The 117,165-nt window shown below is 35.9% G+C and overlaps 2 protein-coding genes across 11 annotated transcripts; one reads left to right on the top strand and one right to left on the bottom strand.

Moving 5' to 3' along the window:
* Positions 1–5,662: 5,662 nt before the first annotated feature.
* LOC128547774 (golgin subfamily A member 5-like) lies at positions 5,663–40,791 on the bottom strand. 9 transcript variants are annotated; one of them, XM_053520975.1, is made up of 16 exons: positions 40,773–40,791; positions 37,330–37,869; positions 36,493–36,543; positions 26,886–27,116; positions 26,161–26,380; positions 24,681–24,804; positions 18,870–18,966; positions 17,821–17,927; positions 16,610–16,777; positions 15,799–15,927; positions 14,757–14,855; positions 14,027–14,176; positions 13,647–13,731; positions 12,879–12,975; positions 12,276–12,339; positions 5,663–11,100 (listed from the first exon to the last, which is right to left on the bottom strand). In XM_053520975.1, exons 2-16 carry the CDS (start codon positions 37,847–37,849, stop codon positions 11,008–11,010), a joined length of 2,235 nt encoding a protein of 744 aa, XP_053376950.1. In that variant the 5' UTR covers positions 37,850–37,869; positions 40,773–40,791; the 3' UTR covers positions 5,663–11,007. The 9 variants fall into 9 exon arrangements, with proteins under 9 accessions (XP_053376950.1, XP_053376942.1, XP_053376932.1 ...); XM_053520967.1 differs by having other exon boundaries at positions 40,729–40,785; XM_053520957.1 differs by lacking the exon at positions 40,773–40,791 and adding an exon at positions 40,643–40,772.
* A 69-nt stretch (positions 40,792–40,860) lies between these two features.
* On the top strand, positions 40,861–85,334 carry LOC128547770 (uncharacterized). 2 transcript variants are annotated; one of them, XM_053520938.1, is made up of 16 exons: positions 40,867–40,950; positions 62,143–62,234; positions 66,227–66,411; positions 67,424–67,497; positions 68,501–68,619; positions 70,746–70,810; positions 71,381–71,472; positions 71,780–71,873; positions 75,605–75,755; positions 76,468–76,732; positions 78,143–78,293; positions 79,892–80,122; positions 80,645–80,750; positions 82,595–82,693; positions 83,445–83,624; positions 84,038–85,334. In XM_053520938.1, exons 1-16 carry the CDS (start codon positions 40,919–40,921, stop codon positions 84,136–84,138), a joined length of 2,037 nt encoding a protein of 678 aa, XP_053376913.1. In that variant the 5' UTR covers positions 40,867–40,918; the 3' UTR covers positions 84,139–85,334. The 2 variants fall into 2 exon arrangements, with proteins under 2 accessions (XP_053376915.1, XP_053376913.1); XM_053520940.1 differs by lacking the exon at positions 66,227–66,411 and having other exon boundaries at positions 40,861–40,950.
* The last annotated feature ends 31,831 nt before the right edge of the window (positions 85,335–117,165 follow it).

Raw genomic sequence — 117,165 nt, 5'->3', positions numbered from 1 at the left:
CCTCTACAATGTTAACCAGCTTTTCCTTTGATTTGAGTGGTGACCTAGTTTTTAACCCCACATGACCCAGTTTCAAACTTGGCCTAGGAATCATCAAGATAAACATTCTTACCAAGTTTCAGGAAGATAGGGTCATAAATATGGCCTCTAGTGTTAACAAGTTCTTCCTTTGATTTGAGCAGGTGACTTGGTTTTTGACCCCACATGATCCAGTTTCGAACTTGACCTAGGAATCATCAAGATTAACATTCTGACCAAGTTTCATGAAGATAGGGTCATAAATGTGGCCTTAAGAGTTTTAACAAGCTTTTCCTATGATTTGACCGGGTGACGTATTTTTGACCACATATGACCCAGTTTTGAACTTGGCCTAGAGATCATCAAGATAAACATTCTGTGCTAGTTAGTGTCAAATTAAAGCATAAATGAAACCTTTATATGGCTGAACGGGCCAAAATAGAAAATTTTGCCCCTTTCAGGGGCAGTAACTCTAGAACCCATGAGGGAATTTAGCCGGTTTTCGAAAGGAACTGAGATGTTATTGTGACTTAAGTTGTTTGTAAGTGTGGTTAAAATCGAATTTTAAAATGTCACTTCTATCGTGTTCACAAGGTAAAAATTAACAAAGTTTGGCTCTTTCAGGGGTTAATCAGGGGCCGTAACTCCGGAACCTATGATTGGATCTGATGGATTCATCATGAAATCCAAGATCTATTGTTGTTAAAGATATTTTGCAAGTTTGTATCAAATCAAGCCATAAATGAAGTCTATATGGCTACAAAAGCAAAAATAGCAAATTTTGGCCCGTTAAGGGGCCATAACTCTGGAACCCATAATGGGATCTGGCCTGTTTTTGAAAGGAACCGAGATATGCCAATACAAGTTGTGTGCAACTTTGATTAAAATCGATTGCAAAATGTGGTCTCTATCGTGTTCACAAGAATTTGTGGACGGACGATGCCGACAGACGAAGGGCGATCACAAAAGCTAACCTTTGACAGACAGGGTGAGCTTTTGTGATCGCCTTTTTGTCCGTCCGTCCGTCCGTCCGTCCGTCGTCCGTTCACAATATTTCTTGTGAACATGATAGAGACCACATTTTGCAATTAATTTTAATCAAACTTGCACACAACTTATATTGGCGTAATATCTCTGGCGTATATATATATATGTGCAACCTCTGTAGAGCATTACCCTTTGGGAGATACAAATATTGACTGTTATATAGAGGTTGTTATGTAGAGGTTGTTGTTCTGGAGAGGTAAATTTGATAGTATATTTCAGCTTACTTTTGTTGCAAATATTTTTGTCAGTTTTTGTTATCTAACGGAATGGGCTTTTGTCTTATATTACTGCAAACCAAAGTCTTCGTGTCTGTGTACTGATGACGGATATTGATAAAAAAAAATCAAGACGGTCTGATGCGAATTAGTAGCATACAGGCCATAATTATCAGACCTTCCATTTAGACAGCTGAGTTTGTTGGATAATAGCTGTATATGATAACTATTCTGTATGTCAATAATTTGATAAAAATATTACAATTAAATTTAATTAAAAAAAATCTTGAACTCACGCTTGATTAAATAATCACCTTGATATACCTTTATTTTGTACATACGTTACCTTTGAGTTATTTTTCCTATCTAAACTTCACCACCTTCTGCACAATATTTTTGGTTATTTATAAGAATATATTGTAAGAATCTTATGTCAGTATACCTAGGGGTAGGGTATAACATGTACAGTGGCATTTTCTTTCTGGTCTAGTGCCAGTGACCTGCACTTTAAACTGGAGACATGTGTTTACTATTTTACTGGCATACCAGAGGACCATTTTCAGTGGTCAGTCAGTACAAAAACACCGATTAGAATTTTTCAGTTACATTGTTTAGGTGCAAACTAAGCTTTTACCAGTCAACATTAATTTTTAACATTTCTTCTTCATTCTATATAAAGCTGACGGAATTCAGGGTTCTCCCTGAGAAATTTAGAAATCCTACAAGTCGGACGAAATGGTGCATATTTAGGCCATTTTAAAATAAGTTCCGAGCAAATCGGATTGACAAGTACTCACTAACCTGCATAATTAGAAAACACGTACGGTTTGAAATTCTAAGTTTTCTTCTCCGAGAACTTTTGAAAATAGTACATTTAAAGCCATTTTCAGATAACAGAACCTGAGCAAATCGAGTTGACAAGTACATCTTGTTAGCCTGGATGATTATAGAACAGGTAAGGTGTCTTCTCCAAAAAAAAAAAAAAAAAAAACTGGAATTCTTCGAGACGAAATGGCCCATTCTAAATTATGTCAGACAAAAAAGCAGAGCAAATCGGGTTGAAATGTGCACTTCTGTTTTGCTTCGTATAGGTCATATGGCGACTTTCCGGCTCTTGATGGTGAAGAAAGACTTTCGGTACCCCTCCGTGCATTATTTCATCACGGTCGTGTACCTGGGTAGAACTACTGTATTATGGTGTACAATACATGACCTATTTTACCGTAACAAGAGGGTAATCATGACCCTATATCGCTCACCTGTTAAATTTGGCCTTGGAATCATCAATATAAACATTCTGATCAAGTTTCATGAAGATAGGGTCATAAATGTGGCATTAAAAGTGTTTACAAGCTTTTCTTTTGATTTGAGTAGTGACCTAGTTATTGACCCCACATGACCCAGTTTCGAAGTTGGCCTAGAGATCATGAAGATAAACATTCTGTGCAAGTTTGTATCAAATCAAAATGGCTGAACGGACCAAAATAGAAACTTTTGCCGCTTTTAGGGGCAGTAACTCTAGAACCCATGATGGAATTTAGCCGGTTTTCGAAAGGAACCGAGATCTTATTGTGACTTTAGGGGTCAATTAGGGGCAGTATCTCTGGAACCTATGACTGGATCTGAAGGATTTATCTTGTGATCCAAGACCTATTGTTGTTAAAGATATTTCGCAAGTTTGTATCAAATCAAACCATAAATGAAGTCTCCATATGGCTGCAAAAGCCAAAATAGCTGATTTTGGCCCTTTAAGGGGCCATAACTCTGGAACCCATAATGGGATATGGCCTGTTTTTGAAAGGATGACCCGATCTTCCTGAAACTTGTTAAGAATGTTTATCTTGATGATTCCTAGGCCACGTTTGAAACTGGGTCATGTGGGGTCAAAATCTAGGTCACCACACTAATCAAAGGAAAAGCTTGTTAACATTGTAGAGGCCATATTTATGACCCTATCTTCATGAAACTTGGTCAGAATGTTTTTGATGATTCCAAGGCCACGTTTAACAGGTGAGCGATATAGGGTCATCATGACCCTATTATTTATTTATACATAGTATCCATTTACCGAACTGCGCATTTTAGGCGAGAAATGCACGCTTGAAATGCATTTAGTATATGTTCCCGTTCATGACTGTAACTAGGGGTTGGGTATAACTTGTACAATGGCATTTTCTTTTCTGGTCTGGTGTCAGTGTGATAAAAATTCATGATAACATCTGAAGCAATCATTTGGGAACAAATAGAAAGAAGCATCTTTTTATTTTCATTTTTGTTTCACAGGAATTAATATTGCAATAGAATCTCGTCCATTGTGACTGTCACATATATCATAGTGTTGAAATTGTGTGCTATATATCTTTGAGATACTTTTACAGTGACTGAAGGAACTCCTCAGTATATGTTCATATCTCATTAGGTTTTCATTTGCCACAAGCCACCTATTAACCTTTATCCTGCTAAATTTCTAAAATGGACCGGTCCATCATTTAATTTGGGCAATACCATTTATTTTTCATAGGGGGAGCTTACTGAAAATTTACTAGAGCCATACATGTGATAAGTTCAGAATCCCAAAACTGGAGGTTTGCCATTTTTCAGCTGGAGTTGGGGTCTCAAAACTGGAGGTTTTTTATCGACATAAATTAAGCACGCGGACACAAAACTTGAAGACAAAATCCAACATTTTAGGCCACAAAATAACGCATAAGTCTACACCAGAAGAAACAATTGATCCTCGTGAATAACTCTTGATTTGAATTTTGACAGAGTTATGCCACTTTTTAACTTACATTTTTTGGTTAAAGTTTTATATAATGTCCAATATATCTGTTACATTCAAAACTATTGACTATTATGCCCTTTTCACTGGCAAAGCTTTAACTGCCCCTTTTACTGGCAAAGCTTTAATTCCGAGTCAATCACTGAGAAAAGTTTAGCATGCTGTTTTACAGAAGTTAAACAGATTAAATTTGTTGAAACAAATTCTCAATTTAGGTCTGGAATGGTGGTGAACATGCATTAACATTATTTTACTCGAGGACTGAAGAAAAAAAAACGAAGCCCTAAACTGGTCGGAACACAACCCATAAATTATGTAAATTCCTTTCCCCACCCACTTTCGTATGAAAATACTGATAATGATTTTGACATGAAAAACAGAAAACAGAAATGCATCAACATGTATTTACCCTTACCAAAATAATGTAGATTGAAGTTACCATCAATCTGACTAAAGTACTTGATCTTCTAAACGAAGATCTGAGAACGACCCATTCACATTCGTCTTCTGTATATTTTGGATTTCCAGTATTGCTATTTTTATGTTATCCAATCAGACGACTTGTTCGATTGTCAAAGAGTAAGAAAAATATCCAGTTATTCCAGGACTCGAACCCGGGACCCCTCGCTTTCAAAACAAGTGGCCTACCAACTGAGCTATCCGGCTATCTGTTACATTACGACATAAGAATTGTAAATATCAAAAGCCAATGCTACAGGTGGATTTGCAAGATGTTGTAAGCTAGGCTCTGATTGGCTAGTGAAAGGGCCGTCAGAACGAGGCAATGAATAGGTCGTTTTCAGATCCTATGCGTAGCGTAATAGGAGATGTACTTTAGTCAGATTGAAGTTATCATATAAATGAGTGTGTGTTTTCATCCAATTTTCAATGAAATAAGTCCGATTTATTAGCAAATTAAATTAGTATACATTGGAAGAAAATGGCGTAACTGCATAAGTGGAAGTAACATTCATGTTCTAAAAATAGTACTGGGTTGGTTTTTCCAACAATTATTTATGTGATTTTATTTTCTTTGAATGATCAAAAATTCATTTCAGCTGGGAATTATTTCTTGTGACTTGGAGTTTTTTTCCTTCACATTGGTAAAAAAATTGAGCCTAATTGGCATTGAGAATGGGCCGATATTCGGCCCCATGAGTCAGGTGGAAAAGGCCCTGCTTGTTTAATCCCTTATCAAAACAATCATGTTATCAAAATTCACCTGTGAAAAACAACTCTTTCCTCCAGCTACGTGTCAAACATGTATAATACACAACAGTCGGTGACACTTTGATTTACTGTGTAAACATGTTTGGCACCCCTCGGTAATTATCAACCAAGTCATAACATTGATTTTTTTTTGGAAAAGCGAGAGAATTATGGTTTTGGTCGGGAGACGGGAGGCAACATGAAAAAATCGGGATTTTGACCCTCCCGCGCGGGAGATCACATGTATGCTAGAGCAGACCATGATCAGCCTGCACGGATCTTGGTATGCACTGGTGGCAAAGGCAGAATCACTTGCCGCCAGCAGGCTAAAGGTTAAGATTGAACAAAACAACTGCCAAATTAGTAGTGGAATAGGAAAAAGAACACTTACAAATTTTATCTCCCTTTTTATTTATATATTAAATAAACCAGGTTTATCTTTAACAAGCATTATAGACATGATAACAATATGTACACAAGTTATTTTCATTTAAAGCACATTTCACTTAAATGGCCAGAATTGCATTCACCAAAAGTACTTCCTGGAACTGGAAAAGTCTATGCATAGACTGAATGTTAAAGTTCTGATTGTGTGGATCAAAAATTAGGTGGGGCACATTTCAAGTCTTATTAACAGTTTATACGTTATAATTCATGTTGTTGTTTCTGTTTTGTGTGCCAAGAAAAATGGAACGATTTCTTAAAATTTTTCCGGTTAAAATAACCCCATGAGCCAAGTTGCTCATTGAATGTAGTCAGTTGATAAAATGACAAGAAAACAAAGAAAACATTCATTTTTCTTCAGCACAGTGCATGGAAACTTAGCCTATGCTTGGCTGGTAATTTAATTCTGTAGCCTTTAGCCTGCTGGCGGCAAGTGATTCTGCCTTTGCAACCAGTGCAGACTAAGATCAGCCCTTCGAATAATAAATGGTACTACCGAAACTCAGTGATAGACCAGTCCGTTTTAGAAATTTAGCAGGCTAAAGGTTAAAGAAAATGAAACTGAAAAATAATGTCTCTGGAAAATCTCTATCAGGTGTTTAATAATAGATCCAAGTAGTTAACAGTCATAACCTTTTATCAATGGTCAATGTATATAATGTAGGGATAATCATATGTGAAGACTGTTTAATGTCCTTTATCCAAAAATCAACATCTGTTATACTTAAAGTGGCCTTATGCGCATCTTACTGCACATAGTGCGTTTTTGGTGAATACTCTTTGGTAAAAGCAATTTTCGGTTATTGTGCATTTAAATGTGTTTAATTAACGATAATGCTGCATAAATATCTGAAGTTGATGCTTTAGAAATAAAGAAATCAGACTAATAAAATAATGGTTATTTTCTTCAATCTTCTATGCAGTGATCTCCCTTACCTACAGGTAGAGATTTCTGAAGTTGAAGGGAAGTAACTCCTGCATCAGTTTGACTTTTCTTAAAAAGACTGCCCCAGTCAAGTCATATTTAGAAAGTTATTATTTCGTACTGGTAACAGGAAGGAAGAGTTTGGTATATTGGGTTAAAAACTATTATTTCCTCCACCCATTTACACACACATCTATTTCAGCTGAATTTTTACTTTCAATTTTACTTTAAAGTCAGGAAATGAAAAAAAGAGAACATGTTAATTCACTCTAGAACAACTGAAGATGCAGACCCTTATAACCCTTACCCTGCATAATTTCTATAATGAACTTGTCAATTTGGACAGTACCATGGGTGAGTGACTGAATGGCGAACAGTGCTGATCATGATCTACACTGGTCGCAAAGGCAGAATCAGTCATGTCCAGCATGATAAGGGTTACTTAGAATAAGTAAACAATGATATTATGTTAGTCAATCAAGCAATAAGCTTTTCAAAAACACAATGCAAAATGCAGTACACTTTCAAGATGCGAATAACTAATTGCATGATTTATTCATTACACTTACAGCAAATAATCAATTTTTCTATTTACAAATATTTACAAATAAATGTTAATGTCTTATCACAGACAAAAATTAAATGGGATCTCTCAGAATAAATGAAGAATTAATATATTATAAACAAGCAAATTCGATAAATTGGTATCCCCCGCCAAAAGGGTTTGTGGTGAGGAATGGCAAAAAATATATCCGGCAAAAAGTTAAGTATGTTACTAAGAAGCAAACAATTTCATTAGTCAAAATCAATTTAACAGAAAATGAATGCTATTGTTAGGTTGTGTGTGGGGGTGGGGGGCGTACAAAATATCACATGTTGATTATAAATATTGACGGAAAATTAAAAATGAAAAAAAACAAAAAAACATATGGGTGGTGGGGTTGTGAGTGGGGGGCAGGGTGATGGGCAAGACTGGGTGCAGGAGTAAGCTGGGGGAACGGTACAACTTTGCATGTTGATAAATATTCATGGAAGGTTTGAAAAAAAATACTAAAAAAGGATGATTTTTTTTTTTTTTGGAGGGAGGGGGGGGGGGGGGGGGAGGGGGTGTGACCAAGGCAAGGTGGTGACCAGGTGTGGGTACATAACTTCACATGTTTCTAATAAATATTCATAGAAAAAAATGAAAGAAGTTTAATGAAATTCTACCAACTGGTTGCTTTGTTATGTACAAATCTGTAGATTTTTAAACATTTAAAGGGCAATAACTCTAATGAAAACTGACCAATTAAAAAAAATGACAGGCATCATCGAAGTATGTTGGTTCATATTTATTTCATGAAATTCTACCAGCTTGTTACTGAGAAATGGCTGCAGACATGGATTTTTCATTAAATCAAGGGCAATAACTCTAAGGAAATTGACCAATAAAAAAAAAAAACTTGACGGGCATCATTGCAGTATGTTGGTGCATGTTTATTTTAAGTTTTATGAAATTCTACCTGATAGTTACTGAGAAATGGCTGCGGACGGACATTTTTCATTAAATCAAGGACAATAACTCTAAGGGAAATTGACCAATCAAAAAAAAAAAAACTTGACGGGCATCATCGCAGTATGTTGGTTCATGTTTATTTCAAGTTTCATAAAATTCTACCTGCTAGTTATTGAGAAATGGCCGCAGGTGGATGGATGCACGTAACGCATACACGCACGGACAACGCCATTTCAATACCCCCATCGGCGGGGGATAATAAGAATCAGACATATATATAAAACAGATATACAAAAACTGAAATCTGAAAGAAATGGCTTATTACAAGTACTTTTTTTTCATTACTGAACTCATCTTTGTAATATATTCAATAAAAAATCTAATTTTTCAGGCTAATAAGTATTTTTAGATCAAAGAAAATGAGAGTCATTGGATGCTCAGCCAGGAAATTGTGAGTTTGAGCAAAACAGTGGTCAGCCCCACACACCTCTTCCTCTATTACCACCTCTGGTTTTATCCAAGAAACAGTCTTGAGACTTGCTTAAAGCTTTCATCATTAGCAAATTAAGTAAGTTAGTATTAAACTATACACATACACAACTCCTTTATCTCTTTTCGTTTGACCGTGGTTTCCTGCAATACTGTTTGTCTTGGGGTTTAGGGCCATTTTTCCATCAGTCTTTCAGTTATGTAATAGCGGGCAGTTTATCTAACAAGCATTTCTGTGTTTTGTACCATTACTAACATGTTCTCTGCAAGTAACTGCCAACTTCTCAACATAAATCAGAGGGGGGAGTACCGATTTCAGACACAATGCCTTTCATCAAATTGTCAAGGAAAAGATAAACCTCACTCGTGGATCAAACTCACGATCCATAGATCTGAGCTCTTGCTAAGCGGCTGGCTGGTAAAAATTATCACCAATATCTACTTCAAGCTATTCAAATCAATTTTCATGCATCCGATGCAACAAAATTAAATATGTATGGAAAACTGATCATATAATTGGGAGTAGACTGTGTGGCTTCTTATAATGTAATGCTGATACCCAGCTTATATGACAGAAATAAATGATATAAAATCATATACATATATAATTAATATTATTTTTAATGTTAATTAGCATACAATGTACTTTGATTGATTGAAACAGAAATACACTTCCTGACATCAAGATGCTATCCAAGGTCTTGTTAACATATAAAGCTTCAGATCATTAATATTTCCATTTTATAATTTAATTAAAATACAGTAAAACACTTGTATGTATGTTGCTTGTATGTTTGCATTGCTTGTATGTTTGCATTGCTTGAAACCATCGGTTACAGGAGGGGAATGATGGTCTAGTGGTTATTGTGTTGGCCACTCAACTAGGGGCTTGTGTGTTGTGTTCTTGTGACACCAATACTGTTTTATTAAGAAGCCGAGTCAAGAGAAGTTAAAATCAGCTTGAAGCTTTCATCACAATCAAGCTAAAATAGATAAGCATAAATCAAATTAAGCTGTCAACAATTCAAGCATTTTGCTAATCAGCTTGTGACTTTGCATGATCTGTATTATACTGTATACAATAATTCTACCAAATAATTTAATCTCGACAAATCTACTACATGTATAATTATGATGATTATGAAGATCTTGGACCCATTGACAACTATTACATATATAGTACTAGTATATACATTAAAGGCTCTTCAGAAAACTATTGTATCTCTACTTTAAACAATATTTTCCAACTAAGCCTTGTCATTGAAAGAAAGATACATGTTCAGAACTTCATACAGACAGACGAACAATTACACTAAATTCATAATAAAAAAGTTTCAGCAAGTTGGTTTTAACAACCTGAAAACAAATACTGTATTAAAGTTTTTTTATGTTTTGGTTTTAACATTTAATGGTTCCTACAAAATTGTTAACTCTGTGGAGGACGTTTTTATGTAATTATTTCTAGTTCTGGACAATATTTCTGCTGCTAAATATATTTTATTTTATTACCTATTACCACAGTCTGGAAATCAAACATCCCTCCTGTTATTGTAACATACTGTCCATAAGAATAATACTTTATATTTTAGATCATGAATGTTTGGGACATTTTCTATCTTCTCAAATAGCTTTCACATATTTCTGTAGAAATTTTCTACACAAAGAATATTTGCATCTTTTTAAAATTGCACAATATTTTTATTGAAGACTAACTTAACAATTGTCATATAAGTTTGTTTGTATAATTTTGGTTAAACGCCATTTTTCAACAGTATTTCAGTTATGTAACAGCAGGCAGTTTACCTAACCAGTGTTCCTGGATTCTGTACCAGTACAAACCTGTTGTCCGCAAGTAGCTTCCAACTTCCCCACAAGAATCAGAGGATCAGAGGTGGAGGACAACTGATTCTGAGACACAATGTCTTTTATCAAATTGTCATGGAATCATACTTGCGACCCCGCGATCTGTAGATCTGCGCTCTCCCTATTGAGCTAAGCGGGTGGGTTTCATATAAGTAGTTAAATCATCAATGGTTCTCGTAAATTTACAAATGTATGTACAAAGGCCACTATTGTTTTCTGTCTTATATACTTTAAATAAATATTTATGGTTGTGCAGAAAATTTTTCTCAAATATTCCTTCTCCTGCAGGACTGCTAGTATATGTGCATCATAACCCATTGTTCCATGTATATGTTTTATACAAAGAGAAGTTTTTAATGTCCATACAGCTATAAATATCACTTTCTCCATTTACTTTGTAACTGTTTCTACAGAACTTCTAACTATTTGTGCACCATAGAGCATTGTCCCACATATATATCTATATACACAGATGTATTCAATGTACACATAAATAAATATCACGTTTGCTGTATATACTTCACGGAGCTTCTGGTAACTTTACAGCGTCGGCACCGTGGATCTCCGGTTGATATGTCAGCAATACTATCATTACCCACAAGTGTAACAATACCTGAAAAAAAAAATGTATAAATCACTAATTTTGTTCAAGTTTCACAAGTTACATTAAGGTAAACTTGAATATACACCTGAAATTACTATGCATACCAGATTTCCTGTTACTAAAGATTTTTTAAACAAGAGCTGTCTCCGTAGGATGACACATGCCCCCGATGGCACTTTGAATGAATAGTTATGGCCGATGTTAGAGTTTAGGACTTTTGACCTACAGAGCTGGGTCTTGCGCGCGACATATCGTCTTACTGTGTCACACATTCATGCATAGTTATTTTAAAATCCATGCATGAATGACAAAGATATGGACCGGACATGCCCATCAATGCACTATCACGAAAAATGATCTTTAACGTCTAAGTGTGACCTTGACCTTTGAGCTACGGACCTGGGTCTTGCGTGTGACACGTCGTCTTACTGTGGTACACATTCATGCCAAGTTATTTGAAAATCCATTCATCGATGACAAAGATATGGACCGGACACGCCCATCAATGCACTATCCTTTAACGTCTAAGTGTGACCTTGACCTTTGAGCTACGGACCTGGGTCTTGCGCACTGCACGTCGTCTTACTGTGGTACACATTCATGCCAAGTTATTTGAAAATCCATCCATCGATGACAAAGATATGGACCGGACACGCCCATCAATGCACTATCCTTTAACGTCTAAGCGTGACCTTGACCTTTGAGCTACGGACCTGGGTCTTGCGCACTGCACGTCGTCTTACTGTGGTACACATTCATGCCAAGTTATTTGAAAATCCATCCATCGATGACAAAGATATGGACCGGACACGAAAATTGTGGACAGACCGACAGACCGACAGACTGACAGACCGACAGACAGACAGACGGTTCAAAAACTATATGCCTCCCTTCGGGGGCATAAAAATTGTTTGCTTCTGTGGCTTTGTTCAATGGTTGGTAAACATTCAAATAATTGTGGTCTGTTTTATAGAGATTCACAAAACCTTTAAAATTTACCTAATAAATACTATGTACCTGGAAGTAATATTTAGTTTGTACTTACATGTTTTATACAATGGGATGTTACTGTAATTTCCAAACAAGTAACACTATTTACACAACAGTTACTTGCCAATTAACACTTATTTGCTAAGACAAAACATGGAAATAAAGTTTTATATGATTTATAAAAAGAAAATTACCATATATACAATAACAAAAACTCTTGCAATGGGGTACCTCCTAAAAAACACACCAAGGCGTATACTGAAAGAAAACATTTTGTAACGATTAAAACTTCAAACATATGTGTTGTCAGCAATGTATGAGTTGATCAAGATTATCTAAACAATATTTTACTTACCCAAGTGTTAATATCATTTTTCATTTATGGCAAATGTTTGCTTAAAGCATTCTCTTAAAAAATTCAAAGTTACACTTTTCATATCTTCATAAATCAATACAAAATATGCTGAACAGCTGTTGATACGAAAGTTGGTTGAGCATGAAATAAAAAGTTAATTTGTTTTGTTTGGTTTTACATCACACCAACATGATTATATGTGACTTTCCATATGTGATGGTGGGGAAGACCACATGCCTCTGCAGGCATTTTTCATTTCGGGCATGGACAGGCACCCGGGGTAAAACCCTCAACCTTGCATATGCCAGCTGGATGACTCATCATATGAAAGAATTCTACATCCAGGGTGAGGTTTCAAACCTGCAACAGTGAAAGACATGTGATTCCAAGTCAGCAACCTTAACCACTTAGCCACGGAAACCCATTAAACAGAGTGACTTACCTGAATTTATCAATGGAGTTAACAGCTCTCTTCATCTTCCGAGTCACCTCTGTATCTGTAGGCACCTCTCTCATAAACTGTGGCAATCTCTGCCGTACTGAAAATACAACAGATTTGAAATAAATCCTTCAATGCATCAATTTATACATACATTTCAAAGGTGATCAGGTTTTTAAGAATGTAATGTTTTACAAGGCCATCATTGCCACAAACGTATAAATGTCTGTGGAAAGTGGATCAAATAATCACCTTCAATAATCTTTCAAATCTTCAGTGCTTGAAAATTAGTCCTCAAAGACTTGAGTGTCCCAAGTTCAGTTATTTTCTAGTGTTTTCTAGCATATTTTTTTTGTCCATTTCTTTTGACTACATTCCAGCTCAGAGGGTGGCAACAGAATCTTTTGAACTTTTCCAAATAACTTTAATATAACATGGAACATGTCAATTTTAAATCTGTTGTCAGATATCTACACTAAAAACTACTACTTTAATCTTTTAGGTAATTTTCAGTCTCATGTATGCTATGACCCTGACTTTTGATTAAATACTCAAGAACAACAGCGCTCCCCTAATAGTCTCCAATCATTGATAGGAATCCCATTCAGCCTCAAGGCCACTGTGACCTCAACCTTTGACCTAATGGTCCTGAACATCTACTGACCACAGACTTTCTTCAATATATTCAATGTACCTTGGTGGCAGTAGGACCACAGTGTATACTTTATGTGATACATTGTATACTGTTTTGAAACTTATTACATTACGTGCATTTTCTACCTTCATCCTCATCATGTACAGGTATCACAGTAGTATTTGTCCTCACTGCTGAGGCCTGAATGTCTTTGTACTGTTGCTGAAATAACAATACTGATAAGTGTTACTGCACAGTTACTTTAGCACCACTTTAATGGTTGTATATGGAAAGTAAGAAATAAGGCTTCTGCACTTGTGTGCCTGATAAAACAGTAATTAGCAGTCATGCATTAATACTATCTGTGATGTACCATGTGTAACATACAATGTACATTCTGCAGGTGTGGTACAATTTTGTTACAGAAGAACTTCGAATATTTACAATTTCTGCCAACATATACTAGCTGTATAAGCATCAAAGCATGATAAATAAAGCCATGAAGTCAATCACATACCCCAAGTCTCTCAAGTTGCAATCCTAAGGAGTTTTTCTCAGTGCTCAATGCCTCTACCATAGTCTGTTTCTGTATGAGGCTCTCTGTAAGCTCTCTCACTCGAGATTCCAGCTCTGATTCTGTGGTCGAGCTCATTGATTTAGTTGCCAACTGTTAAATATAACAACAATGACATTGCTTTTTTTTTTTAAATGTCAAGTTTATTGAGAAAGACAAGGCCCATTAACAGCATCTGACAACAGCATATAGCCACAAAATAATGACTGTAAACTAAACGTAATTCAAACTTTTTATCTTCATAAAATATTTTGTTCTTGGTTTTTATTGCTTATCATTATTTTCTAAGCCTATAATATTTTGGCATATTTGTCTGCTCCCCTACAAGTGTTCCTATATTTTGCATACTAGAATTAACTTGTTCTCTGCAAGTTACTGACAACTTCTCTACATGTACCTATTAATGGCACCACACTTGTCCGAAGTCACACAATTAATGATTTTGTGAACTACCAAGATCACAGTAATATGTAATGTATCTGTTGAAATCATACATGACAGATGCAAGGAAAAAAACAACAACTGTAAATGATCTATACAGGAAATATCTTGTTTAATATCTCATCGCCTCAGCTCCTTTAAAGATTCATCTAAATGTAAATGTATTCTTTTTATACAAGCTTTACAAATATGAAGTGATTTTGAATGAAAATATGAAAATATTTAAAATTACCTGAGATCTAAGTCGGTCTATTTCAGTTTCTCTGTCTTTCATTCTACTCTGGAATGATGTCTTCTGTTTATGTAGTTCTTCTATGGCATACTGCAACTCCTGAATATATTGAAATTATAGACATCTTTAATTCATATCAAAAAGTTGTCTCATACCATCCATTTTTTCTTACAGTGTTTAGTTAATTTAGTATAGTTACCTAATATATACTGCAGGACAAAGGTTTAAAGTCCAACAACTTCATTCTGCAACATTATTTTTTAAGAAATCAGCTTAAAAGGGTAAGATTTTATTCAATGATTCATAAATCTTTGGCAAACCTGCTAAAGTTGTATTTCACATTTCCATTTAAAATTTTGTTACTTTTGAAAGTAGCATCAGTGCTTCTAGAATTCTACACAATTTTCTTCAAAAAGGATTGTAACACAATATATAGACCCGTTCCATGAGAAAACCTGTATTAGTGACGTGATATAATTACTGCAAAAAAAGTTTTTCCTATGTTCATGCAAAAACTAGAAACCAGTACATTGTAATTCAGTTATCTAAAGCAAATCAAATTCTACCATATTTTACAAATGTTATTTGTGCTGTCATGGCAACTGAAATTCCAAAGCATCCATGTACCATGTCAATATAGAGGTGTATAAATAAAAGGCCCATGATGATACACAGTCAAGTTATTTTAAATAAAATCATTTTAATCTGTTTCTATATATTCTAATGAAAGTTGTAGTTAGTGACAACACATAATCTTTCGCATAAATGACATGAAAAATATACACCATGCATGATGACGTCATACTGCTTTCATGACGTTCTTGATGTCACGTCTCTAAATGCCTTTGGAGATTTACCTTAAAGCACTGTAGGTCTTGAAATAGTGAAGGTAATTTCTTAAAATTTTAAGATTTGAAAGATAAAAGAATGTTTTCATGAATATTTTGTTATCTCAATTCTGACCTTTTTGTCACTAATAAAGGTTTTGTCATGGAGCAGCCCATATATCTGTGACAGTTTACAGCATTTAAACAAAAATTACCCTTTTCTGTTTGAGTAGTTCCTGTTCAGCATCTTCCCTCCTCTGTTTCTCCTCACTTACATTGTCCTCCAGTGATCTAATTGTGTCCTTGGCTGTGTCATCTTCTTGCTGCATCTGTGACTCTACATCCTGAAATTTGTAAGAATTACCGTATAACCTCTGTTAAAGACACCTCTATACTGCAACAGCCTCTGTACAAGGACAGACATTGCTTTTCCCATTAAATAAAATTCTTAATGAAAATACCTCTCCAGTGCAAACATAACAAACAAATTTTTGCATTTTAGTGTTTGCTAAAGAGAGGTTTAAGAGAGGTTTGAGATTTACAAACATCAAATTTTTCCACTAACTGTTAAATTTTATGCATTTGGTAACAGAAAGAAAGTTGTTATGCCGCTTGTTCCAGACATAGAATTTACATGTGGGCTCTTCAAAAACTGACTGTTCATAGAACATTATGATACAGTTAAAGCATAAAATTCCATAACAGAAGTGAGGATTACATATGACTTGCAAGATTAACAGCTTTTCTGACATTTCTTATAATGTTTCATTTTTCAACAGAAAGCAACCATTCTTTGATTGTGTTCAAAAATGTCTATTAAAAAGTTTTCAGTATGAACTGGATTATTAAAATTCTTCAAGAGTAAAAGGAGTAAACAATCAACAGAATGTCTAACAAAATATTTGGCAGCAAGCAACATTAAACACTTACACCAACTTAATTTAGAACTGAATGGCCTTAAGTAAATATCTATTTAATAGACTGGATTTCAACCCAGTAACATATAACAGAAAAGAAGTAACTTACAGCAAGTTCCACCCTGAGATTCTCTACTGTCATTCTAGCTTGTTGTATTTCCTCCTTAAACATATCACGTTCCTGCTTCACAGTGTCGTATTCCAGACTTGACACTCCTGCTGCTTCCCCCGAGGCTCCTGAACCCTCCCGTAAACTGGCTATCAGTCGCTCCTTCGACTAAATATCAGATAAAGCACTAGACTATAAATTCATTTGAAATAAATGTGGTAATGAATTTCTAAATGCAAAGTACTGTGTAACCTCTGATACTGGCACTACTAGTACCTTCCTACTAGAGCAAATATTTTCTTTTAAACTTGACAACAATCTAGTCTAATAAATATCTCCAGGGCAGCCACTTCTTTCAACAAACAAAGATCGTAGTTCCAAGTGTTCTTCTTTCTGCAGAGGACGCAGTGTAGACATATACCATTAACAAGAGTTTCAGTGTACTAATAAGACTGACTGAACCATCTGCCATTATTTTATACAAAATTTATTTTAGGTTGATTGTGAAGGAAGATCTACAACTTATATTAATCACTCTCGACACCTCAATCCTGATGGAATCCATCACCACGAGGATATGAGAGAAGAGGCCAGTTTCCCTTTTAATGCTGAGCACCAAGCAAGGGAGCTACTGGTACCATTTTTCGTGTTTTTGGTATGACGCGGCCAGGGATCAAACCCACGACCTCCCAAACTCGAAGCGCATGCTCTACCACTAGGCCATAGAGGCGGTTTAACTACCGTTAATTAACATGGGTTGAAAATATAACTTGGTGAAGCATTCTCACTGGCTTGTTAACCCTTACCCTGCTAAATTTCTATAATGAACTTGTCCATCTTCCAATTTGGACAGTACCATTAACTGTTAAAAGGGGTGCGTACTTGAAATAATTACCACAGGGTCATTGTGGATCCTCCTACATTAAAGCTAAAAAGTTTCCATATAACCTTAACCAATATGTAACTAAACAGCAACAACAGATGAGGTATTGGTGGTTCTAATGAAGAACAATACTGTACAGTGTTCTTGAAGTTCATACATTCAGCATCTTTACTATGTAAGGACTACTCAATGTTCTTCACCAACTACTTGTGCTTGTTCCAAATAGGTAAAAGATGTACTAGATCCTTACTTCAACATGTTGCATGTCAACATCACCTAGCAGTTATATACCACGCACAAAAACAAAATCTATTATTGAATGCTTTACCTGGAGAATTCTTGTTGCTTTTTCTTTATACTCGGAGAGTTCTTGTTTTGCAGCATCTAAATTACTTCTCATTGACTTCACTTGATTATTTAACTCTATCACTCTGCCTGTAAATATTTATTTGATCAATGAAACATTTCAGAAACTGAGTTGCTGTGTATAGTTTAATGGCACTGGCTTGCAGATCGTTGAATTTTTTTTTTTTTTTAAGATATCTGGAAATTAATGCTGTATTTCTTAAGAATGCTTTGAAACTTAATTACTGACAGACTATATGTTATGGAAACACAAGAGATTTAGTTGTTTTCACTACTTTTTATGATGATAATTGGAAAGTGTTTGTAACGCTTTACTCGAGGTAAATCGCCTCGATCATACATATCTATACTTAACACGCAATGAACACTAAATCCTCCATAGCGGTATTGGTAATGACAGCAGAAAATTTCTTTATTGCCGCAGCAGTCTGGGTTCAATTCCCGAAGTGGTCATCATTTTTTCTTGATTTGGCATTTTTAAGATAGTTTAGAAACAAAAACTCATATTCTAATGTTCATAATATGACCAAACTTCAGTTTGAAAGAAATATCAATTTTTGGGCCAAAATCTGGAGGTTAGTGCCTTTAAAATTATTTTAACAGCTTAACCTTGTTTCTTGCAAAAAATGATATTAAATTTCAATGGACTGTTATTAGTACTATCAAACTCCTACAGTCAACAGAGGCCTCAACACTAAGTGGTAAAGGTTGCTGATTTTGAATAATTTTTTCCTCATCACTGTATGCTCAAAACCTCCCTGCGGGTGTAGAATTCTTTCATGTGAGAAAGCCCTCTGGTCACTGTTGCTATCGAGGTGCCCACTTCTGCATGAAATAGTCCCTGGAGGGGCACCTAATGTCTTTGTTTGCCATGACAAGCTTGAAAGTTGCCATGTGCCCTTAAACTGTGTCCGTGTGACATTAAAGAAAAACAAATACGACAGTAAACAGTGTCCAATTAAAGTCAATTATCATCATTTAAACATGCCTCAGCAATGATTTTCTACCTACTTTTTTCATCACTGTATTTTTTCTCAGCTGTTGCGAGTGCTTCAGTAAAACTCCTCTGTTCTTCTTCCATTCTTGCTTGTCTCTCTGCTGCCTCTTGCTGAAAACACAAACATTATTTAACATGCTGCCTTTATAAACAATAAAATCTTGATGAATATGAAACAAGAGGGCCAAGATGGCCCTAGGTCGCTCACCTGAGAAACACACCATAACAGTGTAAACATGTTTGATCTAATGATTTCATGGAAAAAATATTCTGACCAACTATCATTAAAATTGGAGCAAAAAAAATCTTGAGTATAAATAAGTATTTTCTTTGATTTGACCTAGTGACCTAGTTTTTGACCCCAGACTACCCATATTCGAACTTGACCTAGATTTCATCAAGCCAACCATTCTGACCAAATTTTATGAAATCCAGTGTTACATGCAGTCCCTATTGCATACACAAGGTTTTTCCTTGATTTGACTTAGTGACCTAGTTTTTAAACCCAGATGACCCATATTCAAACTTGACCTAGATTTCATCAAGGCTATCATTCTGACAAAATTTCATGAAGATCAGTTGAAAAATACAGCCTCTATCACATACACAAGATTTTTCTTTGATTTAACCTAGTGACCTACTTTTTGACCCAGATGTCCCATAATTGAACTTGACCTAGATTTCATCAAAGCAATCATTCTGACCAAATTTCATGAAGATTAATTGAAAAATACAGCCTCTATTGCATACAGAAGGGTTTTCTTTGATTTGACCTAGTGACCTACTTTTTGAGTCCAATGACCCATAATCAAACTCAACGTAGATTTTATCAAGGCAATCATTCTGAGGAAATTTCATGAATATCAATTGAAAAATACAGCCTCTATCGCATACATAAGGTTTTTCTTTAATTTGACCTAGTGACCTAGTTTTTGACCTCAGATGACCCACATTCAAACTCGACCTAGATTTCATCAAGGCAATCATTCTGACTTAATTTCAGGAAGATCAACTGAAAAATATAGCCTCTATCGCATACACAAAGTTTTTCTTAGATTTGACCTAGTGACCTACTTTTTGAACCCAGATGATCCATATTCAAACTTCACCTATATTTTATCAAGGCAATCATTCTGATCAAATGTCATGAAGATCAATTGAAAAATACAGCCTCTATTGCATACACAAGGTTTTTCTTTGATTTGACCTAGTGACCTAGTTTTTGATCCGAGATGACCAATTTTCGAACTTGGCCTAGATTTTATCAAGGCAATCATTCTGACCAAAATTCATGAAGATCAATTGAACAAGAGCTGTCCGTAAGACAGCCAAGCTCGACTATTTGAAATATTGTCACAGAAGCAGGAAATTATTAACCAAAATGTTAAATATCAAAAGAGTTTTAAGTTCGAAAGGGGACATAATTTGACCAAAATACATATCAGAGTTATGGGACTTGGTGCTATCAACTAGTTTTATAACTCCAAAGAAACATGTTAAGTTTCAATTCAATATCTGCATTAGTTTTGGGGATAGTAACTTGCATGTAAAACTTTAACCAGAATTTTCTAAGTCCAAAAGGGGGCATAATTTGCTCAAAATACATGTTAAGAGTTATGGAACTTGACCCAGTGAGGTTGGTAATTGACATAGAAAAAAAATAAGTAAGTTTCAAAGCTATATGCCTTTTGGTAATAGCTGTATGTACTTGCACGCAAAACTTTAACCAGGATTTTCTAAGTCCGAAAGGGGGCATAATTTGCCCAAAATACATGTCAGAGTTATAGGACTTGGTGCTATCAACTAGTTTTATAACCCCGAAGACACGCGTGAAGTTTCAATTTAATATTTGTAGTAGTTTTGGAGATAGTTACTTGCATGTAAAACTTTAACCAGGATTTTCTAAGTCCAAAAGGGGGCATAATTTGGCCAAAATACATGTCAGAGTTATGGGACTTGACCCAGTGAGGTAGGTAATTGATCTAGAAAAAGAAAAAATAAGTTTCAAATCTATATGCCTTTTAGTAACAGCTGTATGTACTTGCACGCAAAACTTTAACCAGAATTTTCTAAGTCCAAAAGGGGGCATAATTTGGCCAAAATGAAGGTCAGAGTTATGGGACTTGGTGCTATCAATTAGTTTTATAACCCCGAAGACACATGTGAAGTTTCAATTCAATATCTGCATTAGTTTTGGAGATAGTAACTTGCATGTAAAACTTTAACCAGAATTTTCTAAGTCCAAAAGGGGGCATAATTTGCTCAAAATACATGTCAGAGTTATGGAACTTGACCCAGTGAGGTTGGTAATTGACCTAGAAAAAGAATAAATAAGCTCAAAGCTATATGCCTTTAAATGATAGCTGTATGTACTTGCATGCAAAAACTTAACCAAGGTGTGACGCCGACGCCGACGCCGACGCCAGGGTGAGTAGAATAGCTAGACTATTCTTTGAAAAGTCGAGCTAAAAATACAGCCTCTATCGCATACACAAGGTTTTTCTTTGATTTGACCTGGTGACTTAGTTTTTGATCTGAGATGACCCATTTTCGAAATCGGCCTAGATTTCATCAAGGTTATCATTCTGACCAATATTCATGAAGATTAATTGAAAAATACAGCCTCAATCGCATACACAAGGTTATTCTTTGATTTCACCTAGTGACTTAGTTTTTGACCCGAGATGACCCATTTTCGAACTCGGCCTAGATTTCATCAAGGTTATCATTCTGACCAATATTCATGAAGATTAATTGAAAAATACAGCCTCTATCGCATACACAAGGTTTTTCTTTGATTTGACCTAGTGACCTAGTTTTTGACCCGAGATGACCCATTTTCGAACTCGGCCTAGTTTTCATCAAGGTTATCATTCTGACCAATATTCATGAATATTAATTGAAAAATACAGCCTCTATCGCATACACAAAGTTTTTCTTTGATTTGACCTAGTTTTTGACCCCAGATGACCCATTTTCGAACTCGGCCTAGATTTCATCAAAGAATCACTCTGACCAAATTTCATGAAGATCAGTTGAAAAATACAGCCTCTTTCGCATACATAAGCTAAATGTTGCAGACAGACAGACGACAGACTACAGACGACGGACATTGAGCAATCAGAAAAACTCACCTGAACATTGCTCAGGTGAGCTAAAAATGAACTCAAACTGTGAAACTATTTAATTTCTAAGTTTTACTTCAAATGAAATACAAATGAAGATGGGTGGAAATACTATTTATTCCTTTGTATTCAATTTCATGGATTGACACAACCCTGAATTTCACAAAAAGTAGTCCCCTATACAAACAATTATCATTTCAAAGTGTTTTTACGTGACACTATTGAAGTACTAGAAATTTAAAACAAATACATGAAAATGCATTCTTCAATCAACATTTAACAGTCTTCCAATACAAAATTCTCTAGTATTTGTGTTAGAGTCACTTTTTAATAACGGACCGTTATGGGGTCAATTACTTTAAATTACAATTACATTGAGAAATGGCCAATTTAATTACAATTACCATTACATGAAATTTAGCAATGTAATTAATTAAATTACAATTACATTGCAAATTGTAATTAATTACATTCAATTACAATACCAAATATGGCGCTTCTTACATGAACACTGTAGCAAAGTTCTTTACTTTGTACTACATATACATAATAATTCACCTGTAAACTGATTTCAATTATTTCAAAATTGAATTTAAGCTCAAAGTAAAATGTGTATTTGCGGGAGTACATCACTCAGTCTTTAATATTTTTGCAAAAGGAGATAAAAGTCAACCCTACTTAATAGTTAATACATTGTCAAGCAGAATTTGGTTAGAGAAGATGCATGTAAAGTCAGATATTTCTCTGAGGTCTGAATTCCTCTGAAGTTTATGTGATCATGGTTCCGCAATATGTTTCAAATTTAACTAGTATAGTACAGTATTTAACCATTTACCTTTAAACATAATTATATTAATAAAGTTTTTATCCTTAACACTACATGTTATCCGAAGGACCACATTGAAAATATGTTGTAAGACATTCATGAGCCGCCCTAGAATAACTATGTCACTAAAACTGTAGAATACTCATTAATGTCTACAACAATTATATTTTTTATCTTGTTAGAACTATGGTGTCAAATGCTATGTGGTTTGTATCATTTAATACAACGAATTTTATCACAGATAAAAAACAATGATAAAACTAAATGCTAAGCATTTCAATTTTTGCTCCAATAAAAATCTAAATAATAATGATGCAAATAACAATTTCAAATCATAATTTGATCATTTTCTCAAAGAACATAGTGACAAACACCATCAAAGATTACCAGCTGGTTCCAAAAAACAATTATATCAGAACAAAGGAGCTACAGTCTAACCTGTACTAACGGTCACCTCTGATCAGCGGTCACCTCCGTTTAGCGGTCATTTTATGACGCCCCCGAAGGATTTTCCTCTATTTTATCACTTTATTCAGCGGCCACCTGCCGTCCGCAGCCAGTGGCCACCGAAATTGCCTCTCGACCGCCATATTTGACCCCTTTCAGTGGCCATTCTTCTTCCAAAACCAATTATTTTTAGGCGATAATCGCCGAAGATACCCGATTTTTGAGAAGCATGTGATTGCTAAGTTTCGCGTGACTTCACCACAAGAACGACAAAATGACATGAGCTTCTCAATTAAAACTGATAACCAAAGATGTAATCCCCTTTTTGTTATGATCAAATGGCCAGTAATTTGGGGCAATTAGCGTGTCACCTCGTGTCAATTTTGTTGTTCACAGTTTGATCTCGGTTAAAGATAATACTCGATAACTAATTAGTAGCATAATATTTGTGATTTTTTTATACTTCTGTCATCAAAATACTATTAAATTCATAAGAAATTAATTGTGTTTGAAAAAATATAAACCACTCTATCTTTTACGGAACGTAAAGGCAATCTTAGATTTTAGCGTAAACAATAAGCGCAGAGAGTAGCTTCCCTTACCAAAATGGTGAAAATTGTAAACAAATTTGTTTTGAAGTTGGAAAATTGTCTGTAACAATTTTTATTGTAAAAAAAACACGCCGGAGTTTTAGATTGCTAAGAAGACAATTCGTATTGCGAAGGCAAATGCACGTCATTGTATCCTGGTAAAATAATAATAGAAAACCGAAAAAGAAATGGGTCGAAAGGCTAAACTGGTCAGAAGTCTGAAAAATAAATATACTGGCTGCACTTGCAATCAGCGGTCACCTGGCTTAAGCGGCCAATTTGTCTGCTTCCCCAGCTGGCTGCTTAAGACAGGTTGGACTGTATATCCAAGGCATTAACACCTACCATAATATTCTATTGTTATTTTTCACAGCTATGAAATGCAAGTTAGCATGTTAAAGTGAATTGTCACTGGTAATAAACATATATAATATACTATTTGTTCAACAACCTGGATTAGCATGTGCCATGTAATTGGAATGTAATTAATTAAATTACAATTACATGTAATTGATAAATGACCCAATTACAAATTACATTCAATTACTTAGGAAATGTAATTTGATTGCACTTAATTACAATTACATTTTTAATTACCCCAGGTCTGATAACAGTATCAGATTAAATGACAGAATGCATCCTCTAAGATTTTAAATCAAATATTTTCTTCTCAATGAAACTAGCAAATTTAGCACAAAGGACTAAAGTAAGCCATAAGAGGCTATGAATGTCTTAGTCGCTGAAACAGAAATCAACTTTCCAAGCTCTAAGGAAGGTATGCAAACTTGTGTGCATTCTAAAGGTCCTCTCTTAAACTGAAATAAACAAAAAGTTTACCCTGGCCATTTTGTTAGACTCTTGTTCCCTCTCTAAGGTAGCCTCAACCTCGGTCAGTTTCTGTCTCAATGAGTCTAGAGCCTGGCTGTGTATACCACTAGAATCTGTGTGGTCCCGCAATATTCTGTAAATATATTGCACACATAATAAAACTGTAAACTTAATGTTAAAGATTACAAGTTTTAATATTCCTAACACCTTGATTTCATCTTCTCATCTTTATAACTGCATGGAAAATATCACAAATTATTCTATATCTGTTTTATCTAAAATCCTGTATTTTCTGTATTTGGACACACGTGCATACAAAAAATCCTGTATTTTCTGTATTTGGACGGTTTAACAGTCCCATGTTAAACATACGATAAAGCCCAAAACGCGTGAAAAATGTTCCAAATGTAAGTTGGATGAAGTAGGTGCTCTTTGTACAGAGTTTGATTATGCGTCTTGAAATCAGGATTTAATTGTCGTTTGTTTGTTTACAACACACAAAACGATTCAAGTGATGGCAATGCTATCTGATTTAGAACAAGTTTCAGAAGAAGAAGAACAGGTATTCCCAAATAGAAATTATTTAGATCTAGATCTATACAGATATAATTGGAAGAAAATCTTATTGACTGGAAAAATCTATTATTTTGTAACAGGCTGAGAAAATTTTGAATGGCGGTGGCTAGGGGTCTGGTAACCAGACCTCTAGACAACCCGTACAGGAAAATTGCAAATTTAGCCTTGTCCGCTCTCTAAATCCAACAGTTTTCATCCGATCTTCACCAAACTTGCTAACAATGTTTGTGGGCATAATATCTTGGCGTATTATGCAAACACTCGATATATATATATATATATTTGCACTCATACCAAGCTGGGAAAATACAGAAAAGACAGGAATACAATATTCAGTGAAACATTTTTCATTTAAACTAAGATAAAATAGATATAGAATAAAAAGGTTATTTAACATTGTACTGTATAATATGGAGATATATTTGGACGAGTACCCAGCTGAGAAAACCATATTGGACGAGCCGCTGGGTACTCGTCCAAATATATCTCCGTATTGTACAGTACAATGTTAAATAACCTAATAATATTTTCACTTTATAATGGTTTTATTTTCTTCAGCATTTAAAACATTACACAGAACTAGAATTCAATTTCATGAATTGACATGAAAATCAGTGCCCAACAAACAGTAATGATTTTATGAAAGCAGTCTTAGCTATAGCTATGCCAATAAAATCACAACCTACCGTATACTGTCAACATGGTTCAAAACTGGATAATAGAAGCAGAATGTACTGCAAGACTGTACAATTTCAAAGCAACACAGACCAATGTCTGCTAATATCTTTCTGCCTCTTAACCTTGTCAATACATAAATTTAAATGGTACTTTATTAAATACTGTTCCCATACTGAAGATCAATGATTGACTGTGACTTAACAAAAATTTGTGAAAGAAAAAAAAGCAACAATACCTTTCCTTATCAGACTTTAAACTGTCCAGGTTTTTCTGCCTGTTTTGTAACTCCCTGTCTGCTTCTTCAAGCCTTATCCTTAACACCCCGAGCTGTGTGTCTTTGGCCCCAATGGCCTCCATCAAATCTTGTTCCCTATTCTGTAATTCCCTCACAGACTGGTCTGATTTAGATGCATTTCGAGACTGCTCTTTCAGTTTGTCTCGCAATTTTGCTAAATCTGAAATTTACAGAATAAAAACACATTCAGTCATATCTATATACACTGTAAATATAAAATATAGATACAAAAGACTGTTCACCAAACTACTTTATTTGCTTATTCTATTTCAATGTACATACAGCATCGTTACATTCAGCACATACGTATAATAAGATGCACAACAGCTTGCCATAGCAAGATTGATTCTTTTTAAAATTAATTTGTCAGAAATATGTTCTAAAAGAAATATACAAAAGCAAAAACATGTGTGCACTATGGCCATGACATAAAAAAAGGTAGATTGACTTGTACGCTGTTGTCTGACTATACATTTCTGTTTTGATCCATAAATGTTTCAGGACATCTTAGTTAACTAAGAAACCATTTACAAGTATATCTTTTCTGCTTATTATATAGTTCTGAATAAAACATTTGCATTATTTTTGGACTAAAATTAATGTTAGTGATATCACTATGAGTTGTCTGATTTGATTTCCAAATCATAATGTAAGAGTTACCTTACCTGATTCTGAATCCTTTGCTCTCTGTACCAGAGATGTCATTTCTTGATTCAAAGATGCAATCTCATTTTTCAACAGTCTGTTCTCCAGATCCAGTGATGATGATGACATGGGATTATCCCTCGATTCTAAGTCTTGGTTGCTATGGACACTGTTGCTAGGGGACTGATCTTGCATGGCATCTTCTAGAGCCGCCATGTCCATATCAGTGGGACTACCTCTACTATCACTACCTGCATGGTATAATATGGAATTAGATGAAATAACAGTGTTTTCTTGTATTATAAGATTTATTTGCTATACTGTCAAATTATTTAATTCTATGGGCATAAAATTTCATGGTTTTGGATGAAACTGCTATTTCATGAGGATATGAATTCATGGATTTCAACTCTTGAAGATAAAATGAACGATAATTGTATTTTTTCATGGCATTTTTAGTTCATGGATTGATGCAACCATGAGATTTAGTGCCTCATGAATATTAATGATTTCATAATTTTAGGTTTACAAGGCTGAAACAGAGTAATTTTAAGACATATCCCAGTTTCTGTTGTACACACCAGAATTTAGGGAGCATGTTGACTGTACTCTTGACTTGAATTTTTTTAAGGGGTTCAAAAAGCCTTTTTTATATCCTCAAAAATATTTAATACTTAAGAAAGGTAGGGCTGTCACTGACGGCAAATTTTTTATCACATGGCAGGGCGCACCCAAACCAAATTTCATGACAAAGAAACTACACATAGCATTTATAATTTAGAAACTTTCTAGTTATATTCAGTACATGAAATTTTCTGCTTTTTTCATTTTAAGAAATATCTAGGTTATTTTTTTTCTCTACATTTGTCCTTTTTATTGATTTGGTATCCCGAAATTATGTATCAATATACATCTATCATTGACTTCACCGTATTGTCAATACATTGCCTGGCATCTTAATTAAAATTCTACACAGCTTATAAGTTTTTGTTAAAAACAGAATTAGCAGCTGCATAACAGAGAAAATGCATAATAAAATGCTTAGAAAAACACAACTTTCAATAATACACATGAATTTATATAGCCATTGCTATAAAGGGAGGTATTGAAAACAATGGATACAAAAATACTTCCTACTATGTTAATGAAAAACTCAAATTTATGACAAAATATAGGAGAAAACAATTATTGAAAATAGGATTTAACACAAAATTAATGCATTTCATCTTCATAGCAAAAATGGTGGCAATCACTCTTCAAACAAAGGCATTCTGACCCTTCAATGATGTCATACTGACAGCCCTAGCTCAAAGTTTGTTTTTGTAACCTAATAAGAAATAAGAAATAATGCTGGTATTAAGTGTTTGTCGGCATGACTTTTTTAAACGATTAGTGCCTATGTGATTATTCATTATTCATAAAACGTTATCAACAAGAGCTGTCCGTAAGACAGCGCGCTCGACTTTTCTCAGTGCTTGACTCTGAATTAGAGCTTTGCCAGTAAAAAAAAATTCCAAGTTAAAAAGGGACATAACTCTGTCAAAATTAAATCAGAGTTATGGGAATTGTGTCTCCTGGTGTAGACTTTGATAGTTAATCACTATTTTGAGTCTCAAGTCAAAAGCTTTAATAGTAACAGAGATGACTTTATCAAAAATTTTAACAAAAAATTATGTTAAAAAGGGGCATAATTCTGTCAAAATTCATATCAGAGTTATGGTGATTGATTCTCCTGGTGTAGACTTTGATGGTAAATAAGTATTCTAAGTTTCAAGTCAAAAGCTTTGATAGTAACAGAGATATTTGACTTTATCAAAAACTTTAACCATAAATTCTAAGTTAAAAAGGGGCATAATTCTGTCAAATTTAAATCAGAGTTACGGGAATTTATTTCTCCTGGTGTAGACTTTGATAGTAAATAACTATTTTAAGTTTCAAGTCAATAGCTTTGATAGTAACAGAGATATTTGACTTTATCAAAAACGTTAACCAACGGCGACGCCAACGCCGACACCGGGGCGAGTGCAATAGCTCTACTTTTCCTTTGAACTAAAAAGAAATACTGAGGAAAAACCTGCATTCCAAAACAGATAAATTTCAAAAAGGAAATATATTGCTCTTTAAAATTATCATAAAAAGTAGGACACTACTACATGTATTCATTCCATCTAAAAGAGTTTTCTGCGAATAACAACTTTATTCTGCAAGATCCACTTATAAACTATATATTGTTCTAAAGGTCACCAAGGGCGGTAAAGATCTTTTTGAATATTTAAAAATATCTTCAACAATGTCAACTTTATGGCCAAAAATGGCTTTTCCCATTCTTAAAATTGGGGAAAAATCACAATCTCTTAAACAACATTTTTCTACAGAAAGTTTACAAATATTTTACAAGGAAAAGTTGCTTTTATACTAACCAAAATATCCTGAAAGTATACAAAAAAAAAAAAATCAAAATTGATTTTTAGAAAAAATTCTTTCTGTCAAAAATGGTTGAAATTTACAAATGAAAATACCCCCATGAAAATTGTTTTTTGACAATAAATTCAAAACTAATCAAGATATTTTAAAATTTATTTCTAACTGCCACCCTAAGAGTTCTTTAGAATGATATAATGCAATGGTACTGTCATATACTGAAGGAGTAATCTGGGAAAAACCTTGATATGGAATAGGTGGATCAAGCAATATAATATCAGTGCTATCAGAAAGAACACTAAAGAAGAAAAAAACAATGACTATGCAATTCTGAATTCACACTGTTTACGTTAGAGGTACTGAGGTGCAAATAAACTTGTGAAAAAGAAACCCAGTCATTTGCAAATTGCCCAGTTAAATTAGTAGACATTTATTTAAGAAATGAAATATTTCTCCGGTGTTTGTGCAAAATGAACAACATAAAAGGATCGGCAAATCCATGTTTAATTTGCCGTTCCTATTCTGTCATTCATTTCGCATAAGCTCTGAAAAAAAAAAATCATTTTTTTATATTTACATTATATTTCTTTTCCATTTACCCGGTATAAATAAGATTATATTTTTTAATTGCAAACATTTTGTTGCATTTAACATTAGAATCAGCTTCCTGGCCATTCTATTCACCAGAGTGAGACAGAACAACTATGACATCATCTAAGAAACGTTCTCCCTGACTATACGCGGACGTCGTCAGAACAGCGGCCCGTTATCACTAGGCAGCGTTGTCGTAGCTTTGGCGCCTTTCCTTCTGCTGTTCATACAAAATGAACATCATAATTTTCAATGGAAAAGAATAGGGTGTAGGTAAATATATGTTTTTGCATAGTGTATATTAATTCCATGAAATATTATCTATTCCTAATCAAACTAGCATACAAAACATGATATCAATACATAAGGAACGAAAGGAACTTTCCCGGGAATAACATAAATTTTTACTATTAAAATGCATTAAATTGCTACAAACATTCTATTTGTCATAAGCATAAACCAGGCAACCTCTGTAATTTTATGATAAAAGCATACTTTTATAGAAAAAGGCACAAATGGACCAAAGTCGCTCACCTAAGGAGTACCTTGACCTTTGACCTTGCTTCTTACTGAATTAATTGAACATCCATTAAGATAATTTTTATTAGTTATGTTTTTTTTAATTTTTGGCTTTGATGGCCCTTGAATGTGAAACCATCAGTACAAATCTGGGAGTGGTCCAACCATGACATTGTGTGCTACATATCAAGCCTGGTGAAGATCCATCAAGTAGTTCATGAAAAGTTCTAAATCAATTTAAAGACTTTTCTATTTTTAGCTCTGGTGGTCCCTACGACCAGCTAAACATTAAAAAAGATCTCTCCAAAGATGCTACAGACAAAGTTTTGTGAAGATCTTTCAAGTGGTTTATGAGGAGAAGTTAAGCTTTGTCAGTCCCTAAATGGGACCAAATGGAACAGTCAGAGCTGTCCGACAGAAAATGGCTAGGTCCGACAGGGAGGGTCGGGGCGTCTGACATTATGCCCGACATTGCGGAGCGGGTTGGTTTTGAAGAAGCCAAAGTATTTTTTTACAATGTAGTTTTGTTATGCACCTGTTCATTTTTCATCTATCTAATATCTAATTGTTTTTGTTTACTCTTAATGACGTCAGATGAGTTTCCATTCAGTCAAACTGTTTATCCTGGGTCGTCTGACTGAATGTCAGACAAGTCTTGAAACTTTTTAGCCATGATTGGATGTATCAAGCAGTTCATGCAAAAACAAATGGTTTAATTTTTTGTCTGATTTACTTCTTTCAGACCCTAAGAGGGGCCGAGGGGAAATATTTAAACAAGTTTGAGAGAGGTCCATATAAGGACGTTACAGAACAAGTAGTGCATCAGAAGTTGTTTAAAGTTTTCCTATTTTTAGCACTTGCAGGTCCTAAAATGGGCCAAGGGGAACCATTTGAACAAAACTGTGAGAAGTTCATACTAGGATACTGTAGAACAAGTTTAGCAAAGATCCATCAAGTGGTTCATGAGAAGCTGTTAAATGCTTTTGATATGTTTAGCTCTGACGGACCCTATATGGGACCAAGCAGAACTATCATATAAAACTGAAAGAAACAAGTGAATGAAGTATTGCCATGCAATACAAAGTCCCCTACTGGTAGGCACCTAATTTTTTCTACTGCAGTATAACATAATGAACTGATATCTGTCAATGATGTATAAACAATATTGTACTATATATACAATATGTTATAACCATGATAACAAAACACTTGGATTAAAATTTGCATGTATAAAAACCTACAGTTGTTTTCATATGGAATTTTTTTAGCCAATTATAAAAAAGTTATCATACAAGTTATTTATAGTATTATAGTAACAACAAAGGGAAATTAATCCTGAAAAAAAAAATCTATAAGTCCACACAAAACTCTTTACCAAGTAGAGATAGGTCAAAATACACCTAAAAATTCATTGTAACATGCATATTGTACCACAGAAAAGTGGTCTTGATTTTTCCCTACGGCCAGTAATAAAAAAGTAACATTATAGTCTATTTATAGTAATAACAAAGGGACGTAATTCTAAAAATCAAGGGTGCCTCATGGTGGTGAACATTTGTGCCAAGTTATATCAAAATCCCTCCAAGCATGAAGAATAATTGCTCTGGACACAGTTATTCTTAAATTTAACCTTAAGCCTCCAAGTATGACCTTGACCTTAGGCCTAGGACCTGGTTCTTGCGCACAACAATCCGTCTCATGGTGGTGAACATTTGCGCCAAGTTACATCAAAATCCCTCCATGCATGAAGAAAAAATGCTTTGGACAAAGTCATTTTTGTATCTGACCTTTGGCCTCCAAGTGTGACCTTGACCTTAGACCTAGGGCCTGGGTTCTGCGCAAGACATGTCTCATCTAGGGGAATATTTGTACCAACTGATATTTAAATCCTGTCTTGCATGACAAAGTTATAGACTGGACAGGAAAAAAATCCTACTGACCTTTGATCTCCAAGTATGACCTTGAACTTTAAGCTAGGGTTCTGGGTGTTGTGCAAGACACATCATCTCATCATGGAGAACATTTATGCCAAGTAATATTGTAATCCCTTGGTGGATGACAGAGTTCTGGACCGTACAGGAAAAAATTCATATTAACGTTTGACCTCCCATTGTGACCTTGACCTTTGAGCTAGGGGTCCGGGTTTTGCACATGTCACATCGTCTCATCATGGGGAACATTTGTGCCAAGTAATATTAAAATCCCTTCATGGATGGCAGAGTTATGGACCGGACAGGAAAAAAGCCCTGTTGACCTTTGACCCCCAATTGTGACCTAGACCTTTCAGCCAGGGGTCCGGCTTTTGCGCATGACACGTCGTCTCATCATGGGGAATATTTGTGCCAAGTGATATTAAAATCCCTTAATGAATGACGGAGTTATGGACCGGACACGAAACAGACCCTTTTCATGCCATGTTAACATTTGACTGCTAAGTGTGACCTAGACCTTTGAGCTAGGGGTCTGAAAGTTGTGCATGACACATCGTCTTATTATGAGGTACATTTGTGCCAAGTAATATTAAAATCCCTTCATGGATGGGAGAGTTATGGACCGGACAGGATAAAAGCCCTGTTGACCTTTGACCTTCAACTGTGACCTTGGTCTTTGAGCTACTGTCAGGGTCAGGGTTTTGCGCATGATATGTCGTCTCATCATGGGCAACATTTGTGCCAAGTAATATTAAAATCCCTTCATGGATGACAGAGTTATGGACCGGACACGAAATTGCGGACGGACAGAATGATGGAATGACGGAAAAGCGCATTCCTAAAGTCCCCGAAACTGGTTTTCAACCAGTTGGGGACTAAACAAGAGCTGTCGGATGACAGTGCGCTCAACTATTCGAAGAATTGATTGAAGAATGGGGTCAAAATATTTCCATAGATTTTCAGACAAAACAAAAGAGATCACAGAGTGATCTTGGCGCCCACCAATGTGCCATTTTTGAGTGTTCCAAATTTCAAGACTTACTGACTAGCTCAAGGTCAAATTTCATTTCCGTACACAACAGTGTGCATGTGGTCCAAATTCGAAAGCTGTAGCTTGAGAAATGTGAAAGTAGGTCACTAGATCAATTTCAAGGACGAAATGTGAAAGTAGGTCACTAGGTCAAAATCAAGGTCAAATTACACTTCAGAACACAAATTTATGCATGTGGTCCAAATTTAAAGCCTGTACCTTCAAAAATGTGAAAGTAGGTCACTAGGTCAATGTCAAGGTCAAAGTTTGTTTCGGTACACAATCCTATGCATGTGGTCTAAATTTGAAGCCTGTAGCTACAGAAATGTGAAAGTAGGTCACTAGATCAAAATCAAGGTCAAATTTTATTTCGGAACACAGAACTATGCATGTGTTCCAAATTTGAAGCCTGTACCTTCAAAAATGTGAAAGTAGGTCACTAAGTCAATGTAAAGGTCAAAGTTTGTTTCAGTACACAAAACTATGCATGTGGTCTAAATTTGAAGGCTGTAGCTTGAGAAATGTGAAAGTAGGTCAGTAGGTCAAAATCAAGGTCAAATTCCATTTCAGAACACGAAACTATGCATGTGGTCCAAATTTGAAGCCTGTACCTTCAAAAATGTGAAAGTAGGTCACTAGGTCAATGTCAAGGTCAAAGTTTGTTTCAGTGCACAAAACTATGCATGTGGTCCAAATTTGAAGGCAGTAGCTACAGAAATGTGAAAGTAGGTCACTAGGTCAAAATCAAGGTCAACTCATGTCAAGGTTCATCTTGCCACTCAAAACCATACAGTCATGTCGTCCAAATTTGAATGTTGTAGGTTATTGACAAGATTTTAAAATCTTTTCCCTATATAAGTCTATATGAACCATGTGAACCCCCAGGGCGGGGCCATATTTGACCCTAGGGGGATAATTTGAACAAACTTGGTAGAGAACCACTAGATGATGCTACATTACAAATGCCAAAGCCCTAGGCTTTGTGGTTTGGACTAGAAGATTTTCAAAGTTTTTCCCTATATAAGTCTATGTAAACCATGTGACCCCTGGGGCGGGGCCATATTTGACCCTAGGGGGATAATTTGAACAATCGTAGTAGAAGACCAGTAGATGATGTCATATACAAAATATCAAAGCCCTAGGCCCTGTGGTTTTGAACAAGAGGTTTTTCAAAGTTTTTCCCTATATAAGTCTATATAAACCATGTGACCCCCGGGGCGGGGCCATATTAGATCCCAAAGAAATAGTTTGAATCATCTTGGTAGAGGACCACTAGATGATGCTTCATACCAAATATCAAAGCCCTAGGCTCTGTGGTTTTGGACAAGAAGATTTTCAAAGTTTTTCCCTATATAAATCTATGTAAATTATAGAAATAAACAAAGGGCCATAACTCACTCATAAATTGTTGAACCAGTCTGATTTTCAGGGGGACACAACTATGGGTACCAATACATCATTCTGACAAAGTTTGGTTAAAATCCCCCCGGTAGTTTCTGAGGAGATGCGATAACGAGAAATTGTTAACGGACGGAAGGACGGACGGACGGACGGACGGACGGACGGAAGGACGACGGACCACGGACGCAGAGTGATTTGAATAGCCCACCATCTGATGATGGTGGGCTAAAAATGGATTAAACAAAACAATGTTCCTGTATTTGTGGATTTCGATTTGTCTTGCACTAAATGGCTATGTGTCACCATGATGGCAAATATGTTTAGTTATATGTTAGGCAAAATATGGACTTGTATGAAAAATTTAACTAATTTCCAAGTCCAAAAAGAGTCATAATTCAGTCAAAATAGTTGACAGAGTTATGTACTCTTGCCTACAGATGGAAATCATGTTGATAAACTACCTAGTGTTAAAAGTTTCAAAGCCACAGTTCAAATAGTTTTGAGAAAAAACTCACACTTGTAAGAAAAACTGAACAAATTTCCAAGTCCAAAAAGGACCATAATTCAGCCAAAATAGTTGTCAGAGTTATGTACTCTTGCCTACAGATAGAAATCATAATGATAAACAAGTGTTTAAAGTTTAAAAGCCATATGTCAAATAGTCTTGACAAAACATGGACATATACAAAACAGAACCAATTTCCAAGTCAAAAAAGATGACAGAGTTATCTACTCTTGCTGTCTGATAGAGACTACTATACTGAACAAGTTATAAAAGATTCAAAGCCATAATGTCAAACACTTTACACAAAATATAAACTGGTATGAAAAACTTAACCAAGATTTCTAAGTCAAAAGGGGCCATAATTCAGCCAAAATGCTTGATGGAGTTATGTACTCTTGCCTACAACTGGACATTGTGATGGTAAACAAGTGTTGAAAGTTTCAAAGCTTTTTCTCAATAGCCTTTGTCAAAATGTAGACTGGTACGAAAAACTTAACCAAGATTTCTAAGTCAAAAAGGGGCCATAACTGAACCAAAATGCTTGATGGAGTTATGTACTCCTGCCTACAACTGGACATGGTAATGGTAAAGAAGTGTTGAAAGTTTCAAAGCTTTATCTCAAAATACTTTGCCAAAATATGAACTGGTACGAAAAACTTAACCAAGATTTCTAAGTCAAAAGGGGCCATAATTCAGTCAAAATGCTTGACAGAGTTATGTACTCTTGCCTATAACTGGACATGGTGATGGTCAACAAGTGTTGAAAGTTTCAAAGCTTTATCTCAAAAGACCTTGTCAAAATGTGGACTGGTACAAAAAACTTAACCAGGGTGTGACGCTGACGCCGTGGTGAGTAGGATAGCTCTACTTATTCTTCGATTAGTCGAGCTAAAAATACAGGGATGCTTCAGACTAAATTTGGTGAAGACCTGTCAAGTGGTTCATGAGAAAAAGTTGCTTAAAGATTTTTTTATATTTTTAGCTCGGACGGCTTCTAAAAGGGGCCTACAGGAACCATTTGGATAAAACTGAGGCAGATCTATGCCTGGATGTTACGACAAAGTTTGGTGTAATTCTGACCAGTTGTTTCACAGAAGAAGATTTTAAAATAACAACGGAAACAGAACAATGGCTGCAATATCATCCACCTATACTAAAAGCTCTCCGTGTTCAGGTGAGCTAAAAAGCTAGCAGCAAATGTAAGAAGGGTTACGAAAATCACAACTTACTACTGAGAGTTTGTTTGTTAGTACTTTGTTCCTCAAGCATATCTTCAATATCTATCATGTAATTATCACAAAATGAAAAACATACAGAACAGTAAAAAACTGAAGAGCTTGGTTATTTTTTGCATAAACAGTTACAAATTCTGACTGCCTGGCACCAAGAAACTTGCAGAACAATAGCTCATAATTTGTAAATGTCTGTATTATAATGTAACAGCACTGTGTACTTTTTATGTTGATATACAAGTACTAAATATGAATACCTTCATTTACAAAGATTTTCCTATAAAACAGGTTTCTGACAACAAGAAATAACAAAAGAAGAAACAGTATTAAATATTAACAGATCAAGTTCATCATTCTAAAACATCTTGGATGTTTACATGTAACATCTTTCTAATCCTCATTTTAATATATTACCTGGACACTTAAACATCTAAATAGGTTGCATATGTCTAAATGTCAAACACATTTTATGTACAGACAACTTCTACAAAACATAAGTTTTAGCAAAATTGTGGGAGCATTACTTTTTCCAGAATAAGTGGGAAAAGGGAGTCACTTCAAAGTTTCCAAACAGTGTTACTGCAATAGCTCTAATTAATGTACAAGACGTGTTCAACTGATAAATTCAAATCTCAGAGCAGCATGCATAAGAATTTCATAAGTTTTGCAGTGTCTTGAAACTTAAGTCATTTGTCCTGTTGTCACACCTGTAATCTACAAGTTTAATAAAATAAGACAAGCTTGACTCAATTCTATAAATAAATTAGTACGTATTACTTATAAATGTGTACACTTTTTGTAAACAAACTAAGCTAAAATGTAGTTATTTTTTACCTGGCATTTCTACATGTACCATCGATGATCCACTACCAGATGATGATCCAGGGGCATCATTTTTCCCGCCTTTACTTGAGACCACGGATGAAGCACTAGACTGTCTGGAATGACGTGTGCTGTTAGCAGGTGTACTTTTTCGTCTGTCAGTCGGTTCTGGACTATTCAAAAACTCAAACAGAGCCTCGTCCTTATCAGTTTTCTTTTTTGTTGATGCAGGGTCTGTTTTAGGCTTGGTACTTGCCAAACTAGCATCTTGTGGTAATTCGTTGGACTGCTTACTTAAGTTACTGTCATATATTTTTGTTGCACTCTGGGAAGATGGCACTGACTTTTCTGGAGTTAAGAAGGGGGACCAACCAGATGATAAAGGTACAGTTTGTTCAGTTTTGACAGATTTTCTTGACAAGTTTGGTGAATGTCCTGATTCTTCATTTTCATGTAGCACTTTAGCAGCTGTTTGATCCAAGCTATTCAAAAAGTTCTCTGCTTTCCCAGTTAGGCCTGAGAGCCAAGCCATACTGTTCTTTTACTCCAAACCTTGAAAAAAGAGAATGTAAAAAAAAAAACAAATTATACATGCTGGCAATGTAAACAAAATTATTCAATACCAGGATTCTCGGAAATACCGGATTTGACGTCCCCTTATGCAGTATACGCGTGTTAAATGAAGCATGGGGGTCAATGGACCAAGTTTCTGCAGTGGGATGCAAGCTTTAACTCCAGAATTAATAGTTTACAAACACTTGTGAATATTAGTGGGTGGAGTCACCCGCTTTTCATCGATAGCCGCGAATAACCGATCATTGTTTCCCATTTGCACTACACCATGAGACAGGACGGCATTTGTATGATCTACGCAGTTACACGTAATTGCCGGGGTGTTTGCATAGGTGACAATCTCTGATTGTAAACCTTTAATTCCTAAAGTGTTTGATGTAACTTCGATTGTTTTCTCATGCACTAATTAGATGCTTAGAATTAAAGAGTATTTTAGAAAAAGTGATAAATAGTCTTAATTATGAATCTTCAAGTAATTTAAAGATGCTGTCGATGTCTACAACAGCGGCCAAAGTTTTGACGAAACTCTTACGTCTATCCATCAGTTTAGTTAAGACTGCAAATTCTTCAGCTCTGACTGTTTGAGAGTCCATGGACTGCAACTTAAAATTGCTAGTGAGAACCCTGCAGTACCAGTACTTTTTCTTAAAAACTGGCACATCAAAACTGGGGAAATGTCTTTAAGCTGATGTTTGTTGTTAAAAAAAGTAGGCCAGTTAATTTGCTACAATACTGACAACAATCTACAGTGCCATGCTACCATGACAATAAGGGTTCATTCTTAAAGATTCACACAGTGCCAATGTCCTTGCAATCTATAAGAAGGGTACTCATCACAAGGCTGCAAATAACAAACAAGTCTACCAAACCAGCATATGCTATACAGTATTCCAGCACGTTATATGGTATAATCTGTATATGCAGTTAAGCAACAACATTCTGAAACACCCTGATGGTCACCAAGTACTGAAGTAGTCCATGATTGCCAGCATAGTTTCTGGTCACAAGCTGGCTGACAATACATGTATGCCTGAGCTAGTGCCACTGTATCAGCCATCACTTGAATAGGGGACGCTGGTATCAGAAAGAGTAACTATGGTAAGGCTCTGTACTTTGGCCATTATTATTTAATCACCCAGGAACATTCACATTCATGTTTGCTGGCAACTGCATCCTTTAGTACAATGTAGCAACAACCAGTGGCAACAACAGTGATTTTTTTTTAAAAATTGTGAATGGGTCCAGTACCAGAAAAATTGTGAAAATTAGTGTCGTTTTTCTCAAAATTGTGATTTTCCCCCCCTTAACCCCATAGATACTCATTTTAACACATCTATGCATTAACCCACAGATACTCATTTTAACTCATCTATACACTACCCAACAGATGCTCGTTTTAAAGAAAATTTTAAAAGGTGTAAGGAAAACACCAGTATAATAGTTGAGGCAGTAGTACCAATTTTTATGTACCTGCTGTAAATGGTTTTACAACTTCAATTTTTTATTATAATAGTATTTTAGACTGGAACCAATTACCACAAATTATTCATAATACAAAGAGTAAATATGCTTTTAAAAAGGAAGTTAAAAAACATTTGATTTTAAATATGAGGTTGGTTGAGGATTCCAGTTATATCTATTTTTAATAGAATGTAATAGTTAAATGTAGATTTTATGTGATATGATTTTTATTGTGATAACACTGTTCTTGTAATATATGCATGTCGATGTACTGACAACATACTTGTGCACTAATACTGCAGAAACTGTATTTATTATTATTATTTATATTATTTAAATACCCTTGTCCATTATGACAATATGTTCAAGGACCATGTTGGAAATAAGCCGCAAGGCTTTTACAGGCTATCCTGTGTTTCTATATATTCATAATCGTGCACTAGTCACCAAAAATATCTGTGATATCCAAACTGTGTTATAATATGTGCTATATAAATTTTATGTGATAATTGTGTCAATATGATGTATATATTTACACAAATATATCTATCTATCTATCTATAATTTTTACATAAATCAGGGCACTAGACAACTTTTGGGGACAGATACCCATACCCTTAGGAAGGGGAATTTTTTGACATTTTAAGACGAAAAGGGGAAGTTTAAGCCATGTATATGTAACTACTTTTCACACTTATTAATACCGTGATCAATCATTCCTAACTGATGTGACTATATTGCAACATTAATCTTCCTTAGAGGCACTATATAATATTAAAAGAAAGAGTTCATATCTATTTGTGTCAAACAACGTATCATCAGGGGAATTTTCTTCTGAGAAAGGGGAAAAAAACATATTATTTTAGGAGGGAATGGTACCAAAAATAACTCAATAATTCCTAGGATCACGTCTAATTAGTGAGACTAATGTGAGCACTTCAATTTTTCTGTGGCCACATATTTTTGAAATTGTGAATCAGGTGTTTTTAAAAGTTATCTTTCTTGCGGTTATTGCTACCTTTGTCGCCAGATGAAGACAGAGACAGCACGACAAAAACATGAAGAAGTCCTGAATTCATTAGAAACATGGGAAAAGAATTGTGATATGGAGTTTTTCACAATTTTACTCTTTGTGGGTAAGGTGACAACTGGTCATTATTAATGACTCATAAACTTCGTTTGTCTGGCAATATCCAAACTCTGATTTATCCGAAAAAATATTTATTTGCTACAAGCTGATAATAAAAAACAACAACTAAATTTACTTGCTTCACCAGTAGGAAAAACTTACAGTATATAGTAATTTGATATTGAATTAGGTAGAAACTTTCAAGACTTGAAGTAAAAATCCCGATTTTATAAAAAAATGTAAACAACCAATTTTCAATCTCAATCAAGAAAACGCTCGACAAAAATCCTACGCAGTTGTAATGAGCGTCTTGCGACTTGGAGTTTGCTCGTGACGTGTGGACTTTTTGCGCATGTCAGATGCCAACTTACTTATTTCCAGTTCCGGTTTAAATTCACGCGCGCAACAATTATTATCCAGTACAGTTGCCGATTTTCGATGCATGCAATGAAGACAGTTGCTTTAATTAGGTAATTTAAGGTGCAGTTTTGTCAACCCTCACCGCGCCTGCCAAATATGCTGTATTCTCATATTCTCTGGGGCCTAAGAGGTTTTTATTCCCAGTAACAGATTAACCATTTCACAAAGAATTTACAGGGGCTGGGCCCATTATACCCAAGGTCAAGGTCACCAAGGTGTTATACTTAGGTTATTATCTCGACTGTTCGAAGAATAGGGGAGCTATCCTACTCGCCCCGGCGTCGGCATTAGCGTGAGCGTCACACAAATGTTAACAGTGTACGAAATTCAGATTTGAATACAATAGCCCGTTCGGGCTACCAGATTAAAAAATTTCCAAGCCCGACACCAATTTCACTAGCCCGAACTTTAACACCTTAAAATACATAATTTTTGCACCATATAACATTTTGTTTTACAAACATCTCTATGCATGTTTGAAGTAATAAAAAAGACATACAGTACATGTTTGCCATGTTTTTGAAAAATTTTAACTCGAAATACTCCAGTCCAGATCAGCATCATCAGAGTCCAAAAACATCGGACATGACACTCCTTGCCAAAACGAAATCTAAACTGTTATGCCCGATTTTTTAGGATCCGCACTCGCCAATTACTGCAACTCGGACTGTTGACAATTTGTAAGATGTAATACCGAGTGCTGAATACTCATTTACACACACGCTGATAACATAATTTAAGCTCCGCCTACTGCAGGTACTTGTGAGATTTTCGCGAGAAATGTGAAAGCTAATCAAATTATCCGTTACGCTAGAGGTGATTGTATTCAGCCAATTAGCGCTGCGGTTATGTCTTTGACACTGTGTTTGATTCTCAACACGTGAGAGTGCAAAAACCAATAATTCCATAAGCGTTTCTCAGTCTGGAAAATCACGATGCAGTACTCGTTTAATTAGCATGTTTTTTTAAACAAATGAGGAAAATTCGGTAGCCCAGTCGGGCTTGTACCTGTGGTAAATCGGTAGCCCGAGCTGAAATTTGGTAGCCACGGGCTGTCGGACTACCGTGAATTTCGAACACTGTGTTAAAGTTTGCGTACCACCCCAAATTTTCAAAGTCCATTGAGATATTGCTTTCATATTTTGCATACTTGTTTACCATTATGACCCCAGTCTGTAAAAAGGAGGAGGCAACTCTATCAAGCATTTTGACTGAATTAAGGCCCCTTTTCAACTTAAAATAAATGTTAATAGTGGAAGACGGACGTGAATGCCTTTAGGCCTAACTAAACTAAAGGAACCAGCGTGGGAGCCATCTGGTCTAGTCGCGTAATGGCTGCCAGGTATTTGAACACTAATTTTTCACTTGGCATGGCAACAGAGGTCTAAATTGAGGCTAGTTTTTGTTTAAATTTCATTGTGGGTGTATTGTTGACATTTTGGTAGGAAAAATGGGAGAGCAGGTTGTATTTGGTGAAGTCAAGCTCAATTTTAGTATGAGTAGTACTTCCAGGTCACAGCAGTGTGATTTTGATGTCAGTTTACAGTAAGTAAATGTGACCAGAGAAATCTCTCTTAGAAGATACATGACCCCTACTTTTCTCTTCATTTTATATCAGTTTTATCATAACTCTTTAAAATGAGGTAAGGATTTGTTCTCTGAAATGGGTCTAGCTATGTTTGGTAGCTCTTTGAAAAAGGTCAGTTTTATATAGAATATAAGTAGGGAAAACTATTTAGGCTATTGTGACCTATAAGAAAATGTGGGCAAAAATTGAGATGTGTCCAGATATTGATATTAATGAACTAGTTTGGTCAGATTTTGGTAAAAATGAGCATTTCATTGAAATTTTGCTACAAAAATTGATAAAAACCCCAAAAAATCATATTTTCACTGTTTTGGGGGTATTTTTTTTAAAAAAATGCAAATTTGCACTCTAAATTATGCCCATCTATACCTTTCAGAGGGGACATTTGGTATATTTCAAAGTGTTAATGTGTAATTTGCTTGCAAATTATGGTGAAAATTTATGAAATAGGGAAAAAACCAGCTCTGGCTAGAAGAACTGGTTAAAAGTTATGTCGCGAGATCAGTTTTGAAGGAAAATTGGCGCAGGGACCCGCGTTACTGAAAATGCCATGAAACCTGGAAAACTGATTTAATCAAGCTGAAACTTGGTATTTTTCATGCAGATGTGTTACTGGTGCTATACAAATGAAATTGAGACTATTACAGAAAAACAGTTTTTCTTATAGGCCTAACTAAACTAAAGGAACCAGCGTGGGAGCCATCTGGTCTAGTCGCGTAATGGCTGCCAGGTATTTGAACACTAATTTTTCACTTGGCATGGCAACAGAGGTCTAAATTGAGGCTAGTTTTTGTTTAAATTTCATTGTGGGTGTATTGTTGACATTTTGGTAGGAAAAATGGGAGAGCAGGTTGTATTTGGTGAAGTCAAGCTCAATTTTAGTATGAGTAGTACTTCCAGGTCACAGCAGTGTGATTTTGATGTCAGTTTACAGTAAGTAATGTGACCAGAGAAATCTCTCTTAGAAGATACATGACCCCTACTTTTCTCTTCATTTTATATCAGTTTTATCATAACTCTTTAAAATGAGGTAAGGATTTGTTCTCTGAAATGGGTCTAGCTATGTTTGGTAGCTCTTTGAAAAAGGTCAGTTTTATATAGAATATATAGGGAAAACTATTTAGGCTATTGTGACCTTTAAGAGTGCACTAAACACAGATTGGAAAAATAAAGATAATAAATTCACCCTTCAGTAGACTATGAAAATATTTCACCAGCCTTAATGTGTGCGTACATGTGTAATATAAACTTTTATTGTGAATGTATGATTTAAATTGGGCCGACACGAGTTTCAACTCAGAAGACGGCTATCAACATCAAGGTAAATCAAGGTAAATCATTAAAGTTTGCGTACCACCCCAAATATTTTCAAAGTCCATTGAGATATTGCATTCATATTTTGCATACTTGTTTACCATCATGACCCCAGTCTGTAAAAAGGAGGAGGCAACTCTTATCAAGCATTTTGACTGAATTATGGCACCTTTTCGACTTAGAATAAATGTTAAAGTTTGCGTACCACCCCAAATGTTTGCAAAGTCCATTGAGGTATTGCTTTCATATTTTGCATACTTGTTTACCATCATGACCCCAGTCTGTAAAAAGGAGGAGGCAACTCTTATCAAGCATTTTGACTGAATTATAGCCCCTTTTTGACTTAGAATATGCTTATTTTAATGTTAAAAGTTTTACTCATTGCTTATATTATACTATCAAGCACTGAGAATAGTCGAGCGCGCTGTCCACTGACAGCTCTTGTTTTTAAGGTTAAAGTTTTTCTGCAACCTTTGTTTTTCTGTCGTATCTTTGTTACTATTGCTTATTAATCTTACTGTAAGTTCACATAAACATTGTTCAGCATACAAACAAAGTATGTGCAAAGAAATATAAAATACACAGAATGGCAACTGGCGGTAATCTCACGTGATCTCGTGTCAGAGCGTGAATTGGCATTATCTTAGTGAAGCGCAATATTCAAAATACATGTTAGCTTCTAAAACAACATCAGTTTAATGTGAAATAGTCTTATCAATTGAGACACATGAAATTGTCATAAAACACAAAATAGGCCTACACGTTTCTTAACATCGAAATAAGCGTGGTCATACGATGATAATTGATTTACCGATTAATAATTGAATGTGTCCCTTTTTTGTATACATATGGCACTTGGAGAATGCGTCACTTCCGGTAAACGAGATCTCGTTCAGTTGTCTCATTTTTTGGTGAGATTTGCTCTATATGCCTTTCAAGTTGCCGATCTGTTTATTTTATAGCTCTTTGGTATGTGCAGGGTCTGGCCGATAATACCCAAGGTCAAGGTCAGAAAGTTATAATACTTGGGAATTATTTTCATGTTAAATTTTTTCGAAAGCTTCATTTATAGAAAAATCTTTGGTACTTTAAAAGATAATGACTTGAAATTAAAAATATTTCTTTATAATCATCATCTGCATGTGTGGTTACAAACCCCATAACTCTAATTGTATTGACAGAATTTTTGTACTTAAAGTTTTTTTGCAATCTTCGCTTTCTGGATATAACTTTAATGCAATATAAGATAAAGACTTGGAACTTAAAATGTATCTTTATCATCATCATCTGCATGTGTGGTAACAATACCCATAACTCTGATTTGTATTTTTGACCAAATTATGCCACTTTCATACTTAAATTTTTTAACAAACTTTGTTTTCTGGACAAAACTTTGGTACTATATAAGATAATGACTTGAAACTCAAAATATATCTTTACCATCATCATCTGCATGTGTGGTAACAATCCCAATAACTCTAATTTGTGTTCTTGATAGAATTATGCCCCTTGTGTAATTTGTGTTCTTGATATAATTATTCCCCTTGGTGTATCTTCCTTTTAAAGTAGAGGTCTCTTATTGAGACGTATATTCATTTTACTGTCAAATCACCGAATAGTGGAGTGCGCTGTCTTACAGACAGCTCTTGTTTCTGTATGTTGTTCATACGCTTTAAAAGCTTTTAAAAGATAATGGTATACATCATATTTCATGTTCATTTTTTTAAAATTCATAATGACATAAAAAACGAGAATTCAGCATACAGGTTTCCACAGATTCTCCAATAATTGAAATGTAAATGCTGTAAAGTGCACGTTTTCTGATTGGTCGATAAGGATTAAAACAACGCATCATAAAATATCATGACTGAAAAACAAGGTCAGTACTGCGAGATAGCTGTGGATTTATGGCTGGTATAAGGTAATGCTGTGTATTTCAAGAATATCATTGGTGCAGATCGCGAGAAAAAGATTCTTTCTTCGTGGACATGCTATAATTATATTTTCATTTATCTATTCGAGTTGCGAGCAAATTTTGCTCGTAACATATCCCAGGTTTTTGACATACTTTGGCTTGTCGCGGTGGCTGCAAAAGTCAGAAATTAAAAAGCAGCCACTCAGCGACAGTAAGCTTGTCTACAAATTCAGCATGTTATAAAAAATAAAATTTACTATCAATGCAATAAAAAGTAAAGACAAATTACTCTGAGTGTTTCAACACAAATTGCTTGCTTGTCAAAGGAATACGAGAATACATCCGAGCTTGGTTGGTGTTGTGCAGTCAAATTTACCAACAGCTGGAACACAGACGATATCATCAGTGGTAGTGATGGGCCGATTAGTGGGTATAATCAATTGATGACTAGAAAATCCCAACTGATTCCGATAATCGATTATGTTTTCTCAGAGTCAATAGCGGGTATGAATCTACACAGGTACGAACGAAGGTTTCCGAAGGGAAATAGTTGAAATACAGACTTAATTAGTTTTCAGAGTCAATAGTGGTTATGAATCTACACAGGCACGAACAAAGGTTTCTGAAGGGAAATAGTTGAAATACAGACTTAATTAATTCTGGCTACCTAATAACTTAACTGACGCTGTTTTTAGCTCACCTGAGCAATGCTTTTTTTTGTTTTTGTGATCGCTCTATGTCTGGCGTCTGTCTGTCCGGCATCTGTCATCTGTCAACTTTTAGCTTGTGTATGCGATAGAGGCTGTATTTTTCAACTGATCTTCATGAAATTTTGTCAGAATGATTACCTTGATGAAATCTAGGCTTAGTTCGAAAATGGGTCATCTGGGGTCAGCATGCCCATTCACGCACTGCAGTACGTGAATCACGTACAAAATATCAAATGCACGCATAAAAATCACTTGTTGGGGGTACATGCACGCAGAGATTCGGAACTCTAGTTCAGCTGCAATATCGCTGTTTATTTCATCGCGCACTTGCCAGTTGTTTGGTATGGTCTAAAACGCAGATCCGGTCCACGAACGTTATAATTTCGTTTCCATCACCGAAATCTCGGCGTAATTGTCAGCTGTATAGAGGGGTTTGGTAAATGTTTTAGTCGGACGTCATACGGGTCGTGTGCAAAAAAAGAATGGATACGAAACGCAAAAAGGCATTTTAGCTTTAATAAACTCAGCAAAAGGTTAACAGTATTTTATTTTTCGATATTTAACTGCAATTTTGATACACATTGCATATCTGTAATAGTTTGGCCATTTATTATTGATGGACGAATTTTACCAGTCTTCAGTTGACTGTATGTTATTTCGGACGAATCGTGTTCCGTTCACGAAATTGGGAATACATGAACCTTGCTGAAAAATTATTTATATTTAGTATAATATAGGGAGGGGTGTTTTGATTCAGAATTTCCTATCTTAACTTTGGAAAAACATTTTACATTTTCTAAAATTATCTCATCTGTTATACCCCACCCACGAGAGTTCTGTATGAAGAAAACAACAACAAAAAACAAACATAAAAAACATGTAATATACAAATTTCAGTAGTTAAATAGAAAATTTTCAGATCTGCCATGTAGTGTACCCCCAAATTTTGAAGTGTACCCCTATTTTGCAAAAGCAGGGAGTACATGTACCCTCAACTTTAAAAATGAGTGGGCATGCTGTGGGGTCAAAAACTATGTCACTAGGTCAAATCAAAGAAAAACCTTGTGTATGCGATAGAGACTGTAGTTTTAGCTTGCAATCAAAAACTATGTCACTAGGTCAAATCAAAGAAAAACCTTGTGTATGCGAGACTGTATTTTTAGCTCGCAATGCTCAGGTGAGTTTTTCTGATCGCTCGATATCTGTCGTCTGGCGTCTGTCAACATTTAGCTTGTGTATGCGATAGAGGCTGTATTTTTCAATTGATCTTCATGAATATTGGTCAGAATGATTACCTTGATGAAATCTAGGCCGAGTTCGAAAATGGGTCATCTGGGGTCAAAAACTAGGTCACTAGGTCAAATCAAGGAAAAACCTTGTGTGTGCGATAGAGGCTGTAGTTTTCAATTGATCTTCATGAATAATGGTCAGAATGATTACCTTGATGAAATCTAGTTACCTTGATGAAATCTAGGCCGAGTTTGAAAATAGGTCATCCGGGGTAAAAAACTAGGTCACTAGGTCAAATCAAGGAAAAATCTTGTGTATGCGATACAGGCTGTATTTTTAAATTGATCTTCATGAATATGGTCAGAATGATTACTTTGATGAAATCTAGGCCAAGATCGAAAGTGGGTCATCTGGGGTCAAAACCTAGGTCACTAGGTCATATCTAAGAAAATACTTATTTAAACTCAAGAGACCACAGTTTTAGTCCAATCTTACAGAAAATTGACCAAAATATTTGTTTTCATGAAATCACTAGGTTAAACATGTTTACATTGTTATAGTTTGTTTCTCAGGTGAGCGACCTAGGGCCATCTTGGCCCTCTTGTTCAATTAATCTTCATGAATTTTGGTCAGAATGATAACCTTGATGAAATCTAGGCCGAGTTCGAAAATGGGTCATCTGGGGTCAAAAACTATGTCACTAGGTCAAATCAAAGAAAAACCTTGTGTATGCGATAGAGGCTGTAATTTTCAATTGATCTTCATGAAATTTTGTCAGAATGATTACCTTGATAAAATCTAGGCCGAGTTCGAGAATGGGTCATCTGGGATCAAAAACTAGGTCACTAGGTCAAATCAAAGAAAAACCTTGTGTATACGATAGAGGCTGTATCAGACCTCCAGATAAGCTTTTGGTGCAATTGGGTATTTACCCATCACTTTTTGTCTGAATTGGGTATTGGAAATTTGAATTGGGTAAAAATAATATCATTACCCAGCCTATTCAAAAGTAATTGGGTATTTGCTAAAACTAATTGGGTATTTTACCAATCTCGTACTAACAAATGAGTATTTTTTGCTTACAGTATACATTGTATATATCATTAAACAGGACTAAGTATTTTAATGGCGCTCTTCAATGTTTAATAGAAAAATATATTTAAAATTGTAATGAATGTTTCATACTGTTGTTTTCTTTTTCACTTTTAATGCAGTCAGAGATCAGTTCATCCACAATATCCCGAACGATTACCGAAATATGCATTCTCCTAAAAGATGTCATCCAGTATTGGTGACACTACATCGTCACAAACAAAAAACTCAGGGTTCGAATTTAAGCTCGCATACTCGCGAAATGCGAGTGCAAATTTCAAACTGCGAGGTGAGATTTCAGACACCAGCATTTTTTTGCGAGTGAAAATTTTTGGCTGAATAATGTGCATTTCTAACGGTCGTCTCGATCTTACACTGTTCTTTCTTTCGCGGTCATTGCAGCGCATTGTCATTTGCAGAACGAATTTCGGAGCACTCTTTCATCTTTCGTCATAAACGGAAGTTTACACTCGATACATGTCCCGTGCGCATGTCTTTTCAACTGCTGACAAGTACCTGCGCCAATTTTGATGACGTTTACCGCATCCGGTGGGTGTTTTGGTAATCTATAATAAGTTACTATTTACATAGCGCAGATACAGTTGGCTTGACTCGTCACGTGGATGTTTGTGTTAATGTTGTAATAAAGTGACAAGTCGCGGAAAATGCAAGTTGTTTTTTCATTTAGCAAGTTAAAAAAAATACCACTTGCGAAAAAATGCAAGTAGAAAATCTGGCTAAATTCGAACCCTGAAACTGTCCTTGTTGAATAGCAAAATATCCCACTAATTTGTTTGTTTGTGTTGCAACAATGTTTTTTTCTGCAACCTCTTTTACATTTTATCGGCATAAAGAAATTGTTTACAAAGCGTCCAAATAACACAGATCAGCCGACTGAATGGTCCTGGAATTTTTCTGATAAATTGCAACCTGTTCTGCGGTAACGTATAACCAGTCAGTCAAATATAGTGTTAAAGTCTCGTACCCGTTCTAGTTATAAGGAAAATGCGATACGCAAGCGATTTTTTACGAATTGGGTATTAGGAATTTTACTTGCGTTTCAGTACGCACAATGTATGAATTCAATTGGGTATTCTGCCATTTTAATTACGTAAATACGCAAGTACGCAGCTTATCTGGAGCTCTGGGCTGTATTTTACAATTAATCTTCATGAAATTTAGTCAGAATGATGACCTTGATGAAATCTAGGCCGAGTTCGAAAGTGGGTCATCTGGGGTCAAAAACTAGGTCACTAGGTCAAATCAAAGAGAAACATTGTGTATGCAATAGAGGCTGTATTTTTCAACTGATCTTCATGAAATTTTGTCAAAATGATGACCTTGATAAAATCTAGGCCAGGTTCAAAAATGGGTCATCTGGGATCAAAAACTAGGTCACTAGGTCAAATCAAAGAATAACCTTGTGTATGCGATAGAGGCTGTATTTTTCAATTGATCTTCATGAAATTTGGTCAGGATGATTGTCTTGATGAAATCTAGCTTGAATTTGAATATGGGTCATCTGGGTTCAAAAAGTAGGTCACTAGTTCAAATCAAAGAAAAACCTTGTGTACAGTGTATGTGATAGAGACTGCATTTTTCAGTTGATCTTCATGAAATTTGGTCAGAATGATTGCCTTGATGAAATCTAGGTCAAGTTAGAGTATGTATCATGTATGATCAAAAACTAAGTCACTAGGTCAAATCAAAGAAAAACCTTGTGTATGCAATAGAGACTGTATTTCTCAATTGATCTTCATGAAATTTGGTCAGAATGATAGCCTCGATAAAATTAAGGTAAAGTTTGAATATGGGTCATCTGGGGTCAAAAACTAGGTCACTAGGACAAATCAAATAAAAACGTTTTGTATGTGATAGAGGCTGTATTTTTCAATTAAGGTTGATAAAATTTGGTCAGAATGATTACCTTGATCAAATCTAGGTCAAGTTCGAATGTAGGTCATCTTGGCTAGGTCAGATTGAAGAAAATACTTGTTTACACTTAAGATGCCATATTTTTGGTCCACTCTTAATGAAGATTGGTCAGAATATTTGTTTCCATGAAATCACTAGGTCAAACATGTTTACACTGTTATGGTGTGTTTCTCAGGTGAGCGACCTAGGGCCAACTTGGCCCTCTTGTTATAATTTTCTGATTGTCGCGTCCATTAAGTTATGGTGAAACCCCATTTGGTTAACTAACCAGTATCAAACTGCAACATCTTGCACAGGCTCTCGTGAGAAACTGATGACATCATGCAACTGTTCAGAGCATGTGGTTATTTTTGAAAACCAGAATAAAAATTTTACCTATTTATGAATTTAATTTAATTATAAACATAACCATTTACGATAAAATGCATGTTAAAACATACCTTAAAAGCAGAGTTCTGCCGAGGATTTCAGCATGATGGGCCCATGGCCCATCTACCCTGAAAACATGGGGCCATTCTGAAACTTTTGGGGCCATTCAAAAAGAACCAATTTTACATTAAAAAGACTTTACATTTCTTATGCATTTAAGAAGTGTATTTTTTTTTTTAAATGTAAAATTATACACAAAGTTCATGCCATTTATTCTCTTTTCCTTATAACTTAACCATGTATACTCAACCAATAACTTCTTCTGAAAGCTCTGTTTGTCAGATGTTTTACTCTTACTTTTTCGCTCTACTCAGATTACTTGACTGGGTGGGGGTCGGATCACTCTGTGATTCTGGGGTTGTTGTTTAATGTTCAGCGACAGATGTAGTTGAATCGTCGCTTTTGTTCAATGTATCATTTCTATTTGTATCTTTCCCCAGTGTAACTAAAGTCTGGTTCATTTTCTTAGGGGCAGGAGGACTGAAAAAATTGTGCAAAATCGCTTTTCCTTTCGGTGCGACCGCCATTTTGATACAATCATGGTGCAATCATCATGACACATTATTTTTTCAAATCCGTCACAGTGATCTCCCCTGGAGGTATGTCTATCTACCGTGCAAGACCGGCAAACTAGCGATTGTTATCGGGTTCGAGTTTCAGATTTTCTGGCGCGCCAAAGGCCCACCGACGCGAAATTTGCTGCGCCATTCATATTTTTTTCGCGCCAATAGCGCAAAAACGCAGCCTTGGCAGAACTCTGTAGAAGGTTTAAGTTCTCAGAAAAGGTCAATAAATAATGATTCTATTACCGTCTGTTGGTTTTCAAAATGAAGAGTACCCTGATCATGTGACAAAATATTGCAGACAGAGGTACCAGTTTGAAACTTGTGTATATAACTTGTGTTCAAATTATGTTGCATGAATTATTTTATGCCAGATCAAAAGAAAAATTTATTAGAAATATTTTAAAGTAAAAGGTGAGTCCATTGCGTTTCATTTGATGAAATTATAGCGTGACAGACAGTGAGACTTCTGGCACGATTCCTGGTTAGGTTTCAGTACGGGATTCATTTCAGCTCAGAGATCCGTAACAGAATATAAATATCTCTGAGCTGAAAATGTTTAGCTAAGACTTGATGAATGCTAGTTCTGGCTACCATAACTTAACTGACACTGTTTTTATTAGCTCACCTGTCACATAGTGACAAGGTGAGCTTTTGTGATCACCCTTTTTCCGTCGTCGGTGCATAAACAATTTCTTGTCTGCACGATAGTGGTTTCATTTATGATTTTATTTTAACCAAACTTGCACACAACTTGTATCACCATAAGATCTCGGTTCCTTTCTTGAACTGGCCAGATCCCATTATGGGTTCCAGAGTTATGGCCCCTGAAAGGGCCAAAATTAGCTATTTGACCTTGTCTGCACAATAGCAGCTTCATTTATGATTTAATTTTTACTAAACGTGCACACAACTTGTATCACCATAAGATCTTGGTTCCTTTCTTAAATGACAAATCAGATCTAATCGTAGGTTCCAGAGCTATTTTATATCTGATTACCTCCCCTGATTGTAATCAAAATGGATTTATATCAGTAGGTACTTATAGGACTTATTTGAAATTTCATTATTGTCATTAGTTGGACTGAGCCAATCAGGGTAGATAACTATGGACTGATTTTATGTCAAATTACCTCCCTTTATTTCAAATTAAAATATCTCCGTAACTAATGAAGATACTGATCTGAAATTTCCTTTATGTCAACAGATTTATTTGGCAGATCCTTCTTTTGTTCACTTACAATAATTTTTATGCCCCCGAAGGGAGGCATATTAGTTTTCAACTGTCCGTCCGTTCGTTAGTTAGTTAGTCCGTCACAACGTTAACTTTTTGCATGAAGGCACTTTACGCGCAAACCACTGTACCCAGGACCTTCAAACTTCACATGCTGATAGTACTTATTGAGTAACCACCCCTACTGACTTTGGGGTCACCAGGTCAAAGGTCAAGGTCACAGGGGCCAACGTTAACTTTTTGCATGAAGGCACTTTACTCGCGAAGCTCTTCACCCAGGACCTTCAAACTTCACATGCTTATAGTACTTATTGAGTACACCACTCCTACTGACTTTGGGGTCACCAGGTCAAAGGTCAAGGTCACAGGGGCCAGCGTTAACTTTTTGCATGAAGACACTTTACTCTCGAACCACTTCACCCAGGACCTTCAAACTTTACATGCTGATAGTATTTTATGAGTACACCAACCCTACTGACTTTGGGGTCACCAGGTCAAAGGTCAAGGTCACAGGGGCCAACGTTAACTTTTTGCATGAAGGCACTTTACATGCGAACCACTGCACCCAGAACCTTCAAACTTCACCTGCTGATAGTACTTATTGGGTACACCACCCCTACTAACTTTGGGGTCACCAGGTCAAAGGTCAAGGTGCTGCGGGGGCATTCGTCACCATTAGTGACAGCTCTTGTTCTTTAATTACTTCCCTTTTACGTTACTATAAATAGCTTATTTTTAGTAACTTTTTAGCTCACCTGTCACAAAGTGACAAGGTGAGCTTTTGTGATCGCGCAGCGTCCGTCGTCTGTCCGTGCATGCGTAAACTTTTGCTTGTGACTACTCTAGAGGTCACATTTTTCATGGGGTCTTTATGAAAATTGGTCAGAATGTTCACCTTGATGATATCTAGGTCAAGTTCGAAACTGGGTCACGTGCGGTCAAAAACTAGGTCAGTAGGTCTAAAAATAGAAAAACCTTGTGACCTCTCTAGAGGCCATATTTTTCACCAGATCTTCATGAAATTCGGTCAGAATGTTCACCTTGATGATATCTAGGTCAGTTTCGAAACTGGATCACGTGCCTTCAAAAACTAGGTCAGTAGGTCAAATAATAGAAAAACATTGTGACCTCTCTAAAGGCCATATTTTTCATGGGATCTGTATGAAAGTTGGTCTGAATGTTCATCTTGATGATATCTAGGTCAAGTTCGAAACTGGGTCACGTGTGGTCAAAAACTAGGTCAGTAGTTCTAAAAATAGAAAAACCTTGTGACCTCTCTAGAAGCCATACTTTTGAATGGATCTTCATGAAAATTGGTCAGAATGTTCACCTTGATGATATCTAGGTCAAGTTTGAAACTGGGTCACGTGCCTTCAAAAACTAGGTCAGTAGGTCAAATAATAAAAAAACCTTGTGACCTCGCTAGAGGCCATACTTTTCATGGGATCTGTATGAAGATTGGTCTGAATGTTCATATTGATTATATCTAGGTCAGGTTTGAAACTGGGTCAACTGCGGTCAAAAACTAGGTCAGTAGGTCTAAAATTAGAAAAATCTTTTGACCTCTCTAGAGGCCATATTTTTCAATGGATCTTCATGAAAATTGGTCAGAATATTTATCTTGATGATATCTAGGTCAGGTTCGAAACTGGGTCACGTGCCTTCAAAAACTAGGTCAGTAGTTCGAATAATAGAAAAACCATGTGACCTCTCTAAAGGCCATATTTTTCATGGGATCTGTATGAAAGTTGGTCTGAATGTTCATCTCGATGATATCTAGGTCAGGTTCGAAACTGGGTCACATGCGGTCAAAAATTAGGTCAGTAGTTCTGAAAATAGAAAAACCTTGTGACCTCTCTAGAGGCCATACTTTTGAATGGATCTTCATAAAAATTAATCAGAATGTTCACCTTGATGATATCTAGGTCAAGTTCGAAAGTGGGTCACGTGCCTTCAAAAAGTAGGTCAGTAGGTCAAATAATAGAAAAACATTGTGACCTCTCTAGAGGCCATATTTTTCATGGGATCTGTATGAAAGTTGGTCTGAATGTTTATCTTGATGATATATAGCTCACATTTGAAACTGAGTCAAATGCGGTCAAAAACTAGGTCAGTAGGTCTTAAAATAGAAAAACCTTGTGACCTCTCTAGAGGCCATTCCCTTGAATGGATCTTCATGAAAATTGGTCAGAATGTTCACCTTGATGATATCTAGGTCAGGTTTGAAACTGGGACACATGCCGTCAAAAACTAGGTCAGTAGGTCAAATAATAGAAAAACCTTGTGACCTCTCTAGAGGCCATACTTTTCATGGAATCTGTATGAAAGTTGGTCTGAATGTTCATATTGATTTGTCAGACATCTTTAGTTAGTCTTTCTCACATGATTTTACGGTGACCTATGTATATCTGATAAACAATTTTCCAATAAACAAATGTCTCGGCCATATTATGACCTTTTTGTGTCGGTTCGTCGTAAATCCCAACTCATTCTTTTAATAAACAATGTCGTCTGACAGGATGCCACGGACCTGACCAATGAGTCACTCAACATGACCACGGTCTAAAAATTTATTCTGATTTTCTGTTGATTAGTTTCAACATTTAAAAGTTTATAAATCAAACAGACATCTGAATTTTTGATCATGTACCAGAATAATCGGCCAATTGAAGGATAATTATTCACATTTTTATGTATTAATTGAGACCTTGTTTGAACACCTAATAAAGCCACATACCGTGATTTTTTTTTTTTTTGGAAATCCTAATTTTCCTTTCCATAGAAACATGATTTAACTTTTAAATCCCAGTTAACTTTTAAATCCCAGTTTTATTCGACACATTTGGTGACAAAATTGCATAAACATCTTGAAAAATACACTGGCACTTGTGGGTAAGTTCAAAGGAAAGATGGGAATCAGCATTTGGCATTTGATGTAAGATGAAAGGAAGCAGTTTGACAGCTAAACATTGTGATATGTGTGATGTAATTTGACCTAATTCTACAAGACTTAGTACAGTTTGTGTATCACCTATACCTAGGACTGAGATGATTTATGGATTTGCAATTTAAGTGCTGTGAACTTCGTTTTTTGTTCCTTACTTAAAGGAACTAAATCATAATTTGACATACTTTAGCTTGTGTTTAAAGGTGAAGCCTTTTCATTTTAAAGCCTTAATTTTCACTAAAACGGAGACTAAAAATTAAGCATGAGAAGCTCCACAGCTGGTCACAATCACCCTCTTATACACAGACCTATATTCAAAGGGTTGAGGGGAGGGGTTGGGAGGCCTATGCTGCTCCCCTGCCCCAAGTTGCCCAAGAAGTTACCTTTATTTAACAAAGTTAAACATGTATCAGAACCCACCATTTCAAACTTGTATTTGAAAAAAAAGTCTGGAATTCGATCTTCTATACCTACCGCCAAATTTTGGACTGTAATGTGGCTTTCGTATGCAACAACACTTCCTGTGTCCAGATTGATAATATCAGGGCGTCCAGAGTTTAGACAAAAAATGTAACAGTTGCCATCATTTCATTCCTAACAAAGATGTAACACAGGCCATCATTTTATTCCTATCAAAAGATGTAACAGATGCCACCACTATTTTCATTCCTACCAAAAGATGTATCTGAGGGCACCATTTCATTTCTATCATCAAAAAAGGTAAAAAAAGGCCATTATTTCGTTCATAGATGTAGCATAGGCTGCACTTTCATTACTGTCAAAAGATGTAACAGAGGCCACTATTTCATTCCTGTCAAAAGCTGTAACTGAGGCCACTATTTCATTCCTGTCAAGAGATGTAACAGAAGCCACCATTTCATCAATATATTTTTAACATTTCCAGGGGGATGGCAGTAAACATTCTTCTTTGCCTACCCTTCCCCACCCCCATCTTGCCAGAAACAGGTTGAACAGGTTAGGTCAGCAGTGAGGTCATTATAAACCTTCTGTCTCTTCCTGTATCCAGATTGACATTTGAGTACTCAAAACATAGACCAAAATGCAACAAAGGCCATCATTTCATACACTAAGGGTCTGACAGCATCTGCATGAAGTCAGAACAACTGTCCTGTAAAAGGTTTCAGGGAATGAGGGTTTGGAGTGTCCAGATCGTTTGTTGCAATCTTGGTCTATATCCAAAAAAGTGTCATTCAGTTTCACGAAAATTTTGATTTATTAATAATTATAAAATGAAAGATCTGGTTTAATAAATATCTACATGCAACTCTGTGCTCTGTGAAATTCCTGGTAGTATTTGTCTGCCATGTATGTTCTTACTCTCTGAAATTCATGAATATGTTTCAATGTCTGCTGAGAAAATTTGTGTACACTTCCCCCCCAAAAAAAAAAAAAAAAAAAAAAAAATCCCTACCTATCTACCCACTCCTAAAAATCTGGGTCGGAGCACTGCAAACAAACAGTTTTTAGCTCACATGTCACAAAGTGACAGTGTGAGCTTTTGTGATCGCGCAGCGTCCGTCGTCCGTCCGTGCGTCCGTCCGTGCGTAAACTTTTGCTTGTGACCTCTCTAGAGGTCACATTTTTCATGGGATCTTTATGAAAGTTGGTCAGAATGTTCATCTTGATGATATCTAGGTCAAGTTCGAAACTGGGTCACGTGCGGTCAAAAACTAGGTCAGTAGGTCTAAAAATAGAAAAACCTTGTGACCTCTCTAGAGGCCATATTTTTCACAAGATCTTCATGAAAATTGGTCAGAATGTTCACCTTGATCTTATCTAGGTCAAGTTCGAAACTGGGTCACATGCCGTCAAAAACTAGGTCAGTAGGTCAAATAATAGAAAAACCTTGTGACCTCTCTAGAGGCCATATTTTTCATGGGATCTGTATGAAAGTTGGTCTGAATGTTCATCTTGATGATATCTAGGTCAAGTTTGAAACTGGGTCAGCTGCGGTCAAAAACTAGGTCATTAGGTCTAAAAATAGAAAAACCTTGTGACCTTTCTAGAGGTCATACTTCTGAATGGATCTTCATGAAAATTGGTCAGAATGTTCACCTTGATGATATCTAGATCAGTTTCGAAACTGGGTCACGTGCCATCAATAACTAGGTCAGTAGGTCAAATAATAAAAAAACATTGTGACCTCTCTAGAGGCCATATTTTTCATGGGATCTGTATGAAGGTTGGTCTGAATGTTCATCTTGATGATATCTAGGCCAAGTTCGAAACTGGGTCAACTGTGTTTAAAAACTAGGTCAGTAGGTCTAAAAATAGAAAAACCTTGTGACCTCTCTAGAGGTCATAATTTTCACAAGATCTTCATGAAAATTGGTCAGAATGTTCACCTTGATGATATCTAGGTCAAGTTTGAAACTGGGTCATGTGCCTTCAAAAACTAGGTCAGTAGGTCAAATAATAGAAAAACCTTGTGACCTCTCTAGAGGCCATATTTTTCATGGGATCTGTATGAAAGTTGGTCAGAATGTTCATCTTGATGATATCTAGATCAGTTTCGAAACTGGGTCAGCTGCGGTCAAAAACTAGGTCATTAGGTCTAAAAATAGAAAAACCTTGTGACCTCTCTAGAGGCCATACTTTTGAATGGATCTTCATGAAATTTGGTCAGAATGTTCACCTTGATGATATCTAGTTCAGGTTTGAAACTGGGTCACGTGCCTTCAATAACTAGGTCAGTAGGTCAAATAATGAAAAAACCTTGTGACCTCTCTAGAGGCCATATTTTTCATGGGAACTGTATGAAAGTTGGTCTGAATGTTCATCTTGATGATATCTAGGTCAGGTTCAAAACTGGGTCACATGAGCTCAAAAACTAGGTCACTATGTCAAATAATAGAGAGAAAAAACGACGTCATACTCAGTTCAAAACTGGGTCATGTTGGGACAGGTGAGCGATTCAGGACCATCATGGTCCTCTTGTTTTAATAATGGCCAGGTATCTAAATATTTACAACCAAGGGAAAAGTGATCAAAGTCTTCAAACTCATTACAATATTTACATAATGGACTATTTTCTGTGTTCCACTTAAATAGATTAGCATTTGTTGCTATTATTCTATGTATAGTCTTATATTTAAATTGCTTTATTCGATTATCTACTACAACTTTGTTTAATACATAGTAAAAGGATTCCCATTTGATATTATTTGAAAATACATTTTTGTAGCTCTTCCCAATATTTGTGAATATACGGTTTGTTGAATTTGGCGTCGAGAAAAGAATTGTATATTTCTTTGTTTACTGTATTTTCGATTAATTTGTGTTTGACATACATGTTAAAAGATGTTTTTACCTCCGATTTTATTGACTCTTCAGAAGTAAGAACTTCTTTCCAATGACCAGGAATTGATTTTTTGAGTATGCTAATCTCAGCAGTCCAGTTGTGTTTGTTTATAAGTTTTCGATATATGCTGTTTATATTAATTTCACCATTGTCAAATATAATATCGTTTATAAATATTAAACCAGAGTCAATCCATGATTGGAATAACAGACATTTTCCATTGTGTTTTATATAACGATTGTACATCGGAAAATGTTCCAAAAAATTTCTAAAAAACATCAGTTTGGCATTTGAAACATGTGGCTCATATTACTCAGGTGAGCGATCCAGGGTCATCTTGACCCTCTTGTTCTAAGGACCTTCTTGTCCTCAAGTGCAATAATAACAGGTGAGCGATATAGGGCCATCATGGCCCTCTTGTTTTCTGATGGTTACGTCCATTAAGTTAAGGCGAAACCCCATTTGGTTATCTAACCAGTATCAAACCGCAACATCTCGCACACACAGGTGGCAGTAGCGTACCTAGGATACAGTATGGGTCCATGAGCCATATACACTTAAATATATTACAATTATTATGTTTTCTAAGGAAACAAATGCCAAAAAGTCATTTTGAAAATTGTTTGCCCCTGTGACAGTGAGCCATTAGAAAGGTGATCATGAGCATTTTGACATGTACATTGCTTCCAGGTCCGTAATTTTTTTCAAAAACAATATTTCTTTATAAATTGTTGGCCGTCTGGCCGTAAAATCGGTAGTGTTTTCTCTATCTGAATAAATCCCACACATTTTCCGCACCAAAGTCTTCACCCTAAAACACATCAAGAACACCGTGTCAGTTAAAAATAGTGTTACAAGTGGTCAGAATATGCTAAATGTAAACTAACAAGACTAAAAATAAGGTTGTTTATCTATCTGTTAGGGGTGCTCTGTGCTTCCGAGAAATCTACCCCTACCTTGTATTTTCCAAAGGATCTTTTTAACGATTTTATTAACTATCACAACAGCAGTCTGTATATATTTCTTTATTCCTTGGCAAACTTACACATGTCAGGGGTTTTTTTTACCAAGAGGGGAAGGGGCCCAGGCTTGTGATTTGTGGGGGGATGGGGGGTGGAATAGCTTGGTATTTGGGCAATGGGGAATAAATAAACCTGATGTAAAGTCAATTTTTGGGGAAATCTGCATGATTTAAAAGAAATTTTCTGAGGGGAAGGAACCTGTTAATGGCCCTATTACAGAAGGGGGAGAAAAAAAAATCCTGCATGTTTAGGTTGATGCTTTTAGCTCACCTGAGCAATGCTCAGGGTGAGCTATTGTGATGACGCTGTTTCCATCGTCCATGCATCCGTCCTTCATCAACAATTGTGTTTAATAGACATCTCCTCCATAACCACTGAATGGATTTTGATGAAACTTGGCATGGATGTTCTTTGGATGGTCCTCTACCAAAGTTGTTCAAACGGTTCCACTTGGTTGCACACAGGAGCCGCCAGAGCTAAAAATAGAAAAATCTTCAAACAACATCTCCTCCTAAACCGATGGTCCGATTTTGAAATAATTTCACACAAATGGTCCTTATGTTACCCTCTACCAAGATTGTTCAAATTATATTGATTCGTCTAAAAACATGGCCGCCAGAGCTAAAAATAGAAAAATCTTCAACGACATCTCCTAAACCGATGGTCCGATTTTGAAATAATTTCACACAAATGGTCCTTACGTTACCCTCTACCAAGATTGTTCAAATTATTTTGATTCGTCAAAAAACATGGCCGCCAGAGGGCGTGGTCACTTCCCTATATATATTTAGTGGAAACTTCAAAAATTTTCTTGTGTGAAACTACTGGTCCAATTTTAGAATAATTTTACACAAATGGCCCTTGTATGAACCTCTACCATGATTGTTCAAATTATTTTGATTTGTCAAAAAACATGGCCGCCAGAGGGCGTGGTCACTTTTCCCTATATTTATATAGTAGAAACTTTAAAAGTCTTCTTGTGTGAAACTTCTGGCGCGATTTTAGAATAATTTTACACAAATAGTCGTTATGTCACCCTCTACCAAGATTGTTCAAATTATTTTGATTCGTCAAAAAACATGGCTGCTAGAGGGTATGGTCACTTTTCCCTATATGTATCTAGTGGAAACTTTAAAAATCATCTTGTGTGATACTGCCTGTCCGATTTTAGAATAATTTTACACAAATAGTCCTTGTGTGACCCTCTACCAAGATTGTTCAAATTATTTTGATTGGTCAAAAAACATGGCTGCCAGAGGGCGTGGTCACTTTTCCCTATTTGTATATAGTGGAAACTTTAAAAATCTTGTGTGAAACTGCTAGCCCGATTTTAAAATAATTTTACACAAATGGTCCTTGTGTGACTCTCTACCAAGATTGTTCAAATTATTCCGATTTGTCAAAAAACATGGCTGCCAGGGGTCATGGTCACTTTTCTCTTTATGTATACCATACTTGTCCAAATTATTGCCTAAGGTCGAAAAATGGCCACACCCCTGTGTCTGACATGTACTTACTATAGGCTTTTATATTAGAAACTTTGAAAATCTTCTTCTCTGAATTAATAATAGCTAGAGCCTTGATATTTGGCATGTGATATCAGATTTGTAATGTCTACCATAATTTTTCAAATTATTGCCCTAGGTTCAAAAGTGTGTGTGACATGTATGTAATATAGGTTAACATAGAAGAAACCTAACTCTGTACTTACACAAGCACACTTGAAGCCTTGTACACAGGTGAGCGCTTTAGAGTGAATGACCCTCTTGTTCTTTTTTCGACACTTTGTCAGTTGTTGTATTAATCAAAAAGAGTCTGTTGCTTGATCATAAATAAGTCCGAGTAGGTTAAAAAATGTGCAATATGTTATGTGAAAAGTGTACCTAGGCAGTAGACTTTGGTAGCTCTGTTGCAATTTCTTGATTATTGTTGTATTTTCAGTGGTGGCAAGGACAGTTGCTACAATATGATACAGTGCATCTCTGAGGGCCACACCATCACTGCACTAGCAAATCTCAAACCAAAAGATACAGGTATTTTTATGTTGCATTTCCTTTGTGACAACAGGTGCTCTTTAATGTAAAGGTTGAAGAAAAGAAATTGATGTAAAGGCCAACCTTGGTTAACTGGCTTTCTAAAGAAAGTGTTTTAATTGGTTTCAGTTCGACTATTCAGTGAGAGAGAGCTATTGGACTCACCTGTGCGTTGGCGTCTGCGTCCCGATTTGGTTAAGTTTCTAAGTTTCTAGCTATTCTACTCACCCTGGCGTCGGCGTTGGTGTCACACCTTGGTTAAGTTTTTGCATGCAAGTACATACAGTTATCATTTAAAGGCATATAGCTTTGAAACTTATTTTTTCTTTTTCTAGGTCAATTACCAACCTCACTATTAAATGCAGATATTGAATTGAAATTTCACATGTGTCTTCGAGGTTATAAAACTAGTTGATAGCAGCAAGTCCCATAACTCGTCCTTCATTTTGGTCAAATTATGCCCCCTTTTGGACTTAGAAAATTCTGGCTAAAGTTTTGCGTGCAAGTACATACAGCTATTACTAAAAGGCATATAGATTTGAAACTTATTTTTTCTTTTCTAGGTCAATAACCAACCTCACTGGGTCAAGTCCCATAACTCTGACATGTATTTTGGGTAAATTATGCCCACTTTTGGACTTAGAAAATTCTGGTTAATGTTTTACATGCAAGTTACTGTCTCCAAAACTAATGCAGATATTGAATTGAAACTTCACGTGTGTCTTCGGGGTTATAAAACTAGTTGATAGCAGCAAGTCCCATAACTCTGACCTTCATTTTGGCCAAATTATGCCCCCTTTTAGACTTAGAAAATTCTGGTTAAAATTTTGGGTGCAAGTACATGCAGCTATTACTAAAAGGCATATAGATTTGAAACTTATTTTTTTTGTTTATAGGTCAATTGCCAACCTCACTAGGTCAAGTCCCGTAACTCTGACATGTATTTTGGGCAAATAATGCCCCCTTTTGAACTTAGGAACTTCTGGTTAAACAGGGCTTTTTCATGGGGTTTTGGGAAAAAGGCCCCTGGTCATATTGGGAATTTTTAACGCGGTAAATTGTCAAATTTGGGAAAATATACTGACAAATTAAGTGTTTATATAGAGTTTTTAATTAATATATATTACTTTAAATCTTCAGTTTCAAATTTTACTGGTAGACAGTATCCCCTTGTGAAATTTTGAGAATTTTTTTGCAGGATTGTTTTCCAATATTGCCTAAAATACAGTAACTCGTTATTTGTCATGCTAAAATTTTTGTTTACAGTTTGTTTTCACCAGAGTTATAACTGAAATTATCCAAAAAGTAGAATGGCAAAGTGCATGTATTTTCGAGTGTAAAAACTGGGTCGTGAAAATATGTGACAATTGATTTTAATGGTATAAGAACTACCTGTCAACATGTTTTGGGTACTTTATTCAATTAATATTTGTGTTTTTATGCATTTTGAGAGGTTTTTGCATACAAATCGTATATTTCTTCAGCAAAATCTTGTAATTATTTTTTGCCGAGGTTGCAGACGGTCATATTACTAAAAATAGAAACGAGTTGGTTTTTCCAACATTTTGTTTGATTTACTTGGCAAACCAAACTAATTGTGCAAGAATTTTTATTGAAAAACAGAAAGTAACTGATTTCAGTTGTGAAATTTTTCATTGGATTGGGAATTTTTTTCTCCAGATTGGGAAAAATAGAGCATATTTGGCATTGGGAATGGGGCCGAATATCGGCCCCGTGAGATAGGGTGAAAAAGCCCGGTTAAGGTTTTACATGCAAGTTACTCCAAAACTAATGCAGATATTGAATTGAAACTTCACATGTTTCTTCGGGGTTATAAAACTAGTTGATAGCAGCAAGTCCCATAACTCTCACCTGCATTTTGGTCAAATTATGTCTCCTTTTAAACTTAAAACTCTTTTGATATTTAACATTTTGGGTAATATTTTCCTGCTTCTGGGACAATATTTCGAATAGTCGAGCTTGGCTGTCTTAAGGACAGCTCTTGTTGTACCCCCCGACAACAAAGTTGTAAGTGGGGTATACTGGTTTCAGGTTGTCTGTCTGTCTGTCCGTCCGTCCGTAGACACAGTCTTGTGCGCACCATCTCTCCTGCGCACCATCAGTTACAACAGTAGTTGTGCATGGGGCATGTTAGGTTCTTTCAGAAAAAAAAATTGCAAAGTTACGGGACTTTGTGTTTTGTTACTATACTATATACATAGACACAATCTTGTGTGCACCATCTCTCCTCATCCCCTTGACACAATTTAATGAAACTTCACACAAAGAATCAGTAACAACAGTAGTTGTGCATGGGGCATGTTAGGTTCTTTCAGAAAATTTTTTTTTGGAGTTACGGGACTTTGGTTTTTGTTACTATACTATATACATAGACACAATCTTGTGCGCACCACTCTCCTTATCCCCTTGACACAATTTAATGAAACTTCACACAAGTGTTCAGTAACAACAGTAGTTGTGCATGGGACATGTTAGGTTCTTTCAACAACAAAAATTGCAGAGTTATGGGACTTTGTTTCTTGTGAACATACTATGTACATACAGTCTGCATATGCCATCTTGTGCGCGCCTAATCTTTCGAACCCTTGCACAGTGTATGCAGGGGGTACATTCATCACCTTTAGTGATAGCTCTAGTTGTATATGAGTTGGTATCTCAGTAACCACTTGTGGGAATGGATTGAAACTTCACATAATCCCCCCCCCCCCCCACCCCCATAAGTGGTGTGGGCATATAGATTTGGTTTTGTGTGTGCGTCTGTCCAAAGTTTGTGACATGCCTAGCTCAGAAAGTATATGATATTAATTGATGAAACCTTGCATGAGTCTTTAGCATGATTCAGACTTGTGCACCTCCTATTTTTTGTCTGGCTCCGACCCCTATTTCCAGTGTTATAGTCCCTGAAATAGATTTTCACCTTTGACGTGCCTAGCTCAAAAGGTATTTCATATAAATTGATTAAATCTTGCATGAGTCTTTATCATTAAATGAACTTGCGCACCTTCAGTATTTTGTCTGCAGTTGCCCCCTTTTTGCAGTTATGGCCCCGGAATCAATCAAAAATTAAACATAGAATCACATTAAATCATTAAATACAGATATTTGAATTTGTAAGCATTTACCAGTTATAGATTTCCAGACATTTTCAAACTTAATGTCTTCAAGTTCATGAATTAAATGATACAGTTATGTACATAGTTAGTATGTTGCACTATTACTTAGAATATGTTGTATCGGCATGCATTATGTTCTGTGAAAAATGTCCCTAGGCAGGGGATGTTGGTAACTCTGTTACAAATTCTTGTTGATGTGTGAAGTTGAATTAAATGTTTTCAGTTGTTGGGGCTCCATTTTAGTAGTTCAGAACTGTTGGATTTATTATGATATTACTGATAAGCCTGGCTGCTTAGCTCATTAGGGCGAGCAGTGATCTGAGGATTACAGGTTTGTTTGATATGGTGGGGCCTCCGTGGCCGAGTGGTTAAGGTCGCTGACTTCAAATCACTTGCCCCTCATCGATGTGGGTTCGAGCCTCACTCGGGGCGTGGAATTCTTCATGTGAGGAAGCCATCCAGCTGGCTTACGGAAGGTCGGTGGTTCTACCCAGGTGCCCGCTCGTGATGAAATAATGCACGGAGGGGCACCTGGGGTCTTCCTCCACCATTAAAGCTGGAAAGTCGCCATATGACCTATCATGTGTCGGTGCGACGTTAAATCCAACAAAAAAAAAAAAAAAAAAAAAATTGTTTGATATGGTGGATTGTATGTTCTCCTTGATGATTTGATAAAAGATGTGTCTGAAGTCATTTCATCCCCCACCTCTAATTCATGCAGAGAACATTTTAGTACTGGTACAGAATCCAGGAACACTGGTTAGGTTGCCTGCCCACCCATAACTGAAATATTGTTGAAAAATAGCGCTTAAGCCAAACTAAACAAACAAACAAAAGATATACTGGTAATAATTACAGATGAACTGGACAGCTTCATGTATCAGTCAGTGGGTCACCATGCCATAGATCTGTATGCCGAGGCAATGGGTCTGCCACTCTATCGCCGAGAGATACAGGGCACATCTAAATCAACAGACAGAGATTACCAGCCGACACATGATGATGAGGTGGAAGATTTATATGAGCTTTTGAAAACTGTGAAGGTAGTGTTGTATTAAATTGTACATGACTATGTCAAAATCTCATGAACACTTTGTAAATTAAATTGATCTTTTTTTTGTGTACAGCTGAAGTTTGTACATGTAAACTTCATCATCAAGTTGTTGCTGTAAGTGAATCCTGCACGACAATTTATTTTAGAATCTTCGGAATATATTAGAATTGCGTCAGTACTTTCCTTCTTGGTCAGGCACTTACCAGTAATATATCCAGCAGTATTCTGTCATGTTGGATTTTAAGTGAGCTGGTGGTATTTACAATAATTATACAGTAGTCAGACTGTCACTGTTTCCAGGGTTTTTTCTTTCTGTTTTGGGAACATAGCCTATACCCCCAATATTGGGAATTTTGATGCGTAAATGTTCCATATTGGGAAATATTCAGTCCCATAGGATATAGTAAGGATGTGTACTTTCTCATACACTTGTCTCACATTGTACAACCTCTTTAACATACTGCCATTACAAAATTTGGTCAGTGTTTGTGCAATTTTGATGAAATTTTTTTCAGAATGTAGATTGGGAGTTTTGCACTCATTTTGGGAAAAATACATACTTTTTGGCGTTGGGAATATAGCCGAATAACGGCTATAAAAACAGCCGGGGAAAAACCCTGGTGTCTTTTGTAATTTGCTTTTTTTTGCGCAACAGCATCTTAAATATTCGGAATCGGGACTGTCTTGAGTTTTGAGAAATGTGGGTACAGGGAATTTCACAGAAAAACTGAAATGTATATTGAAGCATTAAATGGGCACATTCTTGTGGCTAGCTAATTGTTCACACCTGGGTCCAGCTGTAAGCATGTCACATGCACACTTTGAAATATCTGTGAGCAAAGGAGCAGACTTATTGTTTATTTTTTGCATTTTATCTTTACAAAATATTTAGGTTGGCACAATCTAATGAGAGAAAGCATGGTCATTAAATTGTTGATTTTACAGACTTATGAAGATGAATTCTTACAGAGTGTAATATCTCGTAACATTTGTTCTTTCAGGAAGAAATGCAGATTGAAGCAGTATCTGTGGGAGCCATTCTGTCTAATTACCAGCGTGTTAGAGTGGAAAATGTGTAAGTGTAAACAGTTTAATTTCCAGGATTTCTATATTGCTGACAGTTACATTTATGATAAAGTTTGTAATATTGTTGATTTTATGAAGATGTCCTTTGTTTGGTTTTAAATGTTGCCAATGCAATCATATGGCTACTTTCTAGTTTTAATGGTGAAGCAAGACTGGACCTTCCAGACATTATTTCAGGCATGGGTGGGCAAATGGGTATAACCTCCAACCTGCCACAAGCTAGCTGGCTTTTTGTGGTAAGACGTTCAAGCGTTACAATATGTTAAGTAGGCCAGTATGGTAAATCAGTCATTATGAAATGACTGTCAGTGTGAAATTCCAGTGTAATAAATTTGGCTTTGAAAAAGATTCGAGATTTCTGATATGTGGAGGTGCTGAAATTGATCACCTGCTTTTAACACTACCATCCTAATGAAATAGAAAGAAAATGACTATGAACTATGTTCCTCCCTTTTGAAGAATAGTAGGTCTTTCTGTTTAGTTGTACATGTTCCTCTTTAGCAAAATGAGATTTTTCACAGTCACTGGAAATAGTCAAAGCAATTTTAAATTTGACCTGACATTCTCGTTCAACAGATAGCACTTGCTTAATATTTTGGTAAGGACACTCCTCCTCTATGGACCAGGCTTCTGGCTGAGTGATTATGGTTGCTGAAGAGTCCATTGTGGTTTTGAAACCTTGCTTTGGGTGTAGAATTTTTTTCATGTAGGGAAACCATCAAGCAACCTTAAAGAAGGTCAGTGGTTCTACCCGAGTGCCTGCCCATTATGAAAAAATCTGAGATATACACCAGCATCCACTTCACCTTGAAAAGCTTAAAAGTCTTCAAAAGACCTGTAATTTCACATTAAAGTCAACAAAACAATCCTGCTCAACGTGTCCAGAAAAAGAAAGATGTGGGCTACAACAAATGTAGCAAGATCAGTTATATCTAGTAAAAACATTTTTGGTGAATTTGTTACTACTTCTGTAGAGTATTACTGTATTTCAGATGTCAGCGACTTAGTTTAGTTCCACTGGCCTATCTGTGGAGACGTGATCAAGCAGAGCTGTTGGACAAGATGATAGAGAATAAAGTAGTTGCCATCGTAATAAAGGTGGCTGCTATGGGTAATTGTGAGAATTTGTATTATACTGAGGTCTTCGAATTATTACCCCTTATTGCTGTGGGTTCAAAAGCGTACTTGGGGTGTAGAATTCTTCATGTTAGGAAGCCATCCAACTGGCATATGTAAGGTTGGTGGTTCTAGCCAGGTGCCCTTTTATGCCTGAAATAATGGTCATGGTGTCTTCATCCGCCATCGAAAGCTGGAAAGTAGCCGTAAATTTGTTGATGTGGCACAAAACCAAAAAAGGAAAGAAAAAAGGCTTACATGCACATTTTCTTGACTAGGTTATGTATTTGAAGGAACTTACTGAAGAACAGTCTTGGACTGAAATTCAGACTTTTGTTACAAGTGCCAAATATCTAATTCCCCATTACTTTGTTCATAGTGCATGAGCTTTAGTTTGATAAGTTTCATCAAAACAAATACCAGCCTTAAAAAAAGGGAATAAACAAATGTAAACTTGTTTCTGTCTGAAATTTCAGGGATATTTATGCCCCCAGCATCTACTGGTGCGGGAGGCATATATATAGTGATTGTCCTGTCCGTCTGTACAAGGTTAACCAAATGGGACCGTTTCGTCTAGCATCAATACCCCTTACTAGAATGACTTGATACTAATGCAGATGTAGCCTGTGACCATTCCTCATCTTCAAACATCACCTGACCTCAGTTTGACCTTGACCTCATTTTGGACTTTGGTTGCTTTATATGGGCCATCTCTTGGTTAACCAAATGGGACCGTTTCGTCTAGCATCAATACCACTTACAAGAATGAATTGATACTAATACAGATGTAAACTGTAACCATTCCTCATCTTCAAACATCACCTGACCTCAGTTTGACCTTGACCTCGTTTTGGACTTCGGTGCAAAATCTATCGACAAGGATGCCACTGGGGGCATCAAGCGTTTATTGAACGCAGCTCCTTGTTTTCCTTCATAAACTGACTTCAGTAAATGGAGTCTGTCCCAGTTGAATAAGTATGCTTTTTTCCCCCAAATGATGACAAAAATTCCCCAAATTCAGGTGACAAAAAATTAATGGAAGGTTATGTCATACCTGAAAATTGCATCTGAAAACTGTAATATAAACATGATCTTTAATAAGAGAAACACATTCAAACACCGCCGAGTATTTCTCGCAGCAGTCGACACGTGATATATTACATGCCTTGTGACGACGCCAATGATAAAATTTAGTTGTTCACGTTCAATGCAATTTGTAAACATCCGGTAAACTAGACAAATAGTTTGCGACTAGAAATATTAGGATTTGGACGATGCAAATGCAGAGTTTTTGCATTATTGAAATAAAAGGTGTTAAAATTAACATATTGATTGAACTGAACAGCAATTTATCCCTGATTTGCAATAAAAATCAGATGTATCTTACTATATCTGATTTGGGTCAGTCTTCATGTTGGGATCTTACACACCAAATCAGTCCAAATAATAGGACGTTTAGGACAGCATGTTAGAGGGAAAGCAGCTATAAAATATCATGTCAAAATTAGCTGAACGAGTAAGGTTAACACAAAATATTTTCACCACAAGCACCAGATCTACAAAATGTATCACACCTGCTGCCCCACCCACTACTATTAGTAACACTGCATTAGTTTCTTTGTCCCAAAATCTTTAATTTATGACACATTTTTCTCCATTTTACTGGAACCAGTACCTTCCCCAAAATCTGGAAAAAAAAACCTAACTTTGAGACTAAGAATGTTGTCAGGTGAACTTTTGCCCTTGTTGTGTAATTCAGTATAAATACATTTCATTTCTTAAATACAATTTTCTCAATGACATAAAAAATCACTTGCTTCTCATCTCTGTTGGTTCAAGCCATGCTGGTTTTTTGAGCGAAGAAGCCATCGAGCTGGCATATCAAGCTAGCTTGACAATGGTTTGGTGATTCGACCCAAGGGGCGAAATGTGCTTGGAATAATGCCTAGAGTGAAACCTTGTGTTTTCCTCTACCTATATAGCTGAAAAATTGCTGTTTGACAGGAACAAATGAAATAACCTCTCTTGAAAACTGTAATGGTCATAGTATGTTAACATCTAATTTAATTTTAAAGGACGTCCTTACTTCCAAAATAGTTTATACTTATATATTTGTTTTAGGATTACAGCCAAAACAACATTTGGGTAAAACTTTGTCAGAGATGAAGGAACATCTGCATAAGAAGGTAATCTTTTTGTGTTTTTTTTTTTTATTATTTTATAAAAACTGCATTTCAAATCAATTTCTGAAATGCATGCTTGTAGCCGTTAGACCATAGTATCAATACTGATAAATTGTGTAACATAGTATATTGCTATGAACACAACAGAAACTGTTACACAAGTTTCAAAGAGAAGATATTTATGCACAATAGCTTGTTAGTTAGAGCACAAGAATTCCAGTCAGAGAGTTGTCAGTATAAATCCTGGGTGTGATATTAGCTCTCCAAAATGATAGAACAGTGTGGGTGTAAGGTTGTTTGGCATCCAACTCTGATTCTTATGGCATGTCATCTGTTACTGATAGAGAACAGGTTAATACTGATAAAGATTTGGGAACATTTGTAAGATTAAATAAACACCATTTTTAGCTGAAATTTGGTTAGAAATTGCATTACAAACAAGGCAAAGCATTATCACCTTTGAAAATTGTAATGTGCACTCTTATAAACCTGAATACCTAAAAAATCAAATGAGAAATGTTGGCTGGCTAACTAGATAATCTTGTTAATGTGTATGTCAATGTAATATTTCAGAATGCTGAGTTTGAGTTGAATGTTTGTGGAGAGGGTGGGGAGTATGAGACCTTCACACTGGATTGTCCAATCTTCAAGAAGAAAATTGTTTTGTAAGTCTGTTTCTTTAGGATCATCCAAAATGTTTAGGAGCTTATGATCATTATATTGTCATTTTCTAGTTGGTTTATGTATTGCCCATGGGCACTTTATGGCTAAATGGTAAAGGTCATTGACTTCTAATCATCTCAGCTTACCACCATAGTATGGAGACTAACATTTTGCAAATTCTTTCACATGGGAAGTTCGTCCCATTTGCATTTGCATCTGGATTGAATTTTGTAATTTTAAACGGCAATGTAGTGTGCTTGTTTTAATTCAAACAAAGGGATGAAATTTAACGGAAGTAATTATTTTTAGAGATGAGACAGAGTTGGTTATCCATTCACAAGATGCATTTGCTCCAGTTGGTTACCTCAATCTGCATAAAGCTCATTTAGAGGACAAACATTTGGTAAGATATTTTCTGCAACAAGCATTTGGTAAGATATTTTCTTCAACACACATTTGGTAAAATATTTTCTGCAACAAACATTTGGTAAAAAATATTTTCTACAACAAACCTTTGGTAAGGTATTTGAAATTTTCTGCAACAAACATTTGGTAAGATATTTTCTGCAACAAACATTTGGTAAGATATTTGAAATTTTCTTCAACAAACATTTAAGATATTTGATATTTTCTGCAACAAACATTTAGTAAGATATTTGATATTTTCTGCAACATACATTTGGTATATTTGGTTACCTCAGTCTGTTGATGGCTTACTTAAAGAAAACACCTGGTAAATACGAGATAACACGGGTTAATTGGCGCATAATCACTCGATAATCCCTCGCCGTAGGGAAGATGGCAAATACGGTCGGTATCTATGGCAGCGCTTGTATGATGCAGTCATGTAGGTTTACATGTAACCACAAAATGATAATTCTGTTTAAAAAAAAATTTCAAAAATATAAAATCCACGAATTTACGTCCCCCATGAAATAGCCGTTTTGGCTGAAACCACGAAATTTCGTGCGGACGAAATTAAATTGTTTCACAGTAAATGATTTTCTCATACAACACATTCATTCCAACATTTAGAGAAGTTTAAATGTACAAATCAAATTCATACTGAAGCCAAGGCTTCCTTAGTTTTTAGCATCTGCCTCGCTATGCGCCACGTATTAACAGAAACAAAAATTGTATCATTATGATTTGAACTTACCAGTTGTTGTATCCAGTTACGTAGTTGAAGGGTCTGTTCTGAAAGTCGTTTGAAGGTTTTTGGGCATATTCATGAACTAATTAATCACAAAAACAGTGTATTTCCAAGCAGGTAAACAAATATCCCATTTTCTCATTCAGTGCAATGATGGCAGCAGTCAGTTCTCTTCAGCTGTCCAATTCCAACTACACTTTGAATGAAACATTTGCATCTGCTAAGCCCTTGTCAGTAGGAACAGGGAAGAGTATCCTTTTACACTCTTCAGCAAAATGAACAATAGCACTTTACCCTTGCCATGAATTAGAAAAAATACAGGATTCTTTTGTTTTTAGCTCACCAGAGCCAAAGGCTCAGGGTGAGCTATTCTGATCACTCACCGTCCGTCGTCCGGCGTCTGTTGTCCATCCGTAAACTTTTACTTTAAACGACATCTCCTCATAAACCGCTAGGCCAATTTCATCCAAACTCCACAAGAATGTTCCTTGGGTGAAGCTCTACAAACGTTGTTCAAAGAATTGAATTCCATGCAGAACTCTGGTTGCCATGGCAACCAAAGGGAAAAACTTTAAAAATCTTCTTCTCAAAAACCAGAAGCTCTAGAGCTTAGATATTTGGTGTGAAGCATTACCTAGTGGACCTCTACCAATTTTGTTCAAATCTTGACCCTGGGGTCAAAATTGACCCCGCCCCAAGGGTCACTTGATTTTACATAGGAAAATCTTAAAAAATCTTCTTTTCAAAAAGCAGAAGCCCTAGAGCTTAGATATTTGACATGTAGCATTGCCTAGTGGACCTCTACTAAAATTATTCAAATCGTGACCCCACCCCAGGGGTCACTTGATTTTACATAGGAAAATCTTCAAAAATTTTCTAAAAATAAACCAGAAGGCCTAGAGTGTAGATATTTCACATGTAGCATTTCCTAGTGGACCTCTACAAAATTTGTTCAAATCATGACCCCCATGGTCAAAATTGACCCCGCCCCAGGGGTTACTTGATTGTACATAGAAAAATCTTTAAAATTTTCTAAAAATAAACTAGAAGGCCTAGAGCTTAGATATCTGACATGTAGCATTGCCTAGTGGACCTCTACAAACTTTGTTCAAATCTTGACCCCCCCTCCCAGGGTCAAATTGACCCCGCCCCAGGGGTTACTTGATTGTACAAAGGGAAATCTTCATAAATTTGCTAAAATTAAACCAGAAGGCCTAAATCTTAGATAATTTATAGGTAACATTGCCTAGTAGACCTCTACAAACACTGTTCAAATCATGACCCCTGAGGTAAAATTGGCCCCGCCCCAGGGGTTACTTGATTGTACATCGGAAAATCTTCCAAAAAATTTCTAAAAATTATCAGTTTGACATTTGAAATATGTTGCTCATATTACTCAGGTGAGCGATCCAGGGTCATCATGACCCTCTTGTTCAAATACCTACCCTAATTTTTTTTAGCATGTTACCGGAAACAATTTTTTTAGGCCTTATTGACATAAGGATATAATTCAGCTGTTATGCACTAAGAAAGTTTTTAACATACTTTGCGATGGTTCAAATTTTACAGCTCAAATAACTGTCATATGAAACCTAAAGACAATTTAATCATGATTTTTTGTAGAATATTTTCCTGACAGATATTTGTTGCAGATATATTTTGACACACTATGTTTTTGCTCGTTGGTATTTGATCACTGGTGCTTATGGGGCTACACATGGGGAACATTATACAGGGATCAGCCTAGGTCAAAATTTTAGGGAGAAGTGACTTCTCCCTCCACAGAATTTAGGGAGAAGTTGAGAAATTTAAGGAGAAGCATCGGCATAGCATTCAGTTTCTTGCCTATATATATCCACTTTCTGTGGGTCTAACTGTAACTTATAAACAGTAATTATTTAAGGAAATTGATTCTTGCGTTATCATTTTCATGAATTTCTAAATAAAGTATAAACTTAGCTATGAAAAAGTCGCCTTTAAATTTTTATCCGAAATTTACATGTCCGAAATTCGTAAATGTAACAGGTGCACGATCAAAACGGCGTGAAAATTTTCATTAATGTTTCGATTCTCGTACTTTTATAATGCCCGATTTTTGCACCAACTTGTTCAGATTTATACATTTAATTTATTTTTTTTTTTTTTTTTTCGAAAATAATACCAAACTCGTAGTTAATGGCAATCTTTTTACAATATTTTGTACGGCAGTTCTGACGTCCGGGAAATCATTTTTTATCAACAGTACCCGAGCCGATCATTTACAGAAATTGACCGTAATTATGGTAATTGAAATAATTTTTGAAGTAATCTTTAATAAAATGAAAGAATAATATACAATTGTTGCATAAAATCATGCTCTCGTTAAGTTTATCGGCTTTTTACACGCCGATTGAAAATTTTCAAAATGGCGGCGGCTTACAATATTATTGATTGACACTGTTAGATATTAACGCTACGATTGGCTGAAGTTTGACAGGCGAGTAGGCGGGGTTGACTATGGATTTATCGATAATTTAATCTAGAATATGCATCAAGTTTTGCAACTTTAAGTAAACAGATAATAACTCGCTGAAAAACTCGGCGATTTGGATTTCGCCCGGAGGCGATAATTAGGCGAAGTGGCCGACTTTAAAGCGACGATATCGCTCAAATCGCCTTGTAGGCTGATCCCTGATTATCTCGGCAAAATGAAAAGTTTCAGTATTTATGTCTTTCTTTTTTTTGCAGAAGAAGTATAAAATTAAAAAGAAAATTTGTTAGTTTTTTGTGTAAGATAAATTTTGTGTAATCTCTTGAGCATCTAAAATAGTATTCTCACTAATGGCTTCACCACTCTTGAAGAATACTTATTTTGAAGCTCACTTGAAGAATTAAAATTATATCTTGCACAAAAACAAACAAATATCCTCTTTGTATTAATGTGAAACTGACAAAGTGTCATCTTGCTATCTTATATAAACTTTGAAGCAACTTGTTTACAGGATTCCAGTTTTAGTCAAGAGGACATGATAAAGGACCTGCCTATAAAACACAGTAGATTTTTACCGGATGAGTTGTTTCCAGACAGATCACAACTGAGATGTATTCAGTGTGAAATTCTACAACACTCAAAGACCTCAGATACAGTAGCAGGTGAGCACATGCTAAATAGATCAGAACAAATAGTTGGTGTTTCTTTTGTAAAGAGGAATGTACACATCAATACTATAAAAAGCCCTTATTAAAAAAAAGGTGTATAAAAACAACTAATAAAATAATTTTTAGGGGGCCTCCATGGCCGAGTGGTTAAGGTCACTGACTTCAGATTACTTGCCCCTCACCAATGTGGGTTCGAGCCTCACTTGTGGCGTAGAATTCTTACTGTGAGGAAGCCATCCAGCTGGCTTACAGAATGTCGTCGGTTCTACCCATTTGTAGGGTGCCCACTCGTGAGGAAATAATGCACAGACGGGCACCCGGGGTCTTCCTCCACCATCAAAGCTGAAAAGTCACCATATGACCTAAAACTGTGGGTGTGGTGTTAAACCCATCAAAAAAAGAATACCGGAATTCTGATAGATTTTCAGTCTCTTTCTCATTGCTTGTATTATTATTTTATTGCCTATGTAAATGGAAGTGGAATCTAAATCAGAAATGTGCTTTAAGTTGCATGTTATTCTTGATGATGACTAGTAAAGTACTGTAGAATTGTAAAGGTCTTGTGCTTGTTATTGTTTATGTGAGGAAGGTTTTGCATTTGAGTCATTATATAAGTTTATCAGAATTTGCTTGCACTGTTTGCTGTCTAGTAGATGTTAGTTTAACCTTGCATTGAATGGAGGAATGAAAAATTATCTTATTTCAGGTATAAGAAAAGCTGAGGTGTTTAGAATAAAGAATGCGCATTCTGACTCGAGCCATGTCTGGGTCACCAACCTTATGGCCTTGCAGCGGGATAGTGAAGATGTTGTTGAACTTGCTAGACGTACCATGGACAATCTGAAAGAACTGATTGAACCTTTGGACATGTCAGATTTGGTATTGGTTCACTTGTATGTGAAAAATATGGCCGACTTTGCTGCTGTCAATTCTGTGTATAAAACTTACTTCGGATTAAATCCTGCCGCCAGGTATAGTTTCATTATAGTTTGCAGGAGATGCAAAACTTATACCAAGTCAAAATATGACAAGATAAACTGCAAAATCATTAGTTTTGTGGGATACTTATTTGTTGTATCTTCACAAAGTTTAATCTCCACATACACAGAGCCCATTTTTATGCCCCCGAAAGGAGGCATATAGTTTTTGAACAGTCTGTCCGCAATTTTCGTGTCCGGTCCATATCTTTGTCATGGATGGATTTTCAAATAACTTGGCATGAATGTGTACCACAGTAAGACGACGTGTCGCGCGCAAGACCCAGGTCCGTAGCTCAAAGGTCAAGGTCACACTTAGACATTAAAGGATAGTGCATTGATGGGCGTGTCCGGTCCATATCTTTGTCATCGATGGATAGATTTTCAAAAAACTTGGCATGAAAGTGTACCACAGTAAGACGACGTGTCGCGCGCAAGACCCAGGTCCGTAGCTCAAAGGTCAAGGCCACACTTAGACTTTAAAGGATAGTGCATTGATGGGCATGTCCGGTCCATATCTTTGTCAACCATGGATGGATTTTCAAATAACTTGGCATGAATGTGTACCACAGTAAGACGACGTGTCGCGCGCAAGACCCAGGTCCGTAGCTCAAAGGTCAAGGTCACACTTAGACGTTAAAGGTCATTTTTCATGATAGTGCATTGATGGGTGTGTCCGGTCCATATCTTTGTCATTCATGCATGGATTTTAAAATAACTACGCATGAATGTGTGACACAGTAAGACGACGTGTCGCGCGCAAGACCCAGCTCCGTAGGTCAAAGGTCCTAAACTCTAGCATCAGCCATAACTACTCATTCAAAGTGCCATTGGGGGCATATGTCATCCTATGGAGACAGCTCTTGTTTTTATCTTAAAAATTTTAGATCTTTAAATCCATATCCCAATTTTAGGCCAACAAAATATGATGTTTTTCACAGAATGTGACTGTGATGAATATGAGCCGTTATTATTTGTCTTGTATGATAAGAAAATTCTGTATCCTTAATCTTTCTCCATAGCGGTTAAACGGGACACAATGCACCAGAAATAGCAAGTTAGATGCGATGTGTTTTGGTGCTCCTAAAACATTCACACTGTTGATAAACTGGCACTATTTGATAAGAATCACACAGGAAGAAAACATACTTTGTGATGTTGATTACTTTGTTAGTATTTAGGTTTACCTTATTTGATATGATATCACCAAGGAGTCAAAAGTTAAATTGGATTAATTATAGATATTGCTGAAATGGCATTTGATGATTTTTGACGATTATTTCCAAAATAGTGCAGTCATATTGGCAGTTTAAGAATTTTAGCGATACTAGTAGTAGCTAATCCATTTTGTGTAATACCATCCATTTTGAGTATGATATCATGAGATGTTCTTGTCTGTTTCAGGGTTTGTGTTGAGGCAGATTTACCTGACAATGTAGCTATGATGTTAGATTGTTATGGAAACAGTTGCCATAGTAACAGGGAAACCATGCATGTACAAGGACTCTCACATTGGGCACCAGCTAATATAGGACCTTACAGTCAGTGTGTCAAGGTAAAAGTCACGATTTTCTATTTATATATTGAGTTTTCATATCTTGCTGATGTGTTTTTATCTCGACTATTCATAGAATAGTGAGCTATTGCACTCGCCCATGTGTCGGCGTCCGCATCCGCGTCCGCTTCCCGATTTTGGTTAAGGTTTTGTAAGTAAGCTGGTATCTCAGTAACCACTTGTGGGAATGGATTGAAACTTCACACACTTATTCACTGTGACAAACTGACTTACATTGCACAGGTTCCATAACTCTATTTTGCTTTTTTACAAAATTATGCCCCTTTTTCGACTTAGAAATTTTTGGTTAAGGTTTTGTATGTAAGCTGGTAACTCAGTAACCACTTGTAGGAATGGATTGAAACTTCACACACTTATTCACTGTGATGAACTGATCTACATTGCACAGGTTCCATAACTCTATTTTGCTTTTTTACAAAATTATGCCCCTTTTTCGACTTAGAAATTTTTGGTTAAGGTTTTGTATGTAAGCTGGTATCTCAGTACTTACTAATGGGAATGGATTGAAACTTCACATACTTGTTCACTATCATGATCTGCCATGCACTAAGCAAGTCCCATAACTCTACTCTCTTTTTTTTTCAAAATTATGCCCCTTTTTCGACTTAGCAGTTTTTGGTTAAATTTTTGTATGTAATCTGATATCTCAGTATCCACTAATTGGAATGGATTGAAACTTCACACACTTGTTCACTGTCATGATCTAACATGCACTGTGAAGGTCCCATAACTCTACTTGGCATTTTTACAAAATTATGCCCCTTTGACTTAGCAGTTTTTTGTTAAGTTTTTGTATGTAAGCTGGTATCTCGGTATCCATAAATTGGAAAGGATTGAAACTTCACACACTTGTTCACTGTCATGATATGACATGCAGTACAGAGGTTCAATACCTCTACTTTGCATTTTACAAAATTATGCCCCTTTTTCAACTTTTGTATTCATTCAATTGACAAGGCTGTTGAATAGTCGAGCGTTGCTGTCCTCCGACAGCTCTTGTTGAAGTTCGTAATCTGGTTCTGAGAAATCCTGCTGGTTGCAAGTCAGTACATGTAACTTATGGAAATTATATCTTTTGAACTGCCTTTGTTGTGACGTAAACGCGATCGTGGAGCTATTCATTGTTTAGAAAAGTGAAAAGGTAGTGGATTTCTAAACTAACTCTAACAAGGACTTCTTGTGAAATGAGAAGTTTTGTTGAACTTCTGCAAGTTCCTCAGACTATTCTGATAGCCATTACAAAATTGTCTTTGGTTCATTTTGTTACATTTCTTCATTTGCATCAATTGTGGTAAGTTAAAAGGATTACAACTTGTAACAAGCAAAGCAGTGTTAATAAAATTCCTCTAAAAAGTGTAGTTTTTATCTATGTGTAGAAGTAAGCAATATTAAAGTCATCATCCTACTCCAGTGATACATGTAGGATGTATTTCAGTTGTCTTGCAAGGAAAAAGTCTGTGCTTAATATAGGGAATGGATACTCCGATACAGTAATCTAAATGCTGTTACATGACTGAAATACTGTTGAGGAATTGGTGTAAAAGCTAGATGAAACAATGAAAAGATTGATATTTCAGATTGACAACATGTGTTATGTAGCGGGTCAGATAGGTATGGTACCAGCTAACTTGGCCCTTGTAGAAGGTGGTATACATGCCCAGGCAAGACTGAGCTTGCAGCATGTGAACAGTGTACTCGCAGCAATGTGCGCTGGATGCTCATTGGATAATGTAACTACGTGCATTTGCTATGTAACACATCCTGACTATATTCCCATAGCTGAAGAGGAGCTTGAAAGGATTGTAAATGTATGACTTCTTCCATTGTGCCCTACAAAGATCAGGGTTCAAAGTCAGATTTTTTACTTTTTCTTTAAAGAGTACAGAAATCCCAGTCCATGCTGTAAATATCACAAAAAGGTTGCAGGTTCTTGTTAATCATTTAACAGGAATACACTGGAGACAGTTATAGAACAAAAATGCCACTAGCATTTCAAAAAAAAGATAAAAAAAAATACAAAGGAGTGACAGCTATTTGTTAAAGAGCATTGATTGAGTTTTACCAGTTATTGAGCTGAAAATTTACTCATAATCTTGACTCAATTAAAAAATTGCAAGTACATGTATACAAGTTTAAAGGGGCACACCTTAAAGATTAATGTTGGAATATCTCAAATTTTCTGAAATTTTGAAAACTCTGAACTAGTGAAGAAATAGAAGTACATGTAATAATGCATTTTTGCTACTATTTATGCTTTGTGTAGTAGGTAAGATTCATAGAAATTCATCATTCAGTTAACAATGTTAACCACAACACATTTGTATTTGCAGGACCACACCTTTGTGCCAGTATATGTAGTAGTTCCACAGTTACCAAAGGGAGCTCTGATAGAATGGCAAGTTGTTGCTAGAACAGAGTTATCGAAACCTATCCAAGGTACTCGAGTAATATTTATACTTGTCATTAACCCTTACCATGCTGGACACAATTGATTCTGCCTTTGCGACCAGTGTAGATCATGATCAGCCTGCACGTCCATGCAGTCTGATCATGATCTGCACTGTTCGCTATTCAGTCAGTATCTTTTTGGTAGGCATCCCTTTTAACAGTTAATGGTACTGTCCAAATTGAACGATGGACAAGTTCATTATAGAAATTCAGCAGGGTAAGGGTAAAGTGCAAAGGTTTGAGTCTGCTTTATTATCCTATTAAGTAGAGTGCAGTGCAACCTAGAGTTTAGTGGCCTTGTGGTTGAGTGGTAAAGATCATTGACTGATTCATTTGCTCCTCACTGCTGTAGGTTTAGTATTGAGAATTTTTTCATATAAGCAAGCCATCCAGCTACCTTGAGGAAAGAAGTTGGTTCTACTCCGGTGAATGCTTGTATCCGAAATAATGCTTTGAGTGGCACTTTGGTTCTTCCTCCACCATCTAAAGCTTGAAAGTCACTATATGAGATAAATGTGCTAGTATGACATTAAACACCCCAAAAATTTGTCAGTTGCAGAGAAAAAAACGTATAAGAATATAGAATCTAGGAACACTGTTAACTGACTCGTGTATGAAAATAGTACTTGCAGTGGAACAGTTTATATGGATACAGACTTCTAGAACTGACTCCCATTAATATGCTTGTAACAGAAATACTGTTGGATGAACTTAAATCTATATTATACATGATAAATATTGGTGCTAAAAACTATATTTAACAAATTAAGCTTTGTTTAGGTACTTTAAAGTAATCCTGTTAGGCAACGAGAAATTGTTAAGATTCTCATCCCGCCTGCCTATATATGAAATCCACTGTTATTGGTAAAAAATATTCCAGTTATTCAAAAATTATATCAGAGTACTTTTACACTGTCATAAACACATTGCCCAAATCTACAGTTTAAAGAATATTTTTGACAAATTGTGATGATGCATGGACTGTTTAACAGCATTTTACAGTATCTTAAATTTTCAAAGCAGGCAGCACTATCGAGCTATTTGTTTCATAGATTTGGATATTATATGAGAGGGTTAAAATGTATAATGTTTGCAACTGCATTTAATTGACAAACCTTTGATATTTTCACAAGTCAAACAGTATGCATTTTGCATTTCGTATGTTAAAAGTCCCACTGCAATAGCTGTAAGCACATGCTACAATTTGTTTCACAGATTTGATTGTACTCTTACTGGACTTGATTGTACTTTGACAACTCTAAATATTTTGAATTTGCAAATATGCTGAATAGACAAACCATGAAACATTTACTTTTCAGATATTTATGTAGGAAACAACTAATATATTGAAAAGAGTTTTAAGTATGTAGGTAGTTGAAAGACACAACAATATTAATATTATCAGTATAGTGATTTATGTCTAATTTGTCAATTGTTAAATGAGTTGAAAACTTGGCTGCAGGTCTCCTTTATTTCCAGAGTGAAAAGTGCCCACATGCCCCATTTGTTCCCATAATCTTAAAGGGAAATTAAAGATTTATTTTCTTTGGCCTAAGTTGAAGCCAAAAATGCCAGCCACAGCTCCATTTTAAAGTAATAACCTACATGAAATACTGAGCTCTTTGAATTTATGTATATTTACTTCTTCTCAAAAGAAATCTGAAGAAGTACTTTATTAAGTATTCTGAAAATGTATTATGTATGCAAATTGAACAAACTTTAATATATTTTTTACTGCAATAAGCAAATATTGAAATATTTGAACCAATTTAGGTTCTTTCATTTTATATAAGGTCTGTTTTGAATACGAAAAATTATTTCATTTCTTACAGTGAAAAGGAATACAAAGTGTTCTGGATCCAATTACACAGCAAAGGCCAGAATGATACTGTCATCAGAGGGAACCCCACTGTCATTAGCTTTATATGTATGTAAGTACAGTCAAACCCATATAAAGCAGCAAACAAAGGGAGGTATAAAATGTGGCTGCTTAAAACAAGCCAAAATTAAAACAAGATGTCAATTTGAGAAGTTAGCTGGCTGGCTGTTAAAAGCATGTGGTTGCTTAATAATGGTGGTCATTAACCCTTACCCTGCTAAATTTCTATAATGAACTTGTCCATCTACACTGGTCGCTAAGGCAGAACAAATTGTGTCCAGCATGCTAACGGTTAAGGCAGGTTCCTATGTAAATAAGTCTGCATCTAGACATGTTGATGTTAGCTTTACATGTTTTAAATTGTAACCCTTGCTGCAAGTGTAGAGTTTCATGTTTTATATAAAAGTTATTTGTAATCAATAATGGGCCAACATGGTCAAGTGGTAAGTTTTGCTAATTTTCAAATATTGTTAGCTCCTCACCTTCTTTATCCAGACCTGCCTTATATAATGCCTGAAGACACTTTGGTCTTTTGCCTGCAGTAAAGCTGGGAATTAGATGGATAAAAAATGTGTGAAACTAACAGTTGTTTAGAACTGTGTTGGAAATGGAAAAAAAAAATGTCAGAAATTTTGAATTGTAAATATTTAGAAGCAGTTTAGAAGCTGTTTTCATACAAGTGTTAGATAGTCATTGTTCATATTCTTAAATTATGAACTAGAAATAGATAAGACTACAATTTTACTACAATAAAGAAACTGATAAGTGAAAAGTGCTTAGTCAGAAAATTTATTTCATTTCAGATAAAGATGAAAATGTTGATGTAGCAGACATTAACCTTGATGCAGTTATAGAACTGCTAGAAGATACCAGAGTGAATATTGAAGATAACCCCAGTGAAAACCCTGATCCAGAAAATAAATTATCTATAATGAGGATATTCTATCTGGCTCATGTCTTCAGGTTTGATGAATTATATAAAGGTAATTAATATTGGAGTGTACTAAGTGCTTTGATGTGCTTGATTATTTATGAAAATGTTGGGAGTTATTATATGCCTTCATAGTAGAGGCCGAAATTTAATGGTTGCATCAGTCCTAGTAATTAAATACTGACAAACATGAAGTTCCTGTTAATAACATACATAGAATTAGAAATCTATGAATTCTTCTCACCACTCAGAGGCACTAAAAGGCTTATTTATGGCAACAGAAATTATTTCTTATTTTAGTATGATCATAGGTTTCTCTTGTAGTAGTAGTTTTACATTTTGTAAATTAAACATCTTAACAGCTATGGTTCCCTCAGTCCACATTTTGTGTTAATTAATTCCTAATAGAGTTTAATTCTGTGTATATTTTTCTTTACATCATTGTATGTGCATGTGTATTTCCAGGTTTACAGGAGAGATATAGGAATACTCCAGTAGCTTTGGTTCCTGTGTCGCAACTAGAGACTGCTAATACAATACTTACACTGTGTCAGACATTCAGCTAGAGACTGCTAATACAGTACTTACACTGTGTCAGACATTCAGCTAGAGACTGCTAATACAATACTTACTCTGTGTCAGACATTCAGCTAGAGACTGCTAATACAGTACTTACACCATGTCAGACATTCAGCTACAGACTGCTAATACAGTACTTACACCATGTCAGACATTCAGCTAGAAACTGCTAATACAATACTACACCATGTCAGACATTCAGCTAGAGACTGCTAATACAATACTTACACCGTGTCAGACATTCAGCTAGAGACTGCCAGTGTGATGCTTGCACTATTCCAAGGACAAAATGATACCTGCTCCATGTCAGATATTCAATGGTTGACTGCCATTATGGTTCTTGCTCCATTCCAGACATTCAACATTAAACAAAAACCAGTGCTTGTACCATGTCAGACATTCAACATTAAAAAAAAACAGTGCTTGTACCATGTCAGGACATTCAACCAGCCAACAATACAGTTACTGCACCATACCAAACTTTTAACCAATCAACAGTCATGCTAGTACCATGTCAGACTTTCAACCAGCCAACAGTGTGATGCTTGCATCGTAATATGACACTAGCAAATTTAAAGTTACAGTCAATAGGTGAAGAAGATACTGGTTATTGTACATAATCAGGTCATTGAGAGTCCGGTGTAAGTTAGGTTGTCTCTTCACAGGAAAATGGATGAATAAAAGTAGGTGATAGTTGTTGCAGTTTCTTTCTGCAGGTATTGGAAATGTGGAAATTACAAGATGAATGTGGTTCTGTAGGGAGTTTAGATAAGTTTTAGCATTAACTTTTGTTCTAGTTTTAAGTAGCCAGTACAGTTAAACCTGTATATAAAGAACAATTGGGAAGAGTTAAAAAATGGTGTTTATTTATATGTGGTCTTTATTCATGGATTAAAATGTGCAAGAAATTTATTAATTTGGAATGAAACAAGTGATGTTTAGAGTCAGTTGGTCTCTGTTCACAGGTTGTTTAGTACAGGTTTAATTGGTTGTTGATCATGTTAGCACTGTAAAATCTGATGTTTTCACTAGGCTAAGAATGCTATTTTTAGCTCAGTTTTTCAAATACAGCTTTTATTATCACCCTTCAGGCCTTTTTAGAGGTGGTCAGTTGCAAATTTTATTTATGGTAAATTGTTAAAATTATGGTGAAAAGTATCAACAAATCACGTTAATTTGGGAATTTTTAACATTTAATCATGATTTGAAAGTTTATTTACAACTTTAACTGGTAAAAGTTTCAGAAATTTTTTCCATGTAGCCCATATATAGACCTATGTAATAATTCTTGACAGATCTCGCAGAAAGAGGTTTACACTTCATTTGTTATGTTTTTAGCTCACCTGTCACATAGTGACAAGGTGAGCTTTTGTGATCACCCTTCGTCCATCGTCCATTGTCAGTGCATCCGTCTCGTGCGTCCGTCAACAATTTTTTGTCTGCACGATAGTGGTTTAATTTATGATTTTATTTTAACCAAACTTGCACACAACTTGTATCACCATAAGATCTCGGTTCCTTTCTTGAACTGGCCTGATCCCATTACAGGTTCTAGAGCTTTGAGACCAGAATCTCGGTAAAATATGTGCGTCTTATATTCGTAGGATGATGGTAGCCATATAGGGAAGACAAGCCCCACACCCCTTTCAGGGGCAGTAACTAGAATCCATGCTGCGATTTTCCCAGTTCAAGATGGGAACCAAGATCTCATAGTTATACAAGTTTTGTGAAAGTTTGGTTAAATTCAAATAATAAATGAAGCTGCTATTTTGCAGACAAGGTTGAAATCGCTATTTCTGGCCTTTTCAGGGGCTATAACTCTGAAACACATAATGGGATCTGTCTGGTTCAAGAAAGGAACCAAGATCTTAAGGTTATACAAGGTTCACCACAGAAAAGGTCCTTCCTGTGTTGTTTGTGGAGGAGAGATTGACCTGTGCAAAAATTATTCACAATATTGCGACTCGCGTACAATTAGTTGGACTATCTGGCAGGGTCCTCTCTCAAGTTTATTCAAATGGTTTCCCTTGACCCCCTTTTAGGGACTACCAGAGCTAACAATTGAAACCATTTAAACAACTTATCGTGATGCGCTTGATGGATCTTCATCAAACTTAATGTGTAGCATTCTTTTAAAGTCACCTGTTAAGTTTCTTCAAATGGGGGCACTTGGCCCTTTGAAGGGGATACTAGCTAAATATAGAAATATCTTTAAATGACTTTTTCAGGTGGATCTTCATTAAATTTGGTACATAGCATCCTTTAAAAGACCTCATATTTGTTCAAAAGGGGGCACTTTACCTGTTTTATTTTTATACTAAACACAGTTGCTACCATTTATGATTCAGTGTGTCATACACAGGTCAAATAGTTTTAGGTGAGCCACATGGGACTACTGTGGCCCTCTTCTAAACAAACACATCAGGTAAATTACACTTTCTCTATAAACAAACATTTGATTGAATGCATGCTATATTATGTTGAGTCACGGAAGAATAGATGAATCATTCTCCATTTTCAAAACATTGTAAAAATGTAAAAGAGCTGAAATTATAAATACAAGACGTTGAACAGAGCATTCCAGTCATTACAAATTACCTTTGACTATACATTAGAAGCTATCCATCTATAAGAATGAAATTATATATACTACTTCTGCACTATCCACTAAAAATATCTGACCGTCTCTCTGTCAACTTTGTTGAAGAATGATGTCAAACATGATCACTTGACTGACCACATGACAAAAAAGCGTGATTTTAAAATATCTACAAAACTAAAAGTAGGTAGAGAGATGACAAGTAGTGAAGAATGGGATTGGGTCATGACTAAATCTTAGTATTTTAAAGACTTACTTAAAAATATAATAAATTCAACCCAGCTAAAATATAATAAATTCAACTCAGCTACATTTTGTTTCTTATACTGATGAAATACTTGGACATTTAATTTCCAACAGTCCAAATAGTGGTATTCTTGTCAGCTTATATACTTTCCTGTCTGGTGAAGCTGCAATTCACGGTGCCCTATAGTTCACCACTAGATAGGTATAAAGTGACAGCATTGTCCTATGCCTTAGAATATTATCTGTCGGGCATCCATTCACATGATAGCTCTCCTTTTCATGGCAGTAGTAGTTACATGTCTCGTGCTTTTTAATTGTTTAGTCAACTTATCATTGTCTTTCCTTCTTTTGTTTATTCTGCTGACTTGAGAAGCAGTAACCCAGTGATGCCTCACCTGGTACAGTAATGTTGTTTGACTCTGAAGTCTTACATGTTACCTTTGATTAAGGACAAAGGCATATTCTAGCATCACATTCCTTACCAGAATGTTCTTTAGGGCATCAGCAGTCCTTTGTTGATAACTGAGGACTGACCAAAAAGGCACCAGGCCAAAGTTTGAAGACCTTTTATTGGCTCTGGCATATGGTTTTAACGTTGGTGAAACCTTGAAGTTAGGAGCAGTGTTTGCTATTCTCTTGTGACATTTAAACTAATTATACAGTCAAGGATCGATTCCTCATGAACATGGATTTAACTACTTACACAGTCAATCACCGATTGACTAGAACCTGCCACACAGTGCCAGTGGCCGATTCCTCATGAACATGGATTTAACAGTTTATACAGTCAACCTATACACCAATGAATAGAATCGACCACAGAGAGCAATTGATAAATTATATTTACCATAACATATTTGTACTCGTAACATATTCAGTAAACTGACCTACCGACATGAAAACGAGAACGTCCATTTTGTAACATGGTTGAAAATACTAATAATGATATATAAGCAAGTGAATATCGGCATTGGGCTACCCAGGATCTGTGTTCTTAAAGAAGCACCCAAAGTGAGGCCATGAGCCGCAACTCACTTGCTGAAACTTAAGCCTATCAATTGAGCTATCTGTCAACCACAATAATATGCTTGCCCGCGTTCGACCAGCTGAATTTTTCCGCCACAATAAATTTTACAAATTTATTCCCCCCAAAATTCAGGAAAGAAGTTCACTATGGCATTCAAGAAATTTGACGTATTTAAAACAGTGTAAAATAGACTATTACTATACATGAAAGATTCTTTGGGATTGAGTTCTTTAAAGCATCTAAATAAAATTCCAGACCCACATTGGACAAGTGCACCCCACCCTGCCTGCAAAAACTCGGGAGTTTTTATGGTCAATATCAGTAACCAATGAATCAAAGCGCGGGTGATGCGACACATGCTGTTTGCCCAAACGATTTATTCATCTATGTTTTGCCTTGATTCGGATGTTCTCAGCCTCCAAACTTCCCCAAGATATCCTTTGCAGAATATCCACCCAAATCAAAATGCTATTTGGCAATGCTTTGCTAATATATGTAATTTCTTTCTTAATGATGTTAAAAAGTTGAGTTACAGATCACGTTTGAAGGTCATTGCCTCCTAAATGAATAATAAACCAAATCTTGGTGCTTACATAATAAGATGTTTGTTTGGATGGACAGTCTGAAGTCGCACCACGACATTCCCCTGATGCCCCACCAACCAATGACTTTTTCACCGGAGGCTTGTAAATTTGTTTTGTCTGTCATCTTTGCCCTTATTCCTGCCCAGTGCGGTATTGAGTCTCCCAATATCCATATATCTGGATTCGGTAGAAGCAACCTCAGATCGTCGTCTGGTACTGCTTGGTTGTCGTTCCTCGCCTTCCTCTTTACTACTCTGCTTTTGCCTGGCATTTTAACACTTACAAGCACGATGCTTTGGGATTTAATAACGTTCCAGTATGACTTGCTCCATCAGCTGATTAGAATGGAAAAGGTAGGAAAAAAACGAACACTGCTATTTATTAGCCCATACCGGAAGTCAGTGAAATATAAACCAAAACAACAATCTGATCCCCTCGGCTTTTATGGTGATAACTCAACACAAACGTTTCTTCCGCAAAAATGAATATTATTATTTCTTAATAAAAAATATGTCTTATTATACCCCCACAAACGAAGTTTTGCGGGGTGTATAAGAGTGTGCTTGTCTGTCGGTCCATTGGTTTTCATGGTTTCCGGACAATAACTCGTGAAAGGCTTGACAGATTTAAATAATTTTTGGTACACAGGTGTAACATCATAAAATACAGGTCAAGCTCGACTTTGGCTACAAACCACCCATTTTTAGCTCGACTATTCGAAGAATAAATAGAGCTATCCTACTCGCCACATTGTTGGCATCAGCATCACACCTAGGTTAAGTTTTTCGTACCAGTCCACATTTTGACAAAGTCTTTTGAGATAAAGCTTTGAAACTTTCAACACTTGTTTACCATAACCATGTCCAGTTTTAGGCAAGAGTACATAACTCCATCAAGGATTTTGGCTGAATTATGGCCCCTTTTAACTTACAAATCTTTGTTAAGTTTTTTGTACCAGTTCATATTTTGTATGAAGTGTTTGACATATGGCTTTGAAACTTTCATCACTTGTTTATTATAACAGTCTCTATCTGTAGGCAGGAGTACATAACTCTGTAAGCTATTTCGACTGAATTATGGCCCTTTTTGGACTTGGAAATAGGTACATTTTCGTACAAGTACAAGTTTTGTCAAAATTATTTGACATGTGGCTTTTAAACTTTGGACACTTGCTTATCATCATGATTTCCATCTGTAGGCGAGAGTACAGAATTCAATCAATTATTTTGGTTGAATTATGGCACTTTTTGGACTAATTTTTTCATACCAGTCAATATTTTGCCAAACCTGTTCGTCATAAGGCTTTAAAACTTTGACCACTTCTTTACCATCATAGTCTACATATGTAGGCAAGATTACATAACTAGGACAAGGACTTTAGCTCAGTTATGGCCCTTTTTTGACATAGTTCTAAATTAGTTAAGTTTTACATACCATTCCATATTTTGTCTAAACTGTTAAAGTTTGATATATGGCTTTGAAACTTTGAACACTTGCTTACCATCATGGTTACACATTGCCATATAGTGCAAGACTTATCCAAATCCAAAAATAAGGTACATTGTTTGTCTTATTTATTATTTTTCTTTTGTCTGAAAATCTCTGGTAATATTTTGACCCCATACATCCATCAATATTTCGAATAGTGGAGCGCGCTGTCAACGGACAGCTCTTGTTTGACGTAGTTATGGCCGCTTTCCAACTTAAAATTTGCCATACTTCTGTCAAAAGGCCATATTGTGGCGGTATTATTAGTTCTAGTTTAAATTGTTTACAAATTCCTCTCTCGAATAAAATGTGTTTTTTTGGGATACAACATCGAAATCAAAAAATATTCTCTGTTCCTCCTTTCTACAAGCTTGATTTGGGCACAGGCGTTGGTCTTGAACGGACATATGGCACTTGGCACAAAAGAATTTTTCCTTTGCATGCATTTCCATATTTGAGAAGTAAGTTTTAAATCTGTACAAACTTTCAAATGCTGGATTTGAATGAAGAAAATGAAGGTTCATAAGGGTTAGTAAGTCTTTAAGCTGAGAAGAGGTCAGCGAGTGTATGATTGCAAATAACCAAATTAGAAGTACACTTGTTTCAAGTGTAAGCCAAATGACCAGTATACACAGGTGCATCTTTCATAGGAGTCTTTTCTTCTCTAGCACCATTGATTGATGGGCGTTCTCGTCGAATTCTTCACTTCCATTGTCTTCAGTTGACTTTAAGTCTTCTAATAAAGTCTCAAGAAGAGATTCCTCTGGATATTTTATAAAGGCTGCAAGACTTTCTTTGTTGTCATTGCAAACAGCAGTATGTTCGTGCAGATGTTCTTTTGGGAAATGAGTATATGTGTCATATTATCTTCACTTGTTACGTCATTTTTTAGCTCGACTATTCGAAGAATAAATAGAGCTATCCTACTCACCACGGCGTCGGTGTCACACCTTTTCGAAGAATAAATAGAGCTATCCTACTCACCACAGTGTCGGCGTCACACCTTGGTTAAGTTTTTTGTACCAGTCCACATTTTGACAAAGTCTTTTGAGATAAAGCTTTGAAACTTTCAACACTTGTTTACCATCACCATGGCCAGTTATAGGCAAGAGCACATAACTCCATCAAGGATTTTGGGATAAAGCTTTGAAACTTTCAACACATGTTTACCATCACCATGGCCAGTTATAGGCAAGAGTACATAACTCCATCAAGGATTTTGGCTGAATTATGGCCCCTTCTGACTTATAAATCTTGGTTAAGTTTTCCGTACCAGTTCATATTTTTTGTAAAGTGTTTGACATATGGCTTTGAAACTTTTATCACTTGTTCAGTATAATAGTCTCTATCTGTAGGAAAGAGTACATAACTCTGTCATCTATTTTGGCTGAATTATGGCCCTTTTTTTGACTTTGAAATTGGTTCTGTTTTCATACAATTCCACGTTTTGTCAAAATTATTTGACATATGGCTTTTAAACTTTAAACACTTGTTTATCATTATGATTTCCATCTGTAGGCAAGAGTACATAACTATTTTGACTGAATTACGGCCCTTTTTGGACTTTAAAATTGGTTCATACATTGCCATTTAGTGCAAGACTTATTGAAATCAAAGAAATACAGGAACATTGTTTGTCTAATCTATTTATTTCTTTTGTCTGAATATCTGTGGAAATATTTTGACCCCATTCTTCAATCAATTCTTCGAATAGTCGAGCTCGCTGTCATCAGACAGCTCTTGTTTTCAGAACTGTTCACATTGGAACTTATGTTTTCTTCTACCACTTCTGCTGTAGGTATATTGTCATCTGTAAGAAAGACAGAAGGTTCATTTTCTACTGACCCATCTTCTAAAATGTTATCATTCAAGGAGTTTTCTTGAATTTCTTCAAAGTCTTCATTCAATTTGTGTTCAGAAGAATGGTCAATGCAGTGTAATCTCGCCTGTTTTATACGCCTTTGGTATCTTTTTGGTCTCACATGTAGTCGTTTATTCACACGAAAGTCTCCTAAATTATCTGTAACAGATATAATACAGATGTACTATTTAAAACTGAAGTGTAGTGTATGTATTGGTGTTGAAAAACTATCCATTACTTTTATCAAACACTGTAGAGTGCTTCTGCATCAATATTTCATTTTTTGTTCTGCATCTGTAGTAGTTGTCCAAGTGATGGCTTCAGTGATTCTGCTTCTGGAGACGACAGGTACAAAATGATTAACTACTAACCAGTTTGCTTGGTTGATATATCCTGTCCGCATTATTGGAATAATGAAAGTGTATCACAACATACATTCCATGGCATGATGATTTTGTGGAATAGGTTTCTTATCCGGTTGTTATGGTTATGGTATATTGATAGCAGGGGCATCTTGACTGCAGTTGCTAATGCATGGAGTTGTGTCATTCCAGACCATGAATTATCTTTTAATGTTTGTTAAGATTATTTCCTCTTCTCTTTCTGCACATGAGCCACAGTGTATGTTCCAGTGGCTAATGAATGTGTAGTCCAGAGAATTAGATATATTTTGCAACATGGTGCTGTAAACCAACCTTTTAGTATTTTTTGGTATATTTGTATTAAGGAAAGAGCTCTGTGTAATCTTAATTCTATTGCCATGCTTTCATTACCACATATAACTATGCTTGCAGCGTTATACAGACAATTACCATTGCCAGTAGTATGTAATGTGACAAAGTCTTTTGGTGCATCATCAGTGTAATATTGTAATGAATTGTAATCAAATTTGATGTTCAGGAAAATGGCGTGTTGGCAATTCAGGTATATCCTTGTACTGGCTGTATATTTGCTGTGTCTGTATTTGGTTTTACAGTGCCTATAATGGCATTTAGTCCCAAGGGAATTACTGTGGCTAGTTGTAGCAGTGCTGTTCTTAAGTATTGGCAGCGATGTGACTCCATCATGCATCTGAAAAAAGTAATTTACAGCTTCTGTGTGTTATTGAAAATATGTAAGTACTGTGAAGATTTTTTGACGTACATACCGTATAAGTACTTTTTTCTGCGGGAACTTTATTTCTGCGGAAGGCAATGGTCATGTTTACCGCTAATTGTATGGGACTTGAAAAAGGCGTGATTTACAAAACTTATCATACCGTTTAAATGCACAGATGAGAATGTTCGCAATATATAGATTCAGACATTTTTCGTGTGTTTGGCATGATAGTATTCATAATATGCCAGTTTCCACTTGCATTTAATAATTAACATTATGTGATGATGAAGATGTTACATCAGTATCCGTCAACTTTTATTTTCAAACCAGACGCCAAAATAACTGTCAAAATAACAACAAAATACGTATCTGTCTATTTGAAATTAATGAAACAACCGTAGAATACAGAACCGCAGAAAAAAATCCCTTCAACATTGATAAGGAAGACACCGCAGAAATAAGGTACGCAGAAATTTAATACCACCTCATTTTTGAAAAATCGCAGAATATTAAGCCCGCAGAAATAAGTACTTATACTGTATATGGTGGGACACATGATTAATATGATGTCTTCCAGCAATTGGTTAATGTGTGCACTGTTACATTAACACTGATTCAACCAGTTTATTCCTCTGATTATCTTGACTGAAAAAAATAGCTTTCCTAAATATTACACTAGATACCAAATGGAAACTTCAGAACTGAAAATTTATTGATTCAGCAATGACAATTTCTAGAATGCTTAATGTAACTTTATGCATATTGCAACCAACAATACAGTTTTGTCCACACTTTTGTTAAATCCCCTAAGAAAGACTGCTAGAATGCCACTATAAATGCTTCATAAAATTGAGTAGGCAAAATACTAGATGTACACGTCACACTTACAGTCTTTGTTAGCTGTCTGTTTATGCCATTTTAAATCAGTCTATGAATGGCAGCAATGTAAAACACATACCGAAATGCCACTCTGTACACAAGAAATTAAGTCTAAAGGCTACATCAAGATATATAACAAACCAGTTATATTGGAACATATTTAGTTCTACCTACCAGAAAAAAACTCTTTAACTATTAACTGCCAAAAATTTAACAATAGTAACAGCACTAACGCAGCTGGCTTTACCTAAGCCTATCTTTACCAGAAAAAACAATTCAAACTATGACTGTTAATACAAAGTATATAACTGCCAAAGATTTAACAATAGTAACAGCACTGACTCAGCTGGCTTCAGTTGAGCATATTTTTACCAGAAAATAAAATAACTGCCAAAAAAAAAACAATTAACATGTGGGACAGAAATGACCCAGCTGGCTTAATCTACATCCCCGTCAAATTTTACGCAATCAGTTAAACCAATTCCCAAAAACATTACAATGGATTATGCCAAAATCAGTCTTGAACTAGGCAACATAAGTAGCCTATGCCAAATCTTGTGCCGGCATTCCCACTACCTATCGTATAAAAATGTTGATAATGGACAAAACCAAGCATAACATTGATACTGACTATTACTTGCAATCGTAGTATCAGAAATTGTATCAGAAGTCTACTGAAAAAGATATGCTAAAGGGCCCCTATACTAATGAGTAGTATTGGAGTCCTTTTGGCTCCAGGAATGTCCATGCAATCTGAGTAGTATAGGAGTCCTTTTGGCTTGATGAATGTGCATGCGCTCTAGTAGGGCAAGTTCGATAATGAGCCAAATTGGTCCTGGCACTTCGGAGTTATGGCCCTTGAATTACTGAAAATCGGCCTTTTTACTCTTGTCTGTGCTCTAAGTCGAACATTTCTCATCCGATCATCACCAAACTTGAACAAAATGTGTTTGACTTTAAGTCCTCGGCCAAGTTCGGTAACTAGCCAAATTGGCCCAGGCACTTTGGAATTATGGCCATTGAATTACCGAAAATCGGCCTTTTTACTCTCGTCTGCGCTCTAAGTCCAACATTTCTCATCTGATCTTCACCAAACTTGAACCAAATGTTTTTGACCATAATTCCTTGGCCAGGTTCATCAACTAGCCAAATCGCCTGAGGCACTCCAGAATTATGGCCCTTGAATTACCCAAAATCGGCCTTTTTACTCTTTAAAGGTATATTTGTAGTGAGTAAACAGTATGTAAAGACTGACCTGCTATTTAGATGATTAGGCAGTTGCGGGAGACATGCGCTTTTCTCAAAAGCAACTCTAGTTACCCTATTGAAAAAAGATGTAATAAATTTACTTATTACATGCCACAAAATTTACGTGACGTACCAGTATAGATCGCACCTTTTTTACCGAGATTCTGGTCAGGAAGGACTGATGCAACCTATACTTGGGTATAGGACAAGTCCACATTTTTTCCCTGGCTCAAAAAATTAAGAAAATCAATCTTTGTTTACACCACGTACCTTTACATTGTAACCCCATGTGGTTCTGGGACGATCTGTGTATGAAAAGAATTGGAACCACTGCCTTACCCTTCATGATCGTAAGAGGCGACTAATAGGGTCTTAACACTTGGTTTTGCAGTAACTCTGTGATTCCAGCAGGTATGCAAATTTTGATTCCATACCTCATGTTTTTATTTCGATGTAAATGAGATGTGGAACCAAAATCTGTAGTCCTGTTTGGCGCCATATAACCTATACTGTGTTGGTGCGCCGTAAAACCCAAATAAATAAATAAATTTACATTGTAGAGAATTCAAGGGGAGTAACTACCTATGACTCGGGCATAGGTAAAAGCCGGTATCTAGACCCGGCATCTTAAATGAATTTTATATAAAATGTAAAATTAAGAGCTCCCGCAAAATCTTTGAAGAAATCCTGTTTTTCATTAAAACACACTTTACAAAGCAAACCCTGTGTAAAACTTTCCCAAGTTGGTGTTTTCACACAAATTGCAAGTACCTCAAACCAACCATAATTACAAGTTGCCGCACACACACACACACGAGTCGATAATTAGGAGATGTCTGAGAAGATGATGAGGTCGAAAATGTGTTGAGAAGTTTGAGATAGCTTGGACAAAACTTTAAATACCTGTGTTTTCGATAGCATCTCATAATGCTCGCCCATATGGGAATACCTGGTAGCGAGGGTAAACAAATGCAATACACTCACAGCATCTCCTACTATAATAAAACTGTTAATTTAGTTGTATCTCACCTTGCGTTTTCACAACTTTGTTATCTCACCTGAGCAAAAAGTGCTCAAAGGTGAGCTTTTGTGATCGCCCTGTGTCCTTCGTTGTCTGTCCGACATCATCAATTTGACTGTTAACACTCTATTGGTCACAATATTTGCCCAATCTTAAGGAAACTTGGTCAGAATGTTACTCTCAATAAAATCTTGGACAAGTTTGATATTGGGTCATTTGGGGTCAAAAACTAGGTCACCAGGTCAAATCAAAGGAAAAGCTTGTTAACGCTCGAGGTGTCACAATTTTGGCCCAATCTTAATGAAACTTAGTCAGAATGTTACCCTTAATAAAATCTTGGACGAGTTCGATATTGGGTCATCTGGGGTCAAAAACTAGGTCACCAGGTCAAATCAAAGGAAAAGCTTGTTAACACTCTAGAGGTCACAATTTTGGCCCAATCTTAATGAAACTTGGTCAGAATGTTATTCTCAATAAAATCTTGGACGAGTTCGATATTGGGTCATCTGGGATCAAAAACTAGGTCACCAGGTCAAATCAAAGCAAAAGCGTGTTAACACTCTAGAGGTCAAAATTTTGGCCCAATCTTAATGAAACTTGGTCAGAATGTTATTCTCAGTAAAATCTTGGACGAGTTCGATATTGGGTCATCTGGGTTCAAAAACTTTGTCATCAGGTCAAATCAAAGGAAAAGCTTGTTAATGCGCTAGAGGTCACAATTTTGGCCCAATCTTATTGAAACTTGGTCAGAATGTTACCCTCAATAAAATCTTGGACGAGTTCAATATTGGATTATCTGGGATCAAAGACTAGGTCATCAGGTCAAATCAAAAGAAAAGCTTGTTAACACTGTAGAGGCCACATTTATGACTATATCTTCATGAATCTTGGTCAGAATGTTAATCTTGATGGTCTCAAGGTCCTGTTTGAATCTGGGTCATGTTGGGTCAAAAACTAGGTCACCAGGTCAAATCAAAGGAAAAGCTAGTTAAAACTGTAGAGGCCACATTTATGACCATATCTTAATGAAACTTGGTCAGAATGTTAATCTTGATGATCTATAAGTCAAGTTTTAATCTTGGTCAGGTGAGGTCAAAAACTAGGTTACCAGGTCAAATTAAAGGAAAAGCTTGTTAACACTCTAGAGGCCACATTTATAACTTTATCTTCATGAAACTTAGTTAGAATGTTAATCTTGATGATCTTTAGGTAAAGTTTGAATCTGGGTCATGTTGGGTCAAAAACTAGGTCACCAGGTCAAATCAGAGGAAAAGCTAGTTAACACTTTAGAGACCACATATATGACCATATCTTAATGAAGCTTGGTCAGAATGTTAATCTTGATGATCTTTAGGTCAATAGGTCAGGTGAGCGATACAGGGCCTTCATTGGCCTCTTGTTAAAATTATGGGTGCCGCAACAGTGGCCGACCGATGCCAGGAAAATTGCATTTCCTTACTACAAATTAACATATTTTTGAGATTACTTTTTTTTTCTGCGACCAATACACAGGTATAAGCATTTTTCTAGAAATCTATAGATATTTTTTCACTGTGTCTTATACACGAATGCGACCTATACTCATACGATTATGGTATATAGCTGCTTTTTCCACAGAGCCTGCCCGCTTAGCTCGATAGGGAGAGTGTTGGTCTACGGATCGCGAGTTTGGTCCCCGGGCGAGGCGTATGTTCTCCGTGATGATTTGATAAAAGACATTGTGTCTGAAATCATTCGTCCTCCACCTCTGATAATTCATGTGGGGAAGTTGGCAGTTACTTGCGGAAAACAGGTTTGTGCTGGTACAGAATCCAGGAGCACTGGTTAGGTTAACTGCCCGCCGTTACATGACTGAAATACTGTTGAAAAAAGGCGTTAAACCCAAAACAGACAAAAAGCTTTTTCCACAGAGCAGTTTCAGAGATATCCTTTATTTTTTTTAATTTGTCCAAAAGCTTTCTTAGCAAATCATTTGCACTCTTTAGCTCTCTCATCCTTTCTTTTCTCATGTTGTTCTTGTTCTTCTTTTCGCCTCTGCTCTGATGCCTTAAGATATTCTAATAATTCATTACAACTTTTTGTTTCCTTTTCCTTCCTACCATTTTTAGCTCGACTATACGAAGTATATGGAGAGCTATCCTACTCACCCCGGCGTCTGCGTCTTTCGGCGTTCCCACCTTGGTTAAAGTTCTTTTACACTTTTTCTTTTTTTTTCTTATCTCTGTAATTACTTGATGGATTTGCTTTAAACTTAAAATAGTAATTCATCATCATCACCCACATCATATGGCACAAGGGCCATAACTCGCACACCAATCTTTCATGAATTATCTCCCCCTTTTTAGCTCACCTGTCACATAGTGACACTGGGTGAGCTTTTTTGATCGCATTTTTGTCCGTCCCTCTGTTCACAATTTCTTGTGAACATGATAGAGACCAATTTTAATCAAACTTGTACACAACTTGTATTGGCATAATATCTCGTTCCTTTTGAAAACTGGCCAGATCCCACCATGGGTTCCAGAAATATAAAATTAATATAAGTAAAAAACAATTGGGGTATCACCCCCAAGAAAATTGTGAAAATGTAGGCCCTTGATACAGCCTTTGGTGCATTTTCTGTCCGAAAAGAATGTGTTTCAGTTTTTAAATATTACCTATTACCGTCATCCTATGAATATAAGACGCACATTTTTTTACGAGATTCTGGTCTCGAAGGACCGATGCATCCTATATATGGGGATAGAAAAAGACCAAACATTTCCCCCGACTCAAAAATTAAGAAAATCGATCTTTGTTTATCCCGCGTACCTCTATATTGAAGAGAATTCAAGGGGAGTAAATACCAATTACTCGGGCATAGCTAATAGCCGGTATCGGACCGGCGTCTTAAATTACTTTTGTATTGCATGAAGTACAACCTACTGATAAAATTATCTGAAAAAGGGATTATACAAAAATATCTTTATACTGTATAAAATGACATAAGTTTCAAAATGCCAAAGAATAAAATAGCTGTTTGAGAGCTTATTGAACTGCCCTTCTTGTATTTACTAATTCAAATAAAATGAAGAAAATGATAAAAGCAAGAAATGCATGCGCTTTTCACTGTAAAGATACAAAAATAGGTAGAAAAGTCCCAGTTGACTGAACATGAATTAGGCCAGACTTAAAATATCTATGTTTTAGGCCTTAAAACTGCCTAATATGATTATTTAATAAATAATAGTAAAATAAGCATATCCGTTACAATAGTATAATATAATCTATGAGTAAAACTTTTACATTACAGTAGCATATTCTAAGTCAAAAAGGGGCCATAATTCAGTCAAAATGCTTGATAGAATTGCCTCCTCCTTTTTACAGAGTGGGATCATAATGCTTGATAGAATGGATGGATCCAGGCTGTCAATGAAACTAATTGTTATCTATGATATTGACCAGTAAGATAATGCGGATTATTCAGTGCACTTACCTTGTTGCTAACCAGCCATTGCTTCCCACAAGCTTTCACTTAGAAACCGTTACTGACTTATTCTGTTAAAATTCTGATGCATCTTTTTTAAGGCCCCCACTTTGGAGGGGGGGGGGGGGGGGGCATATAGATTTGCTCTTGTCCTTCCGTCCGTCCGTCCTTCCGAAAATGTTGTGTCGCGCGTAGCTCTGAAAGTATTTGACGTAGAGTCACAAAACTTTACAGGAATGTTGGTCAGCATGTGTAGTTGTGCACCTAGGGTTTCGCGTCCGGATTCATTCAGTGATGTAGAAGTTATGGCCCCTGACTTTGTAAAAATTGGTCATTTTAATGTTGTGTCGTGCCTAGCTCCAAAAATATATGACCTAGAGTCACAAAACTTTACAGGCATGTTGGTCAGCATGTGTAGTTGTGCACCTGGGGTTTCTCTTCCGGATTAATCCAGACATGTAGGAGTTATGGCCCCTGACTTAGTAAAAAATTGGTTATTTTAATGTTGTGTCACGCATAGCTCCAAAAGTATTTGACCTAGAATCACCAAAGTTTACAGGAATGTTGGTCAGCATGTGTAGTTGTGCACCTGGGGTTTCACGTCCGGATTCATTCAGTCATGTAGCAGTTATGGCCCCTGACTTTGTAAAAATTGGTCATTTTAATGTTGTGTCGTGCCTAGCTCCAAAAGTATATGACATAGAGTCACAAAACTTTACAGGCATGTTGGTCAGCATGTGTAGTTGTGCACCTGGGGTTTCGCGTCCGGATTCATCCAGTCATGTAGGAGTTATGGCCCCTGACTTAGTAAAAAATTGGTCATTTTAATGTTGTGTCGCGCATAGCCCCAAAAGTATTTGACCTAGAATCACCAAAGTTTACAGAAATGTTGGTCAGCATGTGTAGTTGTGCACCTGGGGTTTCGCATCCGGATTCATTCAGTATTGTAGGAGTTCTGGCCCCTGACTAATGTCATGTAGTGGGGGCATCTGTGTCCCATGGGCACATTTCTAGTTTTCGAAGGATGTGGTGTTGAGGGGTGTGTTAGGAATATGTAATGCCGACGAGCGGTACCCGGAGAGGGTAGAAGGGGGAAGATTTATTTTTTCCGTAAACCAATGGCCGATTTAGAAAAATGTAAGCGTTGAACGTTAAACGGATCAATAAGCAATCTGCTCAGATGTAATTCTAATGTGCATAGTATAATAAAATAACATACATAATACATCATGAATTGTCTTTCTCTCTTTACTCATTCGTCTGTGATCGGAATTTTAATTTGAATTTGCTCACTTTATTTTAATTTAGGCCGATCGCAGAATTATTCAGTTCAAGACATTAAATATATAAGTCATTTATATCTTATTTTATATAAAAGTAACATCTAACCTTCCAGGGCAGGTGATCATGTGACTTTTGTTTATGATCACATTGTGTCCACCTTAATGGCTGCCCCCATGTACTAGAAGGTTTTTTGTATTTTTCTGCAATATCTCATTACATTTGAATTATATTTTACCGACCATGTTCTAGCCAACAAATTTCCGGTTCCAACGATGTATCATGTTGCTAGGTGAGTGTTGCCGTTTTCCCATTTACTTTGCAGAGATTTTCGAAGCGGTGATTTTTCTCTTAAAAAAGTGTGGTCACATTGAGACGCAAATTCCAAAAAACACAATTTATTCATTTTAACGGGTTTGTTGTTGGTAGGAATCGACTGAAAATGCACCGCAATCATGTAGTTTGCTTCTCATGCGACTTGTAAATGTTTATGCGTGTTTTGTACAATGTTCTAGGGATTCATATCTGAATGGTCACATTGTGTCATGGTCACATTGTGTCCAATAAATTTTGTAAATGGTGCATTTAGAAATTAATTCCAATCTTGTACATAATAATTAGTCTTTTCAAGTGTTTTAGTGTTGCAATTCATTAAAGTCATAAACGTTCGAGCTTGTCACATGATGGCTGAAAGAAATAAAGTCAAATTTTCCCCCAAGATAGTGTCATTTCAATTTTCTATAGCTAGTTCCTGTTTTTACATCATTCTGGACCTATACTTGACATTTCATACCATTTTAAAGGAAACATTTTGCATTTATAGAAATGTAGATGAGCCTTATTATACTGATTCCACTTAAGAGTGTTAAAATTGCCTAATTTTTTGTCACTAAACCTATTGTACGTTGTATTTAGAGTCTTTTGGAATCATTCTCAAACTGTTTTCATTCAAGACCTACCAAAATTCATCATCATTGGCACATCAAATATATATTGTCGCCAAAGCATAAATTAGATATGTTACCTTCATCTGTTAAATTATTATGAAGTGAAACAAATGCGAAAATCTTATCTTTATTAATAATGTCCATCTATTACAGACAACATTTATGATATGATTTTAAAGTTTGATAAATAGTATGTTACTATAACAAAAGCCACATACATTATTGAATTATTGATGCATGATTTCGCATTCAGCACTGAATTATTTTCTACTTTCCCTTACGTGAGCAGAAGAACACTGATCACTTACATGAAATGCTGTAACTTTACGCACTTGAAATTGAAAAGGAAGAAGAATTTAGATGAGTGAAACCAGATACGTGATGAACAGATACGTTACAGAGATTTTAAATTCAAAATGGCACATGATTCTATGTTTTAGAAATACATAAGTGATAGAATTAATATCATATAATCACAAAAGGTATGTAATAAATGTTTCAGAAACGAGGAGTACAACTCAAACAAATTGTTACAATCAGAGTCTGATCTTTGTGAGACCTCCGTAAAACATAGTGTAATCACAGATGCCGATCAGCCTATATACCAACTGAGAGATCTTAGACATCATGTATGACTGTAAATGCACAAATTGATACCATTTATAACGTTCTTAAAATAATCAGATACGTTTCTTTGTATAAATCAATCGTTGTGGCAATTAATTTTTATTTTTAGCGGTCATGAATTGTTTCGTTTTCAATTATCAACACTTTTATGCAGTAAGTAAATCTGTTGTAAATAGTGTCAGATACGTTACAAAATACCTCAGGTATTGATGCGTGCATGCGTACTGCACATATTCACATTATGTATGACTGAATTTGAACTGTGATATTGATAATTCTATATAATGATGTTTAAGCTGCTTCTTGTGTTTAGGATCCAGAATTTACGTTACTATACTAAATGCCAGGCTGTCAAACTTATCTAACTTGATGTGGGCTTCAATTTTATTTCTTCCTTTAACACAAGAACTAAGTAAACGTAAGCTTAGCTAGAAATAAAAAAGTAAGGCATGCATCCGTAGTTTAGTTTAAGGAATCTAAATATAACAAAATGTTTTATTTCATTTATAGATTAAACTCAAAATCAATCATCTTAAAAAGAACTTGATAATAACGCATGTAGTTTTGGAATTTTCAATACCATTAAATGAATACGCTTTAAAATGCATTTTCAACTAGCATAGTGTGCCTATGTAGGCTTTGACCTCACACAGTTTTTGTACTTTCAATACTACAATTTGATTTAAACTAGAAAAAATATTTTTCACCAAATTGAAAGATTATAAAAGTGATAGTTGTTGTAAGATTTTGACCAATGATGCATTTATATTTATCAAATTCTAATATTGCCTGTACAACTAAGAGATGTCGTTTTCGTGTAAACTTCACATTTCTGGCATTTATTGCATCTATTCAGTGAATATCTGATAGTAATTCCATCACTTTCGCATCCATAAAGCACAGAACACATTCCGAATTTAGTAACGTATCTGGTTTCAGTGTCTAAATTCTTCTTCCTTTCCATTTCGTTTACTTAAGAATTTCATGCTAGTGAAATACGTATGGGCATTTCTCCAGTTTCTGTAAGGGAAAATAAAAAAAATTGATTGCTGACTGCAAAATCATTCAGGCATCATTCAGTAATGTGTATGGATTTTGTTGTCGTAAGATACGGTTTATTAAAATTTAAAAGCAAATCATAAATGTTGTTTGTTATGGGCCATAGTAATACTTTATTTTCAAACTTCAATAGACTTAAATATCTATACAATGTCTTATAAAGATAAGATTTTCAAGTTTGTTTCACCTCCTTGTAATTTAACAAATGATGGTAACGTATATGATTAATGCTTTGGTAACAATACATATTTGAATACACGGACAATAAAACAGTATATATCAATAAATGCAGTGTATTTTAACCATCGCTCAAGTCTAAAAAAGTGAAGTTAGTTGAAAATATCACAAGTAAGTATTGCAGTGATTGAAAAGTAAAAAATATTACTTGTTAAACTTTACAATTGATGGCACAGTGATTTCACTATTTTCAGTACAGTTATGCTTATTAGATTGATAATTATGTAATGCGCTGCATTCTTTATTATTAATTTTGGTAAGTCATGCATTAAGACAGTTAAAAAAATATTACCAAAAGATTCATAATACAATGTACAAGTTACAATGTACAAGTTTAGTCCACAAAATAAGAAAATTTTACACTCTTATGTAGAATAAGTGGAATAAGTTTACATGTCTATACAAAGCCTCCCTGAAAATGCTACAAAATGTTTAAAGTATAGGTCCACAATGATGTAAAACAGGAACTAGCTTACAGAAAAATAGTTTTAAAAAAAGGATTTTTTCCTTCAGCTGTTATGTGACAAGCTCGAAAGTGCTTCTGGATTACCTATAACGTATGTTTATTCTTTTAATAAATTGCAACACTAAAACACTTCAAAAGGCTAATTATTATGTAGATGACTGGAATTAATTGCTAAATACACCATTTACTAAATTTAATGTGACCATTCAGACATGGATCCCTAGAACATTGTAGAAAACAGGTATAAACATTTACAAGTCGCATGAGAAGCAAACTACATGATTGCGGTGCATTTTTAGTCGATTCCTACCAACAACAAACCCGTTAAAATGCATAAAATGCATTTTTAGCTCACCTGTCACAAAGTGACAAGGTGAGCTTTTGTGATCGCGCAGTGTCCGTCGTCAGTGCGTCCGTAAACTTTTGCTTGTGACCACTCTAGAGGTCACATTTTTTGTGGGATCTTTATGAAAGTTGGTCAGAATGTTCATCTTGATGATATCTAGGTCAAGTTCGAAACTGGGTCACGTGCCTTCAAAAACTAGGTCAGTAGGTCTAAAAATAGAAAAACCTTGTGACCTCGCTAGAGGCCATATATTTCACAAGATCATCATGAAAATTGGTCAGAATGTTCACCTTGATGATATCTAGGTCAGGTTCGAAACTGGGTCACGTGCCATCAAAAACTAGGTCAGTAGGTCTAAAAATAGAAAAACCTTGTGACCTCTCTAAAGGCCATATTTTTCAAAAGATCTTCATGAAAATTGGTCAGAACGTTCACCTTGATGATATCTAGATCAGGTTCGAAACTGGGTCACTTGCCGTCAAAAACTAGGTCAGTAGGTCAAATAATAGAAAAACCTTGTGACCTCTGTAAAGGCCATATTTTTCATGGGATCTGTATGAAAGTTGGTCTGAATGTTCATCTTGATGATATCAAGGTCAAGTTCGAAGCTGGGTCACGTGCGGTCAAAAACTAGGTCAGTAGGTCTAAAAATAGAAAAACCTTGTGACCTCTCTAGAGGCCATATATTTCATGAGATCTTCATGAAAATTGGTCAGAATGTTCACCTTGATGATATCTAGGTCAGGTTCGAAAGTGGGTCACATGCCGTCAAAAACTAGGTCAGTAGGTCAAATAATAGAAAAACCTTGTTACCACTCTAGAGGCCATATTTTTCATGGGATCTGTATGAAAGTTGGTCTGAATGTTCATCTTGATGATATCTAGGTCAAGTTCGAAACAGGGTCATGTGCGGTCAAAAACTAGGTCAGTAGGTCTAAAAATAGAAAAAGCTTGTGACCTCTCTAGAGGCCATACTTGTGAATGGATCTCCATAAAAATTTGTCAGAATGTTCATCTTGATGATATCTAGGTCTAGTTCGAAAGTGGGTCACCTGCCGTCAAAAAGTAGGTCAGTAGGTCAAATAATGAAAAAACGTTGTGACCTCTCTAGAGGCCATATTTTTCATGGGATCTGTATGAAAGTTGGTCTGAATGTTTATCTTGATGATATATAGGTCAAGTTTGAAACTGGGTCAACTGCGATCAAAAACTAGGTCAGTAGGTCTTGAAATAGAAAAACCTTGTGACCTCTCTAGAGGCCATACCCTTGAATGGATCTTCATGAAAATTGGTCAGAATGTTCACCTTGATGATATCTAGGTCAAGTTTGAAACTGGGTCACGTGCCTTAAAAATCTAGGTCAGTAGGTCAAATAATAAAAAAACCTTGTGACCTCTCTAGAGGCCATACTTTTCATGGGATCTATATGAAAGTTGGTCTGAATGTTCATCTTGATGATATCTAGGTCAAGTTTGAAACTGGGTCAACTTCGGTCAAAAACTAGGTCAGTAGGTCTAAAATTAGAAAAATCTTTTGACCTCTCTAGAGGCCATATTTTTCAATGGATCTGTATGAAAATTGATCTGAATATTCACCTTGATGATATCTAGTTCAGTTTCGAAACTGGGTCACGTGCGGTCAAAAACTAGGCCAGTAGGTATAAAAATAGAAAAACCTTGTGACCTCTCTAGGGGCCATATTTTTCATGAGATCTTCATGAAAATTAGTGAGAATGTTCACCTTGATGATATCTAGGTAAAGTTCAAAACAGGGTCACGTACCTTCGAAAACTAGGTCAATAGGTCAAATAACAGAAAAACCTTGTGACCTCTCTAGAGACCATATTTTTCAATGGATCTTCATGAAACCAAGTTTTCTTAGTTGTACCCTTCCAAACAGCAACAACAGCATATCACTCTTCACCACCTGGCTTATTGCATCATTACGGAACCTCTTTAAAACAAACTCTGTAAACACTAAACTTTCTTTGGGCTGAAACACTTGTGTTCCTAGAGCTCCTTGAAGCAAGTAAATGGCACTCTCAACAGTCATTAGAATTCTTCTATACCTGTTCAGGACTTTCTGGACTAAGCTTCTCTTCTCTGAAGAGACAATTTTTCACATGCCTCCAAAGTTCACTTTTGATGAAGAATGTTAGGCAATACTGACATGGTAAATAATCGCTCACTTTATACTCCTTTATGTTTGCAGAAGGCCGTCTTCCAACATAAAAAGTTCCAGTCTTGTTCAAAAGTACAGCAACATTGTGATTAAAGTCTCCCATGTTTCGATATTTAGTTAACTCTTTCTTTCTTGTTGCTAAAATAGTTGCTGAATCTTTTCCTGTCTTAAATTTTGGAAGCATGGCAATCTCTTTGATATCATTATGTCTTCCCTTAAGATGCCTTGCCATTTTACTGACATCATTTTCACAGAAAAAGCAACAATGTTTTTTACTATAATCTTGTTTTTTACGTTCTGGATTTTTACTGGGATCCTTTTTAGCTCATCTGATTTTTTGAAAAAAAATGATGAGTTATTGTCATCACTTGAGCGGTTGTCGGCGTCGGCGTCGGCGTCGGCGTCTGCGTTGGCGTTGCCTGGTTAAGTTTTATGTTTAGGTCAGCTTTTCTCCTAAACTATCAAAGCTATTGCTTTGAAACTTGGAATACTTGTTCACCATCATAAGCTGACCCTGTATAGCAAGAAACATAACTCCATCTTGCTTTTTGCAAGATTTATGGCCCCTTTTGTACTTAGAAAATATCAGATTTCTTGGTTAAGTTTTATGTTTAGGTCAACTTTTCTCCCAAACTGTCAAAGCTATTGCTTTGAAACTTGGAATACTTGTTCACCATCATAAGCTGACCCTGTACAGCAAGAAACATAACTCCATCTTGCTTTTTGCAAGATTTATTGCCCCTTTTGGACTTAGAAAATCAGTTTTCTTGGTTAAGTTTTATGTTTAGGTCAGCTTTTATCCTAAACTATCAAAGCTATTGCTTTAAAACTTGCAGCACTTGTTCACCATCATAAGTTGACCCTGTACAGCAAGAAACATAACTCCATCCTGCTTTTTGCAAGATTTATGGCCCCTTTTGGACTTAGAAAATATCAGATTTCTTGGTTAAGTTTTATGTTTAGGTCAACTTTTTCTCTTAAACTATCAAAGCTATTGCTTTGAAACTTGCAACACTTGTTCACCATCATAAGCTGACCCTGTATAGCAAGCAGCGTAACTCCATCCTGATTTTTGCAATAATTATTGCTCTTTTGGACTTAGAAAATCATTTTCTTGGTTGAGTATTATGTTTAAGTCAACTTTTCTCATAAACTATCAAAGCTATTGCTTTAAAACTTTCAACAGTTTTTCACCATCATAAGTGGACACTGTACATCAAAAAACATAACTCTATCCTGCTTTTTGCAAGAATGATGGCCCTTTTTAGACTTAGAAAATCACGGGTAGGACAATATTTCTATCACACAAAAAAAATCAGATGAGCGTCAGCACCCGCAAGGCGGTGCTCTTGTTTTTTTTACAGCTTGTATCTGTAACTACTTGTATCACTATCCCTGAATAAAATAAATGATTATAAACTAATGTTGTCTTAAGTTTAACTGTTAAATGTTTTACATCTACTTGAGCAAATTTGTTACATCTGAAGCAAGTGCCATACAGCGCTATTATAATATATGACCACAGTGACCTTTAGGGTTCCTGATCTAAAATCAAAAGATATAATTTATCTGCCCCGTACAAGACCATATATTTGTGAAATTTGATGAAGATAAGGGGCACTAGTTGAGAAGGTATAGAGAAATTGAGAAACATTTCATAAAACTTGCACCCGAAAGCAATGGGAACACAGATGTCAGATGAATACAATACCCCTCCTTAATTTTCGAATAGTTCTGCTTAGAGCAACAGTTTATCAGTTTCTCTTATCATGTTATGATAAAAATTAGCAACTGCTAACTGTACTGGTGCTGATGATAAACCCGACCTGATGATAAAGTCGACCACTTTGGAATATTTTCAAAACAACTGGTTATTGATATAACTGAACACACTTTCTTACAGCAACCACTTAAAGCAACAAAAATTGGTGTAAACTAAAAAAAAAAAAAAAAATTGTAAATATTCTTTATAAATAAATGATTTTCAATTATCTGCATAAAGATACTTATCCAAAATTATTGGGAAAGAAGGCGATTTTTGTGCATGCTCAAAGTTAACACATGGAGGCCTAACATTGGGTCACTTTTCATCATTTTATCGGGAACGACTGTTGCTGCATTTTTAAGAATGTTTCAGTGTAATACCCCATTTTACATATCCTTTTTAAGGCCCCACTGCTTGTGAGTTTGGTTACTAAATATGATTTCAGATGCTGTCAATTTTTCAGCAAATGTTAAGCGTTATTTTGATACCATCCATTACTATCAATTTGCAAAAATAAACAAGAGCACCGCAATGCGGAGCAATATACACCCGAAGGTATCTTTGATAACTGATATTTTTTCTTTGATATATTTCCTTCAAGTGTTAAAGTCATATGACCTTTTTGAATTTGACCTTGACCTTGAAACAGGCCATCCGAAATATACTTTGCTCATCATCTCGATGTATTAAAGATTTGTGCCAAGTGTGTTTGAAATCCTTCAAGGGGTTCAAGAACATTTTGTGGTGAACTTTGACCCATAAATGTGACCTTGATAAGAGACATCCAAAACATGCACTCTGCACATTGTCTTGATGCAGTGAACATTTCTACCAATTGTCTTTGAAATCCTTCTAGATGATCAAGAGTTATAGAGCAGACAGGAAATTGCTAATATCTGACCTTTGACCCCTAAGTGTGACCTTGACCTTGAAGCACTCTACATGTCGCTTGATGTGGTGCACATTTCTGCCAAGTGTCTTTGAAATGCTTCAAGGGGTTGAAGAGTTACAGAGCGGACACGAAATTGCTTATGGTGAAATTTGACCCCTAAGTGTGACCTTGACCTTGAAGCGAGCCATATGAAACGTGCTCTTCACGTCGTCTTGATGTGATGAACATTTTTGCCAAGTGTCTTTGAAATGCTTCAAGGGGTTTAAGACTTACAGAGCGAAAACGAAATTGCTAATATCTGACCCCTAAGTGTGATCTTGACCTTGAAGCGAGCCATCCGAAACATGTGCTCTGCATATCATCTTGATGTGATGAACATTTTTGCCAAGTGTCTTTGAAATGCTTCAAGGGGTTGAAGAGTTACAGAGCGGACACGAAATTGCTTATGGTGAAATTTGACCCCTAAGTGTGACCTTGACCTTGAAGCGAGCCATCTGAAACATGTGCTCTTCACGTCGTCTTGATGTGGTGAACATTTCTACCAAGTGACTTCGAAATCCTTCCCGATGATAAAGAGTTACGAGGCGGACACAAAATTACTAATATCTGACCTTTGACCCTTAAGTGTGACCTTGATCTTGAAGTGAACCATCCGAAACCTGCGCTCTGCACGTCGTCTTGTTGTGGTGAACATTTCTGCCAAGTATCTTTGAAATGCTTCAAGGGGTTCAAGAGTTACAGAGCGGACACGAAATTGCTAATGGACGGACGGACAGACACCGGCGTCATAACATAATACGTCCCTTCGGGCGTTTCAAAAGTTATAAGTAAAAAAACTCATTTTCTGTATGGATTTATCATCAATACCAGTAGGATGGCAAAAAACATACCTGAACTTTGTCAAAATTTTCTGACTATTTCAACATTCCCGACATTTGCATAATTTGAATCAACTGTATTAGATAAATATTATGTGGAACCTTGAATGACCTCCAAAACCATTATATTAATTTTAAACTGTTCTGGGTAAATTTTTAGACAAGCTGAATTTGAAACAAGTTATAGAAAGTTTACAACAATTCTTTGACTACAGACTGATTGGACCATGGCTGATTTGGCACAGCTAATTTGGCCCAGATTTATTTGGCTTATTCAGACTAATTGTTGCAGCTTTCCTGATAATAAAATCATTTGTGGAAAAAAAAAACATTTATATTTAGTATAACTTTTGATGCAAAAGAATGTTTACATTTACCAAATCCAAGTGTGTATTCAGATGAATGAATGATGCAATTTAGTATTACTAAACAAACTTACTCCATGCAAAATATAATCCATATTCCACTCAAATCACTATATCTAACATTATTTCCAGAGGAGAAAAAAAACATAGGGTCAAAACAACTCAAGTCCAATACATATTAAATAATAATACCAGTATCATTTAACTTGGAAATCATAATGCCTGTAGTTAGATGAAATTCCAATGTTGTTTGACCCAACTGGAGATAATCAATGGAAATTAAATTAAATTTGTTTTTCACAGCATGTAATAATACAATTCACAGAATGATGTGAATGAGTTACCATGATCATTCTCCATTTAAAAGTGTCATAGTGATATAAATTATTCATTCTTTTCACCTCTTTTTTCCAAGTATGTGGTCTGAATCAGCTTCAGTATTTGATTATTTTAAACCCTTATTTCATAATTTATGGTCCGTATCAGCTAAACGAAATGGTTAATTCATACTCTTTATTCAATGGTTGTGGTCCATAAGATATTTCAGATATTAAAGATATTTGGTAATTATATACTTTTTCAAAGTAGGTGGTCCAAATCATTGTGTCCAAATCGACCAGGGCTGTTTCAGCCATGGTCCAAATCAGCCCCACAAATCCAATATACAACTCCCATCTTATCTGCTGCTTATCAACGATTATGTAACCGTAACTGATTAGAGGGCAATTAGCACAGCAGGGAACCCAACTAGACCATGAAGATGTGTGCAGCGGAGTTGAAAGAAATTAATTTTTCTTCAGTGAATGTGGAATGATAATAATATCAATTATTATTTTGATATTATATAGATGATAATAAGTATTACTTTAATGTTATAATAATGATAATAATAATAAAAATAATCATAATAATAATTATTATTGTTATTATTATTATTATAATATTACATACAGGATGATTAAAGATACAGTGGATACCATAACAGAATATAGTCTTTTATTTACTGATGGTGAACATTTTAAATGAAATGTAATGCTCATTATCATCGCCAAATTTCTCCTGTAGAATATAAGCCTGATATATCTGTGTGTTATAAAAATAAATGCTAGAAACATTTCTGTTACAATAACATCTATCATGTTTGTTATTTGAATGTTAAAAATTTCAGAGCACAGCTTTTCCATATACAGTTACAATTTTCTAAACATCACCAAAATCTCCAGTTTTAACAATATGTTTGACACATTGTGATGATGTGAAGACAGTTTAGCAGCATTTCGCAGTACCTGACATTAAAGTTTAAGATGACTTTGCCTCTTATTAAAATTTAGAAGAAATGTTCTTGAAAAATTGGCAGTTTGACACTGCAGATTCACAACCAACTTTTGATTTCAAAAATTAAAAAAAAATAATTTTTATTGTCTCGCCAGTTTGTTTATTTCTCAAAAATTAAAGGAATAAAATTTAATCAGTAGTAACTAAAACAAACCAGTAAGTGCTTATTCTGCACCCGATAATTTATTCGTTAATTGATTGCAAACTGCAACCAATGTGCCAAGATGTTTATTATACATGTTATCTCACAAAGTTAAAACGCAGAATGCATATTGGTATCAATGTTATGCGATGCGAATCGAAGGCAAATTTTCCGAACCAGACAAAATTCTAGAAAGGTTACGATTTAGAACAAAGAAATATGTAGAAATTTCAATTTCCGACACTTGCAATTTATATGCGCCACTGATCGCAAATTTGCCAATTTGCTCAAATGGTGAATGACAGCATTGGCCCTGCCTCTTCATTGGGTTTCTCCAAATATGCCTATCCCTTCCCATTTATCTGTAACATATCCATACCGCTGTCAAATACTGCTCCAAGATTCCTAACACATTTCGTGGATTTTATCACAGAATCACCGACCTTCACAGAAACGTCATCAATGTACTTGGAGTTACGCTTTGATGTCAATAGCATTACCTCAGTTTTATCAGCATTCAGCTTCAGCATGTTGGAATTCATCCACGTGACGATTTCAGCCAGACAGCTCTCCATGCGGCGCAAAGCTTCACTTCTGGCCACAGCCTCTATCGGCTTAAAAGATAGGTATAATTGAGAGTCATCAGCGTAGAAATGATGAAGAAGTCCATGACGTCTGCATATGGCACCCACGGGTTTAGTGTACATGATATAGTTCTTTGGACCAAGCACTGATCCCTGGGGCACACTGTATTTCATCAACGTAGGCGTCGACAACTCACCATCAACGCATACAGTTTGACAGCGGTCACTAAGATATGATGACATCCATGCAAGTGCTTTGTCTGTGACTCCAAAATGATGTTCGAGCGGGTGTAACAGTGTTTGGTGATCAGTCGTGTCGAAAACCGCAGAAAGATCGAGTAGCACGAGGACTGTTACAGAATTTTGATCGAGAGATGTGAGGATGTCATTCTGTACCTTTATCAAAGCCAATTAACTCAGTTGAATGAAACTTTCTGTAAGCAGACTGCAGTCCCTTATGTAGCTCATTTTCACTCAAGGGCCACTGAAGACGCGCATCTACTACCTTTTCTAAGATTTTTGAAGTGAAAGGGAAGTTAGATACAGGCCTGTAGTTTTTGAGAATGTTTGGTTCAAGACCTGGTTTCTTAAGCAGGGGTCTTATCCTAGCACTTTTAAACTCTTCTGGTACATAACCTAATTCCATTGATGTATTTATGATGTTTGTTATCAGCGGCAAGAGCTCATCGAGACATTTCTTCAGAAGCCATGTTGGTAAAGGGTCAAGTTAGCAGGATTTGTTTGGAGATTTTTGTATAATTTGTTCTACCTCTTCTATCGTTGTAGGAGCCAAATCAATAAGACAGTTTGCTACTTCTTGGTGTTCTGGACAATGCAAGTCTACTGAATCACGATCAGTTTGGCTATGCGAAATAATATCATTCCTAATGTTCTCAATTTTCTCGATGAAAAAGTCACTAAACTTCTGCGCAAGTTCCTTTGATGATGTGTTACAGGGACGGGAAGCATCTTGGCTGTCTCCTAGTAGATTTTTGGTTATCTTGGCAAAACTTTTGTGGTCAGTGCCACACAACTTCACCTTATCAGAGAAGTAGTCGGTTCGGGCCTGAATTAGGAGTTTATTCATGGTAGCACATTGGTCCCTATAAAGTTGATGGTCGATTGTTAGTTTGGATTTACGCCACTTCCGCTCAAGCTTGCGTTTTAAGTGTTTAGCCTCATGAAGTTCGTCTGTAAACCACAGACAGCTAGGTCGAAGAACTATAGTTTTTGTGCGTAAAGGAGCGTGTTTATCTATCAGTAAGGATAATCCTTTTGAATATGCATCTACTAGCTGATCCACGTCTGCGCTTTCTGGAAACGTATTTAGTGCAAGGGACGCTGAGATGTCTTGTTTGAAAGAACTTATGTCAATAGAGCGTAATTTCCGAAAAGAAACTTGCTTCCGTATCGGAGCTGGTTTTGCGGCACAGGCGTTGAAGTAAATTGCATGGTGATCCTGTGACATATTACCAGTATTGTCACAAAGACCTGGATCGATGACACATGATATTATTTTGCTGTCATTCCTAGTTATTACAACATCTAATGTATGACCGCGGGCATGGGTTGGTACGTTCACATGCTGATGCATACCACATGACTGAAGTACAATTTTAAATCTGACAGCATCTCGGTCTGATGGAATATCAAGATGGAAATTCATGTCTCCAACAATGATGATGTCTTTATCAACTGTAGCATACCTGCCTAGGAAAGTAGGCCATTCTTCCTCTAGAAACACACTAGTCTTTAAACCGTTTTGTTTTGTTGGTGGTGGTCTATATATCACTGCCACTCGTGCAGAAAATCCATTGATGCTCAAATTACAATCCATGTATTCAAATTGTTTAAAATCTTTGTCACGACTAGATGCAACAACACGAAGAGTAAATGCAGACTTAAGAGGGTTTGCTCAAAAGATTCAGTGTCATTTAGAACATTTCTAGGAGGTCTGATAACACCATCAAACAAAGAGCCTGTAGGCTGTTGCAACCTAACCAGAAATGTATCTTGTCGATAGTTGATTTTGATATTTTTCCACTTGAGATAACTGAGAATATCATTGCTGTACAGAGAATACACTCATCACGGTATTCTTTCATCTAGTACAAAAAATAAATAAAAATAAAACTATAAAACTAAGAGTATTTTGAAATCACAGGAGGACAAACATCGGAACAAGTAAAGATATCACTATTCTGTCTAATTTCGTAAGTTTCTTAGTTTGTTGTTATCATCAGGAATATTGATATTAATGAAAAAATCTAGGACACTGTTTAATAATTGAAATGTTGAGACTGTATTGAATTTTTCTTCTTCAAGAAACAACTTAAATTTGTCCATCTTGTTGAGTAGTTGATTTTTTTCATTTTCACTTTATAATAATAAGGCAGTCTGCCTCAAGAAGCAGTGTTGTTTGTTTTTGCTAATGGTTGGCTAATTTCCTTGCCTCATTTGTTTTAGATGGATATATTGCTTCATGAAAAAGATGAATCTTAACAGAGAGTCCTTGACCAAATACAGAGTTTAATTTCTGTCAGCATTCGCACAAATTATCAATGGAAATGTTTTGTATGGGCTTACCTTGACTACAGATTCTGTCACACAGATTAGAAAACAATGGTTGGACTTCAGAAAAGGCTGTTGTTCTTGTTAATGCCCAAGCTACAGTTTGCCCTATTTCATTATGGATTAGTTAATTGTTTTGTCCATTTGTTCACTGAATCTTTAACACATTTTTGCTGATTTTCAAAATATGGTCTTCAGAAATATGGGTTGCAGATAAACTCTGCATTTCAGCTGTATACATGTCTTTAAGATTATCAAAATCCTGCAAGAAGCAATGTATCAAAAAGTCTCAAATTGGCGAAGCAAAAATTCTCTCTGAATGCTCGGGTATTGTAAGCAAGCTCCTGGGTATAAAGACTTTTTTTAGTTTGTTTTCTTTTAGCATATTCTGCAGAATTTTGAGATTCAGTTGCTTTGGAAATTTCATTAAAGGTAATTCCAGATCCAATACAAGTATAAATGTAATCTATTAGTTCATCTGATATCCCACTTCTATGGTAGATTTGGAAGGGTATGTGAATCCATGAAGGTAACTGCTTCAGTATGACTGCCTCAGAGGATTAATATCTGCACCTACTTGCAGAACAGATATAAACTCCAGATACCAGATATATGTTTTCCACCTATATCATACAAAAGCCTTGGCTGCCTCCAGCAGTTTATTAAATTTGTCCAAAATGCGAGCTTCAAACTTGCATCATGAACTGGACATTTAATTGTCAGTGAATATCTTGTAACAGGACACCATATAATGAGCTTTGGTAAGAGGGTTTGCTCAAAAGATTCAGTGTCATTTAGAACATTTCTAGGAGGTCTGATAACACCATCAAACAAAGAGGCTATAGGCTGTTGCAACCTAACCAGAAATATATCTGGTCGATAGTTGATTTTGATATTTTTCCACTTGAGACAACATACTGTGAATATCATTACTGTACAGAGAATACACTCATCACGGTATTCTTTCATCTAGTACAAAAAATAAATAAAAATAAAACTAAAACTAATAGAATTTTGAAATCACAATAGGACAAACATCGGAACAAGTAAAGATATCACTATTCTGTCTAATTTCGGAATTTTCCTTTTCCTTCTCCAAGAAACAACTCAAATTTGTCAATCTTTTTGAGTAGTTGGATTTTTTCATTTCACTTTATGATAATAAACCAGACAGATGTGCCTCTAAGAAGTGATGTTGTTTGTTTTTACTAATTTTGTTTGAGATGGATAATGCTTCATGAAAAAGATCAAGCTTAACAGAGAGTCCTGGACCAAATACAGAGTTTAATTTTTGTCTCCATAGGCAATCGTGGTCAGGGTAAATGTTTTGTATGGATTGACCTAGACTACAGATTCTGTCACACAGATTAGAAAACTGTGTTTAGACTTCAGAAAAGGCTGTTGGTCTTTTTAGTCCCCATGATACAAGTTGCCCTATTTCATTAAGAATTATAAAAGCATTAAGGATTTTTTTTTGTCGATTTGTTTACTGAATCTTTAGGTTAACACCTACATTTTTGCTGGTTTTCAAAGAATGGTTTGCAGAAAGAGTTTTCAGTTGGAAACATGCCTTTAAGATTATCAAAACCCTGCAAGAAGCAATGTATCACAAAGTTTCGAATTGGCGAAGCAAAAATCTCTCACAATGCTTCAGGTATTGTAAGGAAGCTCCTGGGTATAAAAACTGTTTTTAGTTTGTTTTCTTTTAGCATGTTCTGCAGAATTTTGAGATTCAATTGCTTTGGAAATTTCATTAAAGGTAATTCCAGATCCAATACAAGTATAAATGTAATCTATTAGTTCATCTGATATCCCACTTCT

Source organism: Mercenaria mercenaria, chromosome 1, assembly GCF_021730395.1.
Source record: "Mercenaria mercenaria strain notata chromosome 1, MADL_Memer_1, whole genome shotgun sequence".
Classification (NCBI taxonomy): Eukaryota; Metazoa; Mollusca; class Bivalvia; order Venerida; family Veneridae; genus Mercenaria; species Mercenaria mercenaria.
The sequence above is the reverse complement of the archived record's forward strand: the minus strand, read 5'-3'. Positions and strand labels throughout refer to the sequence as shown.

Coding starts and splice junctions, on each gene's coding strand:
- LOC128547770 (XM_053520938.1), top strand. CDS start 40,919: ATGCATGCAATGAAGACAGTTGCTTTAATTAG. Junction 71,473..71,779: donor TTCAAGAAGAAAATTGTTTT/GTAAGTCTGTTT, acceptor AATTATTTTTAG/AGATGAGACAGAGTTGGTTA. Junction 78,294..79,891: donor CTTACAGTCAGTGTGTCAAG/GTAAAAGTCACG, acceptor TTGATATTTCAG/ATTGACAACATGTGTTATGT.
- LOC128547774 (XM_053520975.1), bottom strand. CDS start 37,849: ATGGCTTGGCTCTCAGGCCTAACTGGGAAAGCAGAGAACTTTTTGAAT. Junction 16,778..17,820: donor AAGCAACAAGAATTCTCCAG/GTAAAGCATTCA, acceptor TCTGATATTTAG/TCGAAGGAGCGACTGATAGC. Junction 11,101..12,275: donor TTTTTGTTATTGTATATATG/GTAATTTTCTTT, acceptor TTTTTTTTTCAG/GTATTGTTACACTTGTGGGT.